Genomic DNA, 144,179 nt, shown 5'->3' with positions numbered 1-144,179 from the left:
GAGTAAATATAAAATAAAGTAACGCTGTCACTATGGGTCATTTATCTGCATTGGCAGCTTCAGCAGACTTCAACCTGTGTATGTTGCGTTAGCTGACACTAGCTGTGCTAACATCTGTGTAATCTCAGTGACATTCATCATACAAATGCACTGATCACACATGCTGTATACTGTAAATACATCATCCCTACACCACTCTATACAGAATGCTGTATAGCGTGGTGTAGGGATGATGTGTGTTTGTAGGCTAACCCTGAAGTTAGCCTCGCCCTGGTTCCTTCTGTGGGATTTTTGAATTTGATTTTGGATTATTGCAGAAAATAATCTATGTGACAAACACAAATTACTGACACTTTAAATACATTTTGTTCAGCAAGATAATCTTCACAGATGAACACCATGTTTGTAATTTTGAAGCATAAATTAAATCTCTAGCAGTGAAAAGCTAATGTTAGGCTATAAACAGACGACATCACGGTCCCATGACTTAAACATCACCACCACTTAGCTTCTTACTACACAATTACTATACAGGTTTTCTATAAACTGATCAATGAACAGGTTGTAAAGTCAGAGTTAGAATAGTTTGTAACTAAAGTGGGCCTGTAAAGACGGACTAGTGAGTAGATGAGTATCCGTCTTCGCTCAGATGACGTTTAATGTCCCCAACAACCTCTACAGTCTCATTTAGACACTTGTTAGCAACCGCTAACCGTTTTTCTAACACACAGAGGAGCATTATAATTAAACTGTGGGACATTTAATGATGGATTTTATGCTGTAGAACAAAACATACATACATCTTCACCCTGTGGTAACCACAGACCTTATTTCAGACATTTAACAGAAAACAAATTAAAATAACTCATAGACTAACTGATTTCTGGGGTTATAAACTACACCAATGTATTTGACAGAAATAGTGTTAATGTATTTCCTTGGTCCACTCATACCCTTTTTAGCTGTTGATCAACACCTGGTGACAGCATGATGCAGGCGACGATGGTCCACAGCAGTAAGATGAAGGCGTAGATGATCCTGGTGACTGTGGAGTTCCTGGTACTTGGACAGCAGTTGCACATCAGACAGGTTGCACTGCTGCACAGGCACGGCGCCTGGAGACAAATTCATGCTTTATAGCATCAATCTGTTAAAAGAGGGACATCTATGCTGTTTATCCCTCCAGAAGAGTTACAGAGACCTGGAGATTCTATGACAGGGAGCACTGAGGCTGTTCTGTACCTTTTCTTTAAGTTGTCATCCATTTGTGAACACAAATTTACTTTTAACTGCTTTAATCTCTCACTCAAATGTCAGTTCAACTGCTTCTGCCACTTCTGCCACACATCAACTGACATTTCAGTTCATTACAGACACTTGAAACCCTTTCAGATATCAGCTCCTCTTTTTTAAAGAATAACAGAACTTCTTCAGCTCGTCTAACTCACATGACTTTCTCTGCTCATTTTAGATCAACTGCTTTCAGTACTCCCACTTCAGCTGACGCAAGTGAGATTGTCACACACTTAATGCACTTGAAATGGTACTAATTTATGTCAGGACTTCCATTTCAACCAATGCTCTCAGTTTAATTCAAAACCTGCAATTCCTTTTTTCAGCTTCCACTGAAGCATCAGCTCCTTTCAGCACTTGCATTTCAACTGAAACTTCAACTTACTTTCTTTACAGCACTTTCCATTTTCAACTGCTCATTCAACCTCTTCCTGTATTTGTAATTTGACTGACTTGACTGTAACTACAACTTCAAATGTTTCAATATTTCAGTCATTCTAAACATTTCAACTGCAAAAGCTCACCAACAACAATGTGTTTGAATTGAATTCCGTTTTAGCAGTGTTCTTTCTTTTTTCGTTACAATAACCAAATGTTATCATCTTGTGAATGATGATATGAGGAGTGAGAACAACGTCAGAACACAATAAAATGTTCCCATGACATTCCTGGTTATTAGCAGGAGGCCGAGGCTAATAGCTTTTATCTGCTTCTTTATATGGTAAAACAGATTGGACATGATAAATTATAAACAAATACATCTGAAAGTCATCTGCTGAGGCAATATCATCTGACGATCACTGACTTGTGCTCTATGTCTCAACTAAAGGCTTGAGTGAATCTGTTATTTAGCCTATTACAAAATTAAAATAGGTTTGGATTTTGAATTGATGTAATCTGAGGACATCACCTCTGACTTTAGAAAATAGTGATGGCCATGTTTTCTGACTTTTAATAATATTAATTTAATAATTCTTATCGTTTTAATAAAGAGCCCAAGAAAGCATTAACACTGACACAATCCTGGCACATTCCAAAGTGGGCTAACCTCTACTTTAGCCTTGGGCTTGCTCACCCTGCTGTGGAGTAAAAGAGTTTTCAGTCTCATCCAATGAAAATCGACTTGGGTAAAAGGTAGTAGTGCTACATCAATGGAGCTGAATTAAACAGAGGTGTCACGCAGCTTTCTATAAAGGTTACAGCAGCTGCCTGTTCCAACACAGGGCTAGTAGAAATGCAGTGTGAAACATATAGCCCTGGGCTAGGGATGGACTGGGCTAGGAACATGCAGTGTGAAAAGCCCTGTAGTGAGATTTTCTGATCAATAATCATCAGTAATGTGGCTATAATGACTAAGTAGGTAATTGACAAGTATTAGAAGAGGTAGAGCAGTCTGAAAGAAAATGACATCACTTTACTGTCATACGGCCCTCAAAAACCAGGAAAAGAAGACACTTATGTCATATCACCATATAATGATATCCACAATCTAAGACCACATATAGTCTCATATTTTGTCCAGGCCTGAACAATGACAAAGCATGAGCACAGCATGGCTAAACACTACACAACAGCTGGTATATAAATTATTTTTTTACTGATGCAGAAATGTATGTAGAAACAGCAGGTAAATAGTCTGATAGTTTCATTTGTGGTCAGTTGAGCAACACAAAATGATGATTCCTTTAATCCATAAAAAAAGCTGTTAACTTAGGTATGAATTTTGAAAATTTAAAGAAATAAATTCCATACCAGTCAGTTTAGTCATTCAGTTATATTCCAAACATTGTACCCATATACACTGTGTTTGAAAAGAGGTGTTTTTAAAGACACAGACATCTATCCATCCACTGAACCTGTGATAGAGCTGCTAAGCTACAGAAGACTTTGCCCACACTGTATTTTACTAATAATACCCTGAATAAGATTAGGCGTTGGATTCCCAGAAGATGATGTTAGTAGGATCAATTCATTGTTGTTACAGGTCATTTAATGGGATTTGTTGACAACAAGAAAAATGTAGAACATTGCGTGTCTCAATCTTCAAAAGCTGTCTGAGAAGTGTATTTCCTTTACTTCCTTACTCTTGTTGTCCTGTTGTTAAAGCTGCTTGCACATCCTTGTGTTCTCTGTCTCTCTACAATGTTGGTGGTCCTAATACAATGGTTTGTATATTGGCCAAAACTGACACAAGTGGAAAGTACAGAATTTCCCTTTAAGTTGCAAATACTACTGATTTTGATCTGGAAGTAGCACACAACCACAGAAGAACATGTGTTGTAAAACTGAGGGTATATCTGAGACAGATGGTGTTTCCCTTTATAAAGGACTATCAATGGCAAGAAAGATTCACTTCAATAAAAAAAGGCCTGGCTCACTGACCTGCTTAAGCAGTCTGTGTATCTGCTTTAGTCTCTCTCCTACACTGAGCAGGTCAAGAGATAAGGAAGCCGGAAGATTGTAAACAAGTTAATACCCCTGCCAGCCAGACAAGGTCGACTTAATACAACTGCAGACTGGGCCATGGTAACGTGTGCCAGAAAACATGCAGGCAGCACATGACCAGCCATGAACCAAAATAAACTCTGGAAATGTGTTTGTTAGTGTAAAATGGACAGAAGCATGACTACATTTTGTTTGAGCATCACAGAGCTGTGACATTCCTCTACGGCAAAGAACAAACAGGACAAAGATAAGAGCTGGAATGATTTTTAAATCCATAAATATATTCATAATCTAGTTATTGTTTAATGTATTCATCACTTTAAAATTCCAAATAGGCCTATGAAATCACAGCTTTAGAAATGTAATGTGTGTTTCTTTTCTCTATTTCAAATTTATCATGAATTGCATACCTGGAATATGTGATTATTGGACAGCTTGTGATGTATATACACTTAACATTAAAAATAAAGTAGTTGAACTCATAGAATATGAATTTGTGCTGCCTGTCACGTGAAGCTATCTATCCTTATACACGATGTTCCAGTGTTAGGCCTATCCTAATCCCTATCATTACTCTGACACAGATCCTCTCCAGACTCTATACTAAACTGTTATATGCTGTTCTGTTCTCTTGCCAATCATAACTGCATGCTGTTATCATCGTCTGCATCCATATGTTGACAATATTCCTGAATATGGCGCTTGTTGTGGTCTTACAACCAGGCAACAAAGCAGAGATAATCCAATTAACCACGTGTAAGCAGAAGACCAACTGTGTTATCATTAACTCTTTGCGTTGTGCTGCAAGTTCAAGTTTCCTCACGTCAAACATGTTTTTAGAATGTATACTTTAGCAGGATAGCTACAGGCTACAGTTACTGCAACACCGTACTTACAGTATGGTCACCAAGAATGACTTTCCGGTTCAGGGTAGGTTACCTCTGAAACGTCACAATAACGTTAATAGAGATGTCGGTATGTATCTATATGCATCTTCTTTAATAAAATATCAACCATTACGAAGGTTCGGATGACATGTGAATAAGCACGGTGGTGGTCGGAAGTAAAGCAGAGCTCAACCATTGTAATATATCCCATATAAGCGCTGGATAGTGAATGTGAGCGCGGAATTAACAAGCTAACATAAGAAATGCATTTAAACGTTTAGGTTATATTTTATCTCTATCTAAAAGTGGGTAAAATACAAAAGCGTGGTTAAAACGCGAGATACTTCATTTGAGTTCGGCTTTCAGTTCTTGCCCTAAGAACACAAACTGTCGGAGGGACGACAAATAAAATGTAAAGACTCAATAACATGAATTTAATGGAAGTAACCTAAACCTGCTGCTTTCTGAAGAAGTGACCAGTAAAACGGAGTCGCGAGCTCAAGTGAGACTTCTTTCATCTTAGCGCGGAGAGGAGGACTTAGTATTAAAACACCAAAAATTTGAATGGCGTTTGGCTTACGTGCACTCCACATGTAGCCTAATTGTGGAATAACCTGTTGCTTTTTACTCTTCGTGACGTCCTCGTATCTTACATTCCAGATGAATTGAGACCAGTGTGGTAGTTAATAACGCAGTTTATATTCGCATTATCAGAACTCACCCAGCTTGCGATGGAAAAGGCCCCCAGAACAGCTCCCATGGCTGTTTAGTTTGCGTACAGGAGCGGACAGTCTGTGGGCTGAATGCGTGTTCTTCGTCCCGTTACTTCTTCTCTGACCCTCCAGTCTGGATTTCACGCAAACCAGGCAAATAAGCGGTGAGGCAGCTGCACAGGACAGGCGAACAGTTAAAATAGCCCGTCTAACGTTAATCCTCAACATTAAAGCTCGGTGGCTGGCTCGTGAGATATAGTTATGATTTTTTTTCCGCTCTGTGCGTCTGTGAGCGTCAAGCTCGGTGACGTCATTACGACGTTGAACAGTTGTGAACTGTCATGTACACAGTGCGCCATGTGAACTCTCATGTTACCAGTTTATGAACTTTATCATTTATTCACTCGTTTACTTTTTATTCTACTTAACATTACATAGTTGAAGTTACTATTATAGTTAAAATACTGTAAGATTTAATTTTACACACTGACTTTATGTAGGCTTCTCTTCGGTGATAGATAGATAGATAGATGGATAGAAAGTCTACACACCCCTGTTAAAATGCCAGGTTTTTGTCATGTATAAAAAAATGAGACCAAGATAAATCATTTCAGAACTTTTTCCACCTTTAATGTTACCTATAACCTGTACAACTCAATTGAAAAACAAACTGAAATCTTTTAGGGGGAAAAATAAAAAACAAAAATAATGTGGTTTCATAAGTGTGCACACCCTCTGCGAAGAGGCCTACAGCAACATTATAAGAGAAGTACTGGCTGTGTAGCACATGTGACAACAATCTCCCGTATTCTTCATATGTATATCTTCATAAATTTGTGTGTTTTGTGTGTTTTGGAGTGAGTGAATAAGAACTAGACATCAATTACACCATACCGTTCACCTTCTGCATGTTAACTTGAAACAAATGAAAGCTGGGCATCTGAATTTTAACCATGTAGTCACTGTTTCATTTCACTGTGCTGAAATATAGAGCACATAATATCTGTCACAGACAGACTTGTTCCTCTTAAACTCCAAAACATGCAGGCGCATTGGGATCTCTAAAGTTACCACAGATCCACATGTGATTGTCTAAGAAGAGTACTCAAATACAACCCTGATTCCAAAAAAGTATGGATGCTGTGTGAAACATAAATAAAAGTTAATGTGATAATTTGTTTATCCTTTGTGACATGTATTCTATTGAAAACTGTACACAGACAATATATGTAATGTTTCACCTCATCAACATCATTGATTTTTATAAATATATTCTTATTCTGAATTTGATGCAGCAACACATTTGAAACAAGTTGGGACAGGAGCAACAGAAGACTGTGAAAGTTGTGGAATGCTCCAAAAACACCTGTTTTTTCCACAGGTAAACAGGTTCATTGGTAACAGGTGGCAGAATCATGATTGGGCATGAAAGGAGCATCCTCGAATGGCTCAGTCGACCACAAACAAGGATGGACCGAGGTTCACCGCTTTGTGAACACATGATTGTGTAAAGGAGATTACTACCTGCACTCAGGTACACTTTCTAATACTGCTGTCCGATCATTTGCAATAATTGCGCTCTGTTTGTGCATTGTGATATATGAAGATGTCCACCAGTGTGTTTATTAATCTTATTCAACCACTGGGTGGAGACAAATACTCATCATTGTTTCATTGTTTGCCAGTTCTCCTGTCTGTATTCTTCCAAGCTGCAAACTTGATCATTAACATCACGGCGTGTAGTTGGCCTACACACACACACATACAAACATCTGTGAACTAGCTATCATGCAGCTGCTTTAATGCAGCTGAATCAAATCTGCAATAAATGTTAATACTAACACTAAACTGAATGGCTGTGTGTGATTTGAAATGTATTCCTCAGATGTATTGATCTTTTTTTTTCTTTGAAGAAGGATTTATTGATATTTTAGCCAATTTGGGGCAGCAGAAAGCTGTAAAGACGACATCAGCCTTGTCTAAAACCACCCGTTAACTCCATCATTATTTTTGAAGTAGCCTATGAGCAGTGAATTGACTTTTTAGACACCTATGAATCATTGTCATTTCGCATCATCAGTGATCAGATAGCTACATAACATTCATTTTCATCTATTAAATTTGACTGAAATGTGTTTTTGAGGACACTGTTTATAGACCCTATTATTACATTCTCCAATGGATAAATACAAAACTCAACTTTCTAACAAATTGGACATTTAAGAGTCATATTGAAAACATTCTTATTCAGACTAATCATTAAAAAAAATCTGCGGAGCTTGTAGAAATAAGAATAAACACTAATATGATTGTGAATCAATAATTTTAAAAAATCCGTTTGGTCCAAAATGATTGGGTGTTTTCATCTCTGTGTAAAAACTCTGAAAATTGGTTCCAACAAGGTTTGTGAGACAACAGCTTACATGGTTTCTGTGTCTCTTCATCATCATGAGCTTGGTAGTTACCAGTTTGTGGGAAAAGTTATAAAAGTTTTAGAGTATGTGCCTGTTGCTGGCCTCAAGCTTAGGGGTACCTGGGCTAGTAGCTACACACAGTCCTGGCTGTGGCTGTGAAGCAGAACATGGACAAATTATCTGCTTGCGATCAACTCTAGCGCCATTTTCCCCTGTTGCATGGCAACAATCCATTGCAAAAATATTCTTCAGGTTTCATAACATTATAATTAACCAAAACATATTTCTGTATCAAAAATAAGCACTTGAACACATAGTATATTCTGTATCCTCAGTTACTACTAATTACAGTTATATCCCAGTCACAAAATGTACATATCAATAACCATTCAAAGTGGCCTGAAATACTCAAAGGTATAGTTTACTGTCCTCCCAAGTGAAGTTAAATTATCTAGGTACCAGTATTGTAGCATTAGGGATACTTGCATGTAAGTGGAATACCATTGCATCATTACAGTGTCAAATGCATGTGAATAATAAAACAAAACACTTCAATTACAATAAAAACATATCTACATGTATTTCCCTTTCACTATGTAACTTCTTCAGTCCGTTTACATTGCCATATTTTACAGACAACTCAAGAACTCCAAATTGATTACTTTCACCAAAATGTGGTTATAAATTCACTACTGCACCTTTTAAGAGTGGCAATCTCGAAGATTTCCAGAAGCAGCAATTGCAGGTGTATTTTTGGACCTCACTGCTTCCCTGAGTTCCAGTGTCGCCTGTGTGACATCAGTCATTCGTCAGTTGGCCGCTTTGCCACGCCTCCATAACAACACCACATGAAAGTGAAAAGGGACAGATATCTTCCGAGACTGCCACTTTAAACCAGCTCAGTTAGGAGAACTTAAGACACTCGGTTAATTTGTTTCAGCAGTGTTTCTTTTCCTGTGGGCCGTCATGTCGTCTTTATACAGTTTTCTTAGCTTAGCTTCCTTGGCTGGTCAGCCAACGTTGTTTTATGCATATGAGGCTGAACAAAGCTAAGTTACGGACATGTGCTGCGGAGACGAAGGCACTTTTAAACCTGGCACAGGGATGTATGTTGGTGGTAAAGGGAGATAGTTTCCTCTGCAGCATGAGACAGTTGGAGATTTATGTCAGAGCGGTGGTGGGAAACAGCAGCTGCTACAGTGGTGAGCTAATATGCAACTGCTGCCTTACAACAACACTGAGGGGACACAATGCCTAAAATTCATAAACAACGATGTCATCGTCCATCACAATTTTTCACTGTAGACATCATCATATGCCAATTTGGCAGACATCGTCCAACCCTGCCACCTACTCTCTCTGGCCGACCAACCACTGCTGGCTGAACATGTCACTGACCGTGCGCCGCTGGTGATATTTTCTGGGAATGTCGCCAGTGACACCCAGAGTCACATCAGATTCTGCTCTGATCCGGGTCTGTTTACCAACCGAAGGAGAGATTACTTTTTAACTTTTGGGATTAAAAAGTGGATTTATCTTCACTCCTGTTTATCAACCTGACTGCAGCAGTGATCCGCGGAGGTGACCTCCATTGTTGGGTGTTTATGTTCTGTAATGTTGATTGCTGACTGGAGCTGGAGAGGAAATGGGCTTTACTCCATGAACATAATGTTACAGAGAGGAGAGGGGGAAAAGAGAGAGAGAACCAGAGTCTGTGCTGAGTGCTGAGTTTAGTCAGAGGCTGAACTGAATTCAAACCCACAGACACACACATTGGTGTATGCCATTGCACGTTATGTGACAGCTAATGCTCAGCAAAGTAACCTGGCTGTTTGGGGTGGACAAACACTGGCGCGAGTAAAACAAATAAACATAAATGATCCCACAGTCAAATTTGCTTCACTGGCAGTGAACCCACCATTAAACAACTACCCCTGCTGATGAAAATCTATCTGATGTGACTCAGGTGCAAATGTTCACAGATGAGGTAATGTTTTAAAGTTTTATTCACGTCACGTTTAGTCTTGTTCGCTGTCTTCCTTCCTCACTCTGATATTCTCCTGGACGTTAAAGCGACAGGTGACACAATGAAACACACTGTTACCTTGAGTAAACTTGTTGATTACTCAGGATTGAACATTGTTGGAAACATTTAGGATAATTTACAACTAAATTTATAACTAAAAAAAATGTATAACAAAGGTCTAGTCATTTTCAGACATTTTAATGCAGAATTCCTACATATTATATCTTTAAGTTTGACAAAGAGAAAGAAATACAGTTAAAGAAAGGTAGTAAGTTTCAAAGCTCTTTTCTTTGAAAGGAAATTAAACAGAGGAGGGATAAATGGCCCACAACGTTCTCACTCAACTTGGCTCTATTTAGTCAGCCAGACTAAAAAAAGCTCCTTTGAGCAGCACACTGCAGGTAAAGACCACCGGGGCAGAGGGTAGAGGGTTTACTGCAGGAATGTGGAGATAGACCTGAGAGTTTTCATTCTTCTCCTGTAACTATTTACTTTGCAGTCCAACGCCTGTGACATCAGATCCTTGAGTATATAAATGAATGGAGGTAGGTCACTTTAATAAATACATCAGAGGAGGAGGAGAAGAAGGGAGAGACTGGACAAAAGAAAGAGCACAGAGGACAGAGATGATGAAGATGGACTGGGTGGACACCCGGCTGGTTTGCTTTTTGCTGTTGTGTATCATCACTCAGGTGAGACCTATCAAAATGAAAGATATTGATGTCCTCTCTGTAAAACGACAGGTCATATCGTTAGCCTCAAAAGTAGTCCCTTTACTCATCTCAGTTCTCTGCAGTGGTGTGTGTGAACACACACTTTTTTTCTGCTGATGATGATCATCATGATGGTTGGGTTAGGGATAGCCCTGTTGTTTTTCATATTAAAAGAGATTATGATTGTTGGAAGCAGCAAAACAAAGAAAAGGACTCTTACTCATCATATCATGAGGAGGACTCGCAGGGGTAACACCTCAAGAGTCACAACAGATTTCCTTTAAATGGCTCTGCTCAAAACAGTGTAGCTTCATACAAACACCTAGACCTGTGCTGTAGCCCACTATATACTACACTATACTATACTATACTATACTATACTATACTATACAGATATGGTAGGCTATAGCCTACTGATAAACATACAAATGATGTATATGTTTTTAATTTAACTTTTTTTGTATTGATTTCCATTTAACTATTTTTTGTTTATTTATTTATTTGTAAGTTTTTGTTGAATCAACAAGAAGAGCTTTGGAAAAAAGGATATAAGTTTTTTGACTCTGCTGTCCTGTACTTAATTATTCAACTGGGTTCAGGGTTTCCTCATATTTCTATGTCTGAATCAGTGCAAAACAGTGTATTAGGGTATTTTCCGGGAGTGCAGAAATATGCACTAAAGTGGAGAATGCGGGATGAGAACAGTGTGAGGTTTGCTGGAAGGTATGTCAAGGTCAGTAAAGGAATTACCACATTATATGGAAGAAAGCCAACTAACTTAAAGGATATTTATTTAGGATAAACAAATCAACAGGTTGTAGTCAAAAGAAGTGTGTGCTTTGTTTTTAACAACTGTTCGTTTTACTTATTGGGTGTTTTTCAATAATAAAACCATCAACATTTGTATGTTATCTGACAGTAAAGGGCAGTGGACTAAACTAAAACTGTGTACATTTAGAATGTCTCAAATGGTACAGAGAATTATGTTGTGTACAAGTTAACCAGGTAAAGTAGATCTTTATGCGCCCAGCTGAGATCTCACTGTGGAAAGTGAACCATGTGTTAATCTGGAAGAGGGAAATTAGATTTGTTTACTGTGCCATCCCAACATGATAGAAAATAAGCTTCATTTTGTTTTCTATTGTTTTTAATGTTTTGAATTTTACTGCAAACCACAAAACTGTAAATTAAGATGACAAAACCCTGATTTTCAAGCACTGATGATGCACAGAGGCTGACAATATGACAATAGCAGCAGCTGAAAGTCCCACCTAGTGGTGTTACATGGGGCTGTCCCTTGAAAACAAAGTGGGACCTGACTCTGACACGTGCTGTCATTTAAAACTAGAGGTAGGCTTTCTGATCAACAAAACTCAATTTTCTATAAAAGTGAGCGCTGACAGCAGCCACATATCCAAGTATCATAAAACTCCTTTCAGCTCAATTGCAGTATGAGTGAATATGAGTAAACACTTTCATAGCATTGTAGCCTTAAATTTGGTCATGTGTTAGTTGTTGTACTTGTAATATGCAGTGTTGTACCCAAAAGTCATACTTCAGTAAAAGTAAAGATATTGTGTTAAAATGTTACTTTGTGAAAGTGAAAGTCATCCATATGAATAGAATTGAGTACAAGTCTTAAAATATCGCATATCAAAAGTAGTTAAGTATTAAAGTAATTTTCTAGCAATAAATGCACTCAAAGAATAATTACTGCTGGCCTGACATAAAGCCGAGCTGTCTATGCAGTAGAAAGACATGCTAAAAACAACATTTTTGAAATTGGTGCATTAATCTGTGTGTAGAGGGTGAGGGTTACAGGAACACAGATGACTCATGCAGCTGTAGTCACGTCTTTAAAGCGAAAGTGGTGTCTGTGTCTCTGTTGAGTTACGGCTTTGCCTAAGGTAAACAGACTTAACCCACAATACAGGGCCTCTTCCTGTGCACAGAGATACAGACACTTGATATCTGACTTCAGTACACAGTAGAAACACTGACCTCTCCCATGCGTGTAAAAGACGACCTTGAAAATGCAAAGGATTACAGATTTATTATACTTCAGATGATTCTTGCATTTGCAGCAATTACAGGGTTACAACTTTCCTCACATATCTAATGTAGCAGATAGTCCCAGTGCTGCTGAGCTTTGAATAAACTGAAATTTGCTCACAGTGATGAATGTGGATAACTTTAAAATGACATGTCTTAGTGTCAAATCCACTCCAGCACCAGAGGTGGACAGAGTACACAACTTCACTACTTGAGTAAAAGTACAGATACTCCTTGTCAAATATTACTCCAATACAAGTAAAAGTAGCTTAGTCAAAATATTACTTAAGTAAAAGTACTAAAGTATTTGTTTAAAAAATTACTTAAGTAAAAGTATTTTAAAAATATCTCAGGAAATACAGGAAAGGAAAGTAGCTTAATGTCATTATACAATACACTGATGTGATTCTGCTACAGACGTGTTTATAGCTCAAAAATAAACAAATAAAGGCAAGAAGCCTCAGAACACACACTCAGCTGCATTCATCAACACATGAAATATATTGCAGACAGCTGCGGTCAGTTCAGTATATTTTTGCATCTGACATCCATGCTTTCTCTACATAAAAAGATGTAGATGTAGGCACTACAAGAACTGATATTGACATTTACAGATAAACAACTTATTGGCTAGTTTACTTATATCATACATCACAGCCAAAAATGAGCCGGATAACCCACATCAAAGACAGCCGCACCTCACTAACGCGCGCACATCCACTCTCTCGCTCTCTCTCTCTCTCACACACACACACACACACACACACACAGACACACGCGCGTGGGCGGGCGCGCACACACACACACACACACACACACACACACACTCTCTCTCTCTCTTTCACAAACATTAAGCTAGCTAACGTTAGTAGCTACTTTACATACCGCGACGTGCTTTTTCCGGTTGGAAGACGAGTCTTTGTAGTCCGTGATATAATTGCTCCGCGGTAAGAACAACAAACATTTAAACTGAAACGAATCAGTTTTTGTGACAAAAATCTCAAACATGGGTTTGAGATAAGGCCACGGGTGCTCATGACGTAGTACAGGTACGGCAATACGACTAAGACAAACCATACGCGAATCAGTAGAAGTAACTAGAGTAACGAGAGCATCAATAGAAATGTAGTGGAGTAAAAGTACAATATTTGTCCTTCAAATGTAGTGGAGTGAAAGTAAAAGTATCCCCCCAAAATAATACTCAAGTAAAGTACAGATACTCAAAAACTGTACTTAAGTACAGTACTCAAGTAAATTTACTTCGTTACTGTCCACCACTGTCCAGCACTAAACCTGCAACACCAGAGGAACCACATATCAGCTACTGAGTGACAGCTATTGTTTCTCTCACTGTAGGTGATGTGCCAGCTGTGCACTGGGCTGTGTCAGTGCCCGCCTGTTGTGCCACGCTGCCCTGTTCCTCTGATGTTAGACAGCTGTGGCTGCTGCCAGGTGTGTGCTAGGCAGGAGGGCGAGGCCTGCACCACCCAGCTGCCCTGTGACACCCAGCGAGGGCTGCAGTGTGACTACAGTGCCAGCTTCCCTGGAGGCCCAGGACAGTGTGTCGGTGCGGACAGAGTGCACACAAGCTGAAACAAATTTGCTTTGTTGTACTTTTAATAATACTAATATTGACAAATCACTGTAACTGCTATGCTAATTTCCTACTTTCTAGGATCCATTTTTCTGACACATAAATCTTTTCAAAACCTCAAAAGGCCATTTTACAACACTAATCGCTGAGAATGAAGAACCATCTTTAAATCCAAAGACTGCTCTGTCTATTTGGACATCTATATGTATTTCCTTTGAAATACCTGCATAGCAGCAATGTGTCCTTTTGTGCAATTTTGACAGGTAATTATCCTTCAGAAAAGCTGACTTACAGCAACATTATGTAGAAATCTGCATTTTGTGGGATTTGCTACTACTTAAATTGACAAATACTGCATGTTAGTATGCTAACAATACTTCTACTGCTGATGCAACTTCTACCACTGACAGCGCTGATGTTTCTGACCACTACAGCGACCACTGCTATCACTATCTTACTGCTACTGCAACTACTGCCACCACTTCTGTTACTAATAATGACAATGTCATTTGTGATAAGAGTAAGATTTCCTTTCTCATCTCTTGTATGCAGTATATGCCTGCGTAAAACACATAATCGTTCTCACTTCATCCTGGTCTCCAAAGGAGACAGCATTACTGAGCAGGTTTTTTTGTCATTAAAAGACTGTTGTTTGATACAGACACTTTTGCTTTCAGTTATTTTATGAAACAATTGTGACTCCATTCCTGGCTATGCTGCTGTGTGATTTACCTGAAAATGTCTTGCTAATGCTCTTACAGTGGGAGAATTACTGGATATCCTGCTGGGATATCTGTCTGCACATGTTTCATCTAACTCACCCCTTACTTGGCACAGCAGTGATGTAGTTAGCCAATCACCTACATTACACACTTCCTCCCTTTGCTATGTGCAGGTCAGAACGAGTTGGGCTGTGAGATGAACGGCAGGAGGCTGGAGGAGGGACAGGTATTTCAGCCTTCCTGTTCCCAACTCTGCCACTGCCTGGGGGGAGGAGTGACCTGTGTGCCCCTGTGCAGTGATGATCTGCAGAGGCCCGCTGATAAGTGCCCCAACCCTCAGCTGGTGCAACTACCAGGGCGTTGCTGCAAAGAATGGGTGTGTGACGGCATGGACAACAGCATTTCCTCAAATCCATCCACAGGTAATGGGCTCGATAATCTACTAGACCAAACAAAGATGGCTGGAAACACATCTCAGCACATTAACCTGTGGTTAGTTTAGCACTTACATTCACATTAAATACAAAATCAGTTACATTTTAAAATCTCCACACAGTTCAGCAGACAGAAATTGTGGCAAAAAACATATAGACCCCCTTTGAAAAAAGGGTCATATAGAACACTACATATGTTTGAGTCTTAAGCAAACACCAATTAATACAGTAGATTAACACATCGTAATCATCTACGTTTCTTAAAGAATATATTCAATTTATGATGCTAAAATATTTGTAGGGATGCAGGCTCGCTCCTCTTCAGCCCATGCGTTTTGCACCTGTAGAGAGGGCCACCACCTTGGAGCCATCACAATCCATACCTCAGGGGACTCACGATCATGAGCATATCTCACATGTGTCACATGTGCATCATAATTTACTATGGAGTTACAATGACTCTGTTCTAATTCTTCCCTAATTTTACTACCTATACCATGAAAGCATAGAGAGATATTGTTTAGATTTTGTGTCAAGACTGGTGGAACAATTATGTATTTGTGTTTTAACCACAACAAAGGATCGTTTACTGAACCATGGTTGGGCTTCTATTAGGGTTAGGGGAATGGAATGTTTAAATCTAACGAGAGGATAAGCAGGTGAATAACAATCATCAGCTTCCTCCTCCATTCTGGCAGCTAAATTATTCTAATTAAAAACTGATAATCAGCTTTGGAGAAAGGGATTGGGGTGAACATGCATGGATTTCTCTATATTTAGACAGATCCAACAGTTACTAAGATTTCTTTCTCGTGCATAGTCTAACATAAATTCAACAGCGGCATTGATTTACTCTAACCTGGGTGCTGTTTGTCCTTCTTGTTTGGGTAAGCTGGTAGCTTTGTGGGTTTCGAGGGTCACTTGGATAGCTTGCTGACCATTCAGCGCAATCTGTTTTTCTGGTCAGCTGCTATTTGGTGAAGCACCACAGGTCAGGTACCTCCTCTATCAAGAGTCTGGGAGTCTAAATCACTCGTGGATTCTGTGGATGCATGTCTCAGTTCTACTAGATTTGGATCAATAATATCCCATGTCCATCCTCCCCCTGTGTTATGATTATGGGATGCTAGGAAACAGCTATTCATTTTGCATCCGTTAATAGGACAGTCAAAGATCACCCTCCCCCATCTCTCTTATCTCTATGAAGGGATGAGACCAAAACATGTTGAACAGTCATTTCTGTATCTGCGTCAGTGTGTGTGTTCTCCTTGCCTCTCTCTGTGTCTGTTGTGTTGTCAACCGGTGTGGAGTGTGTTTGTGTGGTGCATCCTACATCCTCTCTGTGTTCTGATATCGTTATCTCAGTACCATTTGTTTTCACATGTGGTGCTAGATTGGCACCCAGCTCACTGGATTGAATACGAGAGCCCTTGTACTGGCTGTGAGACTTGTCTGTTTTCTCACTCTCTGTCTCCTGACCTGGAGCCCCAGGGTCATCTTGCTCCGCCTCTTGGCAGAGTCTGATCAGCAGGAGAAGAAGGAGGAGGCTTTTTAGCCCTCTCTTTGGGCCTGCTTATATCATTCACTACTGCATAGTCAGCCAGTTGTGTGTTATCAGACGAACGAGAGGAAAAGCCGTCAGTATACAAGATAAGATCAGAATTAGGTATTGGTGTCTGCATGAGATCTGGTCTGGAGGATGTGCTGGTACAAAAAAGTAGCCTGATTTCTACTTTCGTCAAGCAATCGATCTCGCCAAACTCAGACATAGCAAGGGCAAAAATAAAGAATTTTGCACTTACCAGTAGAGATGCACCGATTGCAAAATTCTTGGCCGATACCGATTTCCGGTTTTAAAGGAGGTCTGACCTGCCAAAACCGGTTTTTCCGATACCGATTTTCTATCTAAGAAATAATTATAATCATATAATAGACACCATATTTGTTTGGTTTGAGTAACCTTTCCCAAATTTTATACAAGTACCCCTCTCCCAGACAACATTTTGCTTATATAACTGCAATTAAAACCACAACTAGTGGTAGGCTACATGATGCTATCATAACCCCCATTTTCAAGAATAAAATATCACAAATAAGAAATAGAGTGAAAGTTTCAACAGTGCCTCCTGAGCAGATTTATTTTCAACACTGACCATAACATTCAGTCCAGTTTACAGGTCAATAACTAACTTACATTCAAACAACGACATTCAAAAACGTCCCAGCAGTTGCCTGGCACAATGTAATTTATTGACTAACCCTCCAGTACCTCTGGGTACCCCTAGGGGTACTCGTACCCCCATTTGAGAAACACTGGAATAGTTGACTTTCAATGTCACATCACATTCAATATATTGCAGGCTTTCAACAACACCTCAACACAGCAGTTGATAAGACAAAACAACATTTTTTCAAATTTGGCTCTGAGATTGTCCGTGGTGTGGGACCCTTCACAGTGTAGAAGGACTTGATGTAGCTCAAGCTACGCACCGCGCATGCGGGTCAGTTTGATCGGCCGAAAACTGGAATTTACGACAGTGACCGGCCAGTCTCCGACTGGGGCCGATTGGATATAAAACCGGCTTTTTTAATAGGTGGCCGATTGATCGGTGCATCTCTACTTACCAGTCTTTGTTGTGTTGAGATCCTGCTCGTTGACGCCAATTTGTTGTGGAATTTCGGCTCGCTTGACCATTCAGGAGAGATGAAGATACATACAAACATGATCATGGAGGAACAAAATAACAGCACATCTGTCTGTACAGTGCGATGCCATGTTAATCCTCTCGAGTCTCTCCAATGTTCAGATTATAGCTACAGCTCAGAAAGCATCCCTCCCATCCATGGTTATCTGTTCAACAACAAGGAAGGGAGAAGTTACTGCAGAGTTTCTCACCTCTGGCCAAGTGAGGAATAAAATGAAAATGGGCCATAGATAGATCGAAGGCCACCCTACAAGTTTTACACGAACAGCCAGCTTTGTATTGTTCTGTAGACATAGCTTCGAATCACTAAGTTGCAAGGACCATGAGAGATATAACCTCATAGAGCAGATTTCCCTATGCCATCATCCACACCTTATCGTTAATACAGAGTAAGTATGACGTTGACATCCTGTCATATAAAGACAGAATGTTCTGGGAGAGTCTTGTTTTTCACCCACACTTTGTACCCACCGCCATCAGACTCTACCACAGCAATGGTCAAACTCAGGACTTTGACACTCTCACTCATATCGTACCTGTTATACTGTACACACCATATCACTTTATATCAACTTGCCATTACTGACAATTGTAGTTACCTCCAATTTTATTTTATTTTAATGTATATTTATCTATCCTATTCCAATTTCTATTTGCGCTTACCTTGTTGCTACTTTGAATTTGTGTTGCTGCAACACTGGGCATCAATAAAGGATTATCTTTAAGCCAAAATTTAAATGATTTAGTAACATCAAAAGTCAGCCCCTGTACAGTTCTCATGAAGGGATGAATGAGCTACAGAGACCAAAAGCGTCTTTTGTACCAGGCTGAAAAGAATTTTAAGATCGGCTCTTATGGGGATTGACTCACTTTTTGAGCTACCCTCAAGTGGCCATTTAAGGAACTGCAGGTTGTGTTGGCTTCATTATTCTGCCCCGGAGGTTGCCACTTGGTCAAGAGACATATATAGGAGTAAAAGCATCAGATATAACATTTGGATGATTTTCAGTTATTTCCTGATGCATTAAAAGCTGCTGTTAAATTTAGGTCAGCAAGTGTTTGAACACATGGACACACATTCAGCCACCAGAATGATGAAGGTCCCTGTTGGGTTGTGATGAAATAAACATATTTCTATACCAAAGAGGGGTCAGGAAGGTCACATATGTGTCAAACATCTGCGAGCACTATTCTTAGTAAACTGACCTCACCCAAGCAGCAGTTTACAACATTTCAGACTGCATATGTGCTGAGTATTCGGACTCAGGAGCTCTCATCAAAGCTGTCCACTTTAAACAACTTTCAGCTTGATGCACCCAGCAAATGTTTTCCTCTTCTGTATTTCTTTCCAGCAGAGCAGATGCGTCAGAACTACGGGGGTGGGCTGTTCAGCCCGTCGTTTGGCTCTATCCCCAACTGTATTGACTGGACCTCAGACTGGAGCCCATGCTCCCACAGCTGTGGCCCAGGTGTCTCGACCCGCACCACAAACAGGAACTTGGCTTGTCGCCTGCAGACTGAGACCAGACTGTGCCAGGTCAGGCCATGCCAGACTCTGCTGCCGGGGCTCCGAAGGCTGCAGCCGGTCAGTGCTCATTCAACACACATTAATCAGCTCCACTGACAGATGCACTGACCAAACACTTGTTTATACATTTCAGAGTAAAGTTCCACCCAAGATCATGTATACTATTTACAAATGCTTTTTATAATGACACTCTGCACTATTTTGGCATCCACACTGTTTTATCATGAACTACAGTTCATTCAGAAAGTATTCAGACCCCTTCACTTTTTTCAAATTTTGTTATGTTGCAGCCTTATGATATTCATCAGTCTACACTTAATATACCATAATGACAAAGCGGAAACAGAATATGAGAATTTTTCGCAAATGTATTATAAAGGGAAAAACTGAAATATCACATTGACCTAACTATTCAGACCCTTTGCGATGGCACTTGCAATTTAGCTCAGGTGCCTCCCTTTTCTCTTGATCATCTTTGAGATGTTTCTCCACCTTGACTGGAGTCCACTTGTAGAAATTTCAATTGATTGACATGATTTGGAGAGGCACACACTAGGGTTGGGCAGTTGGATGAAAATACTGTCTATCGGCGATAGCCATTGCCGGTTGGTTTGTTGGAGACAATATTTTGGTCTATTCTTTTGACATTTTATATTGTTAAATAAATGGTGGCCTCCTTGAAAATTTCGCTCAAGAAATGATTAACCTGTAAGCACCAAAAATAGGAATGGGCAAAATCTGTGGTTTTCTTACTATGATTAGAAAGGAGTCAAGGAGGAGCAGAACTGACCAGAAATGCCAGCAGACCGCCTGGGGAGCAGGGCTCTGTGTGCAGGTTACCAGAGCAAGTTGACAAGCAGTGAAACTTCCAGAAGGATAACCATCACTGCAACACTCCACCGATCTGGGCTTTATGGCAGAGTAGCCAGATGGAAGCCTCTCCTCAGTGAAAGACATATGAAAGCCCGCTTGGAGTTTACAAAAAAGCAACTAAAGGACACTCAGACTGTGAGAAACAATTCTCAAGTCTGATGAAACCAAGACTGAACTGTTGTTGTGGCCTCAATTCTAAGCGTTATGTCTGGAGGAAACCAGTATGGTGGTGGCAGCATCACCTGAAAGACCTGAAAATGACTGTCCACCAACAGTCCACATCCAACCTGACAGAGCTGGAAAGGATCTGCAGAGAAGAAGACAAGAATGGCAGAAAATCCTCAAATCCAGGTGTACAAAGCTTGTTGTGTCGTACCTAAGAAGACTCAATGCTGTAATCACTGCCAAAGGTGCTTCAACTAAGCACTGACTAAAGGGTCTGAATACTTGTCAATGTTTCAGTTTTTCCTTTTTAATAGATCTGCAATAATTTCTAAAATTCTGTTTCCACTTTTATGGTGTATTAAGTGTAAAAAAATAATTTAAACGATTTTAGCATAAGAATGCAACATAACAAAATGTGAAAAAAGTGAATACTGAATACTTTCTGAATGCACTGTATATGAACCTCAAAAATATGTAAAGACATTCCAAAAGAAAAACATCATATAAAAATACTGTAATAATGTACAGTATATAAAAGAAACTGTAATCAGTGAAATATTTCAATAGCTTCTGTCACTGTTCAAGATGAGTACAAGTCAAGAGACTGCTCCTGTTAGCTAGAGTAGCATAAGAAAGGTCACAAAACTCTCTGTCTCAAATCTCTTCATAGTGCTGGATCAATACTGAATTTATCAGATAGCTGGTATCACAGCAGCGAGCTAATTTAACACTATTTCTAGGCAATAAATACCTCACCAAACCACTGTGAGGAGGATCCAAAGTCATAGGGAGCCCAGATCTGCCAACCTATGGGGGCAGTTAGTGGTAAGCTTTGCCTCGCGCTCGTCATGGTAAAAATAGGCGAGACATCTCCAGATGGCGTGGCACTGCAGCCTCGCTTGAACTGTTAACATGGACACCAAAATGAAAAACCAGATATTACACAAACACACTGCTCATGTGTTGTGACCTGTGAATGTGTACTTATACTCCGAATAGATCAGACCTTTTACTGAGTAACATCATTTTATTTCTAAGTTGTACATTATTTAGCAATTATCTTTGGTCAATACAGTTTTTATTTATATTAGAGCTTATACAAAATAATGTATTTCTGTTTTGAGCAACATAATACGTCATCAGCGCGCGTGTGCAGCAGGAAGGAGGAAGGAAGCGACAAATTCAACATAAAATTCAAAATATTCCCTCATCCCTGAACATTTCTACCTGGGTCACATTTGATACGGCTGATTTCATCAGCAATGCTAAAGAAATCCTCAAACAGCCAGATTACTTTACTGTACATCCACAGTAAACTGTGTGTGTGTGTGTGTGTGTGTGTGTCAGGTCCCTCATCTGTAATGTTACGTTTATGAAGTAAAGTACATTTCCCCTTCAGCTCCAGTCAGCAGTCAACCCTACAGAACATAAACACCTGACGATGGAGGTCACCTGCAGTCAGGTTGATAAACAGGAGTGAAGATAAATCCACTTTTTAATTCCTATTAAAAAGTAACAGTTCCAGATCAGAGCAGAATCTGATGAGACTCTGGGTGTTTATTCCTGCAGAAGGTTTGTCTCTGCACCTGACTCTCTCCTCCGGTGATTTTTGTGACTTATTTGTGCCCAAACACACACCTTTGAAATGTATTCCTAAAATACAAACAATTCAAAAATATATTTCTCAGTATTTTATCCCTTCGAATGCTTTCCCAGTCATGATGAGGCGCTAATGCTGCTGTGACCTTGGTGACAAACACAACATCACAGGATACAACAGGATGGAGTAGATTAGCCCTCTAATTATTCCTTTAAGCATTAGGTTGGATCCTACTCAGTACAAAATAAGTCATGAAAAGTGATATTATGGATTACTACACCTTCACCGATACATTATATATGATGTTGAAAATGTTGTGCCATATACCAAGAAAGGACTGGGCCTTCTTTTGATGTTAAAACATGTAGCAACCTACAACTGATTAGACATCACTGGACATGTAACAAGATTAACCCACAGTTTCACCTGTCATTGTGTTTTTCAGGGTTTGGGGATGTGCGAGAGCAGCTACAGTTCACCTCTGTCCATTCAGCTTGAACACCATGGCTGCTGGAGCACCAGAGCCTACCGTCCCAGGTTCTGTGCTTTGACCTGTCCAGAGGGACGTTGCTGCAGCCCCTCTCAAACCAGGACAGTGCGGGTTGTTTTCCGCTGCCCCCAAGGTAGGCTCGCCCAGCAGCAGCTGATGATGATCGAGTCCTGCTCCTGCAGCATCTCCTCCTGCCGTCAGTCCCCAGCCACAGCTACCCGGGATGTCCTGCCCTGGCTATGAGGTGGATGTGCATCCAGCAACATGAAAGATGGGCAGGTCCTGTCTGTGGGGAAGCAAGAGGATAAAGGAGATCAAACTTACACACATGACAATGTAACAGTGCAGAAAGTTGAGTCTGTGTTTCAAAATGGTGGAAAGATTACAATCAGGATGTGAAACTTGACATTTGACAATATCTGATGAGAATGGTGTATCCAGATGTGTACTCACATTTGAATGTATGTATGTTTGGGCAGGAATCTGTATGTAAGGCAACCTCACTCACATTTCAGCCAAATTATTTTATTTCTGTGCTCCAGCAAATTTCACCATGTCTTGAATCCTGTAAAATCTTTGGAAAATAAAGATTAGAAAAATATTTTTTAAATATGTCAGGGCAACATGCCAGTGTGCATGTGCCAGTCACAGTATGAGAAGAACAAGGTGTCAGTGACTATGAAACCCACAGGTCCCTTTAAAGATATTTTCCAGCCGACTGTTCAGATTCAGGGCTCACAACACCCAACTCTGCAGTTCCCCTTGGCTCTATTGTCTTGTTTGGGTTTTCCCTATTGCTCTCTTAACCTTGTTCTCTGATACGGCCACCATACAGTACCTGTCCAGCACCAAACAGTTAGTAATTAGGCGCACCACCCTGTTTTGCCTGACACACTTCCAAGACGTTTTGGAAGTGGCCGCATCTGAAGCCCTGTGTCTCGGTGTGATTGGTGCCTCACAGCGCCTCATTGAAGCGCTCAATGCAAATTTGCCATTTTGTTATTAAAGGTTGGACAACCTTACAGATAACTGCACACTGATTTGAAACAACTGATGGTAATGGAGTTCAAACTGGAATCATACATAAATGATACAAATTCACACATGTTGGTGCAGTTTTTTCTAATCGGGAAATGTTAATGTTAGGATGACTTTGCAATTTACAAAAATACCTGAGTTGATTTATGTAAGACGAGTCATTAACAGTGGACTTGTATGTTTAGAACGTAACTAAACTGATGTTTAATACATCTGACAGTATTTGTGTTTTTTAGTTTAAATTAATAAATTAGAATTAATAGAATTAACATTTTCTTAGAATGAAGTTTGATTATGTGCACTTGATTGAAATGTTGGTACACAATCCACCTTGTTGTAAATGTTATTATATAACCAGTGTTTGACAAGAGGGAGGGTGTGTGTGAGAGTTTCAACATGCAGGGTCAAATGCCAACCAAGTTGATATTTTATGTCCATGTGACACTTCAGTAGCTTGGTTGTATATTTCAGTTGTAAAAGGTAACTAGTACAGCAGGTCAGTGCAGGCAGGAATGATGTCTCACATTTAACAGGAATAAATCCTCGCTCTTCGTGTGCGTCACACCGACCTCAGGACTGGGAAGTGGGCGGGCGTTTTCTTGGTTTCATATTCACTTCAGCATTGTTTTGCACGACGCACTTGTATTTTCCAGATAAGATGCTTAGTATGAACCAGCCCGGCTACAGGCTGCTGTTTCATTTCTGTTAAAAAAATCATTTTGAATGAAAAAGAGATTTAAAAGCAGTGGAAACCCATGTGGAGATGTCTGGAAATACCACGGACGGAGACTGCGAGAGAATCAACCTGAATTTTACGCACACCTTTCTGCCGCCCGTGTTCGTCATTGTGTTCGTCGTCGGGACGCTGTCCAACATCTGGGGGCTGAGAAGTGTGTGCACCAGCTGGAACAACATCGGGAACATCAACATCTTCATGCTGAACCTCGGGGTGGCGGACCTGCTGTACCTTTCCACCCTGCCGTTCCTCGTGGACTATTACGCGCGGAACAGCCGCTGGCAGTTCGGCCAGCCTTTCTGCAAGGTGACCCGCTTCTGCTTCAACCTCAACCTGTACGGCAGCATCGGCTTCCTCACCTGCATCAGCATCTACAGGTACCTGGGCATCGTGCACCCCATGAGAGTGATGGGGAAGATCAGCAGCCGCCACTCGCTGGCTGTGAGCGCTCTGGTTTGGCTTCTCGTCATCATCCAGATCCTACCTGATATGTTCTTCGACAAGAATGATCAAAAATCACAAGACTCGTGTTTCGACACCACCTCAAACGACCGCATCAGAGCCTACTTGCCTTACAGCATCGGCTGGACCGTCACAGGGTTTGCCATACCCCTGGTTATCATTGTGGTCTGTTATGGTCACATCGTTGTGGTTCTTGCCAAAAAAGCCAACGTCAACCCTCTGCTGAAGCAGCGCTGCTTGAAGCTGGTCGTGATTCTAGTGATCCTGTTCTCCATCTGTTTTATCCCCTACCACGTGTTTCGGAATGTCAACCTGAGCACCAGGATTTTGAAACTAAACGGGGTTTGTCACGCCAGCTTCGACGACATCTACATCGCACATCAGGTGGGCAGATTCCTGGCCTGTCTAAACAGCACAATAAACCCGCTCATTTATATAGTTGGAAATGATGATTTCCTCATGAAGCTTCATCGCCTCAGTAAGCGGGCCCGGCTGTCTCTGGCCGGCCTGACAGGAGCAGTCATTTACCGCACACCGATGCGAGGAGACGGGGATTCACCGTCAGACACTCGAGACGACCTGATGAACGGCTGAGACGCACAGTCGGTTCAACTCCGGTCAACTCCGCATGAACGTCCACATACCTGAACAAACCGCAGTAATGACGTGTCAGGTATGAAGCCTCGTGAAGGTGAACAAGGTATCAGCCTGCTGGACGTCATTAGACAGTAAGACTCGTATTATTTGCAGCTGAAGCTCGTGTTCTCGTCTCTTCCTGCACTGACTGATTGTATCAAGGCTTCAGTATTGTGTCATGATGCTGTTCGTATTGTTGCACTCTCTTCAAAACTGATGTCCCGGGATGACCTCACTGTCCAAACCATGCGTTGTCAAGGACAATGTGATCTAATGCACTATAGCTGTGCACTGTTACAAGTGAAGCACTGCTTTGTATTTTCTGTAGTTTATGTGACTGAGACTCGATCAAAAGGGTTTTCAATAGAGGCACTACTGTCTATTTACTGATTTTCATATTCACATCTGTATATATGTCCCTATAGTTTGTGTGTGTGTGTGTGTGTGTGTGTGTGTGTGTGTGTGTGTGTGTGTGTGTGTGTGTACGTAGCTGAGGGAATTACAACAAAAGTTTAAACAATCTTGTATTGCACAATGACAGTTAATTTAATCTTTAATATCCACAGGCACACAATGCCAAACATAGTCATTTGTTCAATTCTACAGCCAAAAAAACATATTTACATCCCTTTCATTGACCTTTATCAACTTCCAGTGTTAAATGAACTCCAGCCTTCACCCTGACGAAAGCTTCCCATCCATGTTCACTCTGTTCTTTATTCTAATAATCTAATATAATTTTCAAGAAACCACTGATACTTCATAAACATTTTTGTAACGTGAGTGTTTAATTGTTGTCTCTTTGTAGCTTTAAACATGCAAACTGTACGTATGTCATAGTGATGATGATGATGTTCAGGTATTTTCCTTCTGCATCATCCCTTAAAGGTGCGAAAAAGTAGTATGAAGCCTTTTGTGTCACCAGAGGAAGCTGCATTATCTGATCAATCTGATGAACTGCCTCAAGTGTAGCTCAGTGGCTAAACTGCAAGGGTAATGTAGACGCTAAAACAGTCCACAGGTCTATCATCAGAGTCCTATAACACTGTTGAACAAATGATCAGAATCAATACAACAGAACCAGAGATATCACCTTTTTCATTCCTACTTTACCCAAAATGCAACATAGCCACAGAGTTCCATCACTCGTGTACAATTTGTGTAGTTGTAGTGTAGTTAGACAGGTTTAAGGATAATTGTAAAATATGGTTGTAAACAGAGATCTAGAAGTTTTATCCAGAAACGTGCTCTGGTCTTACAACAACAAAATAGATGAGAGTCAGACTCCACCACATAATCTACATAAAGCACACTGCCTTATTTTAAACATTCTCCTAGAAATCAAGTATCTGTGAAATAGTTTTAGCTGTAAAGTCCTGAAGTCTGTTAAAGGTAGTTAAATGCATGTGAAAACGTTCCTCCATGGGACCCATTTATCTGACAAATCCTCCCATTTTGACTGAAAGGCTTCTGGTGCAGCAGATATTTGATTGAGATGTACATATGTGACTTATATTATATCGTTCTCTTGTTCATCCATGTTGTACCCTCGTGCCATTTGTTTTGTACATATGTATGTATAACTGATATTCCTTTCTCAAACATTGGTTCAATAAACAAAGGCTTCTCTTTAATTGATACATTTCTGTTGAGCTGTAACACTTGGCTGTGGATTTCATAAAAGGATTCTGGTTTGATGACACTGATCAATGACATCTTCCAAATAAACCTGATAAGTCTCGACATGACTTTCTCTTTAATATGGTGAATTAAACAGCAGATTTCTGGAACAGAAGACAATAACTCGGTTGAGAACCGGTAATGCAAAAGTTGAGTGCATGAAGGCTTAACAATTTGAGACCACTATGTTTAGGACCATTATAAAGGCAGGCGTTTTCCATCCTGTCAGGTTTACCACCCCTTCAGAAATCAAAAACATTTTGTTCATCATTTTTTTTAATCACTCTTCTGTCAGAGGAGGAGTGATTAAAAATATTAGGAACAAAATGTTTTTGATTTTTTCCCCAAGTTACTTACCACCACAGGTGAACAGATTAACTCTGTGAGTTATAAGTGAGCACATGGAGAGCTCTCTCATGAATAGATGATCTGATAAGTGTAAAATGCAACTGCAACAATGATCTATGATCAGCAGGTTTGCTGCTAGCAGCTGAAAAATGTCAACTTTCTGATTGTGAGATCACTTCAGTTGTGTTCGCTCATGTGTGAAAAACAAATACCCTACGTAAGTCTATGTCTGATATTGTGCAAATTGGTCATAAACTAATGTTATGCCCTGTTGTTGGCCTTTACGGTAAGCTTTTCACTCATTTTCTGTTTGTCAGTACACATAACACAGCACACCACACACTCCCCCCAGTGCAAATGTGAAACTGAGTTATAACTGAGCGCACGGAGAGCTCTCTCATGAATAGATGATCTGATAAGTGTAAAATGCAACTGCAACAATGATCTATGATCAGCAGGTTTGCTGTTGAAGATGGAGAAAAAGGGGAACATTGAACTCTGTTGCTCAGCTATGCAGGAGATATTTATCTGCCCTGTGCTAAAATCACAGACTGCTGAGAGAATGTCAGGAGGCTGAAGACACTGCCTGCCTGCCTGCCTGCCTGTCTGCCTGCCTGTCTGTCTGCCTGCCTGTCTGCCTGCCTGTCTGCCTGTCTGCCTGCCTGTCTGCCTGTCTGTCTGTCTGTCTTCCTGTCTGCCTGCCTGTCTGTCTGTCTGTCTGTCTGTCTCTCTGTCTATCTTCCTGCCTGCCTGCCTGCCTGTCTGTCTGTCTGTCTGTCTGTCTGCCTGTCTTCCTGTCTGCCTGCCTGTCTGTCTGTCTGTCTGTCTGTCTGTCTGTCTGTCTCTCTGTCTATCTTCCTGCCTGCCTGCCTGCCTGCCTGTCTGTCTGTCTGTCTGTCTGCCTGCCTGCCTGCCTGCCTGCCTGTCTGTCTGTCTGTCTGTCTTCCTGCCTGCCTGCCTGCCTGTCTGTCTGTCTGTCTTCCTGCCTGCCTGCCTGCCTGTCTGTCTGTCTGTCTGTCTTCCTGCCTGCCTGCCTGTCTGTCTGTCTGTCTTCCTGCCTGCCTGCCTGCCTGTCTGTCTGTGTGAACTACCTTTGAACCTCTCTGTAATGCTCTGGTTAGTCCATGTTTAAAATGTTCTCCTCCTTCTCCACTGTACATTTAAGTTCCAGTAGGAACACTAAGTATTGTAATTGCTACCTGATTAATACAGTAACAGTACGCTGTAAATCATGATCTGTATTACAAAGTTCTCCCCAAAGATTTGGACACATTTTGAGTTCAGCCACATGTCATATGCAAAGTTTCAGAAAATGGGTGGGCCACAAACATTCAGACGTAGTTCTGTCTTTTGTAACAGCCACAAAAAACAGTCATAACCTCAAAAAAAAAAAAAGGAAAAAAAAGACAATGATCATGAGAACTCTAGATATTGAGGCTCACTGTGAGTGAAAGTTTAGATGATGGGGACTGCTTTGATTTACTGGAAAAAATCTGATGGATGTCCCGCATTGTTCTGAACTGCGGCATTAATGAGGTAAAGCATCCTGTCCTCCAGGCTGAGGACACGGAGCCAGGAGGATTTCACTTAACGACTTATTAGGTCCTTGACCTGCTGTGCCAGGCTTGTTAGGAATAATGACTCTGGCTCTGGCTTGAATCTGGCTGGCAAATCAGACAAGGACTGTGATATAAACAGGAACATATAACACAATAAGGATACAGCCTCAGGGAAGTCCAACATTCCCATGTACACAAAAGCCACAAGTGGCTTCTAGTTAGCAAGATAATAATTCATGAGCTACTCCTTGATTCTGTACAAGATATGCACAAGCCTTTTTCCCACCAAAGCAAACTATTGGGCAAACATCACTAGAGTGCAATGTATGATGTAATGACGCAGTTAGAATGAAAAAAATACAGGAACAGGAAAAATATCAGTGTAATTCTTCTTTCAGGGTTGCAAAATAATGTTCCTGTGGTTCTACATTGAAGAGTGTCTCACACATTCAGTTCAGTTCTCACTCTGTCATCTTAAATCAGAAACACTGAATATTCCAGTCTTGTTCAAAACAGAGAGCTCATTCCATCCGTGTCCTCTGTGCCTCTGTGGTGTCAGAGCTGGAGAGCAACACAACGTGTGTTGTCTCTATGGATAAATATTAACATCTCAATGAGTCCCTCCCTCTCCCACTCATTTTCCGATCCTGTAAACACAGTCTGGTAGGAAAAATACAAAGCAGCTTGATGAATGTGCATAAGCACTTAGAGGAAACACCAGGACCAGGTTTTAGAAAATCAAAGACATAGCACTTTGAATCTCATTCGCTGCACGCTGCTGCTGCTGCTGCTGCACCTTGTGCATGCTTGTGCAAACCACGGATATGTTGGGGTTGCAAGCCTGACCTGACTGTCCACCCCAGACACAAACTTTTCACTCACATACTACTTCTTCTCGCTGCCTCCTTTGCAGCCATCATAATAAGATGCTTTCTGATGAGGACAGACTGCTATTATCAGCATATTTTAATTGGCTAAAGTGTAGATCTTAGTTTTAATTTCATTGGCATACAATGAAAACAACAAAGGTGATAAAATGGTACCTCGTGATGTACCTAGGTTTGTGGTAACCATCTCTGACACCACACCTTCTACAGACTCTCTGTGGTTAACTTGACAGAAAACCTCTAATCCACAAGGTCATTGTTTTAGTCTTTATTTGTCCCATTAGGGTCCCATTTCCATACACCCTATGTATTTACAAATTACATGTGAAGTGAGCAAACCTGTCCTGAAAAAGACAGTTGGTCTTGCAATGATCACCTCTGAGCTTGATAAATAAACATTCAACCTAGATGTCAAAATTCACTTTTATTCAGAAGCTTGGTTTCAAATCTTAAGTATTTCGCTCTATCATTAAATATACTGTGTCTAAATCATCAATATTCAAATTTAAGTCAGAAAAAACATGATCGATAAATCAATTATAGTTTCCTGAGCTAATGTGCTTCATCAGAACTGTGTGGGGCATGGCTTTATGAAATCAAATTAACAGTGCTGTCGTCCAGACAACATCAGCAGACAACCCAGTGACTGCCATCGGATTTTAATTCTCACCTTTCACATATAATCTTCGTCACAGCCACACCCCCACCCCCAATTCAAACCAATCACAAAAATACTTTAAAACTTCAAGTCTCTCATGTTTATATTCATACTTTTGTTATTATTATAAGAAATAATTAGAATAACACTGACAAAACAATATTACCTAAACATCCATTCAGTAGCTGTTCTCGACTTTTTGATTATCACATGATGTTCGTAGGCAGATGTAGTTTGTTCAGTGTCATGGAGCTGTAGATGATCAAATTTGCATTTTTCCTGAGCATGTTAAGGAATCAACAGTGAACAAAACTCTGGCAAAAAACAATCATGTTTCATGATACAGAGCACACATGACACTAAACAGTGAGGAGCCAACAATCAGAGATGTTGGAATCCATCTGTGAGTACCTGCCCCAAAGACAGCCTCTTATGCCACTTTTCCACCAAAATTAGCAGGTCTACACAGGTTTTTTTTAAATGCGGGTACACCCGCTATGAGTCACCTATTGACCCCATTCCCACTTCTCGCAGGAAAGGCAGCCCGTCTGTGAAGCGTTACGTTGTACGTCACTGACGTCACGTTTCACATCACGAATGTGCCAAAAACAATAGAAACGGAAGAGAAAACAACAATTTAGCCATTGTGAAAGAAGCGTCTGTAAAACAGTGGATACATTGTTTTGAACATCACAACCCCCGCAAAATGACTCATTTCACCATCATAATTTGAGAAGAGCTGCATGATAATATTATTTTATCCTCATTCAAGTTAGCCGGGGCGCTAAACCGGAAATGAGCCAGCCCGGTCGGCATTCTAGTTATTCTCTTAGCCAGCAAGTCGAGCTTTTTTGGTTTCAAAACACCTCTGAGCAGTTTTCATAGGAATGAACGGGGCTCCACCTCCAACACTGCGTCCAGTAATAAATCCCAAATTCACCGGCACCACCAGATGTTGATAACGCATCATCACTTCGTGGGGCGGAATTTAGTGTGTTCACCTGGGTCTTACGTTTAGATCAAAGCCGAGCTGAGCCGAGCCGAGGTGATAAAAACCTGTGTCTACAGCAGTGTTAATTGATCCGGGTGTAAATGCAGAGTTTACACATTCCCATTGCACAAAAAAGCCAGATCGTAGCGGGTTGAAGTGGGATTTTTGACAAGTGGAAAAGGGGTAATAGTGTTGAAGGAGTTTGACCACAATACAAAGGCATACAAGCAGACATAAAGTAAGACTGGAAAAAATAGCATAAAACACATCCACTACAAATATACACAACATCCAGATCTCTTTTAGACGTTCCACGCCACATAACCAGGGTATCCGCAAAGGATGCCCGACACGGAGAGGCAGCAAGAAACACAGACTGCACCGGCAAGATCTGTTATACTGAAAGCATTTTCTGACAAGAGACTTTCCTTATCACTTCATACTTACTCTTCTTCTCCCCTACCTGATGAGTCATCTAATACTTGACAAATTGTCTAGTGATAAGTCAATTGTTGTAAGGAATGCAGATAAAGGAGGAGCAGTGGTTGTTCGGAAGCTTACAGATCTGTCATCATCCATTTGCTTAAGAAATTCATCATTTTCTCCATAAATCTTTAGATGATCAACTGATATCAGAAATGAATTTTAGTTTAGAACATCCTATTTTCCATACACTCCCCAAAATTCATAAATCATGCATTGAACCTGTTCCGGGCGTCCTATAACTGCAGGTAATCAGTCTCTTATTGATTTACATATTTAACAGTTGGTATATCAGCTTCCATCTTATCTCAGAGACACCACCTCAATAACATTTCTTCTATTCAGGATATGCAGGAGACATATACATACATACATATTATGTGCTGTGGACATTACAAGCCTCGACACTAATGTTCCTCACAGAGGGTTTGGAGGCCCATTGTCTACATGCGAGAGAGAACACCCCCTACTGGTTTCTTGGTAGGAACGGACTCAGCTGATTCTCTTCTTTAAACTTCCTTAAATCTCAAGATTCTTCTTATTTGCAATGTCCAGGAGTTAGTATGGGCAGCTCATGTTCCCCTCACCATGCCAGTTAATTCATTGGAAAATTTGAGGATCATAATAACCATTTTGTTTCTCTGTTGAGATGTTGGTTATGTAGATGATGTACTTTATATACTTTACTATATACCTTACTTTTCAAGTTGAAGACTTGAATTCATCTCCATTCAGGAGATGCTGATTTCCTTTGCTACAGTGCCAAAACTACAAGTAACTGGTTTGCTGAGCATGGTATTACTGTGCTTGATTGGCCAGCCAACATTATTAATCATAATGCCTACTCACAATTCCTACATGCGAGACTTCTTATGACCAATGTTGATCAACACAACACATACTTGGAATTACATTTCTGTGGATTGAACACAAGCCCCCTTCCAAACCAGACCTGACCCCCACCACCCCTCCATCCTGCTTCGGTCCATCTCCTTCAAGTTATGGTAAACTTGTTAACAAACACATTATTTACACATTCTCAAATATCTGCTCTTTAGCTTACATGTTCACCTGTTAGTCTCCAGCTGTGTCTGTCTGCTTGGTGCTGAGTTTCTGAAAACAGCTGCCTGATGTGGCAGTGAGAGTAAACCAAAACAGTGAAGTTATGGGCTGGAAAGTGAAACAAGGAGCTGAATCTCGCCACAAAGTTCCATCAGGCCGAGGAGAGCTGGTCATTCTCTGTAGATTCATCACTATAAGTCATAACATAAAAGTCATAAGTCATAAAAGTCCTTTTTACAGTCATATTTCTCATTTAATACATTGTCATCATAAGATACTGATGATATTATGAATTCATTAATTATTAATAATTATAAAATGTATATATTTTACTGTGAAAATCCAGTAATCACCACAGAGTTATGCATAATGACATATTAACAACAAGTTCTCTACGCGTTTCCTGGGAGGTTACTGGGGAAACCATTATGGCTGACCTCAGGGGCTTGGCAGGACCTAGCATACTGTAAGTAACAAAGTATCAGAAAAACTGATGACAATGACCGCCCTTTCAAGGCTTTAGAAGTGTTAGCTAAGTGGGCTAAACAATCGTAATAGTGTTAGTAGTATTCAGTTGAGAAAGTCGCCAGATGTTCATGAATGACTGATACATCGTACCAATTGTTCTAAGAGATAGGATTAGCATCCTGTTACCTGTGAAAATGCTGGCACCTTGTTAAGTGACTGGACACGCTGGAAGTCGTCTACATAATTTATGCAAGGTTTAATGGGGCTCGGAATAAGGTGGATACAAATAATCTTCAGAGGCCTCTATCTGACCTTTTATTAAACTGGTGATTTAGACAAAGTAAAAACTCTCAAAACTCACAAAAAATGACAAGATAATCACGAAACAAACTCATCAAGGAAATCAAAACCTTAATTTTGCAAGGTATCAATCCAAAAAGGGTTTCGTATTTATTTTCATGTGGTTCAGAGTTCCTTTCACACGTGTGTTATTTTCATTTTTCAACTTCATAGTCCCCCAATACAATTCAACCCTACAAGGTGATTTATTTGAAATAAAACAGGTTTAATATGTTTGTGTATCAATACAACATATATACGGTGAATTTCCTCCTCTCTCTCCAGAAAGTTCTAACAAAGGTCGTCAGGATGATGGTGTCAATCCACAGTCCATACACCAAGTTGACAGCATCTGCTCTCTTGACTAAGAGCTGATAGAACCTGTCAGGTATCAGGTTGTTGACCTCTGTGTTGCACCCCTGGCATGGTGATATAGTAACCTGCTCATTATCAGCAGTGGTTGGGTGAAAGCTCAAATTGCTGGTTTGGCTCTTTAACCCGCTGGCCTGCGATTTCCCAAAACACATTCACAGTGTTGGATGTCGCAAGTGATTTGAACCTGTCAAATATCACCAGCATCCTGATGGACAGTAATACACTGAGCTGTGGTCAGGGCCGTAGCCACCATTGAGGACACCGAGGTCATGTCCTCGGTACTTTTTTCCTTAAGTTTCGTTTCATTAAAACCGAAAGTAAACACGGTCGCGACGTGACTGCAGGTCTATTTTTAGAACGGCAATTAAATGAATCGGAGCAAAGATGCAGCGTGGTGGTGAGAGGCTGCATCAATCCAAGAAAGGCAGAGGATGATCAGGCAAAGAGGAGGAAAGGTGAGAATTGTAATAAGCTGAGAGAAAGAGAAAAATAGCGAACGAGCCTACAGATGCAACAGATAGCCAATAGAGATGCTAAGAAGCCTGAGCAGGATCTCCTCTCTCTCTCTCTCTTTCTCTCACTCTCTCTCTCTTTCTCTCTCTGTCTCAAATTCAAATTCGCTTTATTGGCATGAATGTTATGAGAACTATGTTGCCAAAGCATCAAGAATCAAAGAAACAAAACAAATACAACTCACAGAATCAAATATATACAAATAAAAAAAATAAATAAATAATAAAATAAAATAAAAAAGTATATATGCATTTCTGCCGAATGTTGACCTCGGTATTTCAAAAATCCTGGCTACGGCCCTGGCTGTGGTATGGACATGTTGCCTGTGTTGGGGATGAGATGGTTCTGCAGGTCCAGTGAGTCTCTGAATCATTTTCCTGTCAAAGTCATTGACATACAGGTGGGTTTGCTGGAGCGTCTGCTGCATAGAAGCTGCCATGTCACTGTCAATTAAACCATTAATGACGAACTCCTGACAGGGTGTTGGAGGCCAAGGCAAGGCACGCCTCTGCTTGTCGATGAGTGACCACAACATGCTGTCAGACAAATGTGAAGCGTGCTGCTGGTGGTCTGCGGCTGGTTGCAAATTACTGCGCTGGATTTGCAGGTAGTAAGAGCCCCTCTGCATGAGCAGCAGCTCCGCCTTCAAGACCTTGGAAACACATCACATGACCTCATGAAACCACTCAAACTCTCCTACCGTATCACATCCCTCAGACAGCACATTCATTAAAGGGTTACTCCACATTAAAGTGTTTTCACAGGTCTTGGGGAGTTCTGCTGCGTATGTGAAAAACTAGTATGACGCCTTTGGTGGCTCCAGGGGAAGCTGAATGTAATCTTGATGAATAAATTGCCTCCAGTGATGTCACTCAGTGGCTAAATTGCATTGTGGGTAATGTAGGTGCCAGGTTTTGAAAAGCAGTCCACTGGGCTAACATTGCACTCCTGTAACACTGTTGGACTCGTTATGGACAGTTTAAAAACAAATGATCAGAACTGATCCAGCAGAACAGAGAAATCACCTTTTTTATTCCACACATTTTTCTCCCTTTTCAAAACCTGGTGCCTACATTACCCACAATGTAACTCATCCACTGAGTGACATCACTGGAGGCAGTTTAGTCACTGAAAGGCTTTATACTACATATGCAGCAGAACTCCCCAAGACCTGTAAACACACTTTAATTGGTGCAGTTACTCTTTAAGTGAATTATTGACACTGCAAACCCACACAGGTGTTTTCAGTAACTCTGGCTAATTACACCTCTATTCAGGTTGAATTTGGATGTGGCTATGCTGGGATGTAACAGGATGTTGTCTAACCATTTGAACTAATAAAAATAACAGTGTTTAAAAGGCCATCCACTCAGCACATGCACTTCACGTGAACAGACAGTGCAAGAACACCCTGAACCAATCAGAACCCCTGTTCACCCGGCGGTCGGGTCTCTCCTGATATCTCAGCGGAGGAAAGTTGTTGGGGTCTGAGTCTTTTGGTGTGGCAGTGTGTTGAGCGAGTTGATGCTTCCATTAAGGGAGCGTTGCGCTTTTCCTTCGCTCACCCCCCGGCTTTCTCCACTAGTGATAATGGATTTGAGCCTTCATGGGCTCAGGGGTTGCTCTTTGCTGACTCTCCCTTGTAGTTGTGGAGGTCTGGACAGTGTTTTCCTCATTCCCTGTCTTGGCTGTGTTTATTCTTGTAAGAGTATTACATTGTTTCTCTTATTTCTCTTGTATTGGTGATGTTGATTACTCTTACATATTTGCATGGTTACTATTGCATTGTGTAGTTTGTGCAATTTATGACATATTGCTTGTATATTATCATAGCTTATTGTGATTGATGATTATTATGTACATTTCTGTTTATTAATTTATTTTATTATAGTAACCACATGAACATATTCAGGAGAATAAAAAGGAATAAATGAGTGGCATATGAAGGAGAGAGTGTGTGTGTGTTTTTGACTTCAGTTATCCTGCCATCACATCATTTCTGTTCTAACCGGACAACCTGTGGAGAGTGCAGTCTATAGTCATAGAGCCAGCATCAAAAGCGTTCCTTTAATCATAATCACTGAGGTCACCAGTTTGGGATTCAGTAAACCAACATCTCCATTCCAAGCAGTCTAAATTATCCTGCCTAATCCTAATAGGTCAGGACAGATGAATAGATATCAATCAAGTACAGTCTGTGCACATCCAAATAGTCTGGAGAAGAGCTCTCATCACTAAACTTAAGTGAAAACACCTGTGTGGATGAACTATGGCTGTGTACAGGCTTTAGTATGTTTAGACCTATATGAGCACCGTGTACTGACCGCTCATCTCTTTCAATGAGACCACTGTACTGACTCAGTGGAAGTGATGATGCAAAGGGCCCCAGTAAAAAGACTGAACCTTGCTAAAACCTCTGGAAACATACTGCATTGGCCAATAAAATACAAGCGTACCCTCCTGGCGGATGTAACAAATTAACAAATTACATTCACTCTTGCTACTTGGACTAAGTTTTTTTGTGTGTGTGTGTGCTTGACCACTTTTGGGTATTTTTCAAAATAATTATACTTTGTAAGTAAATTTCAAGTGACATCTGTTACGGAGTAAAAATAAAGTGACATGAAAAAGCATGATAGGCTGTGTGAATAGAACAACAGAATGGAGCCACATCAGCAGCTGCAGCAGGGAAGAAGGTACTGGTGTGTCTACAGCTGCAGGAGAGCAGAGCAGAGCTCCAGACAACTTCAGCTTTTCGTCCAGACACGTGGTCTACATTAGAACATAGACTCTGACCGGTGAATGGGAAAGGTACTGTACAACTATCACACAGCCTCATTGTAAAAACTGCATGGCCTGTCCTTTGACCTTTGCTCACTGAAGGCCTAGATTGTAATTTACTTCATGTTATGTAAACACAATAACAAATGGTGATAAATGAATGATCATTCAGAGGTATATTATATAGCTTGTAATCAGCTCTACCTTGTAGCATATTAACCATGACGGTGTAGTCACTATGTCTGGTGTCAAGCAGCTGTAGGATTTGCTTGCGAAGGTCTGGGAGGCCGTCTATCTGAGTCCTGACCTCACTCATCTGAGTTTGAACAGACCAGCATCTCTTCATCCATAGTAACTGTAACATTTACAGTCATATACAGTAAGTGGGTTGGAGGCAATTAAAAGGATGTTGGTTTTGACTTTTTGCATTTAATCTGCAAATGTATTCTTAGGACATTTTCTCATCTTACTATGAAAGATGAACAGCAGATTATTAGGGCCTACTGTATGAATTAGTTTGATGTGTTTGTATGAAGTGTATAGTCCCACAATCATAATCAGACCTCCACAATCCAGTGCTGTCATAAAGCCAAAGAACTGACTACTGTGGAACTGTGGAAGAATTTCAATTTGGCACTAATATTTACAGACCCCAGGGTGTTTGCTCATATGTTTGTCTTCTTTACAAATAAGGACAAAACTAAATGTTATGGATCACTGGCGAGACAGTGTTTACAGTGATGTGTCATTAATCACACAAGTCAAACTGAAATGGATTAAAGATTAATTTATATAACAAGCAACATGATATTTGATAAAGGAATGATGAAAGATTTTTCTTCTATTGATGTGTTTCCTTGGCTGTTGTATCTTGAACAAATAAAATCAAATCACCACAGATTATCTGCATGTCTGCAGTCCATTTACTCACCATGACCACTACAAAGTCCAACCTCAAGCATGAACCCAACTAGCCAATCACAGTGCGCTGTCTACATACCCACTTACATCTGTTAACTACAGCACTGCAAGCTGAATCTCCTTGGAATTTGTCTTTGAACAACATCCTGTTACACAATGAAATACATGACATTAAAAATCTATTTTAAGTATTCAATATTCAGGGGAAAAGATTCAACATTACACGAATACTGCGGTGATACTTCATTCTGCTCTTTTCCTACACACATAAAAAAATGTTTATCAATGACAATATGAACATCTTAAGTGTGGGTGCGCTTCAGGGCAAAATCATTTAAAATTCTGGGAATGCTGGGAATCATAGGATGGGGAGAGTTTATTAGGTTTTACTGAATGATAGCTAATGTTTGCACAAAGTGAAATTCCTGTGCTTTGAATGCACATTGGCCATCAGATCATTAACATAACCATAACAAAATAGAAGCATACTTCATGTTCATTTGATCAAGTAAATGTGAGTACAGTAAAAGTATGTTTCCAAAGTCCCAATGTAATAAATCAATGTACTAGTAGTATACTTGCAAGTGTAATACTTCAGTACTTCTTGGGACTAAATTGGCCCACTTAATAAAGTTTCCTTATATATAACACTTTAAAGTCTTCTTAGTAAATACAGTATATACTAAGCACACTTTGAAGTGTTCTAATAACAGGGACAAACATGAGCCACTGGGAACACAGGGAAAGATTTTCTGTATGTCTCAAGAATACTGAATTACACTGTTCTTAAGTATATCTCAATTAAGAGTCCTAGTACAAGTGTAAGCCAGATATACTTTATATACCTGCCAGTACAAACCAAGTATATTAATATAACTTTAAGGACAGTATATCTCTGATAACTACATAAAAAGTAAACTCTCCTATTTTATATTTAAAACAAGTATATGAATGGCAACGCCTGCCGATAATGAAATTGTTAATTTGCATGGTTACAGTTTATTTCCATGGTTACAGATTGACAGCAGAAGCCTGTATCACCTCCAGATTCTGTCATAAAGTTTTACAGATAGTGGATAAGTAATCCATACCTCAAAACTATATGGTTTTAACCCCACTATACCAATCACTGTCACTATTAAACTGATAACTCAAATACACATTCAAAACTAAACTGAATGTGCTGAAAGTTAGCAGTGTTCCCTGATTCTGCTGGAGGTTTGTTAACATCTGAAGTTTTAAACAGAAGAAGAAATCAATTCTACCTTTTGAATTCTGTGAGAAACACTTTAAATATTGAAAATTCTCTATCTTATACTCAACTTCAATTTATCATATATCATATCTATCATATACTCAACTTAGATTTTGAAATATTTTTGTAGATGCAGGCCTACTTGAAAGTCATATTTAAAAAAAAATACAGGCTGTGCCTTTATAACCCATGGACATATATAATTGCATTGTTAAAGTTTCAGGGGCACCATGTAGTTTTGGAGAAGCAACTAAAATTTGGAGAATATTTACAATATCAATGAGGTAATAACACAAACTCAGAAATATTAACTTTTTCCATAAGTGAATAAACCAGCTGTTCTCAGAGGAAAATAAGGTCCCAGAACACTGTTTGAAGCTAGAAAAGGTGGCAGGGTCCGCCACATATAAACAAAGTAAAACAGTATAAATTGTGTTGTCCTTTAAGGTCAGTTTGTGTATTCAGCTTATTCATCATGAAAACAAAGAGAGCTTGTTTATTTAGTTTGTTTAGACAGAAACAAATCAATCAATAAAGATCACTTTCTCATCTGATTAACATTTCTTCAACAAAACTACAGAGTGCTCCTTTAAGATCTATAAGTTTTAGAAATGAAATGTGTGATGTTGGATGAGTTACAGCTCATTAACTGGTTTAGCAGAAGCATCACAGGGGAATTGTTACTACAACCTTGCCACTCTGCCAGTCAATAGACCAAATCAACGCGTGACGTCATGCTACACTTTGAAATAACATCATGAAAAAGACAATCCAATCCAGTATGTGAGCTTGTGTGTGATGCAGGGGTTTTCTACCTGGAAGATATTGTTAAAAAACATTTTGATTGGTTCTATATTTCTAAATAAAGCACAAACTGTTCTGGGGCTAAGACCACCACCACTTCACTCCAAATGAATATTCATTGATAACAACACCATCATGAGAAGCCAAAAGGTGAGTTCAGATAGAAATGGTGAGAGATAATTCCATGTACCGTAACAGTCATGCAAGAAAAAAATTGGATTGTTATGAGCTTTTCACCAGAAAAGAAAGCAGACCTCATCGTTTAATGGACATCTAACAGATGCCTCCTAATGGAGGAAATTACAGGCCAATCAGCCAGCAACCAATTACAGTTCTGCAAATGACCTGAGCTAAGAGGAGCCCAACAGTGGTTTGGTCTGTGGGTCTGAACCTATTTATAGGATCCAGTACATCATACTGGGTATAGGCTTTGAAATAGTGAGCTGTGTATTTGGGAGCTGAGGTCGTGTTGTGGATGTTGGTTTTGCTTTGCATATGATGTTTTCATGTGACTTACAAATCAAGCAACATAACAGCTATTGAGCATTTTGTGATTGATTGAACAAAGTTAGTGTCCTTCCCATGTCTGCTACTGCTGTCTCAGCCACAGCTGCTCTGTAGCTGTTGTATTGAATAATAAAACCATATATGTCACACCATTCACCATCGTGACTGTCTGAGTTTTCAAATTTCGCTTCACATGATGCAATTTGAGCAACTTGTTTGCTGTGTGGATGGTGACATTTATCACTGAGTCTGAATTGTGAGTGCTCACTTTGAATCATTTATTGATTAGGGATATGGACAAAGTCATAACAAAAATAAAACAGCATTAACAAACCATTTCAAAGTTTCCATATCCAATCCATGTATGACCTGGAAGAACAAGTTTTCCGATATGCAGACTAACATTTTAAATATATATTTATAACACATAATTTTTTTGTTTACACATTAGAAATGCTGTGAGAATTGGCAGAAATTTTGAGAATGATTTGTCTCCAGCTAGTAGTTGAATCATATTTGTTAGCAACAGACTGGTGGTCATGTTAACTGGTTTCACTTGATGTGCTGTGTTTTGTCTACATGAGTGCTTTCACAGCTGATTCAAATAAAAAATTCAGCAAGCAGTAATACAGTCTTGTTTGTAGTAAGTAAACTGTCACAGTAATTTAATGAACCAACAGAAGAGAAATGGACTACTGTAAAACATGTACTGAAATATCTGAAAGGCACGATGGATAAAGAACTGTGTTATAGGAAATGTGACAGTGAGAAACCAGGATTACAAGCGTACAGTGATGCAGATTGGGCGGCTGATGTAACTGACAGACGTACTACTGGTTATTGAGTAAGTCTAAATGAAAATGGAAAAGCAAAAAGCAACCTACTGTTGCCCTATCCACTTGTGAGGCAGAGTATATGCCATTAGCCTCAGCCATACAGGAGTGTATGTATCTAGTACAACTGCTACAGGGTATTGACGGATGTCAGTGCACACGACCCAAGGTTTATGAGGATAACCAAGGGACAATAGCGCTAGCAAATAACCCTGTAAGCAGGCAGAGGTGTAAACATGTTGACATAAAATATCTTTTTTTTTTAAGGAGTATTGTCCAACAGACCAGATGGTAGCAGATGTGATGACAAAACCTGCAACAAAGAAGTTTGCAAAGTTTATGTTTGGAGAGTAACAATGTGAGAGCAAGTGGGGGTGTTAACATGTGTAAAATATGCTCTCAATTGTGTAAATGGGTTTTTGTTGTGGTGACATTGGTGGGTGCGAGTGTTGTGGGAGGAACGCTGACAGCCAATGAGAAGCGCTGTAATTCACCTGTGATATGTTTGTATAAAGGAATTGAGATTGACAATAAAGTTCCCTTCCTGTGAGGATACCACGTTGAGCAGCCCACAGTGTATTATTTCTCCGTCATGCCCCAATTTCGCTCTAGCACTGGGTACTCATGTTAGGAACGCTGTGTAAATCGCGCTCTGACAACAAGTCTGACATGAGTCTGACTGATTCATTTAATTGAACTTGGTTTGCCTGCTGCTAAACTTGAATTAGATTTGACTGCTTGACTTGACGTGGAAGTAAAAGCTTGGTCCTCCGTAGTAAAATCCAAGAGTTGTAAAATTGACAAAACAAGCTACACTTAAGTGTTGAACATATTAATTTTTTTTATATATATTTATATTTACACATGCTAGACATCGATATGATGACATTGTTGCTGTGAACTTGTTAACATTCTGACTTTAGTATTTAGCTCACAGCACTACTGAGTCAAAGAAGTCTCACAGAGCTGCTAGCATGACTGTAGACTATTAGTCTTTATTCCAAACCCTCAGCCACCTCTATCTGCAAAGACAGCCATAATTTGTGCAATGCTGTAATGAGTAGTTCATCAGTTCAACTTCCTGTTAAGAAAAAGTTCAGACTAGAATACAACCATGAAATATTATTGTGTCTTGAGCTAAGCAACTAAAATCAATATTTTGTCAAGACACATGGAACCAGATGACATCATCTAGTATGCAACAGACCAAACCATTACAAGATGGAACCTGCAAAGTTCCAGAACTCAATGAAAAACAGGCTCAATAGGTATCAAGACAGACAAAGAACCTTAAAGTCAACACAGTGCAAATACAGTATGAAATCAAACCACTGAAGGTTATACTACTGCCAGTAAAGCATATGAAAATGTTGCTATTGTGCAACGAACAATGAATTGTCTGACACATGTAATAAAACACACAGAGCTGTTATGGACCTCAAAATATTCACTGTACTGGTATTGGTCTGTGCAGATATTTATTAACTGTACAATAAGAAATCAAAATATATCAGTATATTCACATAGTTTAACCATCACCATGACAGAATTCCTGAAATTCAGTTATTGCTTTTGGTTTTGGTGTGCCCTCCCAAGACTGTACTCATCTGGTCAATGCCATGAACCCTATGCCTCCGTGTGTCTAATGTGTTCACAGATTTGAAGGCAATGACAGCTTCAGCTGACTACATGGTGGCATTCAAATTCAACTCTACTTTGACTCTTAATCTGAAAGTCTTTCTCACTGCTTTGTGTGGAGAAAGCATCGTGACTCTCACCACAGAACTCATTCTGTCACATTTCAGTTTAACATTATGTGAACTTCCATTTCCCCTTAAAGTCGACCTCACATCATTTCTCCACATCTGTCCACCAAAGACAAACCAGCAGTGTTTTCACCTGGCTCTGAAACAAGTTGTTGCAGAAGTATGTAAATAAAAAACTCATCCAGCCTGAAATACACTCAAACATCTGCTGATACAATAACAACAGTCCACTGAGCGAGACGGAATCCATGAGCTGCTTCTGTCTCATCACAGGTCACTTCAGAGGAGATATGTCTCATTTTTGGCTGTTCATGCACTGAGCCAAGCTGCAGATTCAGGCAGACTGTATTTGTAATAATAGATTTTATTGATTTTTATCAAACAAAACATAAACAACATACAAGTGCTCTCTGTATTCACAAAGATATCAAAACAGGAAGGAAAATAAACCACCATCCAAACCAAAATGACTTCAGGTAGCTCACGACTGCCTACCCCAGAAAGTAAAAAAAGGCAACAGAAAAAGAAAAAGAAAAAAAAAAGGGGGGGGGGGGGGGGGGGAGTCCCACCGCCACCCCCAACTGTTACATCAGTCACTCTATACACATACTGTGCATTCTCTCATCCATGTATAGTGGAAGTAAAAATAGAAATAATACAAGACAATATGAGACAATAACAGGGCAGATGACGTTAATAAAGAAATAAGTAAAGGAAATAAAACCAGATGAACAATAAAAATTAAATTTAAAATACCTAAATACATTAAATTAAAGCATCAGTACAACAAAAATATATATACAAGTAGATAGTCAAATAAGATCAAAGCAAAAGCAGAGAAGGGGAGATCTAGAGACTGGCAGTAGTAATAAAGCATATCTCCCCTTATTTACAGTGTCCCGGACGGGCGGGGGTAAGTACCTCAGAAAAGGCCAACCATGTTCCCTCAAACAAATTATCACCCCCTTTCATTCGTGCAGTAGGTCTTTCTAAGGGTAAAACTTTAAACGTTTCTTGGTACCATTGTGTGACAGTTGGAGGTTTGTCACTTATCCACTGCTTTAAAATACATCTCCTAGCCAGAAGCAGAAGTTTGTCACAAAGTTTAAAATCTTTTCTACTCAGTGATAATGTTTTTGAAGGCAAGCTTAATATGAAGAGGCCAGAATCCTTTGTAACTTTAAGTGAGAAAATGTTTCTCAATTCCTGTGCTACATTGCTCCAAAACCTTGCAGTCAAACGACACTCCCAGAAGCAGTGAATGTATGTCCCAACAGACAATTAACATTTGATGCAGGGGGGAGAGGTCTGGTTACCCATCTTGTTAAGAATGAATGGTGTTATGTCGGATCTATGGAGTATCTTATATTGGGTTTCTCTCATTCGGTTGCAAATAAATGTGGTTTTGGTACTATTGCTTCATGCCAGTCATCTTCGACATTCCGCTTTTCTAATACTATGAAATGAAAAAAGCATCCAGACTGGGACACTGATGATGTTGATGAGGGTCTGTAAACTCTGCCCGTAGACAGGGCCCCGTATTCATGCCATGTCCTGTCTTGTCATGCATGGGGATGTATTACCAACCAGACACAGCATGTAACTGCCATAAGAAGCCCATGTTTAAATTGTCGGTTTGTTGTATCATTTGAATAAATGTACATTAGTTTTGCTCTAAATATCTTTAAACTTAACAACCTCTACTGTTAAATATAAGTTGAGGTCCCAGAGTTTCTAAAGATACCAAATATGTCAGGTTGAATTTGGGGTAAATGTGTCCAAAATCAAAAAGAAATTACTTTTAATGTAATGTTACAAGTATAACCATAAAAACACGTTTTCTCAAACATGGGTTTGAATATTCCCCTAAATGAAGAGCTGGAACAATCAAATACAGGATATATATGAGATACAAAGGCAAACAGGGTGGAATAAGCTGACTCAAACAATCTTAAAGCACCACACTCTGAAAATCTTGTGTTTGCTGACATCTGGTGGTTTATCTTCTCACCTTGTTTCAGTGATGTGCAGGTGGACTCTGGTTTGTCCAGAAGATTGAATTTCAGTGGATGATTATAAAACCTCTTTATTGTGTTTAGGTTTAATTAAAATGATTTTGCAGCGTCCAAAGCCCACCCAGTGTCACCCACCCAAGCCCACCCACACCAACATTCCCAGAAACAATAGTAAATCCGGTTGCTTTGAATTGATTTACTTTACAATGTCTTTTTTATGTTTGTTTTATAGTTTTCAGTTAACTGATATTTGCGTGCTGAGAGCTCAGACCACAGTCAATTAATGTCTTGTAGTACAGATATTCCATCACCTGGTGGCACTGTTGAATATGATATGACATCAACAGTTTTCTGAACTTTAACATGTCAACAACAACAGCAGCTGTCCTCTGCACTGAAACATTCAGGGAGCAGTTGAAGAAAAGATTGTTTAGCTATTTTGCAGTTTCACTGAAAGACATAAATTAAAATTGCAATATTAAAGTGATTTCATTTTGTCATACTGATCAGATATCACAGGACTGAGCAGACAGACTCTGTTGGACACGTCATCTGTCTGTTGACATTCACTACTGTCACAGGTTAAGGTGTTCAAATTGATATTTATTATTTTATGTATGGGTAATTTAAAGGTATCTCCAGAATCTGTCCAAAAAGAGGTCAAATTTATACTAGAAGATAGACTGATTATCAGCCTGGCTGACAGCAGATATTCAGCATTTTTAGATTATCAGTACCAGCGTTCTTTTGTGTGTGTGTGTGTGTGTGTGTGTGTGTCTTATTACTGATCCAATAAATTGACTTTGAAAAAAGCACTACTTTGGCTCTGATGCAGCATTCTTTCTCTGCCCACCTCTCTGTGTTCTCACTCAATGTCCTGCCCACACCACTATCTGATTGGTTACAGGGCACACGTAATAGCCAATCAGCACTGAATAATCTGAAGTTGCAAAGTGACTGGAGAAGGAAGTATAAAGTAGCAGAAAATGGTAATATCCAAGTAAATATCAGAGTTGTACTTAAGTACAGTACTTTGTAAAATGTAGTTACATTCCATTACTGGTTATTCCAAATTTTGACACTAAGGTTTTTATTTTTACCCTTGAAGAATACTATATCATCAGAATACCTATTAAATAATTTGATCAATGTTGATGTTGATCAATGACACTTTGTTCTAATGTTTTTTGTAGTCATGTATGGAATGTACTAATGCTGATATCTCTACAGCTACATTCAAACACAGACAGTGACACCACAGTTCTTATCAGCACTGATTGATTGGCTACTTTGAGATCAGTGGCTGATAGATGTCTTGAGACGTCTGTGCTCAGTTTGATCTCAGTTGAATAGTCTTTGGTGAAAATATGATAATCCACTCCAGTTCAACTACTTGATGATTAACTCGAGACCTGTTAATGACTGGGTGGGGGGTGATTTAGCTGACTAACACTGTGCAATAGAAACTGGTGTGTCTATTGGACAGTATTTATACATTTTGCTGTATAAAGTACATCTAAATTCAATATATTAAAACAGTCACAGCGCTTCGGTTTGAGCATAATGCCAGCGCAAGCTATCAGTCTCTGGTTCAACAGTCCAGTGACGTTTGTGCTGACCTCTACTGAGTGGCTGCAGAAAGCCTCAGTCTACAGAGGTAGTGAAGGGACAATTAACAGGGACAACTGGAGGGAAGTGGACAGTTGTTGCTTTCTGGTGTTACAGGCCTATGGGACACACTACACAGTGTTACACATCAACAACATGACATCTGCACTGCAGATTCACAAACAGAGGGATCCTGCACTCTCTTGCATGCTTACTGCCTGACAATGTTTGACATTCCAGCTGGACATCCTTTGAGGCCTGGGAAAGTCTGAGGGGGAATGAGTGCTCCATTGTTGCTGGTTAATTACACAGAGCTCGGCTTGTCGACTCCAGATCCTAAAGAATGACCAGTCAAAGCTCACAGTCAAGCTGCAGAGAACATGATGCTTGAATAACTGTGGGACATATATACTGTATATACACTTTGTCATTATTGAGTGTAGATTGATGAGGGGGAAAAATGTATTTAAATGATTTTAACATTAAGCTGCAACATAACAAAAATGTGAAAAAAGTGAAGGGCTCTGAATACGTTCTGAATGCACTGTAGTTCAGGATTAAACAGTGTGGATGCCAACATAGATAGATATTATGAGTTTAATTAATTATTCTATTTCATCATTCTGTTTATAAATGATCAGTGATGGAATGTAATTAAGTACATTTACCCAAGTATGTATTTAACTACAATTTGAGATACTTGTACTTTACTTTAATATTTCCATTTTCTGCTACTCTATTATATTTCCAGTCCACAACTTGAAGGCAAATATTGTGCTTCTACACCATGATATGTATTTATTTAATTTAGTTTCCAGTTTCTTTGCAGATTACACGTTGCATTAGATCCAAAGTAGTGCATTTTTAAATTATGAATATTTTAGCGGAAATAGCATAAAAAACACCCACCCCAACACTGTAAATGATGAATTAGTAATTCAATTTTTTCCGGGTATGTCGAATTTGAGTGTGGTTTAAGATGAGTTAATGAGGCAATTAAAATCGTTTTAGTTTAGGGAGAAACTTGAATTCAGAAGGTGTACTGTTATTTTCTGTTTAATAAGGTGAGTTTATGTCAGAGTATTTAATTTCTTTATTCCACCAACAGCTGGTATATGTCTCCCATCTGAAACCATCAGACAACCACCTCTTGAGGAGACAGGGTAGGCTGGGGCTAGCTGTATAACATGCTAACTTCAGTGAATATCTCTGCAACACAGAACAGACTTCTTTGTCAGCACTGCTGTTTCTTCACATTCTGTTGATAACGTTAGTTCATTTTTTTAAAGTTTTAAACTAAAATTCTGGCCTTATCTTACACATGGCTCCTGTAAAATATTAAATAACTTTGCTGGGCTGGCACGATTGGTCAGTCACAATGATGTTCCAGGAATAACGCCTACATGGCGAGAGCCTACAGGCACCTTGATTTTATATTCCAGCTTTACTTGCCTGTAAGGCAGCCGGAAGTCAAGTTGTTATAAACAAGAGTCAGTAAATATGCCAAGTCTTCCTGTCAGTCTTTCCCCATTTGGCCAGATCATGTGGGCAAAGGGTGAGACAGGCACACCCAGCTAGCTGTCACGGAAACATGCTTGTCATTCGCAATCTACCTTTATTAAATTACCTCCCACGTCTCCTACACATTTCAATCATTGTCATAGAAATGTTAAACATTGACAGAGATTCGAGGTATTTCCAACCTTTATTGAAACAGAGCCCTGATATGTACAAATTCAGCAGAAAGAACAAAAAGAAAAAGAAAAACGTGTTTTCATTCAAGCATGTGGTTTTAGTAACATGTACAACCAAGGACAATAAATTCTGTTGAAATAAAGGGTGAAATCATCTGAACACAACAAGGTCCAGCTGTATAGTACAGTTCCTGTCAGGATGAGAAGTATAGGACTAAAACAAAACCAGCCAGGCCTGGACTGTTCCACAGTATATCCAGGGAGGCAGAGTTGCATAGAGAAGAGTGCTGCATGTAAAACAAAGTCATTAGTCAAACACAAGGCCCTGCACAAATTTACAGGTACATTATTCCCACACCAAAGGAAATCATCCAGAGGCAGCTACATGGGCATGGAGAATAGTTCAAGGGTTTGCTAAAATCTCTTGACATTTAGTACATTCCTCTAATATAAAGTAAAACAAAAATTATTCCTCAGAAATCAGAGTAAAATTTTAAAATAAAACGTTGATCATCTCAAGCTTGGCTCTTCCATTAGCTTGTCTCCAGTTCAACATTATCATTTCTACCATCACAATCAAATATTCATTCATTAGTGAAACAAAGGTAAGCAACTGAGGTACGTTTTTCACAGAAGTTCAAAACATTAACCAAAGTACACTGCGGTCTGTGTTGAGCTAAAGGTGTGTAAACATCTGTATCAAAGTAAACCCATTTCCCACAATGCATTGGTACAAACAGAGAAACAGTGGCTGACAGAAATCAAAAGCTGTGTCATTTATTCCAAACCCATGTGATGCATTTACAATCCAAGGAAAACTGCACACAACCAGCACACTCATGACATTAAATAAAAAGATGTTTTGTCTCTAAATGAGGAATGTGTTGGTTGGAAAAATTTAACAATGGCTCAGTAAAGAAAAGGTGAAAATGTGCAGAAACACGAGGTAGTACAATTAAAAAGAATGAGGATTCTCTTAATCATCCAGGGTTCTAGTTCAAGTCAACATAAAACAGACTTTGGTTTAAGGGCAAACTTATCAGCACAGATACAATATTCTGCTGTGGTTCACTGCACTAATGTTCTGGAAATGCCTCTAAACTCATTAGTTTTTTACATTCCACTTTTGATCGCAGGCACAATTATACCTCAAAAAGGCCTGTGACGGATTTTTTTACATTAGAGTGATTAATTTAACAAGAAATAAATTTCAAACATTATGAAATATCTGCAGCCTTGCACCTTTAACATGGATGAAACATGTTCCTTAGGTTATCTTTAAAAACATGATTTTCCTCAGCAAATACATGGTCCACGGTAAAAAGCAAAATACTGATTCATGTCTTATTCCAAATTATCACATGTGAATTTGGGGAAACTAAATCCTCAAGACCATATACCCTGGATAATGAATTTGCCAAATGTTAATGTGCCAAATCAAAGAAAAATATAGCAGCTGATCTGGAGCCAAATTTTACCTGACAATCAATTTCAAGGCACCATAGGTATAAAGGAATTGATTACACTGGAACTCAAAGTGTCAATGAAGTCAAATTTAACTGACAGGCTGACAAATTCTAGCGAAGGCAAAGAAGTGGGGTGAAATAATGTGAAAAACTTGCATGTCTCCAGAAATACCATATTATTAAAAATAACATACACTCTGTCAAGTGTGCCTATTGGGACATTCTTTTCAACAACGAACCAATAACAGACATGTTATCACATTTCTGTTTGTGACCAAAAAGGGGGGGAACAAATAACAATTAAAAACATAAAAATCAGCTCCTGAACTATTTTGTTACATTTGACCTGGACTTTCCTAGCAACAATTATATCAAACATGTCCATTAGAAACGCAAATAACTGAAATTGCTCAACCAGTGAATCTTGAGTGAAACCTGATCTGCTAACTACATTTCACTGAGGATGTACTGTGTACCTGTGCACCAAATAGAGGGACCATTTGCAACACTGATGCTGAACTGTGAAACATGGCAGAGTGAAGTAGTTAAAGGGGCTGTTTGTAGTCATTTACATGTCTTACTCAGTTTTTTATTGGACATATGTGAGCAGATTGTAATGTGACGTGAAGAGTGAGACCTTTCTCGTCTCTCTCTGTTGTCTTTACAACCCTGTGGACGATTTTTTGAAGTTGTTTAATGCTGCTGGACTGTGGATCTCTTTGTGAAGGACTCGGAGCGGATTTTCTGAAACAGTCCAAAGGATGTGACTTAATATTACGTTCTTGAATGTCTCCTCTCGGGGCCTCTCTCCACTACACTAACAGATAACAACAGTAGCTAACGTTAGTTTGAAAATAGAGTCTGCTAACATAAACCAACACCAGCTTCCAGCACAACACAACCGAAGATCAACAGAGCCTCTTTAAGTGTGTTGACAATACCAAATAGTTTCATAACATGGCTGTGGAAGACAGTAAAACTGCTATAGGACAGTAAAATTAGGAGAAGAAAAAACCAGGCTAAACATGTCTACAGTTATCCAGGGGGCGGGGTTACTACTGTGAGACTATAGAAATTTGACACCGATTACAAATTCTGTTCTATTGTTTTATACTAGGTAACTATCACTTTAAGCTTTGGATGCATCAGGAGATTGCAGGCATTGCTGTAAATCTGTGAGCATGACTACCATACTGAGTTTACAGGAATCTTGGATTTTTACAACCATTTCATTCACTGATAAGCTACAACTGTCTCAACTGTATTCCAGGAAAACTGACTGTATCATGATATATATTGATATCGCAATATAAAATGACATATACCATGACAATGGATTTTACACACATGACAAACTCCTAATAACTAGCCAAGACTCACTTGTAGCGTACCTCAGTGTAAACCAACAGATGTCTGGAGAAATTTAACCCCAACAACAGAAAAGGGTGATGACACCGTTTTCTGTCAAATCTCACTGGGGCAACGTAAGTTTTCTAGATCAATGTTGATCAAAAATAAAATAAGAGGAAATACACCAGAGCAAGACAGGTTAGCATGTGACATACAATCCTAACGGTCAGTCAAGTAAACATCTGACACAAGACCAGACTTAATTGAAGTTTTCAACAAAATAACAGAAGCTCTACTACATGAAGTGAGAGGTTCAGTAGCAGTATGATCTGATGTCACAGTGTTTTTATTAAATATTATCAAAGTGGCAGACTTATGGAGACAATCACCCCAGTGAACACACAAACAGTGTCTAACACTGCAGCTTAGCTTAAATTTAGTCAAATCACTGCAATGTCCTGGGCACAGTCACCGTCATGTTTTCTGATGGGAATTTCTCCAGACCTCTATTCTTTGATGGAGGCGTGGCTACATCAAGCTTCCCACTAAGCAGCAAACTAATGTCATGTTTCTTGCTTAATAGTAATATCCAAGGCAAGACAAACATTCTCAGAATTGGCAGACAACTCCGCTGTAAACAAGTTTAAAGAAAACAAAATTTTTCCATTTCAGCATCAAACTTCAGGAGCATTTCTTCTCCCTCATCTTCACAGTCTTCAGTGTAAAATATGCAGACCTTCACTGATGTGGCATCTCCAGGTAGAAACACAAGTCTGCAGAGAAACATAAGATGAGAAAAGATGAGATTTTACAGTTTGTCTCAATATGAAGGACATTTGATGGAGCGAAACAAGCTTGGGGCTGGAGTGCTGGAGATTTGTAGAAGAAATGTTAATTAGAAGAGAAAGATCTTCATTGACTGATTTTTTCTGCCTAAACAAGCAGGGCTGTACAGTGTGACATATATGTCGCACGTGCTACATCAAAACATGCCTGTGCTAAGAATTAATCTGCCGTGTAGCATGGTTGCTATGGGCAGATTTAGCCACAAAAAAAAATTTTGTTCGGAATCTTGTTTGAAAAAGAAAAAAATCCTTCTGTGTAGAACCAAAGTAGAACGATGGTACTACAACTATCCTTCCTGGTAGTTGTAGTCAACTGTGGTCAATGATTAATGTTATGTCTTGTATATTGAACGCCAATTCCCACAATTATCTGACTCCAGATAATAAAAATCTCTGGAGACACCAGGCAGTTGTTTTTTAGTTTTTAGTGCAGACAGTTGATATTATTTATCTTAATAGTATTTTTATTATTTATTTATTTTTGTGGTTGGTTGAACAGCATTTCAAGAGTGCAATCTGTAAGACCTGGTGTTACATAAATGTCTTATAATAACACATGATAATGATAATATTTTCAAATTTCCAGTCAACTTTTAACATTGATCTAAAAGCCTTATTGGAATCACTCCTTCTAAATTCTACTACTCCATTAATGAATCTGTTACCTATAGGGCCCTGCCATCAGTCAATGGTCAGGGTCAGGCCCTGACACAAAAAAACACGCTTGGGCACCGGTGGGCCGCTGGTGGGCCACCCTACCACCGGGCTTAACAAGTTTTCTGGGGGAAACCCTGACATGAAGAGATTTTTCCAACCTGTCCACGTTGAGAACACGAAACGACCTAAAGAGACCCCAGGTGACGGGCATTTTTAGGGTGTGCTACAACTCTCTGGTCCTGTGCTAAAAAACTGTCAGCCTCTGTAGCACTAGTGCTATGTGCTGAAAAAGTTAACGTACAGTACGTCTTTGTTTGACTGAATAAACAAACTGACCTTAAAGGACAACACAATTTATACTGTTTTACTTTTATATGTGGCGGACCCTGCCACCTTTCTAGCTTCAAACAGTGTTCTGGGATTTTCCTCTGAGAACAGCTTGTTTTTTTACTTATGGGAAAGATGCATATCTTCTGAGTATGCATTATTACCTCATTAATATAAAAAATCTGAGTTTGAATTTCTTCTCCGAAAATACATAATGCCCCTTTAAAGTTTCTGGGTTACTGCAGTGGATGTAACCCAGATGTGTTGTCTGAATACCTAACTGTCATCTGTAAATAGCTTGTGTCAATAAGAAACAAGCTGGACGTGCTGGGCATATCGAATCATCTGTGGGCATTGTCTCAACTGTTTTGATAAAACAACTTTTTTTTAAAAAACATTCTCTTGTTTTAGTTTCTCAGTTGCAAAGACTTGCTGCCTTCCTGTCTGACACGATATTAACCTGAATCTCTTTTGGTTTAGAGTGTGGACAAAACAAGCAATTTGATAAAATCACTTTGGGCTTGAGGAAATTTTGATGTACGTCTTTGGAGATTTCAAAAGACCCAGACTTTGCATTGTTTCTTGTGGAGTTTGATGAATAAAAAAAAGCCAAAAACATTCCTTTATTCTACAAATCAATGAATCCTACAACAAACGAAATAGTGATCACAACACTAACTCCAGATAGTGACCTCAGGGTGACTATCTGACTCAAAGATAGTAATAGAATATATTCCAGAGAAACTCTGGACTGTCAGGAATATCTTCATCTGGGTCCATTCACCTTGTCTCGTGTGCGTTAGTAACAGTATGTGCTACTGTTTGTATTGCTTGTTAGCTTATTAAAGTAAATTAATCAACACTACACTATCACGGAGAAGCAAAAATTCCAGTCTTGCACAAGAGATCCTTCATAATATAATGGACAAATTGCCATGATTGTCATTGTTCAAGGATAAAAAGGATAACCCCTTTGAGTTTAGTGATCCTATGGTCTTTTCCTGTCACACCATCCACCCAACAAAGTTAGCATTGTTAGCTTCTCTGCTGGTCAGGCTTAAGGCACTTTTACACAGCCTGTTCAAGGCAGTGGAGGTCCTTACCTTCTGAGATCAACCGCCATATAAATTGTTGTTATTGCCATTTTAAGTTATGTTATTGTCTAGAAAGTGCTGCTTGTATGTTATATGTCACACTAGACGCAGACTCTATGTCACAACCATCTTGTAAGAATGTCAGCATGCCATCACACACTGGGTCAGTGCTTGTGCATTCTTTAGTTTAGTGCAAAATAGCAAAGTCGGCAAAATGGTGGACCTTTGTAGCAGCAGTATCGCGGGATCTCTATGTGAGAGAGGGAAGCCATGGAGAGTGGAGCCTTTATTAGCTGTAAGTGGTGCTTTACATATTTTTTATTTGTTTGATATCTAAAGCTCAGACACTACGGTGTAGTGCTGCTCCCCTGACAGATCTTTATTTGCTAGCAGAACATCTGTCAGCAGTGCCGTTATAAACAAACTGTGTTTTCCTTGAGGAGACACTGAAAACCCTCTGGAGGATTTCTCCCAACAGCCAGCTGCTTTACACAGCCTGAAAAACGTGTGTGGCATAGAGGCAGCTGGAAAGACTTAACAACAATCACCTGATCTGAAACACTGAGTGTTCCTGTGCAGCATTGAGGATGAGAAATTTGCAGCAGCCTATAAACACAGAGATGTGCTGAGTCGATGCAGCAATGGCACACTGCTGCAGCAAACTGTCAGACTCTTTTACAGCAAGGCCCACTGCAGAGTGCCCTCCCACACACCCACACACCCCCACACACATCCACACACACACACACCCACACACAAACTGACAGTCTCATCTGCTGTATGTATAAATACATAACCTCAAAACAGCAGCAGACATACAAACATCTCATAGGATACGCCAAAATAAAAAAGTCTGGCTGGTAAATGAATGAATATGGATAACTGCAAACTGGCAACAGTGAAGTGAAGCTGACGTAAAAAAAGGAGTAAAGACATTAACTGAGCGTGCCCTAAGAAAAGCCTTAGATGTGGTGGGACAGACCATCGGGAGGTTTTCACTGGGGTCACAGGCCTGCTGTCAATCAACATGACAGGCCAGCTGACTCCAGGGCCACAAACGCTTCAAAGATGTCCTGCGCTCGGCCTCCCATCAACACAGCTAATACTCTATGTCTGAGAGCATGTCAGTCTGTAAATCGCTGTGTTGATGATCATCATGAGCCATTGTGCAGCGGTGAGGAGCCAGAGCCTCTGGTGAACCCTGCAGCATAAACAATCCTTTGTTAAATATGACCTGCAGCACCGTGTGAGGGGTTTGGTGTTTTTTCTGAGTTGTGCTGACGCTTGGCCCGTCAGATACAGTTTGTGCCAACATACTCTGTTACATAACTGTCATAACAGAAGTTCAGGCAGGGATTTAAGAGCTTCATCCTGCAGCCCTCAGATACATGTTTGATGTCCCCTGCTGACTTGTCAATTTTACGTAGCATGGGAATTTTGCTGACGGATTCAGGTAGTAACTTGATCCAATTAGGTGCCCCATTCACACTACCTTTCATGGCCCAACTACTGCGCCATTATTCCACCATGTCATCTGTATGAAAAGGGCTAGTGATGGTCCTGGTTCAAAACTATAAAGATTCATCAGCTTTAATTGTTGATATATGAAGGAACGATGAAATGGGAGAATAGGCATGAAAATTTAGAGAGAAGAAATACTACTCCGTTAGAGATTTTAACACACTCACACACTACAAATATCTAGTTTAGTGTGTGGTGAACATGCAGGGAGCTGATCGGGGGATGGGGGAGAGGATGAATGGGATGTGGGGGGCTGGGTTCAACAGCCTGACAAGGCAGAAAGCAGAGCAAGAGAGACAAACACAATATGCACTCCTTCCCATCCCCCTGCAAGAACAGGCAAATGGCGTAACAGCAAACAAAGGCAAAAGGTATGATATTAAAGCCCTTTTCACACAGAGATTTCGCATTATCGCCGCAAAGAAGGCTCGCCTTTAGGCTGCCTTTGTTCAGACTAGCTCCATTCACACTGCTCTTTCAATGCGGGAATCATGCGTTGATTCTCTGCATCGCCATCTATGTGAAAGTTTCAGATGCGGAGAGGGGGGACAGTTCCTGCGGCCCTGATGCACCTCCAAGGCCGCTGTCTCGACTCCAAGGCTAGACAGTCTTTGTGAATGGAAAAGCCGGAGGCGCAGATCAGGGGCGGTCAGTCTGATGGTGTTCACAGTCTGACAACTAAACAGATCCTTCACTCATCAAATAAAAGAAAAATGACCTGAGACTTCAGTGAACTTTCCCCCAGATGTAATTTAGAGCGAAAAACGCAACTTTGTCGCTTTCTGGGATGCATGATGGGTCAGGATCTCAGTCACAACACATTATAACTGCATCCATATGATTATAAACAGTTAGCTGATACATGTTTAGATTAACAGGTGGTTAACGGGGAAAACATGTAAAAAAAACAAAAGCAAAACACAGATCTCAACGTCAAGATGTGTACCGCCACGGCTCTTTTGGATCGCAGCACCACTGCGCTGTATGAAATGGCACACTGGAGCGGCTTTACACTGGAGCTGCTTGGTTCAGTGTGAGCAAACAAAGGTGGAGAAATGGTGAGCTTCTGCTGCAATGCAATGCAATGCAAAGTCTGTGTGAAAAGGGCTACTGCTTAAAGCTGCTCCAGTGTGTCATTTCATACAGCATGCCAAAACAGGCGTGATGGCACACATAATGATATGGACATCCATGTGTTTTTTTATAATGTCGCTGTGGAAAGTGACAGTTACATTTTTTGCTCTAAATGACATTGCATAAACACCATCAGTAGATAGTGGACCCTGTCTGGCTGTCACTCGTGAGGAGGATGCTGTTCTCTGAAGGAAAGTTCACTGAAGACTAGGGGTGCAACGGATCAAAAAACTCACGGCTCGGATCGTTTCTCGGATCAGCAAAAAAAAAAAAAAAAAGACAAGACAAATAAACATAACTTTGTCTTTCGTTTATTATGTAAAACACTTGTTAAATTAAAATATATAAAATCAACTTAAAGTGCACAAGGCACAATATCTTCTTTTTAACATAATTAATGAAAAACAACTTAAAGTGCAATATAAAAAGGCTATAAACACACTGATAGCGTTTGTGATGGCTTTAGCCCGGTCGGATTGTACAGCAAAGGGCTGCTTAAATGCCGGCGGTGATAAGCCTTTGTTTTCACTCCTGTCAGTGAAACACCGGGGTGATGTCGCTTCAAATGCGTGGCCATGCTTGATGTGTTTCCACTAGGGGTGTCACGATTCTCCAAATCCTCGATTTGATTCAATTTTCGATTCTAAGGTCACGGTTCGGTTCGATTCGATTCGATTCTCGATTTTTACATTTATTTTTTTAAAGCACACTTTCATGCAATATAATATCTGACCTTTGTTAGCAATGTACCACACTACATTGTCAAATTTAAAACATTTATTAACAACATAATATAACAATAACTTATAATAACTTATAATAACCCCGAAGGTAAACATAAACTTTGGCCATGGAGGAAATCATCTCCCCTGTGCTTCCCGACCACGGTCTGGGAGCCGAACAGGAATGGTGTAACACCATGCTATCGTTTGACTGGCTGTAGCTAATAGCTGCTGGCTCAGCTAGTGGCTAAGTTAGAGGAGGTTGACTCGCAGCACTTCAACACGTGTGTGTATTTTCCCCTTGGCAAGCCGACTGGACGTGACATGGGGGAGTGGCAGCATCGACGATTCCATTTTTTAATTCGAAGTTCGATATTGTGAATTAATTTTGATCGATTTCGATCATGACACCATTAGTTTCCACTGTCATATGGCTTTCTTGTGCCACAGTGCCTACACACCGTCACGGTTTTATCCCCAAACCTCTTTCCTTCATCATTATATTTGACAGGGAAGCCAAAAATGTTCCCATTCAGGGGATTTAAATGACGCGGGGCGTTCAAGCTCCTCCGTTCCTCCACTCGCCATGACCACGCTGCACTTAACAAGTGTGTGGATTGAACATGCGCACAACTTTTTTTTTCATAAATCAATCCGCGGATCACGTGTGTGCCGAACCGAAGATACCGATCCGAACGGATCAATGATGATCCGTTGCACCACTACTGAAGACTCAGTTGGGAGGGCTGACCGTCACTGGGATTTTTTTTCCAATACAAGTTGCCAGAGACAGTAATCACAACAACACAATAGTGGAAGGCGACAAAAACGTGGTGAGTTAAAAGTTTTTTGCTCTGAATCGCGTCACATAATCACGTCATTCAACTGTGGGAGCTGCCTGGCTCTGCGGCCGGGGACAGACGCTGTTTTTCCAGGCAGAACTGTGATGAAGAGTCAGTAGGACAGACAGGATGACAGAGGCTTTTCCATCTATGGATGCAGTATTTTTTTCCTCATATAAGATGCCAAAGACACTACCAGTAACCACATTACTGTTGTCTGGTCCTGTAATGTTGCTTTGAGGGTTGAAGTGTGGGACATTTCTCTTTTATTTGATGAGTGAAGGATTGTTTAGTTATCAAACTGTGAACACCATCAGACCGACACACCCCTGTTCCACGCTGCCAGCTTTTCCATTCACACAGACACTGGCTCGCCTCTGCTGCGGCTCTGATACTACCTCTGGACACAGCAACACTGTCCCCCCTCTCTGCTTCTGTAACTTTCACACAGATGATGCATGAATCCCACCTTGAAAAGGTAGTGTGAATGGGGCTTATGTCTTTTACACATATAATCAGAATCAGAAATACTTTATTGATCCACAAGCAGAAATTGGTACGTTATAGTAGTTCCTTCTAGAATAGAAATATCCAACCATAGAGAGGTTTGAATAAAATATAAATAGAGAAGACAATAAGAAATCAGAGTAAGTAGAAATCAAAAAAGACACTGGCAGCTCAGTTCAGGAAAAAGCAGCTAACCATCATAACATGAACTATTAAAACAACAGAAGGAGCCAGTACGCTCGTCTGGCCTCTTTTCAACACAGGCATGAGTGTGCTGATGGATCTGTGGCCCGGGGTCAGGGGGAGGATGGGGCTATGGTTACGTAAGGGTTGTCCTGGTTAGCTCCAGCGCAACAACCGCAGACACACATCTCCAGGCACGATGACTGGCAGTACACGAGCACATTCATCGAGGGCTGTCATTGCAGTTACTAAATATGTGCCCTGGGCAAGACAGCAACCCCACCCTCTGAACCATTCACTTGAACTCACAAGTAAACTTCATGGAACATGTCACAACACCTCATACTGCTAATGCCATTTACTGCACCTGGCTGACAGCCATCAAAGTACAGGCCTGAATGGACCTCAGGGACAAAGACTCTGATATGAATGTGGAGCATTTAAACACCTCACAATTGTCACTTGAGCCATCATAACCTCCCTAGTCCCTGAGACCTAAAAACCACTGCAGGCAACAATATGACACAGTACTTGAACCAACAGCAAAGACTCACAAAAAGACAATTCCTCACAAGGCATGTTGTCTTCTTGACTATGGAACTGAGGGAACATTCATAGGTGACTTGGCTAATATTAGAGTCACTACATGGTTTAGCCTGTCACATATTGTTGTTCTCACAATAAATGAGACAACTAAAGGGTAACTTTCAACCTAAAAAAACAGTGACGTCACTGGTACTCGGAAGAACTACAGGCCATTTCAATTTGGATTTCTAGTCTCCACCTCTTGGTATCCAGTGGGTGTGATAAATCAAAATAATACATATATGGGGGCCAGGGGCACTGCCAGTAGTTTTGGGCCCCATGAAAAGAATATAAAATCTGAAGAATATAAAGAATATAATTGGGCCCCTGTATAGGCCGGCGAAAAAATGTGATGTCGTTTTATATAAAACTATACATTTTAATGATATTTTTGACTATCATTCCCATATTTGTGAAAAGAACAACATGACAGTTACTTGGTTACTGCTCACTGTCTCCCTTGTAGTCCCGCATGCAGGTCTCATTTATCTTCACAACTGTAGACTCTCAGGTGGTGGCATTTAGAGCCCGACCGATATATCAGCTGGCCGATATTAGGCATTTTCCAAACTATCGGTATCGGCATTTAAAATGGCTGATAAATGAATATTTAAAAAATAAAATATAAACGGACAAAACACCCGTCCCTGTTGGCAACACTCGTGTTTAGGACGCCACAAACCCTACAACCAGCTGATCCAGCCAGAGTCGGGCTGAGCGAACCAGTTATCCATGACTGAGATCATCGGTGATGTGTGTTCATGGTAAGTTGGCAACTGTCACGAGAAATACATTACTTGAATAACAATTAAAAGAACATCCCCATCAGTTCTCTTAACTCAAATAAGCATTACAAAATTTGTAACTACCATGTCCAGTTTTGCTGCTGTTACGTGTAAGCCGAGAGTGAAACGGACTTAGCTAGTAATTTTGATGTTCCTCTGTTCTGTTGTGACAATGAAACAAACAAGTTTATTTTTAAACTGCATTATCATATTATTTCAGTGAGGACTCACAAATAACTACAAATAACTAATGTTACGGAAATCTGTTGGATTTTTATATATATAAATAATCGGCCAATATATCGGAATATCGGATTTTTAAATCACCAAATATTTGTATCAGTATCAGCCTTAAAAATACTTTATGGTCGGGCTCTAAAATGTACTGCATTGAAAAAATATAGAGAGCTATTCTGAAACAGATTTATGGATGTTTGGGTGAGAATCTGTTATCATTTGATTGTCAGTTTGGATTTGGTGGTAAGTGGTAAGTTTGGTACAGCTCGCATGATTTAAAAGTTTACATACCTGTTCTGAACGGCCACACTCAAGGTGGGTTGAAGAGACAAGACATCATAATCAGGAATAACTGAACAATTTCAGACAGACAGTCTTTCTAGAAGACATTCATAATGCTGCATTTTACTGCTTTTGGTTGTTGAAATCACTCTACAGCAGCAGGCTCAGCTCGCTTTCCCTTTCCCCATTTCTCTTCTTGCCCACCAATGGCTAACTGTTGGCCTGGTTTGTCAGGGCCTGTAACATCCGTCAAAAGGAAAGCAATAAGATTTTTTTTCCCCATGTCCTGCAGCCCTTTTGAAGATACAGTAGCCCTTTTCACACAGAGTTGCCGCATTATCACCGCAGCAGCGGTTCGCCAATTCTCCGCCATTGTTTGTTCACACAGAGCCAAGCAGCTCCGACGTAAAGACAAACCAGTGTGTAATTCACACAGCAAGTCGGTGCTTCGGCTCCAAAAGAGGCGTGACAGTGCGCGTCATGATGATGCAGCTGTGTGTTTTCTTCTACGTGTTTCCCCAGGTGTCCCCCTATTAATCTAAACATGTACACGCTGACTGTTTATAATCATATGGATGCAGTTTTAATGTGTTGTGATTGAGATCCTGACCCACCATGCATCCTGGAAAGTGACAAAGTTACGTTTTTCTCTCTAAATTACATAATTACATTATCGCCATCAGTAAACAGGACGCTGTCTGACTGTCACTAGCGAGGAGGGAGGCTGTTTTCTGGAGGAAAGTCCACTGAAGTCTCGGTCGGGAGGGCTGACCTTTTTCCACTATGACAAACATTTGGTGAGAGAACACAAGTTGCAGAAATGTGCCGAAGAGTCGGTTGGACAGAGGCTTTTCAACGTATAACTGCAGTATTTTTCCCCCTCATATAAGTTGCCAAAGACACTACCTCCAGAGGTGCAGCGAAATTTCATCCCTCGCCGCATCTGAGACTTTCACACAGAGCAGGATGCAGAGAATTGGCGCAGGATCCCCACACTCAAATGGCAGTGTGAATGGGGCTAGTCATTCAACAAAGCAGCAAAATTAAAATGGTAGGAAAATTCATGGGGTGCTTGTATGAAGATAAAAGGCATACATACCTGTAATCTTGTTGTCCATCTTGTTGAGGGTCATGCAGCACACATAACCTGGTCCATTCTGGCCTGCAGCTCGAAAGCACTAGGCCGGTCCTGAGGGTTGACGGCGAGCATGTCCTGCAGCAGCTTCCTTACTCCGTCAGACATGCATGACCTGCGTTTCTGTGGGATGCTCAGTACCATCTTTGGATTCTCTAGCAGTGCCTCACCAACCGGCACAATGTCTGCTCCTTGTCGCACATATGTACCCAGCAGCTCCCGCTTAGACTCGGCATCAATGAAAGTAATTCTCTCCAGCATGGCCCAAATGATGATGCCGAGGGCAAATATGTCAGCCTTTGCTGTGTAGTGGCCCTCCCACACCTCAGGAGCCATATAGAAGTCTGAGCCGCACGCCGATGACAACCAAAACTTGTTGACATTGACGTTTTTGTTCTTGTCTTCGCCTTCTTTGCCCTCACTGGTATCTCCTAAACCAGCGCAAACTTTACTCAGGCCGAAGTCGGCCACCTTGAGGACTGGAGTCCCTGACTTCTCGGAGATGAGGATGTTGTCAGGTTTGAGGTCTCTGTGCACAATGTGGTTTTCATGCAGAAAAGCGACAGCACTGGTCAGCTGGAGCATGAAGCTGTTGTTGGTTTGCGAGTCGGGCCGCCGGGACAGAATGAACTGATTGAGGTCACCGCCTTCACAGAACTCCATGACAAACCAGAGGTAACAAGGTTCCTCTGGAGGACCGAGCACCCTCTCACCTGCAAGGGGCACACACCAGTCACTCACAGTGATGCAATACTGTAATATACATTACTCAAGGTAGTTACAAGCGCAAAGAAAAAATACATATCTTAGTAAGAACAAAACAATGACGTATGATATGTCACTGATAAAATACACCAGGCCACTAGCTATAGATATGATTTATTGCATTTATTTTGTTGCTATTTCATGTATTGTAGCCTATAAGAAAAACATGAGAATTCAACAGATTTGCAATCGCTAACTATCTCATGGATTCATTCATAATGACCCACTGTAAGACAAGCATGTTTGTTGCTAGAACTACTCCACACATTAATTGAGATGCACTTCAAATCACTATGAACAGATCAAGTACCACGACTAAGGAGGAGCACACAACTGGACACTCCCTGGTGGTTTGGAGTGAAAGTTGAGATCAATCTGTCTTTTTTGACTCATCTCGGAGACAACAAAATCTGCACTACACACAAGGAAAGTACATGAGGGCAGGAGTTAGAAAAAGGCAAAGATTGATGTGGTGGATTTAGCAAAAGTAGAAACAAAGGAATGTGTAAAAATACCTCTGTGACTACAGCAACACAGCAGACTCCATTTTAGTGAGTCCGAGCCTCGGGAGCTCCCTCACAAAACCTACCCATCCCCCAGCACGTCTGTGTCATGGCGACAACAACAATAATTGAAAGGAAATTTCGTCCTGCAAAGCTAACCCTGCAAACTGAACGTGGCCGGCATTCATTTCAGCTACAGGTCAACATCAGACATCAGAAGATCATGACTATACCAAAAACAAACATCCTCCTCCGGGTTAGCTAATCAAATGACCAGTATGATGTAACTGCACACACACACACACACACACACACACACGGAAACTGTTCACTGACCCAATTGAGCAATTATTTGACACAGACCACAGTATAACCACTCACAGTAAACCAGTGCCTAAATCTGAGCAACCATTCTTGTTCTGATAGGAGGTCAAAGCTGCATTGGGAAATCTTGCGGTCTAGTATTAGGTTGGATGCGTCTGACGCCCCGCAAAACCAAATTCTACAACTAGTTTGTGACGTGTTAATAATCGCTTTTCAATTCGGCACCAAACCAAATGGCAGCACTTATATCACTCTTATTAAAAAGTGACTCAAATTAAACAGGTCACGTTAAAGAGCCTCACCTTTCAGTGAAGTCTCCACCAGACGCAGGTACTGTTTGGATCGTTTGTTCCCATGACTCATTTTCTGGGCCATGCCGTTCCTCTGCAGCACACACTCTTCCAGCTGCACGACATTTTGATGCTTCTTCTCCAGACTTGTCAGCGCCCAGAACTCCTGCAGGGCGAGCTCCACGTTTTCCGGCGCGTCGCATCGCAGTTTCTTCACCGCGACTTTGGCACCGGACCTCCGGGCCACAGCTTCGTACACCACTCCGTATGTGCCCCTTCCTACCTCCCGCAGGAGGCTGTAGCGGGGCGCCATGACTCTCTGCTCCAGGTTGTCCTGCTTGGAGAGCCCGGCGTCCCCCTTCATGTCATGGTCTTCTTCCGTGTTTCCCACGCTGAGAGAACGCAGCACATTGGACTCGTCAGCTCGTGCTCCGGTTTGTTGTCTGCGGCGGGCTCGTGCGCTCCTCGTGCGTCTCCGCCAGTTGTCACCCCCAACGGTATCCATACGTGTCTGTGAATCCGTCACGGTTCAAACTTTAAATGGATATATGTCCACATGTTGACAATATTACGTCCACGCGATTCCCCACACTCGTGAATCGAGAATACAGGGAAGAAAGTGGCTTGGTAATGTAGGTTGAAAAGGGGAGGAGGGTAAACGGAGAGAAAGATGAGTTCATGTACCTACAATATGGAAGACAATTTCCGGTCAAGACCCTCAAAATAAAACCTGTAACGTTGAATGAGTTTCCTTTTTGGTCATGTTAAACTGTACAGAGAACAAAACGACAACTACTGATTCCTTCGTTAATGTCGTGCAACAGAATCAGTTTTATTATAGGGACAGGTAAATAAAAACAAAGATCGATGAGCCACAACATACAACGTCTGTACAAGTGTTTCTGTAAATTGTAGCGTTAAACAATACAAATGGCGCAAAGAAATCCACAGTTTTACAAAGCTCACCTTCTATTTCGCCATATTTTAAGTACGATGTTTCTGTCTGCTCAGTATCAACACGGCTTTATCCTAATTATTTCAATTCAGTTATTTAATTTCTTAAAGAAAAATATCGGAGCTTCCGGCCTTCTTCGGTCTCCATGTGGCTGCTTGACTGCACTCCAGAGACCCGCGGTTATCGAGTTCAGATGTACCATTTTGAAAGAACACGGGGTACCGAAATACATTGGGAAAAGAACCTGGCTATTTCGGTGTCAGTGAACATAGCTTGATTTGTAACCACTATCTTAACTAAATAAATGTAACGTCTACATTTTTTGAAACTTACACAAATGCCTTATTTCAACGTCGTCAGAGGCAAATGATAGCATTGACGTCACACATAACTGCCTATCAATTTTGACGTGAAATAAATGTAATTAGCGGCCTTTTAAATATTTCTAATATGTTTCTGATATAATATGGTAAATACTCAATTCAGTGACAGTGAAAATGTATATGTCGTTTGCGACTGTTTTACAAGACTTTGTTCACAATTACTCCCCCGCCAGTTAGCCGGTATGGTTTCTTCCTTCCAGCTCCTGGTCCAGCATGGTAGTTCACGTGCACGCGTCCTTAACCAACGACGGCACGTGTTTGAGCACGCTGCCCGGAGAGGCGTGGACACGTCCATAAAGCACACAAACTCGCCAAGTTGATTGAAAAATAACCAAACAAAATGTAGTTCGTTCTAGTATGAAACATCATTTAAGTAGTTAATACAATCCCTTTCATACAGGAAGTTTTAAACCACAGAGTAATCTTCTTGTTAAAGTAGTTTTTAAAATGTGTATTTTTACTGTTAACAACTGAAAATCACGCCAACAACTGTTACTTACTGTTAAATCCTTTAATTTCCAGGCAGCCTATTGGTCAACTAAAGATGTAAATGCTTTTATTCAGATGTTTTCTGTGACTGAAATTGTATCTGTCCACTCTAGTGGATGTAATGCACCAAGGGGTAAATTATCTCCATTGGATCTATATTTAGATAAAATCTGAAGACTATTATACTGTTCAATAAAGCTATTCAAGTTTAAATTATATCATAATTCTTAAATATACAAAATAGACAGAATCTAATGGTCAGATTACCCCTTGGCACATATCCACTGGAGTGGCCAGATACACTGCCTGGCCAAAAGAAAAGTCACAACCTGGATTTAACTAAGCAAATGGGTAAGAGCCCCCCATTGTTTCAACTGGCAACAAGTTATTTATCCCTAACTGATGGAGTGAGTAGCTTCTCATTTCTTAAACAACCATGTAAGAAGACATATCCTGTGGTTGTGGGAAAGATGTTACTCTGTTTCAGAAGGGTCAAATTATTGGCCTGCATCAAGCAAAGAAAACAACAAAGGAGATTGCTTTAAACTACTAAAATTGGATTAAGAACTGACCAACGCATTATTAAAACCTGGAAGGACACTGGTGAACCATTATCTTAGAGGAAGCAATGTTGGAAAAAAAATCTTGAATGATCATGATCGGAGATCACTTAAACATTTATTGAAATCAAATCATAAAATGTCAACAGTAGAACTCACGGTTATGTTTAATAGTGAAAGTAAGAGCATTTCCACACGCACAATGTGAAGAGAACTCAAGGCATTGGGACTAAACAGCTGTGTAGCCTTAAGAAAAACAGGCTAATGGGAAAAAAGGCTTCAATTTACTAGGGAGCATAAAGATGGACTCTGGAGCAATGGAAGAAGGTCATGTGGTCTGATGAGTGCAGATTTATCCTGTTCCAGAGTGATGAGCGCATCAGGAAAAGAAGAGAGGCGGATGAAGTGGTGGACCCATCATACCTAGTGCCTACCTTACAAACCTGTGGGGGTAGTGTTATTATCTGGGGTTGATTCAGTTGGTCAGGTCTCGGTTCAGTAACGTTATGTGCCAAAAAAATGAGGTCAGCTGACTACCTGAATATACTGAATTAAAAACCAGGTTTTTCCATCAATGGATTTTTTCTTCCCTGATGGCATGGACATATTCCAAGATGACAATGGCACGATTCATCGGGTTCAAACTGTGAAAGAGTGGCTCAGGGAGCATGAGACATCATTTTCACACATGGATTGGCCACCACAGAGTCCAGACCTTTACCACATTGAGAATCTTTGGGATGTGCTGGAGAAGACTTTACACAGTGGCCCGACTCTCCCATCATCAATACAAGAACAAATAAATGCAACTCTGGACAGAAATGCATGTTGTGACATTGCATAAGCTTGTCAGAACAATGCCACGGCAAATTAACTGGAATTGTAGACAGGATTTTGGGGGTCTGGGACATAGTACTCCAACTTAAATGGTTAAAAATGGCTTCCGAATATCTGTCCATTATAGTGGACACTGCATGAAAGGGATATTGTGAAAATACATTGTTTATTTTCCCACTTGCACGAGGCATATATCGCCTGACTGGAATGCTTGACAGTGGAAATATATTTTTCATTGTTAGGACAATTTTATTTCAGTGTTATTGTAGTATGATGAGTCATTTATTTCCAACTCTGATTAAGGTTTTATTAAAGCCCTGTACAAATTGTAGTGCACTAAACTGGACTGCTCCAGGTTGTCAGCAGGGACAGGTCTTTGACAAAGCTTACCGTGGTGTGAAGTCAGAAAAGTCAGTAGTCCCAGCATGTGGATGAGTAATGAGTAGTTTTTTCATATGAGGCCAGAAAAAACAAATATTTTGTTTGTCAGTTACATAAAGCCAAGTCAAGTCCAAAGCCTTCTCTCTGTCAGAACTGTATTGGGTTTAGTCAGCTGGATTTCAAGTGTCCTGGGTTTGTTTGTGTCTTTTAGAATGACAGAATATAGTCTTTTCTTTGTCCTGCGCTGACATCAGCCCTTATGAAACAAAATGTATGATGGCCACAGATGACTTCATCAGTCTGCTGTTCCCCTGGTGAGGGAATGTCTGAGATTTAACGTTTATTAGTGAATCCCCAGATGACTCTCATCTCCTCTGAAGCACCAACAGCTTTTGGTGTCTTGTACAGCCCTAAAGGTAATATGCATATTTTTGAAGTCCTGTCATATTTTGTTATTTCCCAGCATTTAAGTTAAAAAACTAATGTGTTATTTTGGTCAGGGCTTATTTTTTAGAAGTGAGGTGAGCAAATCTGAGGTGATTGTCGATTTTCATTTCCAGGTCATTAAATACAGTTAATTACCTTTCTCCAGAAATGGGTTACACCCCGCTTTTCCGAAACCCAGCTGTTCCGAAAAGGCTATTGTGGTACCCCTGACCCTAACCCCTAACCCTAACCATATTGGGAAGCAATTGGAAGTTGAAAGTCGGATTCGGATAAAGCGGTGTGTCGGGATGGAGGGGTTTCGCAATGGAGGTGTTTCGGAACGTCAGGCTGTTCCCCCAGAAATGCTCACCCGATCTTTAAGTGAGAGGGAGCTGGATGTAGACACAGTGGAGCTCCACAAAAGCATGAACAAGAGTGATCTCAGCAGCGGAAATTGACCTTCTTCAAGACGTTACCAAGTATATTCATCTGCAGCAATGATTTAAAAAACACAACTTTATAACATTATTCAGTGATTATAATTACCAATCTTTAAAACCTGGAACATCCCCCAAAATTTAAAAGGATTGGCAACTTTTGAGAGGTTAACTGAATTAACTTTAAATTTACCCATTTTTTAACTATGTACTAATTACATCCTGGAGCAGCTGACGGTGCTGCCAAGCAACGGTAAACATTGTAGCCCTTGAGGCTAACGTTAGCTAGCATTCTACTGTTGACAGAAACTTAAAATCTCACCTCCAGTTCTCTCTGAAGAATAGAAAACCTGTGTTGACCGCATCTCCAGACTCATTTAACCTTCTGCTTTTGTTATATTTTTTTGCTTTTGTCACTTCAGTGTGTTACTACCAGTGTTGGGCAAGTAACTTTCAAAATGCAATATATTACATATCACTAGAAACCTTAATTTTAAAGTAATATATTACATTACAATATCACTGTCTGCGTAGAGTAATTAATTACACTACTTTTTAGTTACTTTCAACAAAATGCCCAAATAACCTCTATGGAACAGTTAAATAGCTTTTTTCTTTTTAAATAAAGGAATAGCCTTGGACACAGCGATGAGCAGGCAGAGGATCAAAGTCTGATTTATTATGAGATAGGAATAAATATTTTTAACTGAAGGATGAGTCATATGAAACACTATTCCTTCTATAATGTAGCCCATAATGACATGACATGACAAAAATCTCTTCTTCTATGCCTTTTGATTTTAGTCCACAGAACAAGGAATGTACGCGCGGAGGATCAGGCTTCATCATTAGGATATGAAATACGGCTCATTTCAGTCACACAGACTGAACACAGAACTTACAGGCTCGGCTGTATTAAACACATGCATAGCCTTTATTAGTATGGTCATGTTGGTGTGGATGGATGCTGACAAAAACAACAATAAACTCTTCACTTCCGTCGCTAAAGCAGATTGTAACGTGTTACATGACATAACTGTAGTAATATATTACTGAAATATTATTAGTAACGCGTTACATTACTCCATTACCGTTAAAAGAAATATATTACAATAAAGCATTGCTTTTCTAACACGTTACCCACATGACTAAAACACATTTTAAATTGTTGTTAATTTGTACAAACATTTAATAAAATCATTGAATGTATTAAAGAGCACTATTAAAACACTTTACAAAATTTCACACAATGCACACTTTTTTATCAACATTTCTGTAGCCAAGGGTTCAAACATGAAAAAAAACAAAAAAAAAACAAATCAGAATACTCAGACTGTGAACTGAAGGTTTTGAATTCAAATTAGCACATCTAACAACTAAACTCCACAGATAGTTGATATCAAAGTTGTACGATTTCCAGATGCATACATAAAGAGAAGAGTATATGTAAACCAGAGCACAGTAAAAATAAACAAATACAATATCAAAATCCCCAAATCTGCTATAAAACTGAAAAAATATATAAAAAGATACTTCAACATCCCAGAAAAAAATACAGAAATATATACATCTTTCATGGAGTCATGCTGTTGTGTAAGTGCTGCTTGTAGAAATCAAGTCTTTTAAAAACAACCGAGCTCAGCTATCTTGCACCATGGACTGAAATCTTGTCTGCATCTGCCACTGCATCCTGAAGCTTGTAATGGCTGAGGAGTTTTCTCCAAGCTCCACTGCAGCTGAGCAACCTTTGGTTTCCTTTGAGAGGACAGAAACATTGTTATGAAGCTACATATGAGCATACTCAAAAAGAAGAGATGAGCTGCAGTATCTCACCAATGATGCACAGTCCCTCCTTGGCCCTGGTGATGCCCACATTTATCTGGTTGGGATCGCCCACAAAGCCCAGATGTTTGGACAGCCAAGCTCCGTCTGGTTCACTCACAATCTCTTCATGTGGCAGAGAGCACACTGTCGATATGATGACGTAACGCCATTCACTTCCTACAAGACAAAACATTGTATGTCACATGACGAGACATCGCTAGACAACAGAGTGAAGGTTTGTCTTTGGTTTCTTCTGACCTGTACTGAAACACCAGATTGAGCCACTGTCATTAACATGGCCAGATAAAGTGTCTATATCAGAAAATCTGATGTCAACAGGACGAAAAAGTAGACAAGTGCACTTGAAAAGTTACTAGAGTATTTCCTAACTGTGAACATTCTTTTCAATTCACTACATGACTACAGATTTTACATTCAAAATGTGAGATATGGTCATAAAATGACACAGTACTGATGTACTGTAAACTACCGAACAGGACAGGAGGTAGTTAACCCCAGCACCACTGGGAAAAGTTGCAACCATAAAATGCTGGTTACATGTTCAGTGTTGACACATTGCAAATTCTTGAGCATTGTGGCTCAAGCATTTGTCGTAATGTTTGAAGTCACCTTGGCTTTTAGTGATAGTGGTCACAGTGATTCCATCCATTCTCTTCTCCTTCAGCTTATCTTTGATTTCTGATACTTGGGCATTATAGGGCGACAGAATCACAATACATCGCTGTTCAACTTTGGCAGTCTTCACCAGCTTCTCAGCAATGTCAATCTGCAAAAGAACCAAACCAAAAGTTTAAAGTTATTAAACATTATTTAAAGCATTACTAAATAAAGTCACTGAGTACTATCAGGTTAATGACTATCGTAACTTATAAGCTAATATTTTAGTATTATTGTTTAAATACAGTACCACTGTTTTTCTCTCTTCATGGTTTGCTTTGGAGTTTTCGTTGCCCTTGGCTGTGTTGACAACAAGTCTGAGTGTTGTTCCTTCGATGTCCCCAAATACGACTGGCATTGTCTTGTCTCCAACTCGTAGGACACTGCTCGGCTGCTCCACCCCAGTCTTCAGCATTCCCTCATAATATTCAATTGATGGGAACTTGCATATGTTCTCATGCTATGAAGGTACATGATTGATAGTTTCTGATTATAATTTCAAATACTAAACACAGACATTTAGTAATATGATATTGCTACAGTCAGTACATATATACATAAATATACAATTTACTGTTTAATATACACAATACACACTGCATGTATATAGAGTGTGTACGTCCTGTCCTCACCATTCTGTACTGAGTGTCCAGCATCACTGCCCTTTTCTTGTGAATTGTATAGTAGCGTTCAAACAGAGACTTGGCCATCCCCAGCTTCCTTACACGTGCATTCTTCACAATGGGTCGTAACTGTTTGTGGTCACCGATCAAAACAACCTGAAAGTGACATTTTAAGACATTAGAGTGAATAACTCTAATAATTTAAATCGACTAACATCAAGTGAGTGTTACTAAGCAATGATGAAACCAATGCCCCAAAGACCTGTAATTTTACAATAAGAAAGATACAATATAAAAACGATGTGCTCTGAAAATGTATCCTCAGACTAAGCAGTATTTTCATGAATCAAGGCACAAAGAAATGAAGGTATTAAGTAATTAAGTAAATGGAAAGGATGAGCAGGATACTGATGTTAAGTGGAAAAACTCACCTTTTCTGGGTTGTTGCAGACTAATGGAATCAGGGCCTGGGGTTCAGTGGCCATTCCACATTCATCAATGAGGATCTGACGTGCACTGACTGTCTTCGTTAAGCTTGGGGTGGAAGACTGTGTACACGTGCACAGTATGATGTCATGATGTTTCAGCTCATATGTCCGCGCATCCATGAGGAGTTTTTTGTATCTAGGAGGAAAGCCAATCCATACAGTTAGAGCTGCAAAAATATTCCTCAAATTCAAAGTGCTGCTCTGAAATCTACTCTTTCTTATTCTTTCTAAATTCTTTTTTAAAATTCTTTCTGTTTTCTATGGACCTTCCAGGACTGTTTTTCATCAGGTGGATGCGACAGTCCCGGATGAGGGTAGGATGGACACAATCAGAGGTGGAAAAAACTAACTAATAACTAAAGCTGTTTTATATTAAGAGATACATTTTACTCATTATGATGGCAGCTATAGCCTAAAAAAAATCTCTCACTAAAATTACATAAAATGATGAGATCTACTGATTATTTACCCTTGATATTTCTGTTTACTCTCTTTACACAATTTTAAATATGCTTTTTTGTTTTCTTTTTAAGTTTAAATATGGTCCGATTATTCCTCATAGTGTCATAGTGTTATAAAATAATCTTTTAATTGAATTTTTTTTTTTTTTAGTTCTATTTGGGACTTTTAATTTTAATTATGGTACAAAAATATCCTCCATACTGAGGAAGCTCAGCACACTCTGAAACAACCATTGGTGACTGTATTTGAGAATGCATCCATTATTATAGCTGATCAGTGAGCTAATGGTTACTTTTAATCATTGACCCATTCCATACATAACTCCATAACATACCTGAGGTAGATCAGGAAACGAGCTTGGCAGTTTGTGCATTTCTCCGCCTCTATGTATGTGATGCATTCTCACTAGATATTAGGAAAAATTGCTTGTGTTTCTGCCCGTACATGCTAAATACTCTTTGCACAGATTACAAGGCTCATCATAAGGAGGAGGAATCCCTCCTCTAGTTTAAGAGTAGTGGAAAATACATAAAAGTTTGACAGCAGCACCCAATACAAACACAGAAGAGCTCCATGTCCAGAGAGAGGAGACACTCTGCACTTAGCTGACACTCTGGACAACACACGTGTTCAATGTGTAAGTTCACTGGCCAAATGTTAGGGGATGCAAGTGGTGCAGTCTCACCTGGGTCGGACTTTAGGGGTTTATGAACATCACAACAATGCACGCACCCCCAGCGAGCACTGTAAGTGATCTAAATCAAACACACCCAAATGTAGCGTGACATCTACATTTGCTACACTGCTGAGGAACTTCTACCCTCAGTGAGGTTTGCGACACCTTTCTGCTCTTTTTGAACATTTTTTCAGATTCAGGATTCACAAGCAAAGTTATTTTAAGAGAGGCAAGACAGTAACCAAAAATGCTCCTAGTTTACATACAATCTTTGGTATGTCTGCCAGTAACCAATAATTCTCTTTTTAATACTAATACATAATGGGTATATTCCTAACTCCCCATAAATCATATTATTAGGGTCCGGGCAGCTAAGCTGCCAGGAACCTATTGTATTCCTAGGAATTCTTTCTTTCTTTCTTTCTTCTTCTTCTTCCGAGGAAGTCATACTTCCCATGGGCGAAAACTCACCAAACTTTACAGAAATGTCCGGCCCCATGCCAGATTTACTTAATTCCAAGGACATGTCAATATTCCTCCTGGGGGGGGCACAATAAGCGTTTAAATTTAAAAACTTTAAAAATACCTACAAAATCAACAGTACATGCTACAGTTTTGAAACTTTCACCAAACTGTAGCCCCAATACTGCTGAAACTTTAGTCCACTTAAACTCATTACAAATTATGAAGTCCATCACTCAGTTTTTTTCAAAACCTGTAAAACTTATAAAACCTATCTCCTCCCACAATTTTTGCCCAATTGTCACCAAACTTGCTAGAGAGCATCTTCAGACCGTCCTCCACAAAACTTGTTTCTCGGATTTTTGATTTATCAAAAATTATGCCTACAGTGCATCAAAATGTTTGACTGTAAACAGTACTGTAAACATATACTATCAAATTCTTGCTAAATACATTTTCAATCTTCCTGAAAAAAATTGAGAATATTTTGCAGTCATGGTTGATGGAGTTTGGCAAATATCAGAATTTTATCTCAAAAACTGAATTTTTGTGAACATTTTGAATTCTGCTCTCATGGGAACAACTGGAGTCAATGGAGTGGCATTTTTAAACATCAAATTTTCTCTTATGAAGCAAAACACTTTAAGTTAAAAACAAATCACCAACATTTCCATGCTGTCAAGATGCAATTTATGTATTATCAGATTTTTGTTCAGGTAACAGAATTTCTGACATTTTGACCATTTTTGAAATCTGCCTTGACAACAGCTGCCTGGACAGTGACTCCCTGAGTCGACAAATCAAGCTACACAGCAGGTCTCACATCCAGCCAATTAGCTAAGTGAGTTAGGAGCTGGTGCTTGGTGTCAGAGATTGTGGGTTCAAGACCCAGCAAGGATGATGATGACAGATCAAGATGTCCTCAACATGAAACACAAGACAATTGTCCTGACGGCGGCATCACAGCAAGCCTCTAAATTAAATAAAAACAAATATCTTGGACTGGACCATGGACGAAAGCTAACCAAATTTTGCACAAAGGTCCAGTCTCATGCCAGATTACCTCAGCTGTAAACCCAAGCCAATAGTCCTGATGGTGGTGCTACAGCAAGCGTCTAAAGTTCAAAACTTTGAAAATTCATAACAAATCAACCATACTTGCTACAGCTTCAGAACTTTCATCAAACTGTAGCCTCAATATTGAAAAAACTTTTTACATTTAAACCTATTAAAAATTATGAAGTACATCACTCAGTTTTTTTTCAAAAACTGTAAAACTTCTTAAACCTATTTCCTCTCTCCTCCTTTGATTTATCAAAAATTGAGCCTCAAAAACTGAATTTTTCACAGCATTTTAAATTTTTCTTTCATGGGAACAACTGGAGTCAATGCAATGATGACATAGCTAAACACCAGTTATTCACTTATGGAGCAAATCAATCATTTCTAAAATTACCAACATCTCCATGCTGCAATATGTGTATTTTCAGATTTTTGTCTTGATAACTGAATTTTTTACAGTGGTTTCAAATCTGCCTGCACAACAGTGAATGGCTTACTCAATTTGTGAAGCCACTGCTGTATTGCCACTTGCCAATTAGCTCAGAGCGATAGATGACAGTCTTTGGTTCCAGAAGTTGTGGGTTCAATACTCAAGTGGTCCAAAATGAACATTATTGCCAACTGTCTTGTCTTCCTACTCTCCTGTTTGTTGCTCAGAATTGCCTAAATTTGCCAAAAATAGCCCGGACCCGACCCATTGCTGCGCAGCAGCTATAATTACAGGTTGAGTTTTAACTTTTAATGGATAAATGAGGGATTTCAGATGAAGTCTCTCTAGGGTATCTGTCTTCTCAAACCCAGACACTTGCATAACTGGTGTCTATCAAAAAGTTCTAACCTAATATCTATTGGTAAATCAAACCTCCTACACTAAGCAACATAGCTATGAGGCCTGCTTACAGAGTTACTCAGGAATTTTGAATGTCACAGTTGTGACCACAAAACCTCTTTCAGCTTGAAAATGCTTGAAAACTTTGAGGAGTGCAGTTTGACAGGGCAGTGGGAGGCTGAGCGGCTTGGTTATAGTCAGATGGAAAGGCTGAGTGGACTGAATAATATGCAATGAGAATGTTCATGCAAAGAAGTAGTTGGTCTAACCTTAAATCTGACAACTGAGATAAGATAACACCTTTTAAGGTGTGTAAAATATCTGTTCACAAGACAAGTTATCCTACATGAAAAGCTGTGGCCATCACATGTATCAAACATGTCACATGATTGCTGTACTATAATATTTGGTTTAAACAAAAGGTTATTTTGGTTAAAGGCTGTTACATCTATTTTGCAAGACCATGTCATAAGACCTTTTTACTGACTAATGGGTGACTTTTAAACATTTCATGCAGTTTTAAGATTTGTTAAAACAATAGTGCATTTGAACTTACTCTTTCACCTCTTCAGCAGTCAGTTCTTCTTTTTGCTCCAGGGCAAGTTGACTACGTTGGAGGTCCTCTAATTCTTCAAAGGAAAGTTGGATGTGTCGGGGCTCTGCTTTCTTCTGAAGGCCAAGTTCAATGTATAGGACCCCTTCTTTTTCCTGAAGGGCAAGTGGAATGCGCAGGAGCTCTTCTTTTTCCTCGAAGGAAAGTTCAATACATTGGAGCTTTTCTTTTTCCTCAAGGGCAAGATGAATGCGTCTGAGCTCTTTTATTTCCTCAAAGGCAAGTTTAATGCGTTGGAGCTTTTCTTTTTTCTCCAGGGCAAGCTGAATGCGTCTGTCAAAATCTTTTATTTGACCTGAATATGGGTTTTGGTCCTGTCGCATGCGGTGATGCAAAGTGATGCTCCTAAAACCATATAAAATAAGCCTATGTTAGTTGATTTAGGAAAAGTTTTAAAACCTAGTTTCATCAGCTGATGTGATTACGATACCTGAGCTCTGGTTTGGCACGTTCTGGGCGAAGAGTCCTCCGGCAAAACTGAAGGTTGCAGTCTGGAAATGGGTAATCAAGCATCTCCACTTGTTGGCTGTAGACCCTGAGGGGCCTTAGGCTGTCCTCAAACCTTAACAGGTACTCTGTGTAACAAAAGTAATAGACAAAAACAGCATTGAGTATGGTAACTGAAAGAAATGCAGCTGAAATTTAAGCAGAGTAACAAGGCAACCTGCCTGCAACAACATCAACAGACTTGTTGGATGGGCCACAGTAGAGAATAACTTGTTTCTTGTTCTCATCCTTTGGATCATCAACTTTCCTTGGATTCTTAGAGTTCAGCGCAAAGAAACAGTACACAATGTACACACCCACTACCGTCTTTCCAGTTCCTAAGAGAAAAATTGGAAAATTGGCTAAAGCCTTTGTATAAAATATGGGGCATCAGGGTGAAAATTTCAGCTCTTACCGGGTGGTCCCTGTATAACTGTGAAGGTACTATTCAGAGCTTTATCCACAGCAAGATACTGACTGTGGTTAAGGCCTGGCAGTCCATTTGGTAGCTCTTTCCTCATGATGTGCCACTGTGTTATTACTGCAAAGAAAAGTTTATCAAATTTAAAAGACACTGCAGGAATGTACAATATTTGTTCTGTTTTAATTGACTTGACTAGCATGAAACAAACAGTAAAAATCCATGCAACTATTAACTGCTGACTAAAGAGCATACCCTCCTTCGGAATGTGCTGTCCAAGTGCTATTGTCTTGACAAGTTCACATGCAGATGTAATGCTGACCACAGCCTCTTCTTTCCGACTACAAAAAAGAATAATAAAATCGTACATTAACAGCTTAATCTGAAGCATTAAAACTTGAGTTGGTGCAAGACAAATGTGAGATGAGAAGTATGAAAAGTCATATCATAAGCAATGTTATGTTGCTATGGTCAAATTGAACTTCACTTGAACTTACATGTCGGGCAGGAGCTTCGGGATTATTTCAACTGTGAAAGAAGTGTTTTTCTGAAAGACACATTCAGGAATGGTTTCCATCGACAGGTGCTTGACAGAGAACTCCACTGTGCTTCCTTCGTTTGGAGGGTTTTTCTTTTTTTCTACTTTTCTTGTGACACCATGGGCCACCCATGTGAACTCTTTTGGGTCCACCAGTGCAGAATGTTCAAGGGTTGAAGCCAGCGTCAGACCTCTTTTACGTATGCACAGAAAGCACTTTGAAAGGTTACACTCAATGGCCCATTCATCGATCCATTTCAGAGGCAAGAAGAAGCTTCCTGTTAGTGTTCCTTTCTGCACTTGACTAAAGTCTACCACCAAGTTCTCAATGATTATGCTGTCACTTTCATCCACTGCATTGGTAGCAGATTCCATCTCACACAACGGTTTCCAGATCCGTACATACTCCTCTGTGTTACTGTATTGGATCCTTGATGGATCATCTGCAGATCTGGAGAAGCACGTGATAGGGCTGTGGACATGTTCCACACAGATCTCAAACTTTGGTTTAATGTGCACCAACTGAACAGCAGGCATGTGATAACCCCTTTTTACTTCTGATGTCATTTGGACCTGCAGAGTGTCACCAGTATGCAACTGTAGGTTCATGTCAACTTCATGTCCTCTTTGTACTGTTGATACCTCTTTCTTCTCAGGGGTATATTGCTTTGTATCAGCGCCCATTATGAGAAACTTTGCATGATCCCATTTTTCTTCATCAATTGCTTCAACTGTGGCTTTCCATATTTTCAGTGGAAGCTCAATGCAGGGACCACGGACTGGGATTTCTGACTCTTGGTAGATTTTCATGGTGTCAACTGCATAGATCCGCCTTTTCCAAGTTAGAGTAATGCAGTTATTTGCTTTATCATAGAAGGGTTGATCCCACAATTGTAAATCTTTGTACATAATTGACAAACTCTCTGCAAATATGTTCTTGTTAAAAGGGAATGAAACTGCAAATCTATCGCTGCCGGGTTCTGCAGTCACAACAAAGCCTAACTTTGAAGCACTTTGTTTTTTCATGCTCACTGCGTAGGAGATCTGCTCAGCCTTTTGTTCATACTCCTTGGCATTCTTGATGTTGTACTCAAATTGATTGCACAAAGTTGAAATCTCTGTTTGACTGTATTGGACCTGCCTCTTACATATCATGGAGTGCAAAAGTCTTTGCAAGATGATGTCCATGTACCTCCGTATTGGCGAGGATGCTTGGGTGTAAGATCTCACGTTCAGAGAATAATGCCCAGCTTGTGCTTCTTGAGAGGAGTTGGATCGGATGACATACGCCTTACTAGAGCACCTTCTGAACTGATCAGTGACTGGCTGAAGCAGAGGGTGGATGTCATCTGCAGCAATAAGGTCCACCATTTTGTCTATATCATCTTCTCTGGCAGCTGACTGGATATCTTCCCACACTTGTGTAAGTATGCGGAAATGTTCACAGTTTGTCTCTTGTCCCTCATGGTGAACTTTGTGCCGCACATGAAAAGACAGTGCTATCCATTCTGCGCGGTTCTGCTGCCTTAATTTTTCTAGCTCTACAGAATCCGGTTTTTCCTGACAGCGAAGGGGTGTGCAGTACATGCTTTTTTCTGATTCAATCAATTGCTCAGATGCAAGTGTATTGAATAACACACTCAGCTCTTCAATCATTAGATTGGCTTTGCGCTTTCCAGGCAATCTCTTACCATCAGCTTGAGAATAAGCCCAGTCCACAAGTCTACTCTTCCGTTGAGCTTTTGCAAAACAATAAGCCACTGTGACACAGTCTTCTACTGTGTCAAATGTAGGTCTCTCTCTGTATCTTTCGGAGATGATGTTCTCTGCATTTTCATAAGACAACTTCCGATTGGACTTGATCAGTGACAGCTGGAATTTGGGCGTTCCAATGATTTGATGTGTTTGCTTATTTACATTGAACATTAATGAAACCACCCTGCGATCTTTCTCTGGCAGAAGACTTAAGTGTTCAGTGCTCAAGTCTTCAGGCAACATATGAGTGTTTGGGCTCCCTCTGCCGTAATATGTAGCACCACGTTGTTTTGCGTCTTCATCTAATTTACAACCTGGACTCACATAGCTTGCCACATCAGCAATATGAACTCCCAACTCATATTGGTCTCCAATTTCCCTGACACTGATGGCATCATCCAAGTGTTCTGCTGTTTCTCCATCAACAGTGAAAGTAATTACCTCGCATAAGTCCTGTCTGTATGTTTCGTCTTCATCAGTCTCAGAGAAACCCTGGTCTGATGTACACGTAGTAAGTGGCACATGAAATTCTTCATTCAGGATCCTTAGTCCATGACTCAAAGATCTTCCCACTGGAATAATGTCTATGACATTCCCCAATGGAAAATAACAATGTTTTTTCCAGCCAATCACTTGCACCACAAATACATTGTTCTGTTTGAGCTCTTCACTGAGACGTTCACATGCTGCAACTGTCCAATGTCCACTAATTTGCTCCCATACTGGAATGAAGTTGCGTCTTGCCTTGTTGATCAGTATGCATACCTTGGGCTCAGATTTTCTAAGGGGCATCATTGTCCTCCTGACAAAATCTTTAGAATTCTGTCTTGGTTTGCTGTGATCCTCATCCTCAAGCAGGCACACAAGAACACGGGCTGATTCTGCTTCTGTGGTGATGCCGACCACCTTTGCTGTTTGTACAACCACTTCGTCTCCAGTGAAGGCCTTGCCCAGGTTGGCCCTTCCCTTAATGCTTATACGTCTGGTGGGGTTTTGAAATGGTGTGACATAACCTCTGTTATATGATTCCCTGACCAGCTTTCCCCGCTCGTATATCTCTGGTTGTTCGTTACGTAACTCTCCGTCTGTGTCAACATCAGTGATATTGTGTGATGATCTTGACTTGTGGGGACTGAAGTCTTCAAGTTCCAAATTGTCTTCATCTGAACTGTATTCTGGTTTCAGTTGTTCATACTTATCTTTCAACTCTTGAAGAATTGCATCAGTGGGAGTGGCCCTTTCATCCTCATGTTCAGACTTTTGAAACCTTGCAGTTTCCAAAACATCTTTTTCAAAGAAATCTTTGGTGAAATGCTTTGGTGCAACACTGTTGTTGCTGATGCAATGGTCTGCAAAGCTCTTCCACACTCCTGAGCATTTCCCAAAGCAACAGAGGGCAGCAGCATCTCCAACCACAACCACGTGGGACTGAGCCCGAGTCAATGCAGTGTTTAACACGCGGGCATCATTTAACAGCTCCAGACCAGGCAGGTGAGATGTTTTGAGGCTGTCACGTGTTTGCACAGCTGACATTATGACTGCCCTGAACTGTTTGCCTGTTAACACATGGACACAACATTTATTATGTAAAAGAACATTAATATACATCAAAGGGAATTTAAGTATAATGACTGAATAGTCAGATGTGCTGTTTTGAACATAATGGTATAATCATGCAGGAGTTCTTCAAGCTATAAATTACCTTGTACATTGGCAAGATTCTCAACGTGGACTTTAGCAAGACTTCTCCTCGAAAGTGCTGCCCTAATGTGCCGCACCTAAAAACCATATTAACAAGCGAGATCATTACAACTCTGACAATATCACAATGATAGTGCTTATACATTACATATATATATATATATATGTATATATATATATATATATATATATATATATATATGTATATATATGTGTGACAACTACAAAGTTCTAACATACCTGAGACCCCTCTGAGAGAACGCAGATTGAGCTTTGGTCCTTGGTCCCCCAGGCCAATGGCCAGTTTTTCAGAATCTCTGTCACTTCTTCAACCACTTTAGCAACTTCTTCTTTGTTATACCAAGACATAGACACAGTGTCCAAGAGACACTCTCCTCGAACATGGTGATACTTTAGGGCATGGCCATTTGCAGGAGCCGGAATATTTCCAATAGCTTTGATGATATCATTCTTACCAACGTAGAAATTGGTGGACACAAAGTCCACAATTTCTTTGGTTGAGCGGTAGTTTTCACTGAATATGATTCTACTGTTCTGGGCAGCATCACATGTTTGGCTTTGATAATAGTGGAACAAACGATTAAGGAGTGTGTGATTTGAACGGTGATGATCATCAACTGAGAAAAGCTTGGGTCCCATTTGCATGTGATCTCCAGCCAAGACAACTCTGGTGTTTGGCCCAGCAAGACCGAGGGCCATCAAGGCTTCACATTCCAGCATCTGAGAGGCTTCATCAATTAGTATGTGGGTAAAGTATCCCTCTGGGAGCTTCAGGTCATGAAAGTGTCTTGCCATAGTTGTGGTGGTTATGACTATTTTGTGGGGATCTAGGGCAGCTTTTGTAGGTGGTAGAAAATACTGTCCATCTTCTGATAAAAGGCAGTATTTCAAAGTAATCTCATCTGTGGCAAACAAAGCATTCCCTTGTTTGTTTGCTTTAATCCTAATCGGCCTCATTCCATCATTTTTCTTGTCGATGAATGGATGGAAGTGATCACTGACGTACAGATCTGCAGAACTGAAAGGAAGCAAAAATATTAAGCTAAAAATACATGTTAGTGTTGTTGTATTAAAACTTCTTTACAGCTGTACAACTTAGAGCAAGGGCCTTAAAGGTCCAGTGTGTAATATGTAGTGGCATCTAGCAGAACAGACAAGGCAGAAATGGAATGTAATATTAATAAGTATGTTTTAATCAGTGTACAATCACCCGCAAATACGAGTCGTTGTGTTTTCATTACCTTAGAATAAGCTGTTTATATCTTTGTAGGAAGCTGGTCTCCGTCCACAGAGGTCGCAATGTTGCACTGCCATGTTTCTACAGTTGCCCAGAACGGACAAACCTGACACTAGTGAGAGCCTTTTGCATTTCACGTGGCAGCCGGTAATGACCGAGTCAAAGTCGGAGAAGAAGTGTCTGTTGTTTCCTACTAAACAATCTGTATTGTGGGAAGTCTGAAACCACAGTCTGATAAAGGATGGATGGTCATTCTTAGTTTGTACAAGAAAAATCACAGGAGCATGAATCGTTGTCGAAGAAACGAAAACTGATGCTAAACGAGATCGGGACAAGCGACCGCATAAAACAAGAATAAACATTGGAGCTGCCTTTCCAAGATGGAAATCTCTGATGACAGAGAAATGTTTGCAGATGGATGCCAAAGTGTCCTGCTTTCTGCAGGACAGGTAAGAGTAACGTTAAAGATTACAACCGACCGTAATAAATATTTCCCCCTGCTGTTAATTGTACACAAGCTGGATAATGTACAATAAATATTAGCAGTACATTAGTTTCACTTAGGGATGTCCCGATCAGGTTTTTTTTACCCTAATCCCGATCAGAGTCATTTAATATTTAGTATCTGCCAATACGGAATCCCGATCCGATACTTAGCCCTAACTAATATTTTCCCAGATAATACGGCTGCATTAAGAAAAGAATTACCTGCATCAAAGCTTTTCCTTAATAGGATTTTTTATTTTGTTGAAACAAAGTAAATACTTTCATATGGCTCTTTCTTATTCTGCATATGCTATTGCAACATTGGTTTTCATTTGTCTTTTGTTTTTTAACATAAACAACCAAGTAAACAAAGTCAGTAACTAAACCCTGATCCTCTACCACGGAGATGGGCTGGTTATCCAGAGCGATGAATTCAGTTACCTTCTCTGTAATATTTTTGGCCATGTTGCTGTCTCGAGGATATTTCTCTTTCCTTTTGAAAGTATCCGTGAGTGTTTGTTGCTTCAGTGCCTTTGCCTGTATTGCTTGAGTGAACTCGTTGTGGTCCTTTGAGTGTTTGTTTTTTACGCGCCGTATCAAATGTCTAGTATTAAATGCAGCTCTTTTGTTACCAGCTCGCTAAACGGTCGTATTGCAGATGTTACATGTCGCTGTTGGACTGATTTCGCTTTCCAATTTAAAATATTTCCACACTGCAGACATTTTATCCACAGGGTTGCCAGACTAACGTTACGTTTGTCTGCATTCTTCCACATATTTGTGCTCCGTTTACAGCTGACGTAATAATAATTGGGCCTGGGTCCACGTTCAAAATTGCCGATCCCGATCAGTGAAACAATGCCCATATCGGCCCCGATCCCGCAGATCGGCTCGGGACATTCCTAGTTTCACTGAACAGAAATGCCGCCACATATATCGTTAAATATTATCACACCGTAGCCTCAGTTTGTGCCTCTCACGTAGTATTAGCAAGAATTATTTGGATTTAGTTCTTGTCTGTTGCAGTAAGACAACACACGAAGATATTTAGGGCTGGGAGTGTGCCAAAGACGTGTGACATATAAGACAGATAGATGCCGCTAAATACTCCATATATTACACACCGGACCTTTAACACGTTGAAACACAATGTAACACAAGATTTAAAAACTGACTATGTGCTTCATTGAATACACTTTTGACAGTATATATTACCTGTTGGTGTGGGTGCAAATTAGCACTTTGTTGTCAGGCTTCTTACAAAGCTCTCTGGCTGCTGTTGCAAGGGTGAATGTTTTCCCAGTTCCAAATGGTCCATAAATGAGGAGTGGTGCCACAAAGTTTTGAATGCTCAAATTCCCTGTGATAAAGTCAATTGCTGACTGCTGTTTTGTATTCAGCTTCTCATAGTGGATGCTATTCACAGGAACTCCACAGTTTTTAAGGTCTGGTAGCACTCTTTTTGTATCAGGAAGGAGGTCTACAGCCTTGTGCATGGTGCAGAAGCTGTGGCGGTTTAGCTGAAACTGCACCTCCATTTGGTACGACTCATTGCTTTTGAGTGCAAGATCAGCGCAACATTGTTTGGACAGTTGCAAATACATTTTGTTCTCACTTGTCTTGTCTTTCAGAATGACAGCTTCATAGACCTTGGAGTTTTGACCACTTGAAGATAAAGGGGCTATCAGGCCAGACTGGATGCTTCGCTTTAGTACCTGTCCCTCAGGGCTGTCTGGTGTTAGATTACAAGGAATTGAGACAGCACAGAACACTTGTCCCTGAGGAGCCATCATCATACCAAACTGTGTACTGTTCAATGTATCCAATGTTGTAATTTCTCCGCAAACATTTAATCTAAAGTAAATGAGAAAAAAAAATAAAAACATAAGTAAATGAATAAAAACATTAGCATCTCTTTATAAGTATGTGCACATTCAAAGCATTGTTAAAAGAAAAGGATGGAGAGGCATATTACCTTGAAACAACTTGGTCCTCTGCCCGTTCCTCATTGTACAGGAAGTGGTGCATTCTTTCTTTGTAGTTGTCACTATTCATAGGTGTTTGGCTGTTGTAGGAGGATTTATACTGAAAGCTTATCTGGGGAGGCTTGTACTCCCTTAACAGCTCCTCCTGTTCTTCTGTTCTGGACGAGCATGGGATGATAACCCTGTTACCTCGATGCCAACGCTCAACACTTTGAAAGGTGGCTCCACACTTCACAGTTTGTTCTTGAATGTCATCCAGTGACAGCTGGCCTACTCTTACTCTGAGTTTCTTCAAGAGCACTGGTCTCATGTCAAAATCTAGCACTAACCACTGTTCATAGAGGCCTGGGTTGATGGATTTGAAAGACACATTGATGTCATAGGTCATGTCTTCACTGCGAAAGTGTTCACCTGAGGAATAGATGCAAGGCACAGAGCTGATGTCACCAAGGGTGAATGAAGCTCCTGGTTCTTGCTTCAGCAGCGCCACATGCACAAGCTGTCTCTGTAAAGAAAAATGGCGATTAAGCATACTATGACAAAATAATCATATTTCTGGAACATGAAAGAAAAAACAATTTGAAGAATATAGCAGCTCAGGCAGCAAAATCAGTCGAAACTAAAGCCGCACTCAGTGTGTATGTTCAGGAGATAGTGTACCATCTCTACAGTGAATTTTATCAGATTTCCTTAAAGGCGTCTAAGGTTATGAGCAAATATGTGATATGCCAAGTCCACATGCACCAATCAGTAAGGCACTTCAGATTTTGGTTAATACTTGTCCCCAGAGCTTGCAAAGTGAAGTTTGTGCCCGCCCTTTGTGAAGTTTAATTGCACACTCAAAGTTCTGCCATTTGCCCCCCTTTCATCAGATTTGGACTAATCTTTGTGTGTATGTTCAGGAGACATCTCAGGATGTGAGTTTAATCGTGATTGCTCAAAGGCATTTTGAGTTATGAGCCAATATGTGATATGCCCACAATAGGACCACAAATGAATATGGCACTTCAGATATGGGTTAATACTTGCCCCCAGAGTATGTACACCAAAAATGGTGAAATTATTCAAAAATGTTATGGTAGACCTATTTCCAAATATGGCCTGAAGATATCCAGCAAGTTTTTTGAACAAGGAGACCCAGGGCTCCAGGGTGCGAGCCAACCATTGAACTAATGACTGCAATGTCCCTTACAAATCGTATGATTTTAAGAGTTGTTGAGTGAGGAGAAACTACACAAACTCTGCAAAACTTTGCAATGACAAATACAAAATTGCAACATATGCAATTTAATACAACTTCCGTCTGTGTCTAAAATGTTTCTTACCTGCCAATATATAGCAGCTCTTTGAACACACTGTTTCAACTGATTTCATTTACACTCAACTTTTGAAGACAACATTTAATTGATGGTAAGCATGCCAAACTTTGTGAAATGCTGTCTATAACAAATTATTACCTATTTGGGCATATACATGAAGATATTTCTTTTAATTGTGTAAAAAACATAGTATCCATTAGTTGCATTGATGTATGTGTTAATTTGCATTTACATTTTTTTTCATTTGCATTTTTCCCAGAACAGGGAAGCGAGATCTTATCACAAATGGTCACTTGAGACACGCGGAGGCAGAAAGCTGTCCACTTGTGATCAGATCACTCAGAATGGTCATTAAAACCAAATGTGAACAGTGAAGTTGCCTGTTTTGTTTTTTTGCCTTTTTGTTGATGACTATTAACCTGTTTATCTACTGTTGAGCTTCATAAACTTCCTTTAAAGATGTCAGCATTGTCTTTTTGAACATACTCAGAATAAACTGAATAGTACTACTATAATAGAATAGTACTACTATAAGTACTTTAATTTGAAACTTGACTTTTTCAGTTGTTCTGAAAAAGTCTGAGGACTGACAAAGCTCGTGTCCAAGTCCACACCAGGTTCTGTGCCTCATGTTCCAGCCTGGTCCCCTTCAGTGCTTCTATCACCTGTCTCTAGCCTGATGGCTCCTCTCTCATAAGTGTCGTAACATGCATGCGTTAATCGCGCTTCAAAAAAATTAACTGCGTTAATTGGAATTTGCGTTACCACGTTATTATCGCATTAACTTTGACAGCCCTACAACTAAATAGTAAGGTGCAAATCCAAGCATACAGAAACCAACCAAACCAAATCTGAAGTACAGATAAGTATATAGTTCATTCTATCTATGACACCCCAGGGATGAGTACCAAAACCTAGGTTCAATACCCTGGGCTTAATTAGAAAAGAAGGTAGTTAGGGTTAACTATAAGCAACAACGTTATCGGTTCTCCTGCTGGTGTTGGAGAGATTAAAACATTTGTTTTCTATGATGCATTTTCACAACTCCCAACCAGTGGTGGACTGGCCATCTGGCACACTGGGATCTGCATTGCTGGGCTGGTCAGACCTTTGTTGCCGTTTTTTCCATGACATTTGTTTGCATCAGCCCATCTTCCCTCTTCACCAGACCTACCTGTCTATCACTCATTATCGCCATCTAACCACAAGTATCAACATAGAATGAGTAAAGTAAGCTAGCACGTATATTTACCACTTTCCCTGGTTGTACGTCATGTTACGGTTGGTTTTGAGTTACAACCTATTTTTTAAATGTATTTATATTTTGCCATCGGCTATGGGAATGTCCCCAAACTGTTTTATTACAAATAAAAAATTATGTATAGTCTTAGGTTATCCACCATTTATTTTATTTGGTTGTTTTCCCCCCAAAAGCAACAAAGAAAGGCATGCTGGGAAATTTGTTAGACCAATAGCCCTGATTGCCCCCTGTTGCGTTTACAATCTAGAGACGTGTATCAACAACAGCGAGGTCAGATGAAAATGTCAAAAAGTAAAGGAGGAGCTGAAAAGCTTAGAGTGAAAAGGAAGCAGGCATTAGAGCCTCAGGCTTACAATACAAAAAAATCCACCAACCGTTTGGCCATCATGATCCTCAAGTGTCAAGCAGTATTGATTTGAGGAGCACATAGAGGTGGTAAGATTGAAGTTTAATAACCCTGTGTGTCCTTACAGAGTTGTTAAGAACACGTGTTTACGGCCACTTGTGGTTGCCTTCACATGAAAGCTGGCTGGGTCAACGACGCACTTGTGGGTCGTTGACCCAACTGGCCTTCATGTGAAGCCTCTTGGCTAGTCCAGTTGCATACGATGTAGCACTTAGAATTACCATGACCTGGATGACTGAGAGCCTTCATCAACATAGTACTACGCACCTATGGTTAAACACCTGTGCACAGCATTAACAGCCTAGGTTACACTGCTACCTGGTTGAGGTTCCACTACTCTACAAAGCATTCAAACTGACCTATCAGCCTACCTCTATACCATCTGCTATAACAAAACAAAAAAAGATCCCTATTGTCTGTGTTTTGGTCAATATAGCTCAAAGATGATCTTCTACCTGCGGCAAAAAACATCATCAGGGGCATCTCTTAAAGTTACATATTCAGCAGCTGAACATTTTGGCTTTTGACAGGAAAAGTAACCAAGTTCCCTACCTTATTGTAAAAATCTTACCTCTGTTTCAACTTGAAAGTTCCATTGCAGTGCTGCACTGATCTGTTCACACTCAGCAGTTAAATCTTCATCACAAGAAATGGTGACATCGTCAACTTGTTCTGATATCTGTTTGAAACAGTAAATCAAAATACTGTTATGTAGTAGGGTGGTGAACTAATGAATGCATTGATCAACTGACCAACTGTCTTTATTTAAAGTTATAAACTCATATAATCATTTAAGATACTTCAGTAATAAATAGTTTTTGATACCTCTGTTCATGATGAAGAGCCATTTGAAATGTACTTTTTCCTCTAAATGTAATCAGTTAAAGAAGAAATCATTCTACGGTGTTGGGAAATGTTTGGGATGCAGAAATCATTAATACCCAGACATTAATATCTCTGGGAGGCGACTATGCACACACAATGCACTAGGTCCACATCCGGCTAGGTATCTTGATCTCCACTATAGTTTATGAAAGTGAAGCAAAATACCAAAGAACATCAGTAACAGTCTCTTTGACGTGTGCATTTGTTCACTTAGCACTTGATGGAAATACCTATTTTTTGTGTTTGTTTGTTGGTTGGTTTGTTAGCAGGATTACACAAAATCTACTCAATGGATTTCCATGAAAATAGGATGGAGGATTGGTCTCAGCTCAGAATAGACCCATTTTACCTTTGGTGCAGATCCAGTTAGAGGGACAGATCAATTTTCTGACTTTCTTTAACATTGTGAGATAAAGCAGTTTCAACATTTTCGTACATTTTCCATGGAATAATGCATGGATGTTGATAAAAAAATTACTGTATTTAGGTATCTGATATCTATAGCCCCTTTTCAATATATTGCAGAATATTGTGCTGTTATTCCACCTCACCATATGTATAAAAGTTATAGAGGTGGAATGGGGGGACAGTTTCATTTCGCAACAGAGGCGAGATGACGTCTATGTGAAAGTGTAGGGCGGCAGTGCCGGACAGCGGTGAGATGTTCTGTTGGCGTTCACAGACAACTAAACAGATCCTTCATTTGACATCGCTCAAAATAAAAGAGAAAGGTCCCACACTAGTAATTTTGAATGTAAAACTTGTCTCTGTGGCTTTCCACAATGCAAGGTGGGTCAGAATCTTAGTCACAACACATTATAATAGGATCCATATGATTATAAACAGTTTGCTGAGAAATCTTTTGCTTTGCAGGTGGAAAGCATGACAGGTTTCCACATTATGAGGTGTACCATCACAACTCTTTTGGTTCCCTGAGCAGCTTTATGCCGCTGCTGCTTTGTTCAGTGTGAACAAAACACAGGCGGCGTTGACGGGGGCCTTTGTTGTGGTGCTATAGTGGACTCTCTATGTGTGTAAAATGGACTAGTGAGTACTGCTGGGCTTTGGATGAGGTATGTGTGCCATTTTAGTTTTAGCTTTGTTTGATGTGTGAATGTACTATACTGTGTACAGTATGTATTGATTTCTTAGTGTGTGTCTTTTCAGGGAAGTGATAAAGTTTGCTATGACCTTGAGACAGACTGGGAGGATGTGAGAACATGGTGTGCCTCTCAGCTGACTGAGACCTGGCACATCCTGACATAGAAACAATCTTGAACAGAATTAGAAAATAATGACACAAAATATTGTACTCACAATATGCACTTCATTACTGCTGTTTCTGTATTCCTCCAAGATACGTTCGTTATAGCACATGAGACCCTGGGCTTCGATGTTATTTCTGATCTCCTTCTCTTCTGTAGCACGCATCATCCACTCCTGCAGTTCTTCCTCAGAGTGAGCTTTAGGGCACTTGTTGCCGTACTCGCACGTTTGTGGTCTAGGATAAAATGGCAATTTTAACTGTACATTACAAAGCATATGAGAATTAGACTGTCGCTTAAAAACAGTAAAAGAATACATGAAATGTTTCTTCCAAGGATTTATACTTGTTTATATTTATATACTTTTTGTTGTTGTTAGTTTTCTGAGGTGTTCCTGGAGCTCCCTTACTGTAAAGATTTACAACGCCTGAATTTAATCAAATCAAACAAAGAAAGTGATCTTTTTGTCTTAACAACTTAATTAATTGTTTTTCATTGTGACATACATTTTCACATTAAAATCAAATAACAGTGCAGAAAACCAAGTGAAGAGTTGTATTCCATTTCAGTGTTGTCCCACAGAAGGAATGCAAAGCACTGTCCTCAACTTTATTGACCAGATTCACATGGCTGTCATTTTCCATCACGCTCAGAGTGGGAGGCTCAACTCTAGTACTACTGTTTTCAAGATTGCAAGCCGCATAAACATAGGGAATCCGACTAATTCTTATCATTTCACTGCTTCCAGATTGATCTAAAAAGACAATGGATAGTGAAAATCCAGGGACATCGGGCGTATTTCAAGGTAAAACAGGATATTTGATGACCCATTACCTTCTGTTAGACAACAGCTAATGTTACCATTCAGCCACTTCCTAGCTAACATTACTGTTTTATAGTGTCACATGATACAATAGGAAAGGCATAAATGATAAAATATCAACACATATGTTTTTTTAAGCCCGGAAGTGAAACACACAGGACGAAATCAAATGGCAATCATAGCAAGGAAGTGGTCGAATGTTATTGCCAGCTAATGAGTTATCAAATATGTCCCAATTTCCCTCCAGATTTTCATTGTCCAATAACTTGCTACTCAACTGGTCAATGATGAAATGGTAACAGTTTATATGACCTGCAACACAGCAGCATAACATTATCTCAGCATTCAAGCTTCCCACCCTGATGTTAGAAGAAAATGGCCACCCTGTGAAAAGGGTCAATGAGGAGCAGAGAAGGAGCTTTTTTGTTTTGAGACGTATCATCAATACCAAACTGATAGACAATCAATTGTCCAATCACAGCCGCCTGGGGACGGGATCATGGGTCGACCTAATCATTGCTGACAAGCTGCTGGCAGCCATGACAGATCGCCTTTTCCATTAAAACTGTTTTCTGTCACCTATCCAATTGCAAGGATGCTGCTGTTTACAGTTTATCTAATTACATTTAAGACTGAGAATTCTTAAAACTGACAAAAAAAAAAGACAGTTGCAAATGCAGCTGAATGTACAGTCAGTAGTAGGGTCCCTCTGGCTGGCTAGGCGACAGGAAAGTGCTAAAAGTTCATGTGAAAGGTGGTCTGTCATGGCAAACGTGATTGTACAGCTGATTGTTTCCTATTTTGACATGGACAATGGCGCTCCTCATCATAAAGGAAAAAGCTCCTTTGCACCTCAATGAGAAAACTAATGATGGTGCTTTTCATTTAGCATTAGCAGGTCTGTGCTGCCCTCTGCTGGACACAAATGCAATACACCTCTTCACTTAGTTTCTTGTTATGTGAGTTGATTTAATTGAATTTGATTTGTACGAAAAACAATTAAATTAGTTATTTAAGACACAGATCTAAGGACGATTTTGTTCAACTAACTTTTACAGAGGAGCAATAGACAGCATCCTGACCAGAAACGTCACAACCTGGCATGGTTCATCACAGCCCAGGACAGGAAGAGTCTACAGCGGGTGATTAAAACCACCAGAACATCACTGGTACCATCTACAGAGCATCAGTGACATCAGTGAAGTGAGACGTCTGCACAGAGCCCAAAGATACTAAAAGACAACACCCACCCAGCCACAGTCTGTTCACCCTGCTGCCACCTGACAACAGATACAGAAGTATCTGCTGCTGTACCAGCAGACTACAGAGCAGCTTCACTCCTCAGACTGGGAGACTCCTGAACTCACCATCACTCCAGTTTATGAAATAGTTTCTTTTGTTTTGTCTTCTCTTACGTAGCATTAATGGACTGAAAGTCTTTCCTTTTACAACCCTGTTGTTGTTAAATGACAAGTAAATGAACCTTTAAACATTTAAAAAAAACTTTCCTTTTACATCTGTTTTTCATTTAATTATGACACACTTAATTGCATAACTACAAAGGAAAAATATATAACAATGGTAATGGTATTTCACTTTAGTTGTTTTCATTTAGGCATTTCAAATCTTCCAGATCCCACCATCATCTGCTTTAGTTTGGATTCATTTCAAACTATGAGTAGTTCATACATTTCCATTGTGTAGTACATTGTTGGACAATAGTGTCCATCAACACCAACACCGCATTAGTATACATGCTGGCATCTTGTATATGTAATTTAGTTTAGCTTAAGGTTGGCATGTAGTATGACATTGGGATACAATCAGAACAAAACAAGTCTGGCAATGTTCTATAAGGAAACTTATTGTCAAAATATTCCCACGAAAATACCAAGACCAATATTGAATGTATCCTACTTACAAGTACTCTGTGTACATCTAAAGCCACCATAAAGCTCTGTTTCCCCCAAACTATTAAAAGCAAATAAATGAGTCACACTGTTGCACTGGGTGACACATTCCTTCATTACCATAAACATGCACGTTGTAGTTTATCTTTGCTTAATCCCACATACACCATTCTGCTGTCCCTAAAACCCACTCGACCCCCAAATGCAGATTCATCCACAGCTGAAAGTAGTCCCAAACTGTAACTCCAATCTGACAACTGTTCATAGACTATAGTGCCCAGCTGTTGTAAGAAATTACTGACAGTTAAAGTAAATTAAGTCAGGAAACTTCAGAGAAACACACTGTTGATGTTGGCCTTTTCATGAGATGTGTTGACAATTATACAATAAATATAGAATACCACTAGCCTGGTGAAGAACCCCATAAAACTACATGCAATCCTGGAAATATAAGGCAACTTTGGTAAAACAAATGGGTTACACTCTGGGTTGTTTTAGGACTGTCCTCAATAGTGGAACAAAGCCAAGATAAATAATCATTATGAATCCACAGTACAGATGTAAATCATGTAAAGAGTAGTAGTAGTCGTGTTGTTTACCTCTCACACAGCCAAAGCTGAGCTCGGATATTGTGTGGCGGCTGACGTCCTCCCCACTTGGTGATGGTGTCCTCAGAGAGTAACTGGGCATGCTCCAAAGAGGAGCAGTGCTTGTAGAAGCTCTCTGGGGAGGATAGGACCAGAAGGCACACTTTGCAGTACATGGTGACTTTTCTGGGCTCCGTCTGCTCACACTGGCCTAACTGAAGGAGATGAGGTCTAACAGAGAACCCGCTGTGCTCCGCTCTCCACACGGCCATCTCCACCTCACTCTGGGCAGACTGGCAGTGGTTGGCCTGATGCCAGCAGGGCTTGCCTTGCCTGACATGACTGCAGTACTTAAACCGACAGTTTGGGGGAAGAGGGCGCACTTGGCTGTAGATGTGCTTTCCACTATTCTCTGATAGGTGATAAACTAAGACTGGATCCCAGGTGTGTGCTGCATCTGCTGAGCAAGTTGCATTCCACCTTTTGACTGTCAGTTTTTGTGGACGTTCATGAAAGCAGTCTTTACACAACTCAATGAATTCACCTGAAAACTCTTGGAGTATGCGCTCAGCTGTACTTTCTGGTGTATGTGAAACAGGCTCAGGCTCACTTACAAGTCTGATGAATTGATTTTTATCAATTTTTTTGTCTCTCATATAGTTCCATACAATAGCCTCTTCATTGCTTCTGGCGTAAGTACATTCCTGTCCATGTTGAGCACATCCAGAGCCCTCTACAAAGTAGTTACACTTTTGGTAAAGAACACTTGGACCAAAGTTACCATGTGTGGGCCGATCAGAGACAGGCCTCCATTGGTTGGAGGCTTTTTCTTTGGCTAGAAGCAGATTTCTACTGCACTTGTGACTAACTGACTGAACAGTGTATGTTACTTCCTTCTCCTTTATGGAACACTGATCACACACAACCTTCAAATCTAGAGTTGGCAAGACATCACTCAGAGGTGCAGAGCTGTCAGGCTCATCAGACCCTCTCACAGACTGAGCTATAAGATGACAGAGAAGCACATGGTCTAAGCTGTGGTGCTTTTCAAATGTCCATACAGCAGCTTCCTCCTCGCTTCTGGCAAAGGTGCATCGGTTCTTGTGGCATGTGCAACCAGAACCCTCCACAAAGTGGTAACACACCACATACTTACTCGGGTTTGGAAACGTGGGTCGCCTAGAAACAGGCCTCCATTTGCTGCCACCTTTGGCTTTGCAGAGCACGAGATTGTTTGCACACTGGTGGAGGACAGATTTTAATGTGTATGTGATTTCTTTCTCCCTGACAGCGCACTGAGAGCATACAAGTTTGAGGTCATGTGTTGATAAAAGAGGAGCCAGTTTGGATCCACTAGCTGACATTGTGAAGCATTCATAATGCTTAAGCCAGCACCTCAAGGCAGGAAATGTGTAATGGTTCTGCAGCTCTGAGCTTGAGTTGTATTCACCCTAAAGGTGTTGCACTATGTTTGCTGTTGCGTTTTCTGGTTGCAGTCAATTGCACTAGACCATGGTTTAGTTACAAGTCTGATAAACTAAGGCATTAACTAAGGAATCACTTCCAGAGTTCATTATCTATGGCAAGCTGAAGCCAAAGTCTGAGAAATGTCCAACTTTGCTTGAATGTACCTGAAAACAAAAACAACAGAGAAGACAGCATGATGAGAAGTGTGCTCAGTATACTCAATTCAGAAAGTCTTTAAATGTCAATAATACTTTGCACCACTTTTTGTTTATCTCCAGAATAGTTTGAAGAGTATGGAACTTTGCCAGTAGATTGACAAATGAAAGAATCAAAACAGGTGCTTTGGATCCAAGGACATAACATTAAACCAAAGACAGAGAGAGGTTAGACTTATACTTTGCTTTGTGATCAGTAAGTCATAACCAAAAAATACCAAGGCATGCCTTGATGAAGACTGTGAGCTGAAACACATAGGCGCTATGCAAACTAAATAGTGAAGGCTAAATGTTAACAAAGCTGTCTGCCTTGGTCCAAGTCTAACCTCTCTCTATTTTTGATGTCATAGCATAGCATTGAGATTCAAGGTAGACTGCAAGGAAGGATACAAGCTGTGCTAGTTGCCATGGTTACCTGTGAAATAAGACAACATGGCCTCAGTTACACCTGATATTAACATTGTATCTGTATCTGGATACATTAATTGGATAATGACATTCAGTTCACAGGTTGTTGCATTTACACCTGTTATTTATATTAGCGTTTACTTATCTCAATTGTGATGGGATCTCAATATACAAATTAGGGAGGTGAACGAAATTACTCCAGAGAGGAGCAGTGCTAGCAAGTCTTTCAAGGAAAGTCTTTCAAAAGGAATGTTTTGCAGGGCTTGCTTTGGCTAGTAGGATGAGGCAGAGTCATGTAACCTTTCAACTTGCTGGGCAGGTTTTTCCTTTACAGTAGCACAGTCTTAATCTCTAAGGCATTAAGACTGTATTCAGACCAAATCTTGTGATGTGACAAAAGGCCAGAGGGTGGTGTGGCAGTATAGTGTCACTCAACGGCCTGTGTGTGTGACATATTGTGAACGATCAGTTTGCTGAAAGGAGAAGCTGCTATGTTGTTTGTTTGTCCTCATCAATGGATTAAAAATAACAGTAAACAATGGAGATACGTGGCAGATCATTACTGTGTAATAAACTGTGTTTTAAACTAGGACACAAGACCAAACCGAGTGATCACAAGTGAAACATCACGCTACACAGAGAAATGTCCGTTGTGTTCCCTCTGTTGCATTTAGCCATGCTAACATGGCCCGCTACTGACCTGTTCTACTCTGATCTGACTGGCTGTCATGCCACTGTCACAGTAGGTTAATCATGCTGGTCCTCCAGTGATCGTCTGCATCCACAGATGTGTTTTAAACTGGTGTATAATGTTAAACTGAGTGAATACAGATTCAATCCACTGTGGTTTGATTAGCAGCTTACATGATTGGCCATCACAACCTGACGTCGGACAGCATTTCTACAAAAGTTGAGTGTTTCATTTTTTTCACTGCAGCCGGCCAGCAGCACTGCAACAAAAACTGATTACCCTCATTAAAATGAATGGGAAAACCTGCATTTTCGCTGCACCGCTGGATTTGGTCTGAATGTAGCCTAAGCCCTGAACCCTCACGGACTAACCTGATGTTACCTGGTCAGTGTTTAAGTGAGAACGGCTGCAAGGAGCCAGAATGGTATACACAGGAATGAGACAGCACAGCAACATATTACTTTACCTTGTGGGTTAGGGACTTTTTATTTTAGCTTTAGAAATATGTAATTATAAAAACACATATAGACAAAATATAAACATATTCAGTCAGAGGTTTTTAGGGAAAAAGTTACAAAATCTCACAACCTTATTGCTTTTTTGTTCAGTAAACAGTGATTTAAGCGGAGAATCAGTTCTTTGAGAAAATGTCAGTAGTAATTTAGAAAATTTCTGTTTTTGGATAAATATTTTTTGTTTCCAGGCTTCCCCTGGTGACCTATGGTAACATGGTGTTTAATGTTACATTGCTATGAACCATGTGTATTTCCCTCAGGCAAGTCTGTAGAAATCTAGATGGAAGTGGCCATAAAGGACTCAAAATGTCTGTGAGAGACTCCTCAAACAGGGCGGCTTAGCACCTGGATACCTACTGTGAACGTGCCTCAAAGTCTGTGAGTGTGGACATTGGGATTGGGCCAGTGTGATCAGAAACCTGATTACAGTGCAAATCAGACCACTTCCAAATGTGGTCTGGACGATTCAACTGTATTCTGATCACAACGCTTGTGCTAATGTTAAAGCCAGGTGTGAATGGGCTCCATGTGACCAACTGTTTCCGCTTTCAAAACTTTTAATCAATACTTTAATATCTACTGAGTTAAACAGAGAGGAGGCTTGTCGTTTTATTACATACAGTGTAAGAGTACCTCTCTGACATACAACTGGCCCTAATGCAAAACATGAAGGACAATGTGACTTTCACAGAGAAAGCCCCATAGAGCATCAAATTGTGAGGTCACAAACAGTTGTCATTCTAATAGCCTATAACAGACCTGCCTGACTGACTGAATAGGCCCTTTAACAACCTCATCCAGGCGCTTTGATTATGTTTCACCCCTTTATTGGTTATGTCTGTTGCTGAGAACAAAAATACGCAAAACCCCCGCCTGTTTGAGCAGAGGGAATTTACCTGAATCAAACTTAACCTGCTTCCGAAGGTGCATTATTCTTCCTGTACTTTTGTATGTGGATCTTTTTCTGAAAACTAACCAACAAAGCGAGGAGGAAGTCCAGAACCTGGCCCTTCAATTTTTAAAATCTGGCCTTCCAAAAATGTAATCTTAATCCTAATGTAGTTGGATAGGCCTGGCCTCTTGTAAGTATTGTACGTTTGTTGTTATGAAGGTCACAGCTGCAAAAAAATCCTAAACGACTATAATAAGTACTTCTCCACTAGATGGCGCTGTCGCGCATTTTAAATAGGAACTATAGGAAGTCAGTGGTTTGAATTACAAGGGGGTGATATCAAAATTAGCCTGTGAACTGTAGAATTTACCGTAATAAACAAATCATCCAATACAACAACAAGCAAGACATGAAACATGTAAATATTATTGTGGGATTAAAAATAAAATTGTGCACCCATGTCCACAGCTGTCAGTCTGGTAGTCTACTACTTCCGCAGTAATGCTACAACTACTGCAACTACTACAAGTCTACTAGTCTACTACTACAGCTAGTAGCATACTAGTACTGTTAATAACAACAGCAACAACAACAATAACACCACCACCACCACCACCACCAACAACAACAACAATAATAATAATAATAATAATAACATAATAATAAATAACTCACAAACAACTAACAAAAAACAACAATCCAATAATAATGGTGAAACATGCTGATCCTCAGAAAGGCTGAGTGACTGAGGTCATCCTCGTTATCTGACGCTAACGTCACACTCCGCTGTTGATGAGCAACATTCGGTGCAGCGCAGCATCGCGTTCACTCACCGCTCTGTGGCGTCAGGCTGAAGCCGACCTCTCTCTGAACCGGAGCACACCTGGAGCCTCAGCTCTCTCGGACCTCTATATGGAGTCGCTGTCTCTCGTGATAACCGGGGACAGCCTCTCTGACTTAAGTTTCGTTTCCCACATTTTGCGTCAGCATCAGGTGAATATGATAGGCCCTCCCACACGAGCTTCCTCATTTTAACAATAGTTTTTTTGTGAGGCTGCATGTTCCTGCATCCCTTCATGATCCACCCTCCTGATCATCCTGTACAGCAGCCTTCTATTCTTGACTCTTCATGAAAGGCTTATGTATCAGACAATAAGAACAATTTGACATTAGCCTCATAATACAATTGTCATTATAAACCTCTCTCACCGTGATTCATTCAGATATCTGTGTGATATTTTAGCATACTGACATACGTCTTATAATGGTAAGTTCCTTTTGGACACATAGATCTTGAGATTTCTTTCTGTAAGCATTTCATAACTTAAATGAAGTTATAAGATACGTCAGTATAACTGACCCAGATTAAACACAGAGAGCGGAACATGTTTTTTTTCCTTTTCTTCAAGATGTTTCCTACGGAGACCCCCCTGAGGCCCACATGGTAGAAAGAAAATGGATGTGGAAATCCGTGGGAAACAGTCAGTGTAAACAGTCCTCATCAGCTGGAGGCACCATGAGTACAAGCAACCCAGCACAGCTACTGACACTCCTAGCTTTCTAAACGGAGTTTGCCTTTGATAGTGATCAATAATCAATAAAGATGATGACAACTTTGTTTGACTGTATATGAGCAAAATGCTCTATTTAACTGGAGGAGGAAGAGGAGTGCTGCGTGGGTCTCTGTGTGCGCAATGTGGTGCGCAGACAATTGATTTAAGTGTTTTGACAGTGGAGTTTCTACAGGTGAGAAGTAGGTGAGTGACATTTAGAAGGCCGGTGTTTTCAGGTGACCAAAGTGTGCTAAGGGATGTGATTTAAGAGTGTACATTTGAGTGAAAACTGTGCAATTGTGCTTAGAGTCTATCAGTCAGGAGATGTTTTCACATATGAGTTTTCAGAAACGTGTAATTCCAGTTTTAGTGTGTGTGCAACAGAGAAAAACTGTAAAGCAGGGGCCGATTTAAGAGGAACATCAGGGTTCACAAGGTTAGATTAAACCCATGTTTTAGTCACTGTGTACCCACCAAACACTGTCAAACATCTTCCATCTCCTTCTTGCTCATCGAAACATTTTTCCTCCTAAAAACTCTTTCAATCTGCAGTTTAAATGTGTAGCAAACATGTCACAATGTATATTTTACAGTTATGGAATGTAAATATGTACCCGCTGTGACCCGACACCTCTCCTCTGCTGTCAAACTGGCACTGGCGTTTTTCCAACACCAAGATCATGTTGGAAATATTTAATCTGGTTACTCTTAGCCTTATTTGAATAATCAAATAAAAAATCAAGTTGAATGATTTATTTTTAAAAACCATAAATGAGCCTTAGAATACACTAGTGTGTGTAACCAAGTGGTGCAGAGCTGAGGTCAATCTGCCCTCAGTGAGATGTGTCGGATGCCTCCTCCCATCAAGGAAATAAAATGTGTTCTTGTTGAATGTGTTTAGTGCCTACTCCATCAGTTACTGAAGAATGTATACCTCATTCATTTTTACAGAAAACTACCCGGAGAGATGACGTCACGGCCTCATTTCTAAAAATGTTCCTAGATTTATCTTGGAACTTTTCTGATTTCAAGTCTGTAATTATAATCATACGTAAGTATGCATTACACCATGTAATCTACTTAGTTACTTTGCTTTTAAAACCCTAATTTACAATGCTAATTAATATCTTCCTGCATTTTTGTAGCTTATAGTGTCCGATCACAAATGAGCAATTGAAAAGTGATATACAGGCAAAAAGCCACACCACTGTGCAGCAGGTTGGACAGGTGATCATGACCACTGAGCAGAACAGAGCAGGAGCTGGGAGTGATTTAGACTGAACATCTGGAGTCCTGCTATTGATAATGCATTAAACATCAACTTGTAAAAAGTAACTAATACTCTGAGTAATGTTTGAGAAGAATTCTTGTACTTGTACTTAAGTATAATTTTACTTTATATTATTTTATCAGTTTTACTTGTAATTGAGTAATATTTCAGTAATGTAACTTCACTGTACTTCAGTACAGATGCTCAGTACTCTTTCCATCACTACCAAACACAGCTTGGGGTTGTGTCGCCGCTGCACATCATTTATAAAGGTCATGTAAAGTTCCCCACATGCTTGGACATATATGTTCCAAAGTGCAATACCTTGACAAAACTTTGACAAAAGATTTCCAGGTCCACGGTATGAGGATGAGACAGGTAGGACCACGGACACTTGAAGGAATTAGAGGTAGTATAAATACATGTTTTGTGTTTCTGATTCAGTTACTCTAGAGATGACTGTTTTGTTGTGCTCTTTCATGCTACAGTAAAACCTATTCACACTGAACTCAGAGGACTGTTCCTGTTTTGTTTGAGTCTATATATGGTGTGGAGGAAATATAAACCCATCTGGACCTGGTGAAGATTTATTCTCTACAATCATGATGTAAAATTTTATGGAAGTGCAGCTACTCGTGTTCAAAGAGCACATTTGAGTCACTTCTTTAACAATGATTAACAATGACTAGTGTTCTCCACTGTGCAGCAGGTCTTGTTCATGCTGTTTTTTGTCTCACTGGGACACTCAATTAGAGCAGAGCCATGGTTAATGTCATTAATAACACCTGTGATTTTCCCCCTATGACAACTCAAAAGCTCTGATGTGAAAAAGGCTTAATCATTTTCTCTCAGTAAGTTCTGCTGGTGTTCTCCTCAGGTCATTTCAGTTGCTTTTTGTGTGAAACATTCACATGTTTATTGATTTTTCTGTGACAACCCTATTAGTCATCTGGCAGCAGTTTTATTATTAAGGTTTTTTTTTAAAAAGTTTTTGGGTTCTGTGTCTCTTTTGTCATTCGCTGCTGTTACTGAGAACACTGCTCTGTGATAACAATGACATCTACTGAAAGTTTAAAGGTTCTCTGTGGATCTTCTGTGTTGTGCTGGAAGCTGGTTGTTAGTTTATGTTGTTACTCCATTTCTAAACTAATGTTAGCTACTGCAGGGAAGGTTTCATTTTTCATGTCACCTTACAATCTGCTCACATATGGCCATTAAAAAATCATCAATGTAAATTGCCTCGAATTGTTACATACAGTTGCTTTAAAAGGCAGGAAAACAGCACCTTTGTGTTTGTTCTGATTGTATGAGGTATAAAAATGTGGTTTTAATGCGTGGTGCATGTGGTTATAAGGTTATAAGATACTGATGCTGTTACTGTTGATGCTGTTGCGTCTGTCAGCTGTGTGTGTTTGGGAATAAGTGGTCACTGCACGAGGCTATGCGATGCTGTTAATGTTCCTCTTGGTGCCTGTAACATTACCTATGATGTGGCTTGTTTAATTAAACTGATGTGCATTTAGGCAAGTAGTTGTAATGTCCTATTTTAGTTCAAATATGTTTGAGAACCTAAAAGGAAGGATTATTTTAAGGGTTAGGTAGGCCCACCTAATTTTCTCTTTGCCCACCCACACTATGGTTTCTGTCTGGGCTACTGCTGGTAAGCATCCACATCTTCCAGACTCCAGTTGGTAACATTGGCTTTTTGTTACAATGACATCATCAGGGTCATTTAGACTTTTGGGTGCTCATTACAGAGCAACAGAACAGAGAATATGACTGCTTTTACAAACTGACAACTGAACTGAAATTTGTGTGTAAAACTGGTAGAATGTCCCTTTAAGTATAGTCAAAATGTAGTGGTGGTAGTAAAATGAATTATGTTGAATTAATACCGGGCCCCATTTTCCCAGTTTTTGCTCAACTTAAAATGTTGTTTTACGCAGCTCCATGGCTTCAGGTCTTTGGGCTGAAGGATCCTTCAGTGCACACACGCTGGAATTCGTTCAAAGGTAGCTTTGGGGCCTCATTTATAAAAATGTTCTAGATTTATACTTCAAGTTATTCTTAAGATAATTTCATATGATGTACTTAAGTTTGAATCATAACTATTTTGTAATGATGCTGAGCATAAAAATCTTGCTCAAGCAGATTTTAAGAATCCATTCATAACTCAGACGGGTGCTTGTAACTGGTTAGCTGCAGTTGTGAGACGTCACCGCAGCCCGCTTGGAGGCGGGGCGGGCACGGCTTCGGTCTGCTGCGGAGCGCAGCTTGGCTCAACTCAGCGCAATAAAACTGGTGATGGAAAAGCAAATCAGCGTGGCTCAGTTTGACTCGGTGTGGCTGAACTTGCTGGTGGAAGTGTGTCCCGGACTGCAATACCCCAACATAATCAACAGGAAAACCACTTTACTAGTCTAGACTTTACTTAGAGATGAGATCATTTCCATGTCACAGTAAGGTTTTATAAATAAGTACCTGTATGTGGCTCTCTGCTGAAGTTAAGATTAAAATTGATTGTAAGTCTGTTTAATAAATGATGCCCCACGTGTAAACAAAACCCACCTAGTGCCCTAGAAAGGCTGAGGCCAGCCCTGGTAAAAGACATGACAACCTCACAGTGAATGTGCAAAAAAATATTTTTTCAGTTATACATCTATACTAAACCAGTTGTTTTGTGTTTATAGCATGCACCACTTCTCTCTATAGATAAACCCAACACAGACTCTGTTTGGCTCAGGATTGGACTTTATTTCAGCTGTACTTGACTCTCCTATCAGAATATGTTTCTGCACTTCCAAATGTGTGGTTTGCTAAAAATGAAACAGATGAGTTTATTTGGTGCTGATTAACTATTAGTTTGAGTCCTGAAAGGTGCCTTGTAGGATGAGAATGGTGAATACTGAACAACAGGAAAACTTTGACACTGAAGATTTTCAAAAGTAGCAGCCACTGCCAGAGTGTAGAAAACTTCAGCCAGAGAGGTCAGCCTGACGCTCCTTGTTTCTGCGAACTCCAGCGGCGTGGACTTCCTGGAAAATTCAAGCCAACATTCAGATACAGCAAAAATGAAACTTAAAGACTAAAAAAATGAGAGAAGGTGGGACTTCTGTGGAACATGAAACTTAGAGGCACAACATATTTTTTTTATCTCTAAAGAGCGGAAACACGGCTGAGCTGTTGAAACATTCCACAGACATTACGCAAAGATACAGAAACTGTGTTTCAGGAAGCCTTAATGCCCTGTTTAACCTGTTTTTCAGCCATTACAGTCCAGATATCAGATCCTGTTTGCATTCACAGCTGTGTTTTCGTGCTCTCAGTGTTTTTGGATGTAGGATAATATAATATTACAGTATAATGTTGAGCCGTCCTAAAGTGTTGGTGGCATTAATAAACTGTCTAGTTTGAGGTCTGCACTTTATAACTGCACTGCTCTCAACTAGAACCTTTTTTCTGTTGTCATACAGTAGTCAGACTGGCAGTCACTCTATTTCACAACCACCAGGTATACTTACATCGTATATTGTATGTGCAATTTTACACAAATTAAGCTACTTATGTGTGTAAAGTGGAAGCTATCTCAGTCACTCTGCGTAACTCAGTTAATATTGCTCATTTAACCCTCAAAGACGTTGACAGCCACAGTGGCTAAAAAAAAGCTGTTGTAAAAAAAAAAAGATCTCTGAAAATACAATACTAACAATACAGGGTTTCTATTTCCTGGCTTCCTGAAATTTTCTGATATGAGGGCAATGTCTAAATCTGCTGCATTTGATGCCAAGTGATACATAATTTGCCATCAGAGAGAGTCACTGGAAGTGGCTTCATTTTGACATCCAATAGTGTGATGCATAGGAAAGGTGCAGGATTAGATGAAAGGTAATGTCAACTAAACCTGTTTTATATAACTCTTAGATTAAAGTTACATTCCATCATTTCATTTTAAAAAAACACTTTTTGCTACTCTATTGCTGCATTTTTTCAGCAATGGTAATAGCTATGGGCATTTGTAAGAGGAGGTGTAGTAGAGCGCTGCAGTTGCTCTTTTGTTTTATTTCTGACACAGTAGTGCTACTTAAGACATGTTTGCTTTCCCCAGTGGTCAATATACATGTCATTTCAAACAATTTGGCTTATAAATTAGCCAGCTGCTGCTGGCGGTTCATATTTAGCATAGAGACATGTGAGTTGTATCAATGTTCTCCTCTAAGGATTACAATTTTAACCAAGTAACTTTAGTCGGCCCATGTTAAACTTTTAGGCACACCCCCTGGTCTAAATGAACTGTACCATCAGAATTGACTTTATATTGTCACATATGTGAACACTGTATTTGGTGAAAATGAGGATTATGCCCTATCTGACGTGGTGTGAACTGTCATGTACAGTAATTGTCACACACTCAGTCAGGTTATGTTGGTTTCTGTTGCTTGTGTGACTGTATAAAGAGAAAACAGACCTTGCTAAAAACATTAATATTCATTAACAAATGATCACGGAAGAAGAAGACTTGCTTTCTCACGCAGGCGCTCTTTGAGAGCATTGAGGTGGGCCTCCCGGTTCTCTTTGTTGACCTCCATCTTTTGGATGAGCTTCTCTTCCGTCTTCTTGCTAAAGACATTGTTCTCCTCGCGAGCCTTGTGGAGAACCTCCTGCACGCGCTCCCTCTTATCTGCCAGCTGCTTCAGCACCAGGGCCTCCTGGGACTTCAGAGGGGTGAGGTTGGGGGGCAGAGAGAGGGTGGAGTTACCATGAGGATGGCAGTGATAATGGCAGTGGCAGTTGGGATTGGCAGGGATTCATGAAAACTACAAAAAAAAGTTAATCAAACAGAAACTAAGGAATTACATGTTTCTTCTCCTAACACTATAAAGGTGCAATCAATAAGACATTTACTCCTCTGTAGCACAACGTCAGTATAATGCTCATGCTGTTTAGAGATTAAAATTGCCACCCACTGAAGTTCAACACACTCATATTCCCTCAGGTGGTACAGGTTTCCCCTGTAGTACTTTTACTTGTACCATTTACAGCACAATCTAGTCAGTGCCATTCCTTCCTCAGTTGGGGACTGAGTTTTTAATTGGAAATGCTGTGTCATAAATGTATTTTGACTTTGTTTCTAATGGGCAGAACTGTCATCACACTCTGTTTATTGTGTCATTCCTTTAATTTTCAAGATGATTTTAACCTAACGCTTAACACATAACACAACAAAGCAGCATCCTCTGCTAGCGGCAAATGAAACCAAAGCAGAAGTGCCTAAATCTGCAGTTCCTCAAATGGCCACTTGAGGCTGGCTCCAAAATTAAGCCAATCCCCATAAGATCCCATGTTAAAATGCCCAATTTTGTTTACAGCCTGGTACAAAAACTGATTTTAGACTCTGTACCAGAGTTTCTCATTCATGACAACTGTACAGGGGTTAATTTATATGTAGTTCACTCGTTACAATGATATCTTTAAGCTATGCATAATTAAGGCTGTGGATGCTTTAGTGACAGCTACCTCACTACCGCTACCGCTATCGCTACCGCACAGTCCTATCACTGATTTTGACCTCTCAGCCGTGTTTGTGGTGTTGATGCGGAGAAGACAGAGTAACATTTTTTCAACTTTTGGGATTAAAATGTGGATTTGTGTTATCTCTCGTTTCTCAATATTTGCAGCAGCTGGACGCAGATGTGCTGCAATAAATGTAATGTACTGTAAATATGGGGAAATGTCTTTACTTCATGAATGTACAGAGAAAAAGAAAGTCTCTGAGTCTCTGATGAGTGCTGAGTTGAGTCACAGGCTCAAGTGAACACAGACACATGCACCCTTTTTGCCTGCTGCTTGCGAACAATGAATGTACAGTTTGGTATTCTGGCTGGGGTGAACAATGCAGTGTGTTACATTGTTTTGTTTAAGTCATTTAATTAATTTCCCTGGTTATTGATTTTCCAATGGACTGCATGATTCTGCAAACATAGCATATACATGAACCAGTGCATAAGAAAGTAAAATACAGTCAAACAAAACTGAACTTCAACATTAATAATGTTACATAACTTAGTTGGAGCATGGCCCTTCAACTCTAAAGCCAGCACAGCCAGAAGAACTCCAAAGCAGAGCAACCTGAATTATAGTTCGTAAAGTAAGTTGGGAAATGATATTATGGATGGATTTGTTTTCGAACGTCCACCACAGAAGACGTGCTGGCCATGTAGGAAAACAACCTTTCACTATGGTGGATTGTTTTCCTTTGAAAATGATGAGGAGTTGGAATATGTGTTTTTAATAAGGTCAATTTGGAAAATAAACTGTGCCGACTTTGTCCCAGTTTGTTTGGCCTTGGCCAACGTTACTGATTAACGCTCTCTCTCTCACTGTGGTCGGTAACTGCTGTACATTCAGCAAACCTGTTCAACATCATAGTCTGCCAGATCTGTTCAAAGGGGCTTAATATGAGCTCAGCACTGCTTTACAGGTAGCTCAGTCATAGATTGAGAAAGACGTGATAACTGACGCTATTTCATCACACAGCACTTGGGAAGACTCAGTTTTTATCCTCTGAAGTCACTTGTGCAGTCAAAACATAGCAAAGAGGAAAATAACTCTACAACTGCTGCAGTTCATATCCCAAACAACCAAAGGAATTCAATTAATTCAAATACTTTGAGAGCAAGTTGTGAAGCCTTGGTGTTCGGAATGAAAATGTTTTGACTGTGACATAGTCAAGGATACATCACTGCACAATATGTTCTGATGCCTACTGCAATCCAAACAAATATTTTTCCTATGGTTTCAAATATGATAGCACACTAGACATAAGAGAGTGAACTTTGCTGAAGGTGTTTGACGTCAACACTGTTCAGTTCCTTTAAAGGGATAGTGTAACACTTGTCTGTGGCCTTTGACACAGTTGATCAAGCTGTATTATTTGACTGTCATGACATCTGGTGTAGCTCTAAACTGGTTTATCCAGGCGTACATTTTTCTATTAAAGTATCCACCTATCCTCTTTTAACTTGTGGGGTCGTTCAGGTTGGCTTTCGGACCCATTTTATGTTCATTTAATATGCTCCCCTTTGTCAATTGATCTGTCATTTCAGCTGAGTGTTTTATTACTTCTATGCTGATGATGTTCTGCAATCAATTAGCTTAATTTGCAGCAGCCAGCAGTGCTTTGATGACCTTTTTGATTGATTTAAATGTACGCCACTTTATTGTGTCCCTCCCCTTCTGAAACCAAACCTATGCTGTTGGCTGGAACCATTTCTTGATGAACAACAGCCAGGCACAGTGACCTCTTGGAGTCTTATTGGCAGGTTTGGTTTCATAGTATAGAGACCAAAACCAACACCTGCACCTACTGATTGTATCTGGCAACAAGAGCTACAGTATAGCTGGGGTCACCACACAGAAGTACAGGGTTGTTGGGATAAACTGTTGTTTGTCAAGAAATAGTTAGAGCACATAAGTACCCCAATCACAAAATGGGGTTCTTTTTAAGAAGTGAAGTGATCATTGTAAGTGTCCCAACTAGCTGTTATCTCAATGTGTTTCCCTACAAGATTTATTTAAAAATCTCTGCAACTATGTGTAAACCCTTTATCTAAAAGGCCAACATCATAAAAGCAAACTCATACGCATGCATGGCCCCCACAAACTGATCCCAGTGCTGCTGCCAGTGCCTCAGGACTGTGCAGTGCTCAACCAAACTGCACATTGGTTTTAAAACAGCAGTGTGAAAACAAATTGTTAAGGTAATCTTTTGTGAATAAGATGAAAGTGTTGCAAGACAAACAATAACTAAGACATGGCAATGATATGAAGGAAATCTGACATGACTGTACTATCAGGAGACCAAGCTGTGATGACATATCTGCTCACCTTCCTCCTCTCCTCAGCGGCCTCCAGCCTCATCTGGAGTTCTTCCAGGGACACCTCCCTCCTCGGTGGGGAGGGCAGTGGCTGAGGCTGGCTTTTGTCCCTGGACTGATCGGGATCCTTCAGGATCACCTCAAACGCCTGGCCTGATAATCTCTTGTTCAAGCCCTTCACCTCCAGATCTGACACAGCCAGAATACATTCCACACACCAATAATAAAAACAAGTTAGTAAGCTGTCTATAGGTGAAGGTTTCTTTCTTTCTTTCTTTCTTTCTTTCTCACTCACTGCTACACACTTACAGTAAGTCTTGCACACATTTTTGTCAATTTTGCAGTTGTTTGCAGATTGAGACATCTCCATGAATGAAAAAGTCATATATAAACATATTATCATCATAAAATTAAAATTAACCCATGCAATGCTGTATGTCAATTATAGAAAGTGAATAGTCTTTTGCTCTTTTACACATGATTTACAGGTCATGTCTTTTTATATACTGCACTAACATTTGCTGGTTCCAGGGACTTGATTCATGGCGGATGCCCTATATATCTGCTGTTGCCTTGGCAGTAATTTGGCCATTGCTATAACTGTCCTTCTCTGTAAGACTGCATTAGTTTATGAAATATAGTTTTCTAAGCTGCTTATAAATAAATGGATATGTAAACTAAGCAGCAACGTAACAGCTCCCAAAAATTTGAGCTGAGGATTTCATCCAATTTAGGCTGTGACAGACCATTGGCTTTTGACTTTTAATGATCAGTTGATACTACATGAAACAGAAGTTCCTTATTGGTTCAAATATACATTAAAGAAACTAAACTACACTACTCAAAAATAGTCAGGGATATTGGAATATGGGTGCATATATGCATGTGCATGACTATGCAATAAAAGTCCAATTACATGTGTTATTTAGGGACCAACAATATTCACAAAACACTAAAATATCCCAATATCCCAAATTAATTTTGAGTAGTTGTAAATCAACTACAAAATTAGACTTGTTTCAGCAGAGCACAACAAATAAAGGTTATATATGTATTAGAGACAATAAAGCAAGCTGTTTGACAAAGATGTACTGTACATATTGTTCATTATGTCATCTATGGAGACAATCAGCCCTGTCTGTGTCATGGCAGGTGAGCCCTGTAAGAGGTGAAGATCACACTAAACTGTGATCACAGATAGACAGACAGACAGACAGGCAGACAGACAGACAGACAGACAGGCTGGCAGGCAGGCAGACAGACAGACAGACAGACAGACAGACAGGCAGACAGGCTGGCAGACAGACAGACAGACAGACAGGCTGGCAGGCTGGCAGGCTGGCAGACAGACAGACAAACAAACAGACAGACAGGCAGACAGGCTGGCAGACAGACAGACAGACAGACAGACAGACAGGCTGGCAGACAGGCAGACAGGCTGGCAGACAGACAGACAGGCAGACAGACAGACAGACAGCCAGGCTGACAGACAGACAGACAGACAGACAGGCTGGCAGGCAGGCAGGCAGGCAGGCAGGCAGACAGACAGACAGACAGACAGACAGACAGGCTGGCAGGCAGGCAGGCAGGCAGGCAGACAGACAGACAGACAGACAGACAGACTAACCTCCATACTGATAGAGGCTGTTGGGATGTGGTTGTGTGTAGAAGCAGGAGCAGAGTAGAGACAGCATGGACATCTCCTTGATCTTGTCTGTGTAGGCTGTTACAGAAAGATAAAAGATTCAATGTTACATCTGACACCATCTTAAACCCTGCCAACTTACTGGGACAGAATAAAATGTGAGTTTCTTCTGTGGGGAATAAGGTAGTGCTAATAATACAACACAAGAAACAGCAGAAATGATTGCAATTCAAGCCTTCAAACAACACAAATAAAAACCCTATTTGTGTCTGGAGAAAAGAGGTCTCAGGTCTGGTTTGCACACATTTCATTTGTAGGTTTATCCATATGTTCTCTTGATCCTGGATTTTCTTGGGTAGAAACTGGAGCCCCTTCTATCCTTGCAACAACTTTAAAGGAAGCAAAGTGTCAAGAGACAATTCAGGGGAAATCACAGCAAACAAGATGGCTTCAATTCAAGTCCATTCATCTTTATCCAGTCGTTTTTTCCACTCGTTATTATATGAGGACACCTAAGAAAGTTAAACAGTTCTTAAGTTTATTTCTACCTTTTCTTTATTTCTACTGTCTCTGTTTCACTCATGTCCATTTCATCTGTTAACTTGTTAACACTGGTGTAGTATGTTGGTTAAACTGTTGATGAGAACTATGGTAGATGTATATTGTTTGTAACAAGCTATATGGCTGACTCACCCTGTATTTTCGATGGACGGGTTGGCCAGTGATGTCATCAGTGAGATTTGTGCACAAATGGGGGGGAAATATACCAGAACCTGACTGACAGCTAACTGTATTATGCCAGTTAGCATGCTGACCTCCTGAGATATCTGTGCAACACACACAGATGTCTCTGACATTCAAGTTTCAAGGTTGAAGGAAATTTATTGGTCATACAAAACAGGGTTTTGCATAACGAAATGAAAGTTCATAAACTCCTTCAAGCAAAAGTTTGAAATCTGGGAAACACTGTCCATCAACTGTAACTGTATGTGAGCAACAAACGTCCACCTGTCCTCATCCAACTATAGTCCTGCGCTCTGACAGCTCTGAACATGGTTGAGTGCAACATCTTGTTCCTGGATGTTGTGGAGGAGACAGGTCTCTGTAAAGATATAGGCACAACAGTCTGTGATTTCCCTTTGTTTGGCTGACCTGAGTAACATTTATCCATTTCATTTTCCTGCGACATTAGCCAGGATCAGCCTTAAACCAAGCTGGATTAGGATGGTTCATATCCCGACTCTCTTCCTCCCTGAGGCAGTCTGGCTGTTCAGGTTGGATGGTTGAAAAATGTTGTGAGCAGTGATCGTCCACTCCTTTGATCCGAAACCTGTGCTTTCTTCTCCAGTGATAATTGTATTTATACCATTGACAAAACATGTTTCAACAACAGAGCCAAAACAAAAACCAGTAAAGAAACAAAAACATAGCAATATTTGAAGGAGCTACCAGCTGCTGCATCTGCATGCATCACCGTTGCAGTAGCCATACTAATAATGTTACATATGGTATACATAGTTTAAAAACTGTTATTTCTTCACATCCCTATGATAATTTTAGTTATTTTTATGTAATAATATGAGCTAAAACTCTTACATTTTGCACCTTTAAAGCACACACACTGATAGAAAATCATGCTGATTGGCTGATTGTGTCTATGATTTTTGGAGAATACCTAAATCCTTCCAGGTAACATTAGGGTCAATACCTCTGAGTCATGTCCATTTAAATTGATAATGAAGCAGTGTCCATAGTCAAATGTAAACACATCTTTCAGGATCTACTGAAGTTGATATTTGCAGCTGTCATCTAAATGTGGTTGCAATTGTTCAATGAATTGAACAGGCAGTTTGTGTCAAGTTGTAATAATCTTATTTTGTCCTGTCTGTTCAAGTTTGGTGAGAAAGTTATTTGTAATTAGCTACTCACTATCATTTGTTACTTATTTTTGTTCAGACATGTTCTTTTGTTTATCTACCATTGTAAATAAACCCATTGGTGGTTATTCTCCAGCAACCTGGGACTTGATAGATCGGAATAATTGAACAGTGTGGAATATAAAAAAAAGCTGTAGCTCAGGAGGTAGAGCGGGTTGTCTAGCAAGCGGAGGGTTGTTGGCTCGGCTCCCCCTGCTGCATGTTGAAGTGTCCTTGAGAAAAATTGCTTCTGATGAGCAGTTAGCACCATTGTATGAATGTATGGGTGAATGTGACAAGAGTTGTAAAGTGCTTTGAGTAGTAGCGGTAGTAGCAAAAGTAGCAGTTGAAGTAGTAGTCGTAGAAAAAGCAGTAGTAGTAGTACTACGAAAGTTGAAAAATTCCCCATAACAATGAATGGGGGAAATTTTGCATTTCAAAAAAAGTATAACAGATAAAAATACCAAAACTTGTAAAGAACATGTATGTCATGACAGTCTTCAGTTCCAATTATTTCTACAGCTCTCATGTTTCTGTGTATATGTTTATGTAATGAGTGGAACACATAGTTATGAATCAGTAATGAATTTATTATAGGTCTTCTTAAAATGTGACCAAATCTGCTGGATCAAAAATATACATATAGTAACTTGAACGATCAATTCTGGTGATTATAGAAAGTTGTGTGACTCAAATGTTATTTGTAGCATGGCCTCATAACTTCTTCTGAGTGATAATGAATAATAACAGTTAGTGAATTTTCTGGGACCATTTTAATAGGGCTTGCTTGATAAACCCACTAGACTCAGCCACAAACACTACAATGGGAAAGTCTAAAAAGCTCAGCATTGATCTGAAAGAGCCCATTATTGATTTGAACAAGTCAGGAAACAGCTACAAGTCCCAAGATTCTGTACAAACAACTGTTTGTAAGTATAAAGTGCATGGCACAGCTGTGTCACTGCCACCATCAGGAAGAAAACACAAACTATCACCTGCTGCTGAGAGCAAAATGGTCAGGATGGTCAAGAGTCCACCAACAACCACCAAAAAGCAAGTCTGCAATGAAGTAGAAGCTGCTGGAAGACAGGTGACAGTGTCCACAGTCAATTGTGTTTTACATCAACATGAAGAAAGAAGCCCTCGATCCAGATGCAGCACCTTAAAGCCCGACTGAACTTTGCTGCAGATCACATGGACAAAGAAGAAACCTTCTGGAGGAAAACTCTGTGGTCAGATGAAACAAGAACTGAATTGTTTGGTCACAATGAGCAGCAGTATGTTTGGAGGAGAGAAGGTGAGGCCTTTAACCCCAACAACACCATACCTACTGTCAAGAATGGTGCTGGTAGTATTATGCTGTGGGGCTCAACTATTACATAAGGTAAAAATGCCACCATAATGATCCAGGAAATAATGATGGCTAAGTCTGTTCCCTATCTTTATCTTATAAGACAAGGAAGCTACATTCCAGAGATTTACAAGATACAAGGTAATTTATTCATCATCACACAACATAGGGTTGTATAAATAAAAGTTCATGCTACACAAAGCACAGAACATATATACAGTTATTAATATACACATATACATAAACATAAACATGTAGTGCATCTTTTCAATCTGCGTCAGGAGTGAATTTACATTCACTTACGCAGCAGCAACAAGATGGTGATGATAATGTGGTCAGCATCTGCCTTCAACATAAAATCAAGTTAGCAGGAAGTAAAACAGCAAGAAGCAGAGAGTCGGGAAAAATGTGTCAACCCCAAAACTTCCTTGATTCCACGGGCAACACACTAACCTTTGAATGAACTGTCTAAAGAGGCCTTTGTCTTTGGCTTTTTCTGGGTATTATAGTATGAAATGTGGACCTGTTTTTCTTTGCAGATTGCAGAATGAGCAGTCTAGTGAATATTTGGGTTTTGTCTGTTTTAATCCGTCTCTCACACAACCAAACACAAGTTTCTACTACTCAACAAAATATGCTTCATCAAAACAATCCCACCACTATCCACCTGCTGCCATTTTGTATTTCTAGTGGAAGTTGGTAACCCTTCACACAAATACATCCTCATACCTAAATGACTGAATAGGTCGATTGACAGCTAAAACAACATATATCACGGTTCCCTATACAACATGACTGTTGCAGCATACCAGTGACAGGAATACTGGACCTTCATCTTATGGTCCTCAGTTTGGTTAGGTTTAATATAATCCACAAAAAGTTATCTCCCAATTCCTCAGTTCCTCTCAGCTCTTTAGTTCAGTCTCTAAAGAGCCAGATATTTTTGTTCACAGTTCTACTGTCTTACCATAAAACCTGATTTATGGTAGGATGCTCCACAGAAATGTTGTATTTTAGGTTTCCTTTCATGTCCCACATCCTGGAGTATTTTGTTCTGTGGACACCATCATATTTTTGTTGCACAATGTGATATGTTAACAAACACTCTATCAGAAGGATATGATGATCAAGATGATCTGATCAACCTAAACCTAAAATATACTTCTGATCTGCTGCCATGTTATGAACCATCCAGACCTCTGAGGTCGTCAGGTACAGGTCTGCTTTCAGTCCCTATTGTGCTATACAAATAAACTTGCCTTGTCTAAACAACCTGGCTGAAGGATAGTGTCCGGTTACCATGTGGACGACTAAAACCTTTGTTCTGAAGCACAAATTGGAAAGGTTGTGCAGCTCCTTACCTTATTATCAAGCAACACTCATCAAAAGTGTTAAGCGCTCTATCATAACTGTTTACAAACAAGTTAGCAAAAAACTTAACTGAACTATTAGGTGCTAATATGTCAAATCAAATCAAATCAAATTTTATTTGTATAGCCCAAATTCACAAATCACAGTTTGCCTCAGAGGGCTTTACAATCTGTACAGAGACGACACCCTCTGTCCTTCGACCCTCGATTCGAGTGAGGAAAAACTTGCCCCAAAAAAAGGCCCTTTTAACAGGGAAAAAAAATGCGGAAGAAACCTCAGGGAGAGCCACAGAGGAGGGATCCCTCTCCCAGGACGGACAGACGTGCAATAGATGTCGCATGTACAGAGCAGATCAACGAGATCACAATGTATTGTCAAAGTTGTATTCTTATTTTACTTTAAAACAAGACCAACATGCAGCTGAGTTAAGTGGTCAGTCTTCACAAATGCAAACACTTGTCTTCCATATAGCCTGCTGAAGGTTTGACAATATTTCACTGAGTAGTACTTACTGGTGGAAGTACACCAAGAAAGAAACATGTGCCAGCAAAGAAACAGAGGATGTACGTAAACAGTGCAGTATTTAAAATACATAATGATGAATCACCTTTGCGAAGGTTTTATGAGGAAGGAAATACATCCAACACACCTGTGCACTGTGGAATGACAGGGTTATGAATTTAAATACAGGTAAAGAAAGCACATAACATAAGATCACCGTAGCAATGTTCAATCAGTGCTACGCTGCTTTCAGAATGAAAGACATCTGCCACCATCACACATGATTTCTGTGTACTGAAATAGTCTGAATTATAGCAGCACCATACCCCTACTTTGAGACCACTTTCAAAGTAACAGAGCAAAGTACAAAGTAGTGGAGCCATCAGTTTTGATGTCTGGAAGCTTTTATTGCGTGACTGAAACTACAGCACACTCCAGTGCATTTCAGGAAAAGGTATTTTTAGAGAGATTCTGAATTATTGACATGTACTTCAAAATCACTTTCTGGTCCCGCAGCCTTCTGGGATATTTGTGTGGTGCGTGCTGCTGTCTGTTGTGTGTTTGTTCCTCCTGAGTGAGTTAGTCAGTCGGCTCTCTGTCTGTAGAAGCTTGTGTGTGCAGCTGCCCCAGAGTCTCCAGAAATAATAATGAGAGTTATGAGGAGGCAGCTCTCCTGCTGTTAGGACAGTAGCAGTGTTACTTCACAGAGGCTGGGCTGCTTTGCATTTTATATCCATGGTGAACTGTCAACTCCTGTAAACACATGTCGGTGCTTCACTAATACTGCAACACAGAATCCCACAGAAGGACACAACAGACTGAAGGAACGACAATAATTTAATTTATGTGTAATTTAAGTGTTTCCAGCCAGAAATATGGCATTGTCCAGTTAAAACAAACATAAAGAAACGAGAACTGTTAGAATTGTATCAGTCTGTGTAATGGAGGCCTAAATATATTTATAACACCAGTTAAAGGATGACAAAAAGTTTTATCTGCAAGTGACCAAACAGCCAAATATCAAGTAGTGGGCCATTTTTTACAACTTAAATCAAAACCATTTTGATGCTGTCTGTATTTTTGCTGTTGTATCATAATTTGCCCTAGTGTCACATCATAGGGGTAGAATACAAAGCTACTGTCCATATGTGTGTATTTATTAGACCGAAAATGCCTTAATTAGGAATATCCCACCTCATCTCATTATCGTACTGCATTGCTACATACCATCCTTGCCATTGATCATTACTACTGTTATCACTAGTAATCACATTTCCATGTGCATTTCATCATTATTGCTGTAATACATCTTTGTGTACTTTCACTCCTGTCAACCATCGCTTATAATTGAATACATTGTGATCTCGTTGATCTGCTCTGTACATGCGACATCTATTGCACGTCTGTCCGTCCTGGGAGAGGGATCCCTCCTCTGTGGCTCTCCCTGAGGTTTCTTCCGCATTTTTTCCCTGTTAAAAGGGCCTTTTTTGGGGCAAGTTTTTCCTCACTCGAATCGAGGGTCGAAGGACAGAGGGTGTCGTCTCTGTACAGATTGTAAAGCCCTCTGAGGCAAACTGTGATTTGTGAATTTGGGCTATACAAATAAAATTTGATTTGATTTGATTTGATTTGATCTATTTTGAAAATCCTCAGCCTCATTTTCTGTGTTATTTGTACTGTAGGGAAATGGTTCTCCATACTGTATATATACTCGGTTTGAAGTATACGATTAAAAAAGACATTGGGCCATATTGCATCATTTTAAAAAGACAAGATGAAGTGACATTTGAAGAAAATCTGCAAAGCTTTCTTGGCTTTTTGTTTTAGAGCACCAGGCTTCAATATGGGGCCAAGAGGAGACATGACACCTCTACTAATTGTATTAAAAAAAGTAATGACCTGTATAACCATATAGACCCACGACGACCTGTAAGGCCCCAGGTTCACTGTGTTGCAGTTAGCTTTTGATAATTTGATTAAAAATATAATTTTTACCTCATCTTGAGGCACTGTCTCACAGAGAGGGCCTGTGTGAAAACGTAATTTAGAGTATTATTATGTATCTATTTTACCTTAAAATCATTTTAATAATAATAAGCTTCAAAATCATTTTAATCTTACAGTGACTTGTAATAGAGTAAATGGTGTCTCAGTCTCAGCCACTCCCCCCATCACTTGCACTATGTAACTTTGGTTAGCAGGAAGCATCACAGAGCGTACTATGTCACACACAACTAAACTAACTATCAGTGATTTTGCTGAAACTGGATGTTGTTTAATGGAGAAATGTTGTCTAGTTTTTCCTCTGTGGTGGAAATTCTTATTTCCCCTTGTAGAGAAGTGAACAAATAAAAGATGGATCAGCAAAAGATTATCTTTTGTGTTATTTAATAAAATGGTAAAATAGAAAAAAGTCGATCTATTACCAATGAAAGGTCAACGCTCTGCATACCAGGGCGTTCTGGGTGAATCTGACAAAGAGCAACGGAGAAAGTCACAGTTTATAGAATACTATGATAATAAGACGTAAAGGGAGGTTCAGAGCGGAAGATGAGATGGCCTTGAAAATACCTCAGTACCTACGTTGAACTGATAAGTGTCCTGACAACAGAATGTTTATTCTGTACCCACACAGTTCCCGTAAATTAGCCGAGGTCACTGCTCACCCCATGTCAGATTGTAACTTACGCAAGTTCATGCTCAGGTCAGACCATAACTCACACGTATTCAAAAAGGTAATAATATGTAAGGTCAAAAGATTATGTCAATATGTAAGGTGAATGATGGATAGTAATAATATTCCAAATGAAAATGAAACAATTATATGTGAGGTGAAAGGTAATGCATTTTGTAACGACACCCTCTGATGTCCTCCATCTGCTCTGCCTAAACTCTCTGTGATTTACAGAGTTTCCTGAAGGCAACCTGTAACTGCTGTACTGTAGCTTCAAGCTCTGTTAACTGACTCTGTTTGGAGCACCACCAGGGAGTGTGTGAGTTTAAACTGCTATCACAGCAGCTTTGGACCGCCAGGAGGAGGAGATTTGCAGGAGGTCACAGGAGGTGGTGCTTAATGGGCACCAGAACTGCAAGCTGGCAACAGAACCAGGATCAGAAGCCTCTGCAGACATCATGACAGAGGTGAAGAGACCAAAGAGGAAGCTAAGAAGCACTAGACCATTGTCACTGACCAGACAGTGACCGAGAGAGAGACAAAAATAAATCTCAGGCTGGCTTTTTGTTATTGGCGACAGCTTCACTAAATAAAAGGCTGCACACATTCAGAGAGCTGGACGTTGCTGTTGAAAAGTTTTGTCTTGTGTTGTTGCACTCTAAATCACCACATAACACATAACTTTGGAGCATGAGATTACTGATGGTTTCATGGGTTCTAATATAATGAAATAAATATAATCATGCTGCCAGGTGTGCTTTATACACAATGCATGCGCGGTGAGACAAACCAGGGTAGAGGGGCCTAAACTGAACCCCCCCCCCCCCCCGAAAAGTTACATTTGGCCCTGCCAAGAAATCACCTTACTAAAATATTTTGTCATTATTTTTCCTTTTGTTTGTCACCCATTTGTGTGTGCATTTACTGCAGTGTATCAAGAAATGTACATCTGACGAACAAACCAGCCAATGGTCTGTCCTAGCCTGCACCTGTGTCTTCAAGGCTGTACAGCCTGTGAACACAACATAAAGCATGCTCAGCAATTACAGTATCTTGCTCCTGTAGGTTCCAGGGCTATAGCATATTAGCTATTTGACATATTAAGACATCATCAGAGGCATATGGCCTCACTAAAGGAAGAACAGGTTTCTAAATATAGAACCAGCCAACTATTGGGTGTATCTTAGGACAGAGTTCAATGAGGATATGTTAGGTTATTATCTTTAAGCAGAAACTAGGTGGGGCATTTATGGGTGTTTATCATACTTTCGACAAGCAAACAGTAACAAATATTTATTGCAGGTGTGGGCTATTGTATAGAAGTCAGGACACTTAATTCCAGGTGTTAACTATTGGCACTACAGAGCTTTGTTTTTAGGGCACATAAAATACACATACCATTACAGAAGCTCAGCCAAGCACGGGCAAAAGGCAGGTAGAAGAAGACTGTTAGGTAACCAACCTGGATGTGAACAATGCAGAATTCAACACTGCGAAGGAAAAAAAGGCTTTACAAATGTTTTAGGGTATAGAAATTCATTCAGCCAATAAGATAGTCCTGAAGGATACACACAATGGGCTTCAATAAAGAACATTGTATTCATATCCTAAATCTCTCCTACTTTTCCTGTGAGCTCTGTTGGATTTTGGATTCACTAAAGTCTCTTCACTGCGCAAACTCTCATAAATTGTTTGTTTTAGTTTATTGCAGTGTTCTTGAAATGTCATTGTTAACATTATGGGTGAAGAGCCATGAGCACCAGACGCTCTTCTTGATGTAGCTCCTATTATGTTTACATGTGAATGTGTTTTAATGTGCCCTGTTTTTGACTGTGATATGTTGTGTTTTTATATATCGTGCACATGCAAGTGTTAAGATGAATATTTTTATACAAGCAATTATACAAGCTATTGTGGAAATCATATATAATGCCAATTATGATTATGCTCGCACACAGAGATTAAAAGCTTGCACATTTAAGGGCATTGACCTTCGGAACAGGCTGCACTGAAGTGCGATAACAAGATGTCTCAAATAAGCCGACATATAAACAACACCTACACATAGGCGATGTCTGTTCGTCTCAAAGACACGTTTTTGGTCAGTAAAAAACAGTTTTATTGAGGAACCGATCCATTCTTAATAGTCAAAATCAGATGTACATTCAGGAACCTAAACCTAGCTGAACTTTCTACTAAACTCTCCGACGCACCCCTTAAAAGGTCATGACAGATGAACGTAAATAAGGAAATGCCCTTAACACGTGGAAGACGTGAGGCAGAGTAGGACTCCTCCTTTAGGGCGCTGTCTCCTGTCATTGGAGGAATCATGTGCCGAGAAGCTGGGACTAGCCTGAGCACCAACGAAAGGAAAGCTAAATCTAAACCACAGCTCTTCCTCAACAGTTTTTGGACCAATCAGATAACTGCAAAAAAAACCTACAAAACTCTGTGTAATGTTAAGAAAGTTACTCTTTTTTGGGACGTTGGCTGCAGAAACTGCTTGCAGACAGCTGCTCGTGGACTGCGGTTTTCTGAACAGAAAAGATCCATGTACATGCAATTTGATTCTCTAATGCTTAAATAAATACTTAAACTGAGAAATAGAAATCTCTCTTTGGTTTCTCTTTGCAAATAAACGAATGCGCCAACACAAGCAAAGACATATTTCTGCCGTTTGCACCCAAAAAATATTTTCTATTCTATTCTATTCTATTCGATTCTATTACAAAACTGTCATATAAAACTAAGTTCACACTACAGGATTTTAACTCTGATTTTCCAGTTACTGACCAAAAACACAAAAATGCCCAGATCAAAGGCAGATCGGCACCCATGTGTAGATCTGTAAAACGCCTGCAAGACTCCTATTTACAAGACAGAAGGTTTTGTGGTATGTACAACACAGCCATCTGATAACCACTTTAAATTTCAAATGTTCTTAAAACACTGTTTGTTCTGCATCTATTTGTATGGGGGTTTTTGATAGATAGATAGATAGATAGATAGATAGATAGATAGATAGATTTTATTAATCCCTGAGGGGAAATTAGGTTTGTATGTTTGAATGAGGTGCATTGAGTTTTTACGTGTAGCATTGAATGTAAAACATTTAATTTTTATTTGTTTCCTAAACTTTGAAGGGTATGTTTAAGGTGAAGCGTGAGAGTCGAGTACTTTTGAGCAGTTTTTTTATGGACGTTTGTCCCTGAGTGACCCTGTGAGTAATTTGTCCTTGTGTCTCTGCACCATGGCTGCAAAACAAAACACTCCCACATGAAGACTTGTTCCTGTGTGTTTGCGTGTGTGTGTATGTTTGTGTGGATAAATTGCAGTATGTCTTGTGTGTGTTGATAAGCCTGAAATAAAAGACAGTCATGGCCCCAATGGGTGTTACCAAGGTGACATAATGGAAGGTGTGTAAGTGAGGAGGCTATTTCTCAACCTAAGGCAAAACACCTGCAGTGATGCGTCAGTGTCTCTCAGATTGGGTTTGGCCCAACCCTGCAGCACGAGGAGGACTTGAGAGGGTTTTAAATAAATCAAATAAAAATTCAATTAGATGGAAATGAACTTGTTGACAAATTAAATACTGACATTATCTTTATTGCACATACTGTGACAGTTGTGTTTGAAGGTTTATGATTAGAGGCACAGATAGCTCTATAACACCATGATACACTTTAATTCAACAGTCCAGCAATGAATAGTCCCGTCATGAAGGTTGATATGTTCAGTTTCAGTTGTTTAGTTGTTTTAGATGGTGTTGATTTAACTGTTGGTTCATGTTGGAGGATTTAGTTTGTGCTGCTGTTGAATTGTGTGGCATTATATGGAGAGGTGTTTCTGTTATTTTGTCCACACATTTACATTAATGAGGGAAGGCTCCTTATGTTTGCAAGCAGAGAGATGTTTCTGTTATTTAGTGTATCCTCAGTATAAGTAAATACAACTCAACAGCAGCACAAACTAAATCTCCACAATTAGCACACAGTTAAATAAACACCATCAGAAAAAGCTGAACATATTAACCTGCATGAAGGGAGGACTTACCTCAGGACTGTTTGAGTCAGAGCACATCTGATGTTGAAACATGCCCTCTGCTGTTCAGAGAGGCTGATTCATGTACTTAGTTTATATTTTACAACACTGTGTATGTGTGAGGGAAGCGGAAGTATACACAGTATGGTTGGTTTGATTTGGTGTGTAACCTTAGTTATGAAACACATCACATTTCCTTGGGTTATGTTGATTACTTGATTTTACTACACTGATTGTGTTACTTAATAAAGCAACCTTACGTAAAAATTGTCATTTTGTGTGATTTGGCACCCCCCACAGTTTCTGATTGCAACAGCACTGTGGTAAGTACAGATCCCAGGTGTGTAGCAGTTTGTCAGACTGGTAGGTGCTAACTACAAACAAAACTCATTATGTGTTGAAACTTGTATGTTGAAGTAAACATGTATGTAACACTGTGATCCTACTTCTCACTGAAGTTACTTAGTGACAGAGACAAGTGACAGAGACACCATTCACCCTGTTACAAGACACTGTACCATCAACATGAATCTGAAGCTGGTAGTTTAAGGTCAAAACATTACATACTGTTGCTTTAAGCTGAGCTTTTTACTCTGGTAAATTATATGTATTTCAGTATGATTCCACAGCATTGTGTAAACTTGCAGAATTTAGTTTCTGTTTGATAATTGTAATATTTCTTTTGTTCATATCATCATTTATAACTGTTATTTGTATATTTATATGTGTAACATCTAAGTTACATTTCATGTCCCCTTGCCTAAGAATAAACAGTAGTTCCTATCTGCCATTGTTTTAGGAGGGATAGGTATGAGTGAAACAGAAGTAGAGGCTAAATGTTTCCTGTCTGGAGCACGGACCTATTACTAGGTTTGGAGTCTCGGTCACTTGTACATACTGTGATGTGTTCACTGTCATCGTGTCAAGTGTGTGAGGGCGTGAGTCTGCAATTCAAAAATAAATGGCTGATAGACCGGCCTAAAGGCTACAATAATAAAATGCATTTGATTAGTTTGTACTTTGTACTGTGATGTGGGTGGATATTATTTCTGGCCTGTATGAGTCAAGTACTGTTTTAATAAAAAAAAAAATGAATTGTGGGTAATTAAATCAGTGAAGTCCTGTGAAGTTTGCAGAAAGTCCACTTGAGTCCCCTTGTGGACTGGATTTGGACAGCAATCACAGATCTCCTGCGAATGAGCCTGCGGTGAAGCCTGGACATTTGGATGCAGCCAGAATACGATGGACAATGAGGACTCAGTGTGGTGGACACCAAGAGAGTGAAGTCGGGTGTGCACTTGCCATGTTAGTGTCGATTAAAAGAAGATTAAAGCCAGTCAACAAAGACAAATTGTAGCTGTTTTTTTGCCCACAGCCCAGAGAGACTAACAAAAACACAACCACACCAAGACTCAGGTGCAAATGGGCTGACTTGCTAAGATGGATGTTTTCCACTGAGAGATGATTTTGTTGAGAGAACATTGAGTTTTCCAGTTGCAGGCTCAATATAGAAAACCTTCTCTAAAGAGGTGAGATAGGATGTTCTGTTGTGAAGGTCCTTCCCCCTAAAAACAGGATGTCCGTTTAATGCCCCAGGTTTTACTGGCATGACAGAGTTGGGTTTGTGTATTCACCACAAGGTCATTTATTATTGACAAGCTCATCAGGATGGACGCATTAGACCCACTCAGCATGTCCCAAAGTGTGTCTCCTTATGCAGTCTCTCCCAGACAAACAGCAGGAGGACACAGAAGAAGACTTTCTTCTTCATAGAAAAACTTCCAAATCAAATAATGTCTCCCAGTCTGCTTCAGTCAGCAGCTTATTTGTTCCTGCCCACAGAGTTATTGCACAGTCTGGGTGAGGCAGCCACAGCACACCACTAAGTACTATTTATATTATTATTGTATACAAGCCATACACTGGGAACTACATTTGCACTATATTCAGTACTGTGAACTATATTCACCTGTGAACTACATTTGCACTATGTACATATCCAATGCATAAATTATGTACATATCCAATAATAATACTCATGTCCAATGTATATATTCAATATTCTTATATTTCAATGTCTTCCTTTATAGTTTAGTTTTTTTAATCTATTTTTTTCTTTTAAGTATATTTTTGTGTAAAGGGAAACTAGCAAATTAAGAATTTCATTGCCCGGTGCAAACTAAGTTTCCACTGTGCATATGACAATAAACATCTTGAATCTTGAATATACTGTAATTGCCTGTGTGCTCCATCGAAATCTAACTGAAATCAGAGATACAGCCACCCAGTGGCTTTTTCAATTTTAATAGCCAATTAAAAAGAAGATGAGCAAACAGAGGAGGGAAGAGTGAGAAGGTTTGTATGACCCAAGCTGAGAAATGAAAGAAGTCCTTATGATACATCAACCTCATACTGTACATTATTACAAACACAGGGCTCTGTGAGCTTGAGGTTGAGGGCTAGGTTTCAACTGGACCAAACTCTTGTTCTGCATATTGCAAGGTTAATTTTAAAGCTGTTACATTATTTCCTGCATTACATTACATGACAATAATTAAATAAAGTACATTTCCCCAAGTAGTGTATTTAAGTACAGTTGTGGGGTTACTTGTACTTTTCCTTGAGTACTTCTACTTACTTCTACTGTAATACATTTCAAAGGTGAACATTTAATTCTTTATGTCAGTACATTCTGACAGCTATGGTTACTAGTTACTATTCAGATCAAAAACATCACGAAGTTAAATAAAATCAAAAATTTTAAATAACTAAAATGATCAATTATCAAAATCCAGGAATAGAAATTTGGAAGAAGAGGGCATAGGAGGAAAGGTCCTTCTGCCTGTGGAGAATACTTTATTGATCCCTGAGAGGGGAATTGTGTATACTGTATATACTGATGATATAGTTATATAGATTCTCTGTCTCGTTTGTACAACACATATATGACACGGCAGGCAGGGACAGAAGAGAGATGAAGCAACAGAGGAGTGACAGGGAGTCAGGCATCAACAGCGGGAGAAAACGGCGTGTAGAGCTGGAACATTTTCACCTCTTACTTGGAAAGACAAACAAAGAGTGAGTTTTTTTTATATTGTATTTTTTATTGTATTTTATTTTTTATGTTCAGTTTGAATAAAGTGTTTTTTATGATGAGCTGATGAAGGAATAAAGCTTCTATTAGTTTGGTAAAAGAGAGAAACTTGAATCAGACGGTGTACACTTGTATTTTTCTTTGGATGGATGGAACATGGATAGAATAATATGTCTTTTCTTGACTTTTTGTAAGTTTACTTTGTTCATTTATTACACTTGAAGCTAAGAGAGCTTGTGAAGCGTAGCAAACTTGCCACTGGCATACATCTCCTGGCTAAAGCTACGGGGGCTATCAGACTATCACCTCTTGTGGTACAAAGTTGTATTACCAGAGAGGACAGGAAGGGGCTAGCTGGTTAGCTGGCTAACTTCAGCAGATGTCTCTACAACACAATATACAGATGTCTTTGACGGAATGTCAACACTGTTTTTTCTTCATTCTCAATTTTTTAAAATGTTTTAAACAAAAATTCTGTCCGTATCTTACATAGTGGCCCTTTAATGTGTGATCGAGCCTTGTCACTTCATAGGCTGGTTCACTCCATCAGGCTGGCAAAGGGTCAGAAACTTGGGCCACTTAGCCTGTGCACAGATTTCTGTTGCTTATGTGATGTAAGCCTGCTTCGACCCAGCCCTGAAAGCACCAGAGAAACAAACGATGGATACATCAATTTATTCATCTCCTTCTAACTGTCCTTCTTGAGGGAATATATTAAAGACAACTATGGAATATACAGCCAGTGGTAAGTGTTTACACCCCCCCAGTGTCCTCTGAACAGTGAGTCACACTGTGAGTAGGCAGCTGAGAGGAATGTTTGGATTTATGAAGCACTATACATCATTTCATCAGTGTCAGTCTAAAGTAGGACAAGGTAACTGCCAGCTAAGCTTCACCACATACAGCACAGTCACCTCTGTTACTCCACTAAATCCTCAAAATGGCTGACTTGTGCAGTACAAGGTAGTGTTATGGATGTAATCACATCTCATTTCAGAGGAGGAAAGGCAAATGTGTTCATTATTCATGTTCAGAGTCTTCCCTGTGACCTGCCAGCGCAATACAACACCAACTGTGAATCCCTGTCTTTTCTTATTTCTTCTTCCAAGCAACTAGCTTCCTGCTGTGCTTTTTCTGTGGAGGCTAAAAAGCAGCTCTGTGAGCATAAGCACATGCACATACAATGGCAGCCATCAGTGGGACAAGGAACAGGGCGTAGACTCACTCACAGAGCATGCAGCATTTGATACATTATTCACAAGTTTGGTGCAAAGGAAAAGACTCCAAATTCTCACGAAAGCAGTGCTGTGTCTCGTGCACTGGAGACAAGGAATTTTGGGGCTCGAGAAAGGTAGACACAGATCTGGCCCCCGGGGTAAGATCGGGGGTAAGTGGGAAATACTGAAATAGATGAAAGAGACTGATGCTAAGAAGATGAGTGAGTTGGGTGAAAAACTGATGACAAAGGATGACACATGGAGTATTTGATGAAATTTGTATTCAGCTGGCTCATCTGGCTGGGCCTGACCCCTCGTTAACCTCAGATATCAAATACAAGGAAGCTACTGTTATGCAATTAACCAGGAAACTAAAACTATATGGTATAACCACAATTATTTTAAAAGCTGACATTGGAAATATCACCAGCTTATCTACTGTTTAAATTTTCAACTTTCACAAAATAACAAAGAAATTTGTGTGACACTGACAACAAACAGTCAAAACACACACTGTGTTCTGCTAACAGTTAAAAATTAAAATTAAAGAAAAAATACGCAATTTGTTGCATTTATATACAGTACATTAAAACAAATTAATCTATCAAACAACTAAATGACTCAAACAACTAAACATTTGCTTACCATGAGGTAGAATTAAAAAAATAGAGTACGAATTTGAGTTTCCTTTAAAGAGAACCGACATTTTAGATAATTTATGGGTGTAAAGATTCATCGAGATGAATCAGAATACAGTTTTTAACATTAAAGATAGGAGTACATTGATGTACCGGCCCTGCATCAATATAAGTGTACTATGAATCGGACTATGCCGCGCTTTTAAAGTTATTAATCAGTTGACTGCTAAAGGCTAACAGCTAACTATTCTGTACAGCGTCACCAAATCTTATTTAAGGTTAAAGTTCAGAGCGTGACTCTTGCATTACTTTGACAAGAGTTATGTTAGCGTACTGCCTCTGTTGCTATTGGATCAAGGCTGGCAAGGGATTAACAAAAACAACATGTCCGACAACGCTGACACAGTTCACAGTGCACCATTCAGTCTAAAGTTTAGAAGACATTTGGACAAGACACAAGTCTTTTTTTGTCTGTCTACTGCAAAAGTCAAAAGTCAGATTCACTTAGTAAAAGACCACGGAACCCAAAGTACTTCCACTTTAATAGAAATAGCTTATTTTGATTTTTAGTGGAAAATAAATGAATGATAAATAATCTTGGTGACCAATTTTGTTCTTGACATTTTAATGTAAAGGATTAAATTATTTTAATGTGCATTTTAATGGTTTTATGCAACTTTTCTTCCCTTTTATGTTTTTGATGCACAATATAAAGCTAACCTTTGCGCAGAAAACATGCTACATGAATACCTTTACCTTGTCTACTACAAACTTCACTGTGCTTCATTATCGTATCTGTGATTGATTCAATTTAAGCATCTTTTTAGAATAATTTTAACCATCAATAATAGATTTTTTTAAAACCAAAATTCACATGCTTAAATGTGGAGATGACTCACATGAGAGCATCAACATTTTCATCATCTCAGATTTCTCTCATCTGGACTTTGGTGGCTAAACAGTCAGAGAATAACATTCCGAGACACTTGAGTACGACAATAAAACTGGGTTAGGGTTAGTGTACAGATTCAGGGCTCCTAGACAATTCACCTCAATAACTTTAGTGATCCCCAGCCTCTTCCACCATTAGGTCAAAACTTAAAATTAACTAGTACTTTGCTTTTTGACCAAATGTGTTCAAAACTGTTACTCACTCCCATCAGCCTCAGCTTTGTGTTGAGGTAATAAGCAAATGTTAGCATGCTAACACACTAAACTAAGATGTTGAACATTGTAAACCTTCTTAACATCAGTATGGTAGCATTTTCATTTTTGAGCATGTTTTATGTTGCTGTTAGCAGTTAACTTGAAGCATCACCATGCCTTAATACAACCTCACAGACACTTGTTTTTATTGTGTTGACTTTTGGAAAGGTCCTTCCAGACTGCCGCACATATATGATTATCAAACTGTTACATAAAAATAAAGGCCCTTTCAGACTCAACACCACAATGGCACCAATGTGACCAAAGTCATGCAAGCAGCCTACTGCACCACTTGGCTCAACCAGGTGGAACATTGGGCTCAGTGATGCTATAACTGTGCTGAACTCAGCGGTGAGCACAGCTCCAATCACGTTGTGTCTGAAAGGCCCATAATGGCTCATGACAAGCTCATCACAATAAGCTTTTACTGCTACAATAACTGCCAGACTGTGTCTACAGACAAGTACTAGAACTGTCAAGGGAGTGAAAAATGACAATTATAAAGTGCTTCATTAAACATTTGTTGTGAATTCAAATAAAATGCACTTTGTATGTACAAGGGTCACCGAATGAGCGACTAGAAAATAGTCAAATGGATTAAACATAGATGAACCTCTTTCATGTGATTTAGAGTACTGAATACTGTAGTCTGTCAATAATGAGATGATACTGTGGTAAGTGTTATGATCCCAGTATTTGTTTTGTTCATTTCGTCCTTCCTTACTTGCAATATAAAGTTACCAGAATGATACTGACAACAAATGCCTTTGTAAGTCTCAATGTGAATCTGTGTTAGATTCGTGTGTTTTACCTGCATCAACACTGATTCAGCAGTGGTTACATATTCCTGCAATGAATGATCAATAACCTGCTCCTTTAAGATGAATCTCACTGCGTTCACATGTCTGTCTGAACTATGGGAGGGTCTCCTATCTCCATCAGAGCCTCAGTACAATGAGAGGAGAAAACCCCAGTTGCCATGACAATTACACAGAAACACGGAGACCCTCCCCGCCCTCAGCATTATTAAATATAGTAAAAACAACACAGCCCCTCCCCTCCACCTGCCACACATACACACACACACACACACACACACACACACACACACACACACACACACACACACACATACACACACACAGAGAATGAGCTGCTGCAGAACATGTCGTCTTACCTGATACTGTGCTGGTCATTGTTGCTGACAGTGGAGGAAGAGAAGAGAGCTGGAGGATGCTGCTGGATGGAGGAGAGGAGAGAATGTGAAGGAGTCAGAGAGAGAGGACGAAGAAGGAGGAGGAGGAGGGGTCGAGAGAGAGAAAGTGAGACAGAGAGAGAGGGAGAGAGAGAGCGAGAGAGAGAGAGAGAGAGAGACAGACAGAGAGAGACAGAGAGAGATGGGCTGGGCATGTGTCTGTGCCCTGAATGGTGCAATGCACAAGTCTATGTGAACAATAGGCAGCCAATGTGTGTGCTTGTGTGTGTGTGCGTGCTGCTGGCAAGGGAAAAGGTGGGTGGTGTGATGCTGTGGTGGTCACATGAGGGATGTAACCAAATATCTGACATGATTCAGACAGATGGACACGTAGGAAATGCATCCAGAATACTGTCTGAAAAATTTATTGAATTCCATAAGACAGCAGGCCTGTTTAGGTGCTGTAGTTTATAAACAAAAGCTTAAAAGTATATTACAGTCAAGGCCACTCATTTCAAAGACAGTAACAGTGACTCTGAACCCACAGAGAATTATCAGCACCTCTGTAATCTCCCACAACTTTGCTCTTTATGTTCACTCTCACATCTTTCATCATGTTTCCAGAAGCTGCATGGACTGTACCCCACCTGCCCAGCACTTAACAACAGACATAGCAGGGGAGGTCGACACAAAGACCCAAATCATGAACCACTGTACAACAAAGGTAAAGCTGTTTTTGGCTTGATGAAGCAGGGTTTCCTCAAGAAATGCTGTTTAGGCCTGGTGACAAGTTTCTTTTTAGCTGCCCAGCAGCCAAGTCGTCTTTGACGAGGACCCAACGGGGGCAAGTGACAGATGGATGGGAGTATTCAACATGCAATATGTTTTTCTGCCGTCTGGGGTCTTGAGTCCAAGCAAACATTTGTGCCAAATTTGATTTGAGAACCCTTTAGTGGCACTTACTGTAGCTCCACCGAAATCTTTAAAAACAACACACAAATATGAGGTATCTTACAAAAAAAAGAGAAAGGCCCAATCATTTCCTAAAACAGCTGTCTCAAACAGCTGGTCACTGTCATTTTTAGAAAATGTTGCTCAAATAGGAGGAAATAGTGCATCTGTTGGGGACTGTTCTCAGAGGTGGATTTTCCACATTTGGTGCTCTAGTACGTATTCTAGGCAGCAGGTCAATGTGGGACTGGGTGAAACTTAACTAAAATGTGTGCGCTCATAGTAATAAAAGAACATGACACCCAGTGCAACAGTGTGACTCAGTGATGTGTCTTTAGCTGTTGGACAAATATGGAGTTCAGTTGCACAGAGGATGAAGATATATCAGATTTTGGTGGAGGAGGAGCATTTAGGAATCCTGTGATGGTGACAGGAAAGAAGAATTCTGGGAGGGCTCAGGGGTCAAAGGTCATAATGAACATGACTCAGGGATACATCACGTGTTCGAAGTAAATCAATGGTATGGATTGGAATGACGCACAGTCGCTGTGAAGGCACACTGAGACGACATTTGTGGTTAAAATATCCAGTGTATTTTAATGACTTGAGCGGGGTTAGCATTTATGTCTTATTTTGAACTGCATAATAACTGTTTAAGTTTAATTCTTTATTCTTATAATTTTGAATATCAATAAAGCTAGAGATGAAAGAAAGCATTCTGACAAGAAACATCACATACTGCAGCGGGTGATTAAAACTACCCAGAACATCATTGGTTCCAAGCATCAATGATATCAGTGAAGTGAGACAACACCCACCCAGCCAGTCTGTTCACCCTGCTGCCATCTGACAACAGATACAGAAGTATCTGCTGCCATTAAAAATAGTTCTTCTTGCGTCACTTTTGTGTGACTATTAAATTAACCCAGAACCGTGATGTATTTCACAAACTCCAATGGCACACATTTGGATCATAGCTATGAAAAGTCTAAATAATGAAATTTAATCTCATTATTGTGAATCTGTAATCTTTACACAGATTTTTTTTCAGGTCATTTTTGTTTGTGGTGTTTTAAAGACAATAGCTGTATAATATTTCAATGATATAAGGAATGCCTCTGTCACTTCTGCTCACTATGCACACTTATCACCAGCTTTAATGCTCACACTCATTAATGTGTTTTATATACAACACAGAAATGCGCAATTGTCTTTGTGTGTAGCTATGTTCAAGATCTTGTCCATAATTGTCCTTTGGTTTTTACTAATTATCTTTACTCCTTTCTGTGTGTTGGTTTTCTGTGGTATTATGTAACATGACTTCAGTTACCAAGGCCAGGACTTAATTCCATCTGATATGGTCATCTGATTAAAATTAAGGTTGAATAAAACTAACAAATCAACAAATTTATAAAATGATTCCACAAATTGAAAAGTGGAATCCTCCTCTTTTTGCGTAACTGTTGCCCTGATAACACATTCACAGGTGGCTGAAAAGACCTTCAGGTGGCAGAAGTCTTCCCTATTCAACATGTGTATCTGTTCAGCCTCTATAGTAAAAATGATCATCTCTACCATGGTAATGTTTCAGAGAAATTCTCACTTTGACACAATACCTTGAAATATATAGATATGGATGAAGGTCAGTGAGACATCTTGCTTCTTTTCTCATCTCTGTTGCACATGCACAGTACTGATCAGGGAGCTGGTAAGGTTCGGTTAGTGACAAAGAAGTCACTAGCAGTGTAATGGTGGTTTCTTTTTCAATATTTTTACATCAGTCACTCTTTCGATCTTAGCGCAAAGTGAACAATGTGTGAGTGCTGCTTGAACAGAGACGGGTGGAAAAGTATTAACAAGCAAGTGTCCTTAAGTTTAACACACGTCATACCATTGGGCCTGAAAAGGGGCAAAAGTTTGTGTCCACCCAGGTGATGTGTTTCCATCACAGCCGATAAACACGTGACTACCACAGTCATTTTACGTGAGAGTGAAGGCCTTGGCTCAAGGTTTTCACTAAAACTGTGGCTATCCCCATTCACTTTTATCAGTAGGTTGTAAGCAAGGCACAGCTTGGTTTGGGTTTTAAAGAGTTGTAGCATTTATTCACCGACAAACATCCTAAACTGCTCAAACACTGCACTGCTATGTTCAGTTATAACATTACTGTAAACTTCATACTCACCATCACAAACGCGATGTCTTTTTCTCTCTCTCTATTGAGCTAACATTATGCACACAACCTCCGCACTGAGTTATTCCTGAAATGACTTTTCTACTTGGATAATGCATTTTAACAGCATTTAACAATACTGTGTATCAGTGGGGCAGAAAATGAATATTGAACTCGTTTCAAATATTCAGAATCGATATGTATTGAAAAACCTATATTTTTGACAGCACAGCTGCATAGTACTCATACATTCAATTTACATTCTTGATTGTTTCACCTCTCTTATAACCTGCAGGGTTACTGTTTTGTTCTACCTGCTGCCTCTCCATTCTCTCCTATCAGTCATCTGACAGATGATCTCATAGAGACGATGAGTTTGACCTGTCCTTAATCCTTGAAACAACTTTTGCTGGAACAGTTCCAAGTAAATGGTATAGGTCGTGGGCCAGTCTGCTTTTTTGTTCCCTTGCCTTATTGAGACAATGTGCCTAAATATTAAGGCATTAAAACACAGTACAAAATTTCAAAGACAGAACAGCAAATGATGACATCAGATTATATTTGTGCTTTAGGAGAGTCCAATATAATGAAATTTCACATTTAAACTCAAGAGAACAATATTCAGTTAAATGAATAAAAAACAACAAAAACCCACCAAGTTAACATGATTATGCTCCATAGCTTGATATACATTCCTTGGTCCAGTTGTGAGGGTCAATGTGAGTACTGAAGGACAGTTTTATGTCAAACTGAAACATGACAGATTTTTTCTTTATCATCAGAATTTTATTATCATCATCTACCTTATAAGTGACTGAAGGAGGCCGTCACCATCAGTTCTTTAACCACTTCATACATCCCAAGTTAAACTGCTGGTATACAGTGATTCAGCAGAGGTCAGCATGAATTCTGTGTGTTCAGCACACCCCGGCTACCCAACAAGTTTTGATCAAATTGTGACTGTTTTACAGAGGCCAAAGGATATACAAGTAACAAAGAAACCTCAAAACAGCAGTGTAGTGGCTGTCAGATGTCACATAGTCTGGTGCTGTGAATGAAGTCCCATTAAGTTGCCCTCTACTATAAACAAAATAATGCTAAGAAATACATATACCACCTACATGTAGACAAAACTGTTAACAGGGTAGTTACTCTCCTTTTTCTCTGAAAGGAAAAGCTCACTAGGGCTGGGCGATGTCTGCTGAACTGACATATGACGATGTCTACAGTTAAACATATGATGGATGATGACGTTGTTTATGAATTTTAGGCATTGTGTCCCCTCAGTGTTGTTGTAAGGCAGCAGTTGCGTATTAGCTCACCACTGTAGCAGCTGCTGTTTCCCACCGCCGCTCTGACATGAATCTCCAACTGTCTCATGCTGCAGAGGAAACTATCTCCCTTTACCACCAACATACATCCCTGTGCCAGGTTTAAAAGTACCTTCGTCTCCGCAGCACATGTCCGTAACTTAGCTTTGTTCAGCCTCATATGCATAAAACAACGTTGGCTGACTAGCCAAGGAAGCTAAGCTAAGAAAACTGTATAAAGACGACATGACGGCCCATGGGAAAAGAAACACTGCTGAAACAAATGAACAGAGTGTCTTGGGTTCTCCTAACTGAGCTGGTGTAATAAGAAAATAATAAACGGGACATGGAGACGTAATGTTAGTGCACTGAGCAGCACTTCTTTCCATTTCCTCTCCCCACACATCACAAACTACAGTAACTCTGAGGGGACACGCCACTGTGCTCTCTGGTGGGGAGCCTTTTGAATCACAACGTTACTAAGGTCAGGGATTAGTAGTCGATGGCTGTCAGCCATCGGCGATGGATGATTGCATCGTTCATCAGCCCAACCCTAAAGCTCACAGTAATAACTCACATTAGTAGGATTTGAACTCTCCATGCTACACAGCTGCCACAAGACATTTTGTCAAAGAGTGGTGAGAAATGTCACAAACCCTTTACAATTATTTGTTCCCATTCATCCATCATGAATTTATCCTATGATAGTTATTCAAAGTTAAACTCACGATGAATAATGAATATAACAAATAACATGCTTCCTCGTTCTGTGGAGGCACTGTACAGATTGGAGAGCCAGAAAGTTGAACTGAAATTAAAATTCATTTTGGCTAGAAAATCAGTACGCGTCCTTCATGTCGTTTCATTGAGCTTTTTGCAGTACTGTTTTTAGTGTGGCTGCAGATGAACTTATAATAACCATGGAAGAGGAGGATATCATGCTAATTCACAGGATTACCAAGAAAGGTGAGCTTATTCTAACATTACACATTATACTTGCATTTGTTGAAGTGCTCTGGAGGGATGAGTTGATACATCACATCACAGCACTCTGGAGTGATCTGTAAATGACGCTGAAGCCATGGAACTACGTGCATGTGTAATAGAAGTAAATGGGGCATGGTCTTGTTAGCCAAAATAACTGCCTGGGTGCGTTGCCAAGACGGCTGCTGAGTGGCAGACATGCCTAAAAGGACTTTGATATAAGCTGAACATAAGGATGAGTCCTCCCAAATGCTGACTGTTGTACAGGAACAGAAAGATTCAATTGTTAATGGTTGATAGCTAACACTATAATAGCCATGTTCAAAGGTGGTATGACATTCTGCAGTCAGTAGGGCACCATGGAAGCACAACTCCAATCAACACCTGTTCTTTTGTCAGAGGTTCAACATTATAAACTTCAGAAAGGAGTCGTTCCTTACAGGGCTACTGTATCGTGGATTATATTTGGCAGGTTGCACACAGTGACAATGTTCGTTGGTATTACCTTACACAAAAAGTAAGGAGAATTTTAATTTCAGTTCAACTATAAAAATGTGGGCTAGAGATTGTTTAGTTAATCTGATACCGAGAACAGAACCCCCATATTACAGTTTTTCATGTGAGAAGTGATGTGTTAAACTGATGTTCCTGTCCCAGCAACCCCAGCCAGCACCAGTGACTCGGGCTGCTGCTCACACATGAAGCAGAAGAAATCTTGAAAAAGTGGAACAGGCAGATGTCCATTCAAAGCACATCTCATATTATGCTTGGTGATAAAAATGGTCACTGTCGGTAATGAACTCCTAAAAGCAGAAATTCAAACTGTTCAAAGTCACAGCAAACACGAGGAGAGAGGAGAGTTATCAGCTCCAGGTTTACATGGAATGTCCTCGAGGAGAAACTTGTAGTCCAAAAGATGTATCGAGGATGCCGGCAACTTCTTACGTGATGTCCTTCTGTCTTGGTGGCCTGTGAATGTTTCTGACCACACACTTCACCATCCACTCAATGCCCTCGTTCACTCCATCCCTGTATAAAAGGCAAATAAGTTTGTCTGTTAGGCGCATTTAGAATTTCTTCTGACCAAGTTCATAAAAAGGGAACAACTCTTAAGATGGCAGAGCATTTAAACAGCTAGAACTACCATGGAGTGACACAGTGATACCTCCTGTTTAAAAAAAAAAAAAAAACCTGTGGCGATGGTGCTGGAATAATGAGCTGTTTGGGTTGTTGAACATCAACTGGACATCATGAGCTTCACAAAGTAAGGATTAAGTTTGAGATGTTGCTGTCACACATTCAGTGTACCAGTTAACACAGTAGCAGTCTTACCCTGTGAGGGCTGTACACGGCTGGACTAAACAATCTCTTTTGCCGATCTTCGGGGCAGAGTCACTGAAGGCTGTTTTGATGTCTGGCACCGACAAACAGTTCTGAGAAGAGAGCCGACACAAGACATGACTGAAGGCTGCAACAGCAAAGACGAACTGTCAAAAACACAAGACCACACAGATCACTATCTCAAGTACAGTTTTTGTCTCACTAAGGGCACCAAACCTGAGACTGGAGGTCAAAACATAGAGAGAAATCTGTTTACAAATGAATCTGCATTATCTTGGACATGGTCTTAGTTAGGTGAGAAAGATCAGACAGTACCGGTACATCCTGCTTGTTGGCCAGCACGAGGAGAGGAACTCCTTCTAACACGTCACTGCTGATCATTTTCTCTGGAGGAGATGACAGTTAAATTATTGATTCAACAATTAGCAAACAAGTGTTTCTATCATCTCAGAAAATTGACTCATAACACACAACAAAGCCTTTCATGTTGTCAGGTTGTTGATTTTAATCAAATGAACAAGTAATCTGCACTGAAACACTGTTGCCATGGTTTTGTTTGAAGGTTTAAATGTTGAATCAGGCATAAAATTGTCAACCATGCCATTATGTTAGTGGAAGTAAGTCACAGGCCGTTTCAACAAAATCACAGACAAAAGTCTAACAAAATTTAAAGGACAGGTTCACAATTTTTCAAGTCTGTCTTCAACCAGTATTAACATTGAACCAGGTTTCCTTTCCATAATCATTCTTTCTATTTATACAGGCTGTTACGAGATTGATGAGAGGGCATGAAGTCCTATTGCTCTTTCAGTGAAGATTGACAGAATCAACAATCCCTGTTATCTCTGAACATTTTTTATATTAGCTCGAGGAATGGTGGATTCATGAAGTTGAAATCTGATTTACAAAAAAACTCAAGTGAAAACACATTTCTACAAAGTAATGCCAATTAATTTAAAATATATAATGTACAATAAGTGATTGCAGAAGTATTCACCCCCTTTGACCTAATTCAACAGAGGTCCAGCCAATTGGTGCCAGTAGTCTCAGAATTAGTGAAATGGAGATCACCTGAGTGCAGTGAATGTGTCTCAAGTGATTAAGTATAAAGACACCTGTGTCTGGACGGTCTAGTCACTGGTTAATCAGTATTCTTGGCTACAACTACATCAGGAAGACAAAGGAACACTCAAAGCAACTTTGTGAGAAGGTTATTGAAAAGTAGAAGTCAGGGGATGGATACAAAAACATTTAAGTCACTGAAAGTCCCCCAGAATGCAGTTAAGTCCATCATTAAGAAATGAAAGGACTATGGCACATGTGTTAATCTGCCTAGAGCGGGCCATCCTCACAAACTGAGTGACAGTAATGAGGGAGGCCACCAAGACACCAATGACTACTCTAAAGGAGTTAAAAGCTTCAGCAGCTGAGATGGGAGAGACTGCATTCAACAACTGCTGCTGGGTTCTTCACCAGTCAAAGCTTTATGGGAGAGTGGACAAGAGAAAGCCACTGTTGGAAGAATGCTCATTAAATCTCCACTAGAGTTCACCCAAAGGTGCCAGCAGGGAGATTGCCAAGGAGGTGAAAGTTATAGAATATGCATGGTTTCTGTTGGCTATACTGCATGTAACATCCAGGAAAAAAACATCTAAATATCACAGTATCAAACATCTTTTCTGTTTAAAAAGAAGAAATGTGGGATGATCTCGTCAAACTCACCCATCTTTTACTTGAGTTTAGTCTCCAATTTCATCTCCAGCGCACAACTGGTAGGAACGTGGTTTGTTCACATAATGTAACAGAATGCATATTTTAGTGTGGACAGACTTGAAAACCTGTGAACCTACCCTTTAAATGTTGTTTTAAACCTAGATACAAACACAGAGCACAGTGTTACAGAGTGTGTTGCTTACCAAAGGCCTCCTTTGATTCTGACAGGCGCTCTTCATCAGTTGAATCTATCACATAGATGACGCCATGGGATTCAGCATAGTACTAAATAGACACATGATGAACACAAACAGCACATCAGAGAACACTCCTGGGCTGAAATATCCAACAGCATCACAGCTGACTGACTACATGTCATCAACACGACAAATTGTCGTGTTTAATTTACAACTCACTTTGTCCCACAGAGACTGGAGCTCCTCCTGACCTCCCAGATCCCAGAACATTAGACGAGCCTTGCCAACATCGATTGTACCAACTGTGAGGGAAAGTTAGAAATCAATAATAAAAGTTCAAATTAAAGCAGGGGGGCTGAAGCACGAAAAAGACTTGACTTGAGTTTGTCTTTCAGTAAGAGGCTACACAATAAAATAATGTTCCCTTCTTATGATTAGTGTAGCACATTACAATTAGTCATTGCAGTTAGCCAGTGTGTCTGACCTTGGCCACTGGTAGTCACTGTTGACTCAGCTGACAAGGAATTTAAATGAAACCCTGATACTTGATATTGTTGAGCAAAGGAGCTGATGATCAGCTTTATTAATGTAACAAAAACTTTTCTGATCCAGTCCGGATAGTTACTGTTTGGAGTAAAAAGCCCATCACTCATCGTGACACTGAAGACATACAGAAACATCCACTTACTGTTCAGTCCGACTGTAGTTGTGATCTTTGATAAATTCATTCCCTTATAGTTCTTACTGAACTTTGTCTTGGTTTGTTCAAGAAAGGTCTGCAAAGGGACACAACAGTGAAATGGACAGACAAGTCAAACTAGACACATGTATATTCAATGATCAGCATGATATGTCAAAGGCTAATAGGCATACACATACATGTGAGACTTACAGAGGTATTTAACCTGTTAGAAAATCAGTCACAACTCTCTCTGGATTTATTAAGTTTCACTCAGTAATGGGAAGAAAATTAAGTATAAGTAGTTTTAAAAATACTTTTACTCAACCAACATACAATTGGTATACAATTTCTAATATACATTTATAAAACAACATTTTGAGATTAAAATCAGACCATGTGGATGATGCTTCAGATAACTAGCCTGAGGAAGGACAATTGAATTGCTTCTTTAATCAGCACATCTTCCAGTTGTGCTAACAGACAGCATAAAGGTTTTTTTAATGATCAATTAGCCCTCTGTACACCTATATACTGGAGACATTCCATTTAGAATCTGCCATTTCCAACTAAAACAGTCACTTACCACATTAATGTCTAGACTGCATGTCTGTTTAAATACATTAGGAGGTTTCCAAATTCAGCAAAGAATATTCTAAGTGGGATTCTCTTGCAAAGCAATTTCGGAAATAGTTTATCATCGTTTTGTCATAAATTAAAAATTATGGACTTTGCAATGTATTAATATCATAATGTGTATAATGGATGAGTACTTTTCTGTGTCTTTGCTTGTTAGTTTGTGTCAAAGGGAGCTTGCAGGAAAATGTCTTTACATCCTGTTAGATGTATTTGATAGTTACCAGTCTCTAACTGGGAACACACAGATTTGGATGTTTATAGTGACCTGCCATTTTAAACTAGTCATATCTCATACATGGTGTGTTACATAATATTATCTAATTGGTACGTAAAATGTGAGAATGCATCGCAGTTAACTTTACAAGATGTTTACATAAAGTCTCTAATCTATAATAAAAAGGCGGTTTCGCTTGTTATTGTTAATGAAGGCTCATTTGACTGAAATACTCGGATGTAAAGACAAAACTGCTACGACGACGAACAGCCGACTCTGACGGCAGCACCGAAAACCATCCAATGGACAACACTGTGAAACCAGTCAACCCAGTTGTGATAACAATTCTAACTTCATTTACCGTTTTCCCAGCGTTGTCCAATCCCAAGATCAAAACGCAGTATTCGTCCTTCTGAAACATGTACTTATACAACCCAGATAATAAAGTGTACATTGTGGAAAAAAATGTAAACAAAACACGTAACGTTACTTGCTAACTAGTCTTGTCAATATTAGCTTGATAACATAGCTTAGCCCACATATGAGGCCAAAGAAAGCGACACACCCAACCGTGGGTTCATTATAATTAAAGTAGGTAACTATGTATATTAACCCGAGTGAATAATAATCTTAAATGCATAAAATAAGTCTGTAAAACTCGTCGTTTGTGGCTATCTTCTCTGACTCTAGCTCTCGAACACAGCAGTGACGCTACGTGTAATCTAACCAGGAAGTGTAACAGACGGAATTGTGGGTAATGAGGTTTTCGACCGCTGTTTTAAAAGGCTATACGATCAAATAAAACTTCATTTCCCCGAAAGCCTTTCGGTGTTCCGTGTAATTCATGGGGCCAAATCACGTTAAAGGAAAATCCACCATAAAACATGAATGAGGACAGTTTTTTCCACAAGTTGACCACAAAAACACTTGAACCAGATACAATTAAATCCCATATTTTTTTTATAAAGGCACAGTAGTTAAAAAGTAGTAAAGTAAGTAGTAAAGCTTTTCCATTTGCTGATACGAAAATTAAATATGGTCACTGCTTGCTTGCCAGCTATATATTGATTTTCTATTGATCAAGCTTAAGTTGGTCAAGTAAAATATTGTAGATCAGCCAGCTAGATACCATTACAATGAAAACATCACATTTCCAATTTAATGAATAAAGTAAATACATCAGTATAAACAACATGTAGCAATATTTGAGAGGAGTTAAGTGATCAGTAATAATGCTCAAAATAAAATAACATTATTTTGTTTTTGACCTCTTGGTGAAAACTGACAGGTACTTTGCACCACATTCCCAGTTCAAAATGTTAATTTGGCAAACGTTAACAACCAAGTCCTATTTTCACATCCAGCACACACAGAGCAACATTTGAGTCCTGTTACTGGCCATCTAATGAATGTAAGTCCACTATTCACTATCCTTTTAGCTCTTGTTTGGTCTCCACCAACTCCTGACAAACATAGGCTACCTGATTCTTTAGCTTGTTAGATGTTAGTGTTTACCAGTCAGCTTTTTTGCTGTCCTCTGGGGTTATGAGAGCTGAGAGAGTGAACCACACAGACAATGTACTGTGACATGAAAACATTGACCTGAGGCTTTGTGTTAACTCCCTTCATGGTTCACCAATACTAGCCATCTCTCTCACATTACACATACATATTTGATCCAATGTTAATATCAAGAATATTGATCATTGAAGGTTTGCTGATCCACATTATGGCTATTAGTCCTTTTCACCTCCCTGACAGTCATACCCATTGACTTATAGCATCCCATAAGTAATTTAATAGCTCTTTGCATAACTGTGTGTTATTTGCCTCATTCGGCCTAAATGGCAATTTAAAAAGGTTTATATTATCATGCTATTTATCTTCTTACATGGTGACATGTAGGGAACACCCACTGATCAGTTTGCTGAAAGGAAAAGCTACTATGCTGTGATGCTAGTAGCATGCTGGTCCTACCAGTGATCATTTGTCCTCAACAATGGATTAAAAATAACAGTAAACAACGAGGATACAAGGCAGATCATTACTCTGTGTTTTAAACTGGGGCACAAGACCAAACCGAGTGATCACAAGTGGAACATCATGCTACACAGAGAAATGTCCGTTGTGTTCCCTCTGTAGCATTTAGCCATGCTAGCTAACTGGTAGCTAGCTACTGACCCGTTCTACTCTGCTTATGATCTGTGGTCACGCCTCTGCCACGGTAGGTTAAGCCGTTCCTACAGTGATTGTCAGCATACATGGATGTGTTTTAAACTGGTGCACAAAGCTTAACTGATACTGATACACATGACACATTATGTTACAATCCACAATGGTTTCAGTCATAGACATATATACGTAGACGCTGCATTGACTGTGCAGGCCCATTGCCGCGGTATGTTAGCACGTCTGCCATATTGGATGTGGCAGGTCTGCCCTGTAAACAAATACAAGTAGAAGTGAAAACTGTGGGTTTTCTAAATAAAAAGCACTAACATTTACATTTAACTGATTTTGATGAATCATTTTTAATGTAATTTAAATGTAAAGTTGCAGTAGGCTATTATTAATATGCACCATATATTATGCAAGTCAGTTGTCCATATTTAAAGTTAAATTAAATTAAACAAGCTGACAGTAGACAGTGACATGTAGAAACACTGGTATGGTCCTTTAAACATGCTGACACTTATGTTTAACACAAATGACAATTTTTGCATTTAGTCCTCATATGATATTGATCAAACAAAATTTAGACAACTGACTTGCATTATATATTGTGCATATTTAGTATCCTGCTGCAAATTTACTTTTTTTTTTCTTAACCATAAAATGTTGTTGTATACAATAAAATAAGTGTATCATTTTCTGTCATGGAATTTATCACTTCACTGCTAATAGGAAAGAAAGCAGACTCACTGCCAGTTGCAGTGTCTTATTTTGATTTGCAGACCTTGTCTCAATGATTGTCATTATTCACGAATAAATAAATATAAATCACTGAATATGAAAACAGTCAAACCCACAGTTTTTACATCTACTTGTATTTGTTTATAGGGCAGACCTGCTATCCAATATGGCGGCGACGTTGCCCCGGAACCCTCTGCTGCACCGCTGCAGCCAAAACGGACTACCCTCAGATATTTTTGCCGCACAGCAGGATTTATCTGAAACCAACCTTACACACACATGTACACACACACAGCAGCCTACTTCTTGTGTCAAGTAGATCACAACAGTTGTTTTCATCTGAATATGAAAAGGTATGACAGTGCATGCCACAGAGAGAGAGAGAAACTTACAAGGTCATTGTCACTGTCATTCACAAGAGAATATGGTGAGTAAAACATACTCATAACATTGAGAAATTCACCATTTTGAATTAATCATTTTAGATTAAAATAATGTTTTTTGGTAATGTGTGAGAGACCCCCACGGAATTGTGATTTTACTGCTTTCATGGGAGCTCAGACCCTTGAACATAACGTAACTCGAACCCTGAACTTAGTCAAGAAGCAAAGTCGAAGCACAGCAAAGCACAGTCACCTGAAACTCCACACACTTAACACATGGAACAGAGCGGTCATTACAAAGCTGATTATAACTAAATCATTTGATGGTGTAACAGTCACTGCATAGCTGTGTTCTGTTCCCAGGGTGTGGCACTTTGTTACATATGTCTTCCTCTGCACACATCTGTAGAATGTCTTTGGATTGTCTGATCTTACATACAGTCCATCAACTCTATGTGTACAGAAGCTGCTGACGGGATACACAACAGTGATGTTCTGGAAGCAGCTGTCTTCCTGTTTTGCTGTGGTGAGTTGCTCCTGTGTGGGTTGTGGGCTTTCAGCAGGAGAGGAAGAGGCTGTAGGGAGTGGTACAGTGGGAGTTGTATCCTGCGTTGACCAGTCTGAGAAAAAAATATTGAATAGCAATTACATGTATGTTTCACATCCAAGATTGACTTTTAAAGGGGAATCCCACCAATTTTGAGCTGTGCTGCTCAGCCTGTGTATCTGTCTTGGTCAGAATTAGTCTCTCGATCCACTTTTGTTTTTACTCTCCCATCTTTTTTTCAATCACTTTAAAAGCACTTTGATTTGCATTTTGATTTGTTTGAAAGGTGCCATAAAAATACAGTTTGTTTGATTTTGAGGAGGATTTTCTCTTGTCAGCTGGCCAAAGCAGGAAGCTTTTCTACCCTTCCATGAGTCATAGACATTGTTGGGAAAGTCCTTTCAAAATGCAGTGTATTACACATTATTACATATTAGTTACCTTCATTTTAAAGTGATATATTATGTTACAAAATTACTGTCTGTGTAGAGTAATGTATTACT

General features: G+C 39.9%; 7 protein-coding genes across 7 annotated transcripts in view; 2 read left to right on the top strand and 5 right to left on the bottom strand.

Moving 5' to 3' along the window:
* Nucleotides 1-5,605, bottom strand: part of serinc3 (serine incorporator 3) — a 13,214-nt gene extending 7,609 nt beyond the window's left edge. Inside the window, exons 1-2 of the mRNA XM_084348457.1 lie at nucleotides 5,347-5,605; nucleotides 954-1,115 (exon numbers count right to left, since the gene is read on the bottom strand). Of these exons, the coding sequence (XP_084204583.1) occupies nucleotides 954-1,115; nucleotides 5,347-5,385 (201 nt within the window). The 5' untranslated portion in view covers nucleotides 5,386-5,605. The remainder of the gene's footprint in view (nucleotides 1-953; nucleotides 1,116-5,346) is intronic.
* Nucleotides 5,606-10,404: 4,799 nt separating this feature from the next.
* LOC311254875 (CCN family member 5-like) lies at nucleotides 10,405-22,924 on the top strand (the record flags this gene model as incomplete). Its single annotated transcript, XM_084348873.1, has 5 exons — nucleotides 10,405-10,470; nucleotides 13,900-14,110; nucleotides 15,033-15,281; nucleotides 19,351-19,583; nucleotides 22,610-22,924. 5 exons carry the CDS (start codon nucleotides 10,405-10,407, stop codon nucleotides 22,895-22,897), a joined length of 1,047 nt encoding a protein of 348 aa, XP_084204999.1. The 3' UTR covers nucleotides 22,898-22,924.
* Nucleotides 22,925-24,243: 1,319 nt separating this feature from the next.
* Nucleotides 24,244-27,267, top strand: LOC311254509 (P2Y purinoceptor 1-like). Its single transcript, XM_084348310.1, has one exon. It carries the CDS (start codon nucleotides 24,456-24,458, stop codon nucleotides 25,482-25,484), a length of 1,029 nt encoding a protein of 342 aa, XP_084204436.1. The 5' UTR covers nucleotides 24,244-24,455; the 3' UTR covers nucleotides 25,485-27,267.
* A 21,798-nt stretch (nucleotides 27,268-49,065) lies between these two features.
* Nucleotides 49,066-65,703, bottom strand: stk35l (serine/threonine kinase 35, like). Its single transcript, XM_084348429.1, has 4 exons — nucleotides 65,594-65,703; nucleotides 64,640-65,311; nucleotides 62,710-63,458; nucleotides 49,066-52,662 (listed from the first exon to the last, which is right to left on the bottom strand). The coding sequence occupies exons 2-3, from the start codon at nucleotides 65,130-65,132 to the stop codon at nucleotides 62,740-62,742; spliced, it is 1,212 nt and encodes a 403-aa protein (XP_084204555.1). The 5' UTR covers nucleotides 65,133-65,311; nucleotides 65,594-65,703; the 3' UTR covers nucleotides 49,066-52,662; nucleotides 62,710-62,739.
* A 4,051-nt stretch (nucleotides 65,704-69,754) lies between these two features.
* On the bottom strand, nucleotides 69,755-99,007 carry LOC311254565 (3'-5' exoribonuclease HELZ2-like). Its single transcript, XM_084348408.1, has 20 exons — nucleotides 98,920-99,007; nucleotides 93,911-95,529; nucleotides 90,631-90,814; nucleotides 89,000-89,107; nucleotides 85,433-85,947; nucleotides 84,673-85,311; nucleotides 81,954-82,752; nucleotides 81,715-81,790; nucleotides 78,217-81,568; nucleotides 77,975-78,060; nucleotides 77,714-77,839; nucleotides 77,481-77,636; nucleotides 77,243-77,387; nucleotides 76,756-77,157; nucleotides 72,652-72,844; nucleotides 72,230-72,376; nucleotides 71,848-72,057; nucleotides 71,550-71,706; nucleotides 70,929-71,096; nucleotides 69,755-70,850 (listed from the first exon to the last, which is right to left on the bottom strand). The coding sequence occupies exons 2-20, from the start codon at nucleotides 95,260-95,262 to the stop codon at nucleotides 70,738-70,740; spliced, it is 8,928 nt and encodes a 2,975-aa protein (XP_084204534.1). The 5' UTR covers nucleotides 95,263-95,529; nucleotides 98,920-99,007; the 3' UTR covers nucleotides 69,755-70,737.
* Nucleotides 99,008-103,638: 4,631 nt separating this feature from the next.
* stmn3 (stathmin-like 3) lies at nucleotides 103,639-129,851 on the bottom strand. Its single transcript, XM_084348269.1, has 5 exons — nucleotides 129,615-129,851; nucleotides 110,411-110,506; nucleotides 108,794-108,972; nucleotides 105,426-105,621; nucleotides 103,639-103,940 (listed from the first exon to the last, which is right to left on the bottom strand). The coding sequence occupies exons 1-5, from the start codon at nucleotides 129,631-129,633 to the stop codon at nucleotides 103,885-103,887; spliced, it is 546 nt and encodes a 181-aa protein (XP_084204395.1). The 5' UTR covers nucleotides 129,634-129,851; the 3' UTR covers nucleotides 103,639-103,884.
* A 3,447-nt stretch (nucleotides 129,852-133,298) lies between these two features.
* On the bottom strand, nucleotides 133,299-140,558 carry arfrp1 (ADP-ribosylation factor related protein 1). The gene is made up of 7 exons (XM_084349910.1): nucleotides 140,195-140,558; nucleotides 138,990-139,077; nucleotides 138,521-138,603; nucleotides 138,308-138,389; nucleotides 136,707-136,777; nucleotides 136,383-136,483; nucleotides 133,299-136,079 (listed from the first exon to the last, which is right to left on the bottom strand). The coding sequence occupies exons 1-7, from the start codon at nucleotides 140,285-140,287 to the stop codon at nucleotides 135,992-135,994; spliced, it is 606 nt and encodes a 201-aa protein (XP_084206036.1). The 5' UTR covers nucleotides 140,288-140,558; the 3' UTR covers nucleotides 133,299-135,991.
* Nucleotides 140,559-144,179: the final 3,621 nt, after the last annotated feature.

Source organism: Pagrus pagrus (assembly GCF_965226575.1).
Source record: "Pagrus pagrus genome assembly, chromosome: 3".
In the NCBI taxonomy this organism is placed as follows: Eukaryota; Metazoa; Chordata; class Actinopteri; order Spariformes; family Sparidae; genus Pagrus; species Pagrus pagrus.
The sequence above is the reverse complement of the archived record's forward strand: the minus strand, read 5'-3'. Positions and strand labels throughout refer to the sequence as shown.

Excerpts from the sequence above, each read along its gene's own strand:
- LOC311254565 (XM_084348408.1), bottom strand. The coding sequence starts at position 95,262 with ATGTCAGCTAGTGGATCCAAACTGGCTCCTCTTTTATCAACACATGAC. Across the intron at positions 90,815-93,910 it reads CAGCTTTGGCTGTGTGAGAG|ACCACAAACGTGCGAGTACG; the intron begins GTAAACAACACG and ends ATTTTATCCTAG. Across the intron at positions 72,377-72,651 it reads TCTGCAACAACCCAGAAAAG|GTTGTTTTGATCGGTGACCA; the intron begins GTGAGTTTTTCC and ends TGTCACTTTCAG.
- LOC311254509 (XM_084348310.1), top strand. The coding sequence starts at position 24,456 with ATGTCTGGAAATACCACGGACGGAGACTGCGAGAGAATCAACCTGAAT.
- arfrp1 (XM_084349910.1), bottom strand. The coding sequence starts at position 140,287 with ATGTACACTTTATTATCTGGGTTGTATAAGTACATGTTTCAGAAGGAC. Across the intron at positions 136,778-138,307 it reads AGAATCAAAGGAGGCCTTTG|AGAAAATGATCAGCAGTGAC; the intron begins GTAAGCAACACA and ends CATCTCCTCCAG. Across the intron at positions 136,080-136,382 it reads CCGTGTACAGCCCTCACAGG|GGATGGAGTGAACGAGGGCA; the intron begins GTAAGACTGCTA and ends CCTTTTATACAG.
- stmn3 (XM_084348269.1), bottom strand. Across the intron at positions 105,622-108,793 it reads CCGCTGAGGAGAGGAGGAAG|TCCCAGGAGGCCCTGGTGCT; the intron begins GTGAGCAGATAT and ends ACCCCTCTGAAG. Across the intron at positions 103,941-105,425 it reads GCGCCTGCGTGAGAAAGCAA|TCCACGCCGCTGGAGTTCGC; the intron begins GTCTTCTTCTTC and ends TTTTCCAGGAAG.
- stk35l (XM_084348429.1), bottom strand. The coding sequence starts at position 65,132 with ATGGATACCGTTGGGGGTGACAACTGGCGGAGACGCACGAGGAGCGCA. Across the intron at positions 63,459-64,639 it reads GGTGGAGACTTCACTGAAAG|GTGAGAGGGTGCTCGGTCCT; the intron begins GTGAGGCTCTTT and ends TGCCCCTTGCAG.